Below are 110,458 nucleotides of genomic sequence, written 5' to 3'. Positions count from 1 at the left end.
CAAGCTGTCAAAAGTTTCAAAAGACGGTACGCACTTCAGGGCTAATGTAGAAACTTGATTTTTTGTCAATATGTTTGATTGATGTACTACTTCAATGAGTCTTCTCTACTGATCGCTATGAGGAAGCAACAAAGAAACCAATGTGAATATGGATTTTTCTATTTGTTGAGGGCCAGAGGAGAAACACTTCTACTTTGTAATATAATCATATCAAAGAAGGTTTTATAAAGATTTAGCCTTTTACCATCTGATAATCATCTCACTAAGATATCCAAGTGATACCTTGAGCTCAATTTTAATGATTTTAGTGGAATATATATTTTTGTATTCTGTAGGGGGTTACCACTATTGTAACAATCAGATGTCATCTGTATATGAATATAATTAATATCTAGAAAAGAATCAGAGAACCTTTCCAATAAAGGGAAAAAAATCCTGAGAAATAAGATTTATAAACCAATTGATTCGAATTCAATGTCTCAGGAAAATGTTATTTTGATTTCCACTTTTATCAGCCACCTGAAATTTCCTACATGTTTGATGAGACATTTTGTTGTTGTAATAATGACTTTTAGAGACAGGTCTCACTCTGTCACCCAGGCTGGAGTGCAATGGCACGATCATGGCTCACTGTACCCTCAAACTCTTGGCCTCAAGTGATCCTCCCTCCTCAGCCTCCCAAATCTCTGGGATTATGGGCGTGAGCCACCAGGCTGGCTGCCTTGTGTTTTTTGAAGGGCCAGATTAATCTTTAATTACTATAACCAGGAGCATTCTTATTGTTTTCAGGAATACAGTCAGCCCTCCATATCCATGGGTTCCCCATCCATGGATTCAACCAACCATGGGTCAAAAATATTAGGAGAAAAAAACTTGCAAAACGTTCCACAAAGCCCAGTGCAGTGGCTCATGCCTGTAATCCAAGCACTTTGGGAAGCCAAGGTGGGTGGATCGCCTGAGCTCAGAAGTTCGAGGCCAGCCTGGGCAACATGGTGAAACCTTGTTTCTGAAAATTAGCCGGACATAGTGGTGTGCACCTGTAGTCCCAGCTACTTAAGAGGCTGAGGTGGGAAGGTTGCTTGAGCCCAGGAGGTTGTTGAGGCTGCAGTGACCCATGACTGAGCCACTGCAGTAGAGAGCGAGTCTGTCTCAAAAAAAAAAAAAAAAAAAAAATCCATAAAAAGAAAACTTGAATTTGTGGGGCACCACATACTACATTGAATCCACATAAATGAAGTGATGTGTAGGCATAATACTAGGTATTATAAACAACCTAAAGATAATTTAAAGTATAGGAGAGGATTGCGTAGGTTAGATGCAAATACTGTGTCATTTCATGTAGGGGATTTGAGCATTCCCAGATTTTCTTATCCACAGGGGTCCTGGAATGAATCCCCCATGGATACCAAGAAACAACTGTACTTATCTGAATGTATTACTTGGTTTTAATTTATCAAATCAGTTCTTTAGGATATATATGTACGTGCACATGTTTTTCATACTTTTTTAAGAAAGACATAATTTTCCCCCAAATCTACAGAAGGAATAGTGTTATAGCCCTTTTCATTCCAGAAATAAAACAACTGTATTCTATTCATCTGATTTATTGGCTTCTGGAATTCAAAGACATACTAAATATCCAAAAATGCAGCTGGGTACAAATGAACCAAAGTTCTGACTGCAGTTATAACATTTCACTCAGACATTGAACTCTAAATAACTACATTATATATTTTATTTCCAATCAGTTTTCCTATTATTGTACAGGTTTTCTTATGCAAAAATTGTGTGGAAGAGGCACTGGCTGTGCTGGGGACACACATTTAGAACATATATGAAAATGACAATTCTCACAGTCACCATGTAGATAGAGAACAGATTTTGAGGAAAAGGATCAGAGATAGGGAGACCCTCAATGACAACCTCTACAGAGAATCTGTAGTCTCCTTTTCTTTCATCCTGATTTTTTACAGCAAGTTGCAGTTTACTCTTTCTTTGTATGCATGATGCCTCAAATGAATTGGAAAATAGGCAGAGAAGGATATAAGTAATAAAAACAAAATAACAAAATCTGTGTTGATAATACTTTATGTTACCAAACCCAAAGATTAGGAATGCTGAACAAATCAATCATTCAGTTCTGCTACATATGTTATAGGCTTTCAGATTTGGATGTGTAATGATTACCTCCATTTTCTTCAATGAAGCCCAGGTAATCACCATGCTAACAGATTGATTAATTCATTCATTTATTCAACAAGATTACACTGAGATCTTATTACATGCGAGAAACTATGCCAGTATTTGAAAAATGCATTTATTTTATTTTTAAATACGTTATACATTCAAATGATTAACATAGATGCAAAAATCCTCAATAAAATACTAGCAAACCAAAGCAACAGCACACTAAAAGGATCATATGCCATAGTCAAGTAGATTTGTTCCTGCTGTGCAAGGATGGTTCAATATACACAAATCTATCAATGTGACACAATACATTAACAGAATGAAGGATAAAAACCATATATGATCATCTCAACAGATGCAGAAAAAACATTTGACAAAACTGAACATCCTTTTATAACAAAAATTCTCACCAATTAGCTATAGCAAAAACATACCTTAACACAATAAAGGCCATGTATGACAAGCCTACAGCTAACATCATATAAAAATGTGAAAAGTTGAAAGTTTTTCCTCTAAGATTACAAACAAGACAAGAATGCCCATTCTCACCACTTCTATTCAACATAGTGTTGCAAATTCTAGCCAAAGAAGTTAGGCAAGAAAAATAAATAAAAAGCATCTAAACCAGAAAGAAAAATGTGAAATTGCTCCTGTTTGCAGATGGTATGATCTTACATATAGAAAATCCTAAAGACTTCATTAAACAAATGACAGGGCTAATAAATTCAGTAAATTGTAAGATACAAAATCAGCATACAAAAATCAGTTATGTTTTTCTACACTAACAGTGAATGATCTGAAAAAGAAATTGAGAAAACGATCCCTTTTACAATAGCATAAAAATAAAATACTTAGGAATCAATTTAACCAAGGAGGTGAAAGATCTATACAATAAAAACTCTAAAACACTTATGCAAGAAATTGAAGAAGACACAAAGAAATAGAAAGATATCCTGTGTTCATCTATTGGAAGAGTTAACATTATTAAAACGTCCATACTGCCCAATGTGATCTCTAGATTCAGTGCAATCTCTACTAAAATTCCAGTAGCATTTTTCACAGAAATAGAAAAAAAAAAACACACACAACAGTCCTAAAATTTATATGAAACCGCAAAAGACCCCAAATAGAGAAAACCATCTTGCATAAGAAGAACAAAGCTGAAGACATCTTTCAAACTATATTGCAAAGCTATAGTAATCAAAGCAGTATGGTACTGGCATAAAAACAAACACATAGACCAGTGGAACAGAATAGACAGCCAAGAAATAAACCCATACATATTTGGTCAACTAATTTTCAACAAAGGTGACAAGAATACACAATGGGAAAAAATAGATTCTTCAATAAATGGTTCTGTAAACTGGATATCCACATGCAGAAAGAAAGAAAGAAAAGAAAGAAAGAAAAACAAACAAATAAATAAGTAACTTGAACTCCTCTCTTACAGCATACACAAAAATCAATTTAAAAGGGAGTAATGACTGAAACCTAAGACCTGAAACTATAAAACTCCTAGAAAAAAGCATAAAGGAAAAGCTTTACAACACTGATCTTGGCAATAGTTTTTCAGACTTGATACCAAAAGGAAAGGCAACAAAAACAGAAATAAGCAATGTACAGTAATAAAACTAAATGTACCTAACATACAGTATCAAACTAAAAAATTTTTGCATAATAAAGAAAACAACCAACAAAATTAAAAGGCAACTTATGAAATGGTAGCAAATATTTGTAAACTACATATCCAATATGTAAGGAACTCATAAAACTCAATAGCAAAAAAAAAAAAAAAAAAAAAACCCTAAATAACCCAATTTAAAAAACTGGCAAAGGGCCTGAATAGACACTTTCCTTAAGAAGACATACAATGTCCAACAACTATTTGAAAAGATGCTCAACCTCACTAATCATCAGAAAAATGAAAATTAAACTGAGATATCCCCTCACACTGACCTATCACCTCACACTTGTTAGGATGATTTTTACCAAAATGTCAAAAGATAACAAGTGTTGGCAAGGATGTGGAGAAAAGGGAACCCATAGACTTTTTTTGTGAGAATGTAAATTGGTACAGTTGTTATGGAAAACAGTATAGAAGTTTCTCAAAAAAATTAAAATAGAACCACCATGTGATCCAGAAATCTCACTTCTGGGTATGTATCTAAAGAAATTGAAATCAGTGTGTCAAAGAGATATCTGCACTCCCATGTTCATTGTAGCATTATTCACAACAGCCAAGATGTGGAAACAACCTAAGTGTCTGTCAACAGATGAATGGCTAAAGAAAATGTGGTATACATATATAACGGAATATTATCAAGCCTTAAAAACTAAGTAAATCTTGCCTTTTTCAACAACATAGATTAAACTTGGAGACATTATGCTAAGTAACAGAAACCAAACACAGAAAGACAAAACTGCGAGATCTAATTTATATGTGGAATTTAAAGAAAAGTGGAACTCGCAGAACAGAGAATAGAATGGTTGTTACCAGAGGCTGTGGAGAAGGGGACAAAAGAAGATATTGGGGGTACAAACCTTCAGCCATAAGGTAAGTAAGTACTGGAGACCCAATGTACAGTATGATGGTATATTAGTCCATTCTCACACTGCTACAAGAAACCACATGAGACTGGGTAATTTATGAAGAAAAGAGGTTTAACTGATTCACAGTTCCACAGGCTGTACAGGAAGCATGGCTGGGGGAGACCTCAGGAAACTTACAATCATGGCAGAAGGTGAAGGGGAAGCACACATATCTTCACCTGGTGGAGCAGAAGAGAGAGGGCGAAGGGGAAGGTGCCATACACTTTTAAACAACCGGATGTCCTGAGAACTGTATCATGAGACAGCATTAAGGGGCTGGTCTAAACCATCAGAAACCACCCCCATGATCCAATCACCTCCCACCAGGCTCCACCTCCAACACTGAGGACTACAGTTCAACATGAGATTTGTGTGGGGACACAGAGCCAAACCGTATCAGATAGCTATAGTTAATAATAATGTACAATTTAAAGTTGCTAAAAGAGTAGATCTCAAGTATTGTCATGAAAAAAAGGTAATCATGTGAGGTGATTGATATGTTAATTAGTTTTATTGTGGTAATCATTTTGCTATGTATACATATATCAAAATATCATATTGTATATTTAAGATATATCCAATTTTTATTTGTCAATCATATCTCAATAAAGCTGGGGAAAAACTCCAAATGATTTTAAATCAAAATAGTCCTAAAAGGTATACACTGTAAAGTTTTATTCCTACAGAGGTTCCCATCTGCTTCTCCCTGTCACATATCCTATAGGCGGAGTGATCATACATTGTGGTTCCCCAAGAACATTTCCAGTTTATGCCTTTTTTCTTGGTTTAATTATTGATAGTGCCCCTATTTACTCTCAAAAGTTTAAATAATAAACATGAGAGGAAAAAAAATCAACGAACTTGAAAACAAAAGCAATAGAAAAAAATTAGTGAAACCAAAAGCAGATTCTTCTAAAAAGTCAACAGAATTGATAAACTTCTAGCCAGACTGACCATGAAAAAAAGGAAGAAGACAAAATTACCAATATTGGAAATAAAAGAGGAGCTATCATGACAGACCCCCACAGAAATTAAAATGATAAAAGGAACACAGGAGGTCCTCAAAGTATGTCATTTCATTCAACTTTGATGAGATTAACAAAAAATTGATTAATGACACACGGTCTGTGTGGAGTTTGCACGTTCTCCCCATGTCTGTGGGTTTTCTCTGGTTACTGCAGTTTCCTCCCAAATCCCAAAGATGGGTATGTGAGGTAAACTGCTGTGCTAAATGGTCCCCATGTAACTGATTACGTGTGTGTGTGTGTCTCTGTGTGTGTGTGTGTGTGTGTGTGTGTGTCCTGAGATAGGATGGCATCTTGCCTAGGGCTGGTTCCTGCCCTGTGTCCTGAGCTGCAGGGATAGACTCTGGCAACCCACACCCTGAACTGGGATAACTAGGTAAATAATTATCTTACTTGTTTTTATTAATTTTTTTTTTTTTTGAGACGGCATCGCTATCGTCCAGGCTGGAGTGCAGTGGCTCAATCTCGGCTCACTGCAACCTCTGCCTAACAGGTTCAAGCGATTCTCATGCTTCAGCCTCCCCAGTCGCTGGGACTTCAGGCACGTGCCACCATGCCTGCCATTTTTGTATTTTCAGTAAAGACGGGGTTTCACCTTGTTGGCCAGGCTGGTCTTGGACTCCTGACCTCAGGTGATCCGCCCACCTCGACCTCCCAAAGTGCTGGGATTACAGACGTGAGCCACCACATCTGGCCTACTAATATTTCTTAAATGTATGTGTAGCTCTCATTTATTTCAATATTTAATACTAGAAGTGTTCTGGTCTTTATTTAGAAATTTGGTGATGTTTTTGTGACCAGAAGTATGTCATAGGCACCTCTCATTTATATCAATTAGCCTATAATAAAAGTGATCTCCCAACCCAAATGTCCATCAGTGACAGCCTGGATTAAGAAAATGTGGCACATATACACCATGGAATACTAGGTAGCCATAAAAAAGGATGAGTTCATGTCCTTTGTAGGGACATGGATGAAGTTGGAAGCCATCTTTCTCAGCAAACTATTGCAAGGACAAAAAACCAAACACTGCATATTCTCCCTCATAGGTGGGAATTGAACAGTGAGAACACTTGGACACAGGAAGGGGAACATCACACACCAGGGCCTGTCATGGGGTGAGGGGACGGGGGAGGGATAGCATTAGGAGATATACCTAATGTAAAAGACTAGTTAATGGGTGCAGCACACCAACATGGCACATGAATACATATGTAACAAACCTGCACGTTGTGCACATGTACCTTAGAACTTAAAGTATAATTTAAAAATAAAATAAAATAAGTAAAAGTGGTTTCCTTAAACTTTCAATTAAAGTTGCCGTTTCCAAGAACTTATTGAGGACATTAAGTAAGAATTTACTGTCCTGAAAACAACTCTATGCCCATAATCCAACAACTTAGATAAAACAGACCAATTCTTAAAATACACAAGCTACCTAAACTCGCTCAAAAAACAAAAACAGACAAAACCATATAGTTCTACAACTATTAAAGAAATTGAATTTGTAGTTATAAACTTTTCAATAAAGAAAACACCCTGCCCGTATTTTTTTCTGCAATATTCTAGAAAACATTTAAGGCAGAAACAATAACAATTCTATACAACCTTTTTCTGAATTTATAAGAGAAGGAAACACTTCCCCATACAGCTTATGGAGCTAGCATTACCCTAATAACAAAACCCAATAACAACAGTATAAAAGAAAAATAAAGACCAGGCCAGGTGCGGTGACTCACGCCTATAATCCCAGCACTTTGGGAGGCTGAGGCGGGCAGATCACTTGAGGTCCAGAGTTTGAGACAAGCCTGGCCAAGAAGGTGAAACCCTTTCTCTTCTAAAACTACAAAAATTAGCTGGGTGTGGTAGTGCATGCTTGTAGTCCAAGCTACTTGGGAGGATGAGGCCCAAGAATTGCTTGAGCCTAGGAGGTAGAGGTTGTAGTGAGCTGAGATCATACCACTGCACACCAGCCTGGGTGACAGAGTGAGACTGTTTCCAAAAAAAAAAAAAAAAAAAAGAAAAATACCAATATTGCCCACAAACATAGACACAAAAATACTCAACATATTATTAGTAAATTGGGTCTAGAAATATATAAAAAGGGAAAATACAGAATGATTAAGTGGGATTTATCCAAAGAATACAAGATTGTTTCAATTTGGGAAAAGTCAACCAATATAATTTACCAGATTACCAAACTAAAGAAAAAAAGCATGATTATCTAAATGGCATTTGACAAATTCAAATTTCTTTCCAACAAAAACTCTCAGCAGACTAGAAATGAAAGGAAATTGCCTGGATATGATTAAGGACAACTATAAAAACCTGTGACTGCCGGGCGCGGTGGCTCAAGCCTGTAATCCCAGCACTTTGGGAGGCCGAGACGGGCGGATCACGAGGTCAGGAGATCGAGACCACCCTGGCTAACACGGTGAAACCCCGTCTCTATTAAGAAATACAAAAAACTAGCCGGGCGAGGTGGCGGGCGCCTGTAATCCCAGCTACTCGGGAGGCTGAGGCCGGAGAATGGCGTAAACCTGGGAGGCGGAGCTTGCAGTGAGCTGAGATCGGGCCACTGCACTCCAGCCTGGGTGATAGAGCCAGACTCCGTCTCAAAAAAAAAAAAAAAAAAAAAACCTGTGACTAACATCATACTTGATGGGAACAAGATAAGGACATCCTTCTTTCACCACTGCTATTCAATATCATAGTAAAAGTTTTAGCCAGTGCAACGAGGCAAGAAAAAGTCACTCCAATCAAAAGGGGAAAGAAAAAACTCTATTTGCAGGTGACAGAATTATTTATGTAAAAAAATCCCAAATAACATATAAAAAAATCTCTAAAGCTAGTCCTAAAACTAGTAAGGGAGTTTAGCAAGGTCATAGGATAAGAGATCAAAATACAAAAGTCAATTATATTTCTATATACTAGCAACAAACAATGGATTTGAAATTTTTAAAAAACTATTAACAAAAGGTAGAAAACTTAAATACAAATCTAACAAAATATATAGTATCTATATGTTGAAAACTGTAAGACACGAATTAAAGAAATCAAAGAAGACCTTAGACATGTGGAGAGATATGTTATCTTGGTTTGGATGAAAAATTATATGGTCACACTATCTACACGGGTAATAAAAGATACTTTTATTGATTTGTGTATATTCCCAGTGCTTATTTATGCAAATATAAAATTCTTATCCCCCCTGGTGTTACACAGTACCTCACTTGTTCAACTTAAAATATGTCCTATAGAATTTTCCATAAGTATATAGGAATTTTCCTCATAAAAATTTTTTATCATGAAAACAATTTTAGACATACAGAAAATTTATAAGAATAGCATAGCAAATACTCACATACCACCACCTGGATTTCGTTATTTTCTCTGATAAACGTGGTATTTGATTGTGTGAAGTTAATTCATACATTTCTCATTGCATAGTTAGATGCTGTAAATTCTGTCTTACCCCACTGCTGTCAGATGGGGTGGAGAATGGTAGGGGATGGAGTCTAACCAAAATGCATAGACTTTGAAGCAAGACACAGCCAACTCCAAACACCCATTCTGTCACTTATTGGCTGTATGGCCTTTAGGCAAGTTGCTTAACTTTCCCCCGTGTCAGTTACTTCATCAGTAAAATGAGAATATAACTACTACACCAAAGGTTACAGTCAGAATCAAGTGTGGTGATATGATAAAGTACCAAAGAGTACTTTAATCTTAGGAAATGTAAAATAAAGCTGCAGCATCATCATCATAGCCTTGACCTTATTCATAAGTTTGGTTAACGGAACAAGGTGAAAATCTACCTGACTATAAAATTTAGTTGGTGGAGCTAAGTGACAGAGACCTTATAAGAAACACTGTTACTCCAAAACAGCATGGTACTGGTACCAAAACAGAGATATAGACCAATGGAACAGAACAGAGTCCTCAGAAATAATACCACACATCTACAGCCATTTGATCTTTGACAAACCTGAGAGAAACAAGAAATGGGGAAAGGACTCCCTATTTAATAAATGGTGCTGGGAAAATTGGCTAGCCATAAGTAGAAAGCTGAAACTGGATCCTTTCCTTACTCCTTATACGAAAATTAATTCAAGATGGATTAGAGACTTAAATGTTAGACCTAAAACCATAAAAGCCCTAGAAGAAAAACATAGGTAGTACCATTCAGGACATAGGCATGGGCAAAGACTTCATGTCTAAAACACCAAAAGCAACGGCAGCAAAAGCCAAAATTGACAAATGGGATCTCATTAAACTAAAGAGCTTCTGCACAGCAAAAGAAACTACCATCAGAGTGAACAGGCAACCTACAGAATGGGAGAAAATTTTTGCAATCTACTCATCTGACAAAGGGCTAATATCCAGAACCTACAAAGAACTCAAACACATTTACAAGAAAAAAACAAACAACCCCATCAAAAAGTGGGCAAAGGATATGAACAGACATTTCTCAAAAGAAGACATTCATACAGCCAACAGACACATGAAAAAATGCTCATCATCACTGGCCATCAGAGAAATGCAAATCAAAACCACAATGAGATACCATCTCACACCAGTTAGAATGGCCATCATTAAAAAGTCAGGAAACAACAGGTGCTGGAGAGGATGTGGAGAAATAGGAACACTTTTACACTGTTGGTGGGATTGTAAACTGGTTCAACCATTATGGCGATTCCTCAAGGATCTGGAACTAGATGTACCATATGACCCAGCCATCCCATTACTGGGTATATACCCAAAGGATTCTAAATTATGCTGCTATAAAGACACATGCACACGTATGTTTATTGCAGCACTATTCACAATAGCAAAGACTTGGAATCAACCCAAATGTCCATCAGTGACAGATTGGATTAAGAAAATGTGGCACATATACACCATGGAATACTATGCAGCCATAAAAAAGGATGAGTTCGTGTCCTTTGTAGGGACTTGGATGCAGCTGGAATCCATCATTCTTAGCAAACTATCACAAGAACAGAAAACCAAACACCGCATGTTCTCACTCATAGGTGGGAACTGAGCAATGAGATCACTCGGACTCAGGAAGCGGAACATCACACACCGGGGCCTATCATGGGGAGGGGGCAGGGGGGAGGGATTGCATTGGGAGTTATACCTGATGTAAATGACGAGTTGATGGGTGCAGCACAGCAACATGGCACAAGTATACATATGTAACAAACCTGCACGTTATGCACATGTACCCTACAACTTAAAGTATAATAATAATAAATTAATTAAAAAAAAAAAAAAAAAAAAAAAAAGAAAAGCATGAATCAGAGAAGGCCAAAAAAAAAAAAAAAAAAAAAAAAAGAAACACTGTTACCCTTGGCCAATTCAATTAACAGAATTATCTTCTCAGCCTTGGGCTGATTCACCAGTTCAATAAAAAGTCAAAGACTCTTTCAATCCTAATCTCTATACCCAGAGCCAGTACTTTACCAAAATATCTGAATTGCCCACACAAGGCAAGGAACCAGTTAGTGAATTTGCCATTCTTATTTCTTTATTGTACCAACAAGATATGAAAACTTTGGGTGTTTTGTTTGCATTTATTTGTCCACGGAATACATTTCCAACTCCAAGGTGAAGCAGTTGCAGGTAACTTTACTGCCATTCGTGTAACTCCAATGTCAAATCATCAGCAGCATATATTCTATTTGGAGGCCTTTTCCTGGCTTACAAGCAGAGAGTGAAACACAGCCTCTATTAGTAGAGCCGTTCAAAATGTATTCATTCACTCACCTAACAAAAACTTTCCAAACCCCTAATGTGTGCCGGGCATTGTACTTGGTGTTGAAAATAAACAAAAATTCCTGTCCTTAAGTAGCTTACAGCTCATATAAGGGGAAATAAGATACATTGACAATTATGAAGTGCTTTGGGAGAGAATAGAATGGCTTCACAGAAGAGGCTGTTTCTGTTGAGCTAGTGAGACTGACAAGAGGAAGGCCATTCCCAGCAGAGTGAGCATAACCTGCAAGCACAAAGACATTCTATGCTAGCAGGCTTGAATTCAGAGTTCCACTGGGGCACTAGGTGCAGAGGAGCCTGGAGGGTTCAGCTGAAGCTATTACCAGTTTGATCTTCATCCTGCTCAACGGAAAACTTTTAATTCAATGGGGGAACCATTAAATGCTTTTAAGCAAAGGCCTGAGATAATGAGATTTACTTTTGTAAAAGATCTGGTAGCCATATGAAAGATACTTTGGAAGGAGTAATAGGAAAACCAGTTAGGAGGCTATTGTAGTGAAAGAGAATGTGGTCCTCACAAAATATCTAGGATTTCCATGAATGAAATGATCTGCTTTGATAAATGGGGTAATGTCTGAGAACTATTTATCAACTGAAAATCAAGAGGGAAATCAGCAAGAAAATCGGTATGTTCAGCACTATTTCAATCAAAATCCTAGCAGAATTTTTGTAGGTATCAACAAGTTGATTCAAAACATTTGGGAGAAAGGTAAAGGAACTAGAAAGTTAAAGGAACAGCCAAAACAAATTTGAAAAAGGACAAAGTTGGAAGACTATACTCCCTGGCTTCAAGTTTATTGAAGACTTCGGGTCCTTTTCTCTAACTTTGTAATTGCTTAAGTTCTTATACAGTTTGCCACATGGTGAATAGGGGAAAACAAATGAAAAACACGAATTTAATCAGTTTGGTTCCCTGACTGCTTCTTAATATGCAGATTTGAGGAGAAGGTGAAAACTCTCATTACACAGAAACACGTGGGTACACTTATCACCCAATTCTTAATTCCACTGATAAACCAGAGGTCATTGTAAGATAAAACATACATAATAAAAATAATTGGCTCTTTGCACTGACGCTTTAAAAACACATTTTCATTTCCTATTAAAAGCTTTATTTGGTCCCTTTCCCTGAAATGTATGCAGTGCTCATTTCTCCTTCACCGGATCGGCTCAAAGCTTGATGAATATGGCTGTGGTTTGATGGGCAGTCTCTCCATCTCACGTTGAGGCTTGGCTATGAAAAGAATTAGAATAGCAAGATCAAGTGTCAGGCTAAGTAAATGAGGTCTCATGTCGGATCTGATTGCTTATATGAGAGGGCTGAAGTGATTCTTGGCCGCACTCTCAGGGAGAAGAGAGAAATGCATTTTAATTGCCCTGGCACGGATAACAGGTGTTCTTCCAGCTACCAAAACGCAAAGCTGCGTTGTCTTTGCACTATAGAAGTCTTTCCCTTAAGTGAGAATACATATTCTTAAAGCAAAACAACTCAGAAACGCTGGCGTGGTGATGCACACCTGTAATCCCAGGACTTTGGGAGGCCGAGGTGGGCGGATGGCTTGAGCCCAGGAGTTCCAGACCAGCCTGAGCAATATGGTGATAACCCCGCCTCCACGAAAAAATACAAAAATTAGCCAGACGTGGTGGCGCGTGCCTGTGGGCCCAGCTATGGGGGAGGCTGAGATTAGAGGATCGCTTGAGCTCGTGAGGTCGAGGCTGCAGTGAGCAGAAATCGCACCACTGTAATCCACCCTGGGCCACAGAGGAAGACCCTATCTCAAAAAAGCAAACCACCAAAAAAACCAGGGACAGTTCAATGCTCTTTTTCGTTTCATAGCTACTTAACACTCAAATTTACAAATACCTATTAACTTGTCGACAGGGCAAGAAATAATTCATGCTGAAGAGACGAAAGACCAGACAGCACATTTCTGTGTTTTACTCTCCATGCGGCCATCATGGGCGAGGACGAAGAGGGACATGATTTTTCCTTTAACAAGAAGAATGCTTAAGCTCTGAATTTTTAACTAATTTTTATGCTCGTTACTCTGCTGTAGGGTATGTATTTACCAAGATTAGCAGAACATCGTGAGTTCACCAGGCAGAGACAAGTCACTGTGAAGTAGATAGCACAGGACCTCCCGGAGGGCAGCGGCCAGAAACTACATATCCCGGCGTGCCCCGCTCGAGAGCACAATGGAGCCTGTCGTCATTCGGTTCACGACGCTACGCATTCCCTGAGCGCCGCCGGATGCGGGCCTGGGTCCCGCCCAGGGCGGAGGGCCCTCCTGGGCCGGCAAAACTACAGTTCCCGACATGCCCTGCCACGGGTGCGCCTGCGTACCGGAGCTACTGCGCCGGGGAGCGGGTTGGTTTAAAACGCGGTGTTAGTTTCAAGGAAACCCGCCAGCCTGTAGCAGTACGGAGCCTCAGGCGGACAGATGGACTGTAGGGTGAGGCTGCCGGGCCCTGGGCGGGTGAGCTGTGGTCGGAGGCTCGTTGGGGAGAGGCGTCGGCTCAGATAAGGACAGTCACCACTCCCTGGCGCCCTCTCCCTGTCCTAACGGAGTCCAGTCTCACTCCCTGGACCTCAGGGCCCTGATTTAAGGCGCTTCGGCGTTGGCTGCTGATGAAAGCCATTTAGGAGTGAAGTTTGCATTGGCCTGGCTCCAGCTGAGGTATGGGAGATAGTCGCCGAAGCCTCCAGATAAGCCCAATACCACCTTTATTTATGTGTTAAGTTGGAGGTTGATAGGTTCCTGGGAAGGCTATTTCGGCGTTAATGTTTGATTTTTACCCCCAGTTAATCCTGCCTGGCTTGCTTACCAGAATATAGGTGTCAGGAATTTGCACTTGTTCTTTACGGCTTCTGCAGTACCTGGCGCTTTTGCTAGAACGGAATAGACATTCGTTAAGTTCCTGTCGAAGTAGTCTCCTGTTTATTTACCACCCATAATTTCCCAGGCACTGTACTGGGCTCTAAAGATAGAAAAGTGTCTATTTTGACCCCACTTTAGGGAAGTTCTATTAGTCTGCCCTAAATGCCCGCACACACGTGCTTCTAATTTGTTAATCTTGACGTGCTCAGGACTAGGTCCTTTAATCCTTTCTGTTCTCTGTTACCCCGCCTTATGGTTTTCTTGAGCTCTTCAGAAACTAATCTCCAGTCCACACCTCATCCCCAAACTTTAGATCCACAAATTCAATAATGTATCTTTCATGTTTTAAATTTGACATTTTAAAAACTACTATCTTTTCCACAAAACGGATTCTTCCTTAATAAGTTTCCGTAGTCTCAGTGATAGCACCATCCAGGCCAAAAACCTTGGAGTAATCTTGGCTTTTTCCTTTCCCTCATATCTCATATCTAATGCATCAGCAAAAGCTGTCTTTCAAGTATATCTAGCTACCAACCTCTCTTACAGTAAGAATACCACTGCTGTCACCTTGGTTCTGACCAGCAGCATCTCTACTTCTGCTCTTGTTCTTCCACCATTTCGAGTGGGAGGGAGTCAAAGTGATCCCGTTAAAAGGAAAATTAGATAGCATTCCTCAGCTATAGACCCCCAGTGGCTCTGAGAATCACTGACAGCAAAAGCCAGACTTTTACATTGGCCTTCAAGGCCCTGTGTATTCTGATTTATTTATTTATTTTTTCTTTGAGACAGTCTCGCTCAGTCGCCCAGGCTGGAGTGCAGTGGCGCGATCTCAGCTCGCTGCAAGCTCCCCCTCCTGGGTTCACGCCATTCTTCTGCTTCAGCCTCCTGAGTAGCTGGGAGTAGCTACAGGCGCATGCCATCACGCCTGGCTTTTTTTTTTTTTTTTTTTTTTTTTTGTATTTTTAGTAGAGACAAGGTTTCACCGTGTTAGCCAGGATGGTCTCCATCTCTTGACCTCGTGATCCGCCCGCCTCGGCCTCCCAAAGTGCTCAGATTACAGGCGTGAGCCACCGCTCCCGGCCGTATTCTGGTTTTATTATTACCATCTCAATTCATCTGTCAATGTTCTCTGTGTTACTCCTTCCTCTCCAGCCAAACCCACGTCATTATTGTGTGTGAACTCATCAGACTTTCTAACTTCAGGCCTTTGCACTTGCTGTTTCCGTCTTCTGGGCCTTTCTGCCCTCTGATATCTATATAGCAGGTCTTTGCTCAAATGTTATGAGGCTTTCTTTGACCACACTGCTTAAAATGAAAACCTGCCCTGCAGCCTCCATCCCACGTTCTTTCCTATTTCATTTTCCTCCTTTGCACTTATCACCAATAAACAGACTGTGTATTTTACTTACTGTCTGTCTTCTTCACTGGAATATAAGCTCCGCGAAGGCAGGGAGTTTTGTCGGGACTGCTCTACCCCGCCCACGCCCCGCGCCATTGCCTATGACAGTGTCTAGCTCTTGGTAAATGTTCAGGAAATGTTTGTTAGATGTGAGTGAATGAAGATAGTGTTACCATATTATTTTCCAGTGGTTGTGATAAACAACATTGACTCCCTGGACTGTTATTTTGGAACCAATGGCATATACTTGTATATGCTTTTGCCAGTGTGCACCTATTGCCAGGTGTAGGAATGAAGCCTGTGTCCACAGAAGCAAGTGTTCTCTTTTCAAAGTCATCTGGCTTTTACTAGTATATTACTTGTGACATGGGTCTTTTTCTTGCCGTGCTTTCCATAAGGTTACCTGCCTAGAAGCTCTTTGGAAATTTTCTCCCTAAACATTAAGACAGCATTCTATTAGTTTGATAATGATATATGCATAGAAATTAGTTATGAATGAACTTTTTTAAAATTAAAAGTTTATATCTCAGTATTTTTATTGCTGTTACTATCAAGCATTAGGACTTAGGTTCAAGGCAGCAATCAATATTTGCTCCTTTTCAAACACAACAAAGCACAGATATGTTAAAGCCGTTTTCTCTTTACTAGAATGTCAGCCAGTAGAGGTAGATTCTTTTCATGTAAGACTGTTCTTCTTAGACTATGAGCCATAGAACTATGACTTATGAGGATCTGCCAAGTGGCCAATGGAGAGTGTGTGTGTATTTATGTGTGTATGGGTGTGGGTGGCATTTCTGCTATCCCTGCTTTGGGCCTACCAGATAGGGAGGACAAACAAGGGTATGAGCAACTGCAGTGAAAATGAGAATCTTTCTCTAACTTTAAGCCCCAACGTGGTAGATTAATTTACTGGATTGAAAGTTCTTATCTCATACTTTAACAGCCTCCCAGATACTTGGGGACTCTGCCTGGTGGCTTTAAGACTGTCTTCTTGCTACTCAGCCATCACTGCCCCCTCCCTTGCTTCCAAGGACTCTCCTGACCTTGGCATTGTTTGGTTTTTTGTTTTCCCTTGGTGGGAAGTGGAGGTGGTGGTTGGGAGGGAAGGTTTTCAGCTAACCCTGAGACTTGTTTTTATTTTTATTTTTTTAGAGACAGAGTCTTGCTTTGTCACCCAGGCTGGGGTGCAGTGGCACAATCATAGCTCACTGCAGCCTCTACCTCCTGGGCTCAAGTGATCCTTGTGCCTCAGCCTCCCGAGTAGCTAGGGCTACAGGCACAGGCCACCATGCCCAGCTCATTTTTAAACATTTTTGGTAGAGAATAGGGTCTTGCCATGTGGGCCAGGCTGGTCTGGAACTCCCGGCCTCAAGTGATCCTCCCACATAGGCCTTTCAAAAATGCTGGGACTACAGGCATGAGCCACTGTGCCTGGCCATGAGATCTGTTTTTAGTAAATCCCCAAAGGCTAGATTGGCTTAATTTTTGCATCAGCAACTTTGATGACCTGAACAGGATTCTCAGCGATTGACTAAGAGGATATTTTAAGGACAACACCATGTGTTTCACTCAAAAGCTTTGTCCCCTGCCTACCATCAATCAGTGTCCCAGTCACTTCAATCTCCCCCTTCTTAGGGTGAATTTTCTATAAACTTCCTGCCCTTCAGAGACTGGGGCAAGTTGGTTCCTCCTTTTTGAAAGTATATTTTCTCTATGGAAGCCTGAGAAGCTTCAGTGTAGAGCAGGGTCGGGTGGCACTGGGTATGGATGCAAACCAAATTCCTACCACGACACGTTGGACCTTTTTTTAAAAACAAATGAAGCAACTTAAATGATTTGCCATTTTTTCATGGCTGAATGTACACATGTCCTGGAGAGTGAATGTAAGCATTTAATACAGATCATAGGTTCCTTAGGGAAATATCAACAAAACTAGACATTTGAACAATTACATGAAAAAATTTTAGTTGGGAATCTGCATCCTATTCAAACTGTGTGGGGGAGCTTCTCCATTTCCTATATATTTTTTTCCAAAGATAGACTTTTGCAATATGCATGTTAGTATTATGTGCTTGGCTTTTGATATAAATGAACATAGACAAGACTCTATATATGTTTTTTTTTTTTTTTTTTTTTTTTGAGACTGAGTCTCGCTCTGTCGCCCAAGCTGGAGTGCAGTGGCGCAATCCTAGCTCACTGCAAGCTCCGCCTCCTGGGTTCATGCCATTCTCCTGCCCCAGCCTCCCGAGTAGCTGGGAATACAGGCGCCCGCCACCGCGCTCGGCTCATTTTTTGTATTTTTAGTAGAGACGGGGTTTCACCGTGGTCTCGATCTCCTGACCTTGTGATCCGCCCGCCTCGGCCTCCCAAAGTGCTGGGATTACAGGCGTGAGCCATCGCACCCGGCCAAGACTATATTATAACCGGCTACCTGGGCCTAATAAATTGCCACAGAAATCGTTCTCCCTCCCCCGCTCTGGCACTGCTTGTCATTTTTACTTCTTTGTTCTACTTGTTTTTCCACCAGCTAATGCCTGGGCCTACCGTATGTAGAAGAAAGTGACTAAAACAAAAAAACAAAAGTTTTAAATCTCACATTAGCAGAGTTTGAAGATTACTGGTTTTGCCCAAATGTCATGTTAGTCTGAGGTGCTCTGTCTTTTCCTTGTGTTTATCAGACCCTGGTGATCCTTGGCTCTTTGTTTGTATTTGAGAGTGAGGTGCTGCATGCCTGACTGATAGAACGCTCTGGGAATTGTAAGGGGGTAGGAAAAGACAGGTGCCATCTTTTCTCTCCTTTTTATTTAGAAAAACAAAAGTCTGCCTAGGAGCCCTTTTGCAAACTTCTGCCCAAAGTCTCTTTGGCCAGAATATTCACATGAGTGTGCCCGCTGAGGCGAGGCTGGGGTCATGAGCTTTTCTGCTTCTTTTGGAGAGAGGACAAAGGAGCTGTGTCTGCACACACCCCATTAGCCAACCTTTCCCTACTTTTTCTCCCCACCTTTGGCCTGATTTATCTCTAGGTCAGTAGCTGGACAGCAGGTGACAGAAAATAGAATGGAGGTGTTTCTCCATTGTTACCCCTCAATTTTTTCCCCATCCAGTGTTGTTGGTGGCTCCCCCAATTCCAGCCCTGGTTTATGGCAGCTGATCCAGCCCTATGGGCTTACTCAGAGGCTCTTCCTTTTCCTACTTGAGGAATACTATACTGGCTCATGTGGTAACATTACCAGGAGTCTCCACATCTGTTTTTTTTTTTTTTTTTCCCAGAAATGTAGATGAACCCTACTTTGAATCTTTGTATGTCCAGAGACTGCATCAATATCTGCATGTCTTTGTCTTTCCTTCAGGAATGAACTGAAAAAAAAGAAAGAAAGTTAATAGAAGGGAGCTTCTTTCACCCCATGTCGTTAAGCTGACTTAACAGCAGATCTAAAGAATGCAAAAAGCTTGTGTCAAAAAATGCATTGTTTCACAGTAGGGCATGAAAGAAAAATTCTGGTCAGAAACACCATAATAAGAGTAAAAAGAAAAACAGGCTGGGTGTGATGGCTCATGCCTGTAATGCCACCACTTTGGGAGACTGAGGCTGGCGGATCACTTGAGGTCAGGAGTTTGAGACCAGCATGGCCAACATGGTGAAGCCCCGTCTCTACTAAAAATACAAAAAAAAAAAAAAAAAAAAAAAAATTAGCTGGGCCTGGTGGCACACACCTGTAATCTCAGCTACCCGGGAGGCTGAGGTGGGAGGATTGCTTGAACTCAGGAGGTGGAGGTTGCAGTGAGCCGAGATTGCTCCATTTCAGTCCAGCTTAGGTGACAGAGCAAGACTCCGCCTCAAAAAAGAAAAAAATAGAAAGGCCATTTTCTGGGACCTGTGGGAAGAGATAGAAAGTGAATTGGAGAGCTATTTCAGGATGAAGAAACATCCTCAGCAGGTATAGCAAGCTCAGCCCCACCATGATTCTTGCTCCCACCAGTCCTCCCGCTTCATGAGTTCTTGCCGTGGGTCCTGGGACCACCTTCAGCAACTTGAACATGAGGTGGACCCCCCTTTCACTTCCAGGAAGGTGAGGGTCAGGGAGATACCTGATTATGTAGGAAGTGGTAACAAGGTATATTCCTGATATTCCAAGTTGGACCCTTGTGAACACATTCCCATACGAACACAATCACTAGAAATGGCTGAGGTTTACAACATGATTAGTAGAGAAATGTCTGTACAGGATGGAGTGTCAGGAAAATGTTTTTAAAGTTTTCATCAATTACTTTGTCATTGAACACGATTCATTTACACGTTGGGACCACATATAAGCTAATTCTGCTTCTGTCACTAATGTCTTGAAAGAGTATTCTCACTATTATTTTCATTGGGTTTTGGGGGAGGAGCCTGTGGAAATTTGATGTCAATAGCTGTAGAAAGGTCTTTGCTTTTGCTTGAAGTTAAGGTTGCATGTTATTTTTTAAAATGTTGCTTCAATGTAGGATACATAGTTGGTAAATCATTTATTTTATGACAACTGTACAGAGGTCCAAGTATAGAATGTTTTTCAAGAAGGTTGAATGGTAATAATGTTACGATGAAAATGGCTAATAATAAAAGCCATTCCCTCAGCAAGTCATAGGTCCTCGTGTGTGACCAATAGTGGCAAATAGAATAGACTAAATTATGATGAAATAAACTACTCAACAATCTTAATGGCTTGCAACAACATAGGTTTATTGTATGTCATGACATCCACACTGTATATCATGAATGGGTTGTGGGTCTGTTTGATGTCATCGTCACCTTGGGACCCTAGTGCATGGAGAAAGTCCTGCCTGGGATGTTGCTCATCTCATGGGGGAGGGAAAAGAGAGAGATGGTGAAGAACAAGCTGGCTCATAACTTCCACCTACATTTAATTGACCAAAGCAGAACACATGACCATTCCTGAGTTCAACAGGACAGTGATGCCTAATCCTGGCACAGGAATGGCAGTGACTATTTTTGATCAATAATAGGACCTACCACGCTAAGATTGTGACTGTATTCTTAGGTACATATGGAAACTACAGTGTCCAGACCGGTCCTTTCTCCAACCCACATCAACGCTACAGCTTCTGAAACATTCACAGTACTTCAGCAAAGGATGCGAATAGTTGAGGAACAGACCAGTTCACTGAGGGATGACCTAATAATGTTGGATTTTGGTGAAAAAAGGTAACAAAAATGAACTAGATCTCCGTAGGTTGAAGAATTTTGCTTCACTGCTTATTAAGTCACAGTAGTTTGGCAGATGAGATGGATATTTGCAAAGGAACTGGGAAATAATTTTCATTTGAGCATTACTTAGAAAATATTTACAAAATGAAGAGTTGTCATTCTGTGGTAGAGCTAGAGCTATTATCACTTCTTTCCTAAACAGATACTTAAAATGTGTTAATTAGGTATACAAACTTTGGTATTCTGTTTGCTTGATTAAAAACAAATGTAAGTTTTCATGTAATAAAAAAAGATTGGTTCTTATTTTAAAATAGAGACATATTAAGGTTAAAAGCTAGAATGTTGCTTCATGCCATTAATTTGGTCATTTTCTTCTCCCATATTTATTGTAAATTAAAAGAGGTTTTTGAAGTCTTTAAAAATTTTATAATTTAGAATGAGATACTCAAAAAAAATTGTTTTTTCCCCTAGTGCCTCTAAAGAAGTAATTAAAAGTTGGATTATCAATGACCTGCAGAATCTGTGGGCTTAAGCAGCCAATTTAGAATTTACTGGTGTGATTTTTTTTTAATTACATATATATTTCCTGAGTGTGTCTCATGAAAGGTATCAAATTAGTATAGTGGGTATTGCACCCATGGAATAAATAACCCTTTATTCACAATGTAGTTGGTATAGCACCCATGGAATAAGTAACCCTTTAGCAGTTAAAGATTAAATTTGGTTCAAATGTTGAGTATGTTGGTAACACAATAGGAATATTTATTATGAATTTAAAAATGTTCTAAAAACATGAATATATTGCCTCCATGCAGACTTTAATAATTAGTTCACTATAATAGAATTAACATTTAACATTTTTATGCATATAAAATATACATATATACATACATATTTTATATGCATGTATTATGTATGTAATTATCACACCTTAAATATTTAACATATTTTTATTTATTTATTTATTTTTTATTATACTTTAAGTTCTAGGGTACATGTGCACAACATGCAGGTTACATATGTATACATGTGCCATGTTAGTGTGCTGCACCCATTAACTTGTCATTTACATTAAGTATATCTCCTAATGCCATCCGTCCCCCCTCCCCCTCCCCACAATAGGCCCTGGTGTGTGATGTTCTCCTTCCTGTGTCCAAGTGATCTCATTGTTCAATTCCCACCCATGAGTGAGAACATGTGGTGTTTGGTTTTCTGTTCTTGTGATAGTTGGCTGAGAATGATGGTTTCCAGCTGCATCCATGTCCCTACAAAGGACACGAACTCATCCTTTTTTATGGCTGCATAGTATTCCATGGTGTATCTGTGCCACATTTTCTTAATCCAATCTGTCACTGATGGACATTTGGGTTGATTCCAAGTCTTTGCTATTGTGAATAGTGCCACAATAAACACATGCGTGCATGTGTCTTTATAGCAGCATGACTTATAATCCTTTGGGTATATACCCAGTAATGGGATGAGTGGGTCAAATGGTATTTCTAGTTCTAGATCCTTGAGGAATTGCCACACTGTTTTCCACAATGGTTGAACTAGTTTGCAGTACCACCAACAGCGTAACAGTGTTCCTGTATCTCCACATCCTCTCCAGCACCTATTGTTTCCTGACTTTTTAATCATCACCATTCTAACTGGTGTGAGATGGTATCTCATTGTGGTTTTGATTTTCGTTTCTCTGATGGCGAGTGGTGATGAGCATTTTTTCATGAGTCTGTTGGCTGTATAGATGTCTTCTTTTGAGAAGTGTCTGTTCATATCCTTTCCCACTTTTTGATGGGGTTGTTTTTTTTCTTGTAAATTTGTTTGAGATCTTTGTAGGTTCTGGATATTAGCCCTTTGTCAGATAAGTAGATTTTAAAAATTTTCTCCCATTCTGTAGGTTGCCTGTTCACTCTGATGGTAGTTTCTTTTGCTGTGCAGAAGCTCTTTAGTTTAATTAGATCGCATTTGTCAATTTTGGCTTTTGTTGCCATTGCTTTTGGTGTTTTAGACATGAAGTCCTTGCCCATGCCTATGTCCTGAATGGTATTACCTAGTTTGTCTTCTAGGGTTCTTATGGTTTTAGGTCTAACATTTAAGTCTCTAATCCATCTTGAATTAATTTTCGTATAAGGAGTAAGGAAAGGATCTAGTTTCAGCTTTCTACTTATGGCTAGCTAATTTTCCCAGCACCATTTATTAAATAGGGAGTCCTTTCCCCATTTCTTGTTTTTGTCAGGTTTGTCAAAGATCAGATGGCTGTAGATGTGTGGTATTATTTCTGAGGGCTCTGTTCTGTTCCATTGGTCTATATCTCTGTTTTGGTACCAGTACCATGCTGTTTTGGTTACTGTAGCCTTGTAGTATAGTTTGAAGTCAGGTAGCGTGATGCCTCCAGCTTTGCTCCTTTGGCTTAGGATTGTCTTGGCAATGCGGGGTCTTTTTTGGTTCCATATGAAGTTTAAAGCAGTTTTTTCCAATTCCGTGAAGAAAGTCATTGGTAGCTTAATGGGGATGGCATTGAATCTATAAATTACCTTGGGCAGTATGGCTATTTTCATGATATTGATTCTTCCTATCCATGAGCATGGTATGTTCTTCCATTTGTTTGTGTCCTCTTTTATTTCACTGAACAGTGGTTTGTAGTTCTCCTTGAAGAGGTTCTTCACATCCCTTGTAAGTTTGATTCCTAGGTATTTTATTCTCTTTGAAGCTATTGTGAATGGGAGTTCATTAATGATTTGGCTCTCTGTCAGTTATTGGTGTATAAGAATGCTTGTGATTTTTGCACATTGATTTTGTATCCTGAGTCTTTGCTGAAGTTGCTTATCAGCTTAAGGAGATTTTGGGCTGAGACGATGGTGTTTTCTAAATATACAGTCATGTCATCTGCAAACAGGGACAATTTGACATACTTAATTATGTACCTAATTATCACACCTTAAATATTTAACATGTTTTATGTATCACTTGTTTCTACATAACAAGAAAAGGTTTATGAAAAATCCATATTAAAATAAACAACAATCAAAAAGTCAGTGGTCCTCATTTATCCCACATTGGTCTCATCTTTACCTAATAACAAGAAATATATTTAAAATTGGAATGGTTAATAAATGCTTGTTAACTAAAGAGTCTATTCTTTTTTCTTTTTTTATAGTTTATTTTTAATTGACAATTGTATATATTTATGGGGTAAAATGTAATGCTATGATGCATGCATACATTGTAGAATTATTGAATCAGGCTAATTAACATATCCATAGCCTCACATACTTATTTCCTTGTGGCAAAAGGATTTAAAATTACTCTTTTAAGAATTTTGAAATATGCAATACATTATTATTAATTATAGTCAATGTACTTTGCAGTGGATCGCTAGAACTTATACCTCCTCTTAAACTGGAGCTTTGTACTCTGATGAACAATCTCTTCTTTCCCTGTCTACCTCCTCACCTTTACCCAGCCTTTGTTAACTACTGTTCTACATTCTACTTCTGTGAGTTTGATTTTTTAAGATTTACATATAAGTCAAATCATGCATATTTGTTTTTCCATGCCTGGCTTATTTCCCTGTTGATGGGCATTTAGGTTGTTTCTATATCTTGGCTATTGTGAATAGTGCTACAGTGAACACAGGAGTGCATATATCCCTTTAACATACCGATTTCAATTCCTTAGGTTGTGTATCCAGAAGTGGGATTGCTGGATCCTATGACAGTTCTGCTTTTAGTGTTTTGGGGACGCTCCATACTGTTCTCCAAAATGGCTATACTAATTTACATTCCCATCAACTGTGTACAGGGGATTCCCTTTTCTCAGTACCCTTGCTAACTTGTTAGCTTTCATCTTTTTTATAATAGCCATTCTAACAGGTGTGAGGTTTTCTCATCGTGGTTTTAATTTGTATTTCCCTGATGATTTGTGATGTTGAGTATTTTTTTTAATGTATCTGTTGGCCATTTGTATGTCTTCATTTGAGGAATGTCTATTCTGGTTTTTTGCCCATGTTTCAAAAATAAGGTTGTTTTCTTATTATTGAGTAGTTTGAGTTTCTTGTATATTTTGAATATTAGTCTTTTATCAGATGTATGATTTGCAAATATCTTCTCCCAATCTGTGAGCTGTCTCTTCATTCTGTTGATTGTTTCCATTGCTGTGCAGAAGCCTTTTAGTTTGATGCATTCCTGTTTGTCTATTTTTGCTTTTGTTGCCTGTGCTTTGGGAGTCACATCCAAGAAATCATTGCTGAGACCAATGTCAAAGAGGTTTTCCCTTATGTTTTCTTCTAGTAGTTTTAGTTTCAGGTCTTATGTTTTACATTTGTCTTTAATCCATTCTAAGTTGATTCTAGTATATGGGGTGAAATAAGGGCCCAATTTCATTCTTCTATATATGGATAGCCAGTTTTCCTAGTACTTGATTGAAGAGACTGTCTTCAGTCATTGTGTATTCTTGGCACCTTTGTTGAAAATCAATTGACCATAAATGCATAGGTTTATTTCTGGGCTGCCTATCATATTTTGTTGAGATATGTGTTATGTAGAAATGTTTAGATATACAAATACTTACCATTGTTTTACATTTGCCTACAGTATTCGGTACAGTAACATGCTATACCGGTTTATAGCCCAGGAGATATAGCCTAGGTATGGAGTGGGCTATAGCATCTATGTTTGTGTAAATATACTCTATGATGTTTGTACAATGACAAAATCACCTAACAACACATATCTCAGAATGTATCATTGTCATTACATAACTCATTACTGTATTTGTGTCATACTCAATTTCTTTCATCAGCCTTTTAGAGTTTTCATTGTACAGATCTTTCACCTCCTTGGTTAAACTTATTCCTCAGTATTTTTTTTTTTTTGATGCTCTTATAAATGGGATTATTTTCTTAATTTCTTTTTCAGATAGTTCATTGTTAGTGGATAGAAATGCTACCGACTTTTTGTATGTTGATTTTGTATCCTGCAACTTTACTGAATTCATTTATTGTAATTGTTTTTTGGTAGTGTCTTTAGGGTTTTCTGTACATAAGATTTTGTATGTCTTCAACAAAAAGAAACAATTTCACTTCTTCCTTTCCTGTTTGGATTTCTTTTATTTCTTTTTCTTTTCTAATTGCTTTGGCTAGGACTTAAAACAGTGCATTGAATGGAAGTGGTAAGAATGGTCATCCTTATCTCAGTCCTGATCAGAAGCTTTCAACTTCTCACCATTGAGCATGATGTTAGCTGTAGGCTTATCATATATGGCCTTTATTATGTTGAGGTACATTTGATGTTGAGAGTTTTTATTATGAAACTATTGAATTTTGTTAAATGCTTTCTCTGCATCTATTGAGATGATTATATAGTTTTTATCCTTCATTCTATTAATACAGTAGATCACATTTATTGATTTGCACATGTTGAACTGTTGTTGCATCTCAGGGATGAATCTCACTTCATCGTGGTGAATGATCCTTTTACTGTACTGTGGAATATGGTTTGGTAGTGGTTTTTTTTGTTTGTTTTTGTTTTGTTTGTTTTTGAGACTGAGCCTTGCTGTGTCCCCCAGGTTGGAGTGCAGTGGTGCAGTCTTGGCTCACTGCAACCTCTGCCTCCCAGGTTCAAGCAATTCTCCTGCCTCAGCCTCCTGAGGATTTGGGATTACAGGCATGTGCCACCACGCCTGGCTAATTTTTGTATTTTCAACAAATACGGGGTTTCCCCATGTTGGTTAGGCTTGTCTCAAACTCCTGGTCTCGTGATCTGCCCACCTCGGCCTTCCACAGTGCTGGGATTACAGGCGTGAACCACCGTACCAGCCACTGATGTTTTTATTGATAATTTTTGCGTCTGTGTTCAGGAATATTTACCTGTAATTTTCTTTTCTTTTAGTGTCTTTGTCTGCCTTTAATTTCAGGGTAATGCCGACCTTGGAAAATGAATTTGATGTATTCCGTCCTCTTCAGTTTTTTGACAGCTTGAAAAGAAATGGTATTCTGCATTAAATGTTTGGTAGAAATTCGCAGTAATGCCATCTGGTACTGGGTTTTTATTTGATAGGAGGAAACTTTTTATTACTGATTCAGTCTTCGTACTCTTTATTGGCCTGTTCAGATTTTCAGTTTCTTCATTATTCAGTCTTGGTAGGTTACATGTTTCTAGGAATTTATCCATTTCTTCTAGATTATCCAATGTGTTCTCATTTTGCTGTGTGGTTATTCTGAGGATTGCAAAAAAACACAATAGGCTATTTTAAAGTGATAACAATTTAATTTTTACTGCATGCCCGAACTCCACACTTTCACTCTCCCTGCTCCCACTATTTATGTTCTTAATGTCACAAATTACATGTGTTTATAATGCGTATCTCTTAGCAAATTATTGTAGCTATAGTTGTTTTTATTAGTTTTGTCTTTTAACCTGTATACTAGAGATATAATTGATCAATAACCTGCTATTACAGCATTAGAGTGATTCGAATTTGACAGTGCTTTTACTAGTGGTTTTTATGCTTTGTTCTTCCTTCAGCTTGAAGAACTTTCTTTAGCTTTTCTTGTAAGGTAGTGGCAATAAACTCCTTCACCTTTTGTTTGTCTGAGAAAGTCTTTATTGCTCCTTTGTTTTTGAAAGATAGCATTGCTGAGTATAGTATCCTTGGCTGACAGTTTTATTTTTCTTTCGGGATTTTGACTATATATTCCACTTTCTTCTTGCCTACTAGGTTTCTGTTGAAAACTTCATTGATAGTCTAATATGGGTTCTCTTGTATATAACAAGCTACTTTTCCCTTGATGCTTTTAAAAATCTTTGTCTTTAACTTTTGACAATTTGATGATAATGTGTCTGCATTGGTCCATTCTGCATTGCTATAAAGGAATACTTGAGACTGGGTAATTTATAAAGAAAAGAGATATATTTGGTTCATAGTTCTGCAGGCTGTAAAAACATGGTGCCAGCAACTACTCAACTTCTGTTGAGGCCTCAGGAAGCTTACAATCATGGTGGAAGGCAAAGGCGGAGTAGGTGAGTCACATGGTGAGAGAGGGAGGGAGAGAGAGGAGGAGGTGCCAGGCCCCTTTAAACAACCAGTGTGAACTAACAGAGTGAGAAGTCACTCATTACCATGGGAAGGGCACCAAGCCATTCATGAGGGATCTGCCCCCATGACCTAACAGCTCCCACCAGGCCCTACCTCCAACAATGGAGATCACATTTCAACATGAGATTTGGAGGGAACAGACATCCAAACTATGTCATTCCACCCTTGGCCCCCAAATCTCATGTTCTTCTCATACTGCAAAATATAATCATCCCTTCTCGATAGTACCCTAAAGGCTTAACTTATTCCAGCATTAATTCAAAAGTCCCAAATCTAAATTCTAAAGTCTATTCTGAGACTCAAGGCAAGTTCTTTCCACCTATGAACCTGTAAGACAAAATGAAAGTTATTTACTTCCAAGATATAATGTGGTACAAACATGGGGTAAACATTCCCATTCCGAAAGGAAGAAATTGGCTAAAAGAAAGCAGCAGTGGGTCCCACAGTTTAAAGCTCAAAAACAATCTTTGACTGTGTCCCATATCCTGGGCACACTGGTATGCCAGATGGGCTAGCAAAGCCTTGAGCAGCTCTGCCCCTCTGGCTTTGCAGGTTGCAGCCCCCGTGGCTGCTCTCAAGGGTTGGAGTTGAGTGCCTATGGCTTTTACAGGCTCAGGGTGAAAGCTGCCAGTGGCTCTGCCCTTCTAGGGTCTGGAGGGTGGGTTCATTCCCACAGCTCCCCTGAGCAGTGCCCTCAGGTGGGCCATTTGTGGGGACTCCAGTCCCATATTTCCCTTCAGTGCTGCCCTAATAGAAGCCTGTTGTAGGAGCAGAGCCTTTGCAGAGAGCTTCTGCATGGGCCCCCACACTTTCTCATACATCCTCTGAAATCCAGTGGGAAGTTGCCAGACCTCCTTCATTCTTGCATTCCGCATGCCTGCAAGCTTAGCACCACATGGAAACTACAAAGGCTTATGGCCTATATCCTCTGAAGCAGTGGCCTGAGCTATATTTGGGGCCCTTTGAGCCTTGGTGAGAGCTGGAACAGCCAGGATGTGGGGAGCACTCCTGAGGTGGTACAGGGCAGTGACACCCAGTCCCCAAAACCATTCTTTCATCCTAGGCCTCTGGGCCTGTGATGAGAGGGGCTGCTTCAAAGATTTCTGAAATGCCTTCAGAGCCTTTTTCCCATTGTGTTGGCTATTAGCATCTGGCTTCCTTTTAGTCATGCTAATCTCTCTAGCAAATGGTTGCTCCACAGGCCACTTGAATTCCTTTCCTGAAAATGTTCTTTTGTTCTCCACCACATGGCTAGGCTGTAAATTTTCCAAATTTTTATATTGTGCTTCAATTTTCAATATAAGTTTCAACCTTAAGTCATTTCTTTGCTCCTATATCTAATTGTAGACTGTTAAAAGCAGCCACGTCACTTCTGGAGTGTTTTACTGCTTACAAATTTCTTCTGCTTGATACCCTAGGACATCACTCTTTTTTTTTTTTTTTTTTTTTTTTTTGAGACGGAGTCTCACTCTGTCGCCCAGGCTAGAGTGCAGTGGCCGGATCTCGGCTCACTGCAAGCTCCGCCTCCTGGGTTCACACCATTCTCCTGCCTCAGCCTCCTGAGTAGCTGGGACTACAGGCGCCCGCCACCTCGCCCGGCTAGTTTTTTGTATTTTTTAGTAGAGATGGGGTTTCACCGTGTTAGCCAGGATGGTCTCGATCTCCTGACCTCGTGATCCACCCATCTCGGCCTCCCAAAGTGCTGGGATTACAGGCTTGAGCCACCACGCCCGGCCTGACATCACTCAGATCCCTAAGGGCATGGACACATTGACACATTGCAGCCAAGTTCTTTGCTAGGGTGTCACATGGGTCACCTTTACTCTATTTTCCAATAACTTCCTCATTTTCATCTGAGACCTCATCAGCCTGTCCTCTGTCTATATTTCTTTCATCTGAGACCTCAGCAGCGTGTCCTCTATCTATATTTCTGTTGGCATTTTCATCACAACTACTTAAGTCTCTGAGAAGTTCTGTTTCCCTCGTTTTCCTGTTTTCTTCTGAGCCCTCCAAACTCTTCCAATCTCTGCCCATTACCCAGTTCCAAAGCTGCTTTTACATTTTCAAGTACCTTTATAGCAATGCCTCACTATTTGTTTCCAACTTTCTGTGTTAATCTATTTTGTGTTTCTTATAAAGGAATACTTAAGGCTAGGTAATTTATAAAGAAAAGACATATATTTGGCTTATAGTTCTGCAGGCTAAAAAGCATGGCACCAGCATCTGTTTACCTTCTGATGAGGGCCTCAGGAAGCTTACAATCATGGTGGAAGGCCAAGGGGGAGCAGGCGAGTCACATGGTGAGAGAGGAAGTGAGAGAAAGAGGATGAGATGCCAGGCTCCTTTAGATAGCCAGCTCTTCTGTGAACAAAAAGTGAGAACTCACTGCCAAGCCATTCATGAGTGAGCTGCCCCATGACCCAGATAGCTCCCACTAGGCCCTACCTCCAGCAATGGGGATCACATTTCAACATGAGATTCGGAGGGAACAAACATCCAAACTATATGAGTGTCTAAGAATGGGACTGCGGAACTCTGAATTTATCTTATTTGTTGTCCTTTGGGTTTCTTGGATCTGGATTTTATGGCCTTCCCCAGGCTCGGTAAGTTTTTTGTTATTATTTCTTCGAATATGTTTTCTATTCCTTTCACTTTTCCTTCTGCAATTTTGATAATGGGCATATTGTTCTGTTGATGGTATCTCATAAATTCCATAAGCTATCTTCACTCCTTTTCATTTTTTTTTCTTTCTGCTCCTCACGTTGGATGATTATCAGTGACCTGTCATCAGATTTACTTATTCACTTCCACTTGATATAGTCTGCCATTGAACCCCTCTATTGAATTTTTTCAGTTCTCTTACTGTAGTCTTCAGCTATATGATTTGTTGGGTAATTTTTTATACTTTCTTACTGTCTTTTGTTGAAATTCTGTTTGTTCTTGCATTATTCTCCTGACCTTGGCGAGCATCTTTATGACCATTATTTTGAATTGCCTCTTGGAAAAACCACATATCTCCATTTCAGTAGGATTGGTTTCTGGAGATTTGTCTTATTCTTTTATTTGGAACATACTTTCCTATTTCTTCATTTTTTTAAAAGCTTTCTGTGTTGGTTTCTGTACATTGAGTTAGACAGTAACCTCTCCCAGTCTTGTCAAACTGGCCCTCATGTAGGAGATCTTACCAATTTGTACAGCCAGAAATTATAATGTGTCTCTCAAATCTCTGTGTTTGTACAACCTGATTTTTCTGTTTTTGGTGGCCCCAGAAGATTAAGATGTGCCGAGTCTTGTTAGTACCATGAGAGCAGTAAGACAGAAGCCACGGTCTCTAGATGCAGCTGAAAATGTTAGAGTATTAGATGCATGTTCCAGTTCCTTCTATCCTCAGGGTGAAGCTGAGAGCAGGTATTTATCCCTTACTGCACTAAAGCAGGCATTATCTATCTGCACTAAGGCAGGCATTTCTCTCTCTCTACTCTAAGCCAGGGAGAAGCTCTGTGGCAAATACCTATACTACTGTCATTCAGACTACATCCTCTGAGGGTATGGGCACTGGGAGTGGGCCCGTTGTATGTCTACCTTTTTGTTTTCTGCGGTCTAGAGAGACTTGGAAATACACAGCCAAATCAGCTTCCAGAGCTGGGTGGCTAAGGAGGTAGTCCTTGTATGAGAGCTGTAGAAGTTATGTCACTTGATGAGTGGACAAACTACTTTTAGGAAGCCTCTATAGACTTGGAGTTATTGCTAGGGCAAGCTAGGGGAGAAGTCTTGGCAAGTACCAAGCTCTCATTTAGGCTGCCAGAGGTGTATTGTTTGCCTGCCCCGTTAATTCCCTGATGCAAGTTAGTTAGAAGCCAGACCATCAAGTATTCACTGGGAGAATGTACAGAGAAATCCTTTTTAGTGAAAAACAGAACTGTGTGTTTCAGCACTTTCTCCGCACTGCTTCCAAGAGGTGTAGTCCCTGGAACTGCTTGCACTCCTGTTTAAAACCACCTCTTAGTTTTGTGATTTGGGAAGATTCTCATATGAGACTCTTGTATTCCTAATCCTTTCTGTCCCTAGAGCTACAAGGTTTAAAATGCAGTCCCTCAAGTAGAAGCTATAAAAGTTGGGGCGCTTGATGCATGGAAAAAGTTTTTCCAGGAGGAACTGGTAGACTGTAGTTATTGACTGAGTGAGCCAGGGGAATAGGCTTGGGGGCTGCCAAACTCCTGTTTAGGCTGCCACAGGTTATGTTTGTCAGCCCAGTTAATTCCCTGATGCAGGCTTGTGTGAAACTCAACTGGTAACAGCAGCAGTTGACAGAGTACATTGGCAAACTCCTTCCAGGCAGAAACTGGGAGCTTTGAGTTTCAGGCCCTTCTCTATCCTGATCCTGGGGGATGAAGCCTCTGTAAGTGCCTACACACCCATGTATAATCACCTCTTTGTTCTGTGGTCTAGGGAGACTCGGGTACACCTAACCGCTTCTGCTCTTAGAGGCAGGTGAATTAAGAGCCATACTGTGGGGAATCTTAGAGTTAGGGTGCTAAATATGAGGTCCAAACCCTTCTCTCCTCAGGGAGAGAATACGTGTTGGGATACCTTCTTAATTGGATGGCACAGTGCCTGGGGTGAGGTTTGGACCTGAGTCTGCCTCAGCTTTTCCTACCTAGTCAATGTGGATATTTTCTCAGTTACCAGATACAGAAGAGTCTCTCAACTTGTTTCTGACTTTCCCTCAGAGGGAATTGATCTGTGTCAATTAATCAATTCTCGGAGGGAATTGATTAGCATGTCCCTACGTGGAGGGAGAGTCAGAAGCCCACCCTGTTGGTGGGCTCCAATTATTATTCTTATTGGAAATGTTACATTGACTCAGTTTTGGGCATTACTGTAGTAGAAATTGCATTGCATAATATTGTTATTTTGGGATCTTTGTCTCAGAGGCTATTTGGAGGCTCCAAACTGTTTAGAAGACCTGGACAGCCAGAAAGTCATTAGTCCTATCCAAAATGAAGCAATTTGTGCAGGAAAAACAGATATTTTATGGAAGAACTGTGAGTTTCTGGTAAATCGAATGTGTCGTCTTGAAAGCCTCATTCAGTCCTTGAAGATGAACATCTTCCGGCTGCAAACTGAAAAGGATTTGAATCCTCAGAAAACAGGTATAGAGATAAGAATCATCAGAAATGTCCTGTGTAGGTGCTTGATTTTCTTTACTGACCTTCTTTCTGCTGCTTGATGCCCCTCTTGTGCTCTCTGGTAGCTTTTCTGAAAGATCGACTGAATACAGTACAGGAAGAGCATTCTAAGGACCTGAAGCTGTTGCATCTTGAAGTGATGAATTTGCGCCAGCAACTGAGAGCTGTAAAAGAGGAAGAAGACAAGGCACAAGATGAGGTGCAAAGGTTGACTGCCACCCTGGAGATTGCCTCGCAAACAAAGGTTTGAGTCTAAGAGTTCTGAAGTGTAAACACACTGTTAGGTGTTAGCTGGAGGAGGCAACAGACCTATGACACTGACTTTTAAAAATAGGTGATGTCGATATGAGGATTCTTGGCATTTGACATTTGGCATGTTGATTTGAGGATTCTTGGCCTATTAGATTTGCACTGTACAACCCTTACCCCATACAAGTGATTGTGTGGGTCCAGAGGTATGAGATGGAGCCTGTGCTCTTCAGGAACTCATATGCTAGTTGGGAGAACACGCCACAGCATGAAAAATTAAAAAAGGAAAAAATAAGTATAGAAAGTGTTACAGAACAGTATAGTATAGGACAAAAAGTGAATATTGCCGAGTAAGGGCTTTGTGTTCAGACATGTTTGAGAGGGTGAGGATGCCCTATCTGGAATAGATTAGGCAGGCTTCAGGGAAGGGATAGGACCTTTAGAAGCAAAGTATAGGGGTGAGGACATTTCAAGGAGCACACGCAGAGGCAGCAAAGAATAAGGACTACTTGGAAAAGAAACTAACAGTGTTGTTCTCCCTTCATGGGCTAGGCAATGTAATAGATGTTCAATGTGTTATTTTGTTTAATCTTTGCAAAATCTTGGGTGAATAGGATATTATTGTCCCCATTTTTTAGCAATGATAGTACTGGGTCCCTGGGCTAAGTCACTTGTCCAAGATCACACATGCCTGTTGTCTTCTTGTTACCCAGGTTTGAAACTGGGTCTTTCTACTGGGTACAGCTAGGAGAAATCTATAAACTAGCCTTACAAGAGTGAGGATTTGTTTGTGGGAAATAAGTTGGATATTAGCTAGCAATGACATTATAGAGCATCTGAAAATCAGGAATAATTAGTAGTTGGGATTGATCCTATGGGGAGTGATTAAGATTTTTGATATGGAAGTGACATAATGAAAACAGGAAAACAAATTTAACAATATATAGGGAGAGAAATTGGAGGCAGGGAAACCAATTAGGAATCCATAGCATTATTTGAGGCGTGAGCCAAATTAGGTCTGATCTAGGGTTGTGGCATTTTGAAAGGAAAGAGAAATGTTCTGTAAAAAAAAAAAAGATATGCTAGAATATGGTGCTGGGAAGGACTGAAGGCAGTAAAGAAGGCAAAGATGGTTCTGAGGTTTTACATCTGAGATTGTGGTGCCATTTATCTTAATAAAAAAGAATAAGTAGGGAAAGCTGTGTTTTTCATCCTCCGCTTGTAAGCACGAATAATATTTGAAGCTGGAAAAAACAGAATTCTTTAAAAAATTAAGAATATATCCTGTAAGTAAAATGTCTGTCAATTACCAGATTGACCTCTAATTATTGAATTTTATATAGGAGGTGGGTGCAATTAATCACTGTTTATGATATAAAAGAGGAAATTATAGAAATCATGTATCAAAGTAATAAAATAGCTTTCCTGTTAAATAACTCATGGTAATAATACTTCAGACTTATAACAAAGAGTTATTTTAACCATATTAAAAATAGCATTTATAGGTTGCCAGAAAAAAACCTGATTTGATCTGATATACCGATAGACAATTTCTTCCTGTCATTTCAGATTATTTAGAATCTTTTCTCCTTCTACTTTTAGAAGAATGCAGCCATTGTTGAAGAGGAACTGAAGACCACAAAACGTAAAATGAACCTTAAAATTCAAGAGGTAAGACAAAAAGATGGAGGGTGGAGGAGGTGTTGGAATTGCAGAGGGGAAATCAAGACAGCAGAAAGAGAGAATGAAAAGAAACCTTTGAAGAAGAAAATATGTGACTATGTAGTAGGAAGACTTTAAAAATATGCCACATTGAATTCAAGTGAAAGTGCCTGCCCTTACATGACATTAAGACTTCCTTTTACCTCAATACTGGCATGAAACTAGAAATAAAAAATAAATGCTTTGTGAGCCAGGAAGGAATAGTTACCACTTGTGGCTGCCCATATACTATAGTTAAGTGGACACTTTCATGCAAAGGCCTTTTAAAGTTGTATTTAAAATAAAAAACTATTAATAAGTCTGTTCATCTAATTTTACCTTAAACTTTCATTTCAGCTTGTTTTTAGTAGATAGCAGATTGAGAAATATGAAGTAGGTGGCTGCTAAAAGCTGTTGGACTAAAAATTTGCAGCTGAAAACAGTGGAAGAATCAGTAGAATTACTAACTCAATATACTCTGGCAGTGGCCTGAAACCTCAATATTCCCTGACATAATAGTATTAATAATTGATGTTCAAATCAAATGGGTCAAATTATATTTAAAAGATTCTGTTAATACAAAATAGAGAAGTAGACATACTTTTTAGGAAAATTCTTATGCAAAACTATTTTTAAGGTTATAAATTTTAGTGCTTAGGTGGTAAGCATAGGTATTTGGAAAATTGTATTATATTAAGTACTTTATTTGCCAGTAATTACTGATAAAAGCTTGATTGTTCATAGTTAGAATGTATTAAGTTTATTTTTAAGGTATTTTAATAGACCATTTTTAGGGCAGTTTTAGGTTCACAGAAAAATTATGCAGAAAACACAGAGTCCTGTATACCCCTCTCTACACTACCGCAGTTTCACTATTATTAACATCTTGATTTAGTATGGTACTTTTGTAACATTTGATGAGCCAATATTGAGCCATCATTTAGTGAAATATGTTAAGATTCACTATTCATCATGTTGTAAAGTTGTATGGGTTTGACAAATGCATAACACCATATATTTATCATTACAGGATCACACAGAATAGTTGCACTGCCCTAAAAATGTCCTGTGCTTCACCTACCCCTCCCTCCTCATGTCTTCTCCTGAGCCCCTGACAACCACTGATCTTTTTATTGTCTCTCTAGTTCTGTTATTGTTGGAATCATACAGTATGTATGTAGTCTTTTTGTACTGGCTTCTTTTATAACATATGGGCTTAAAGTTCCTTCATGTTTTTTCATGATTCAGTAACTCATTTCTTTATATAGCTGAACAATATTCTGTTGTATGTACCGTAATTTGTTTATCCATTCACCTATTGAAGGACATATTGGTTGCTTCCAGTTTTTGGCAATTATGAATAAAGCTGCTATAAACATTGTGTGCAGGTTCTTACATAGACATAAGTTTCCCACTCATTTGGGCAAATATAATACCTAGGAATGCAATTGCTGGATCATCTGGTAAGCCTACGTTTAGCTTTGTATGAAGCTGTTAACCTATCTTACAAAATGACTGTATTGTTTGCTTGCCCATCAGCAAGGAATAAGGGTTATGGTTGCTGCACATCCTCACCAGAATTTGGTCTTGTCAGTGTTTTGAATTTTTGCCATTCCAGTGGGCGTGTAGTGGTATCTTGTTTTGATTTTCAATCCCTAATGATGTAATGACATTGAGAATCATCTCATGTGTTTATTTGCCATCTGTATATCTCCTTTGGTGAGTTATCTGTTAGACTCCTACCCCATTTTGTAACTGGGTTATTTCTTATTGTTGTGTTTTAAGAGTTCTTTGTATATTTTGTATACCAGTCCTTTATCAAAGTTGTGTTATGCAGTTATTTCCCCCTACTCTGTAGCTTATCTTTTTATGCTCTTAGCTGTCTTTCACAGAGCAGGAACTTTTAATTTTAACGAAGTCCAGTATATCAATTTTTTTCTTTCATGGATCGTAATTTTAGAATTGTATCTAAAAAGTCTACAAACCCAAGTTGCTAAGATTTTCTCTTGTGTCATCTTCTAAGAGATTTTATAGGTTTTCATTTTACATTTAGGTCTTTGATCTATTTTGAGCTAATTTTTATGAAAGGTATGAGATCTGTATCTAGATGAATTTCTTCTTGGCATGTGGATGTCCAGTGTTTCCAGCACCATTTGTTGAAAAGACAGTCCTTTCTCCTTTGGATTGCCATTTAACATTATTTTTTACTGGGAAAATCTTATTCTTAATTTTTGATTCTATGGTAAAGTCTTGAATTTTGATTAAGCTCTGTCAAAGACTTGCAAAAGTGCTATAATAGTCAAACATGGGCATTCTGAGGGTATGTGAAAAAGAAAGGGTGTGTTAGTTTGCTGGGCTGCCATAACAGAGTCCTAAAGACTTGGTGGTATAAACAGAAATTTATTTGTTGAAGTTCTGGAGGCTTGAAGTCCAAGATCGAGTTGTTAGTAGATTTGGTTTCTCCTGGCCTTTCTCCTTGGCTTGCAGGTGTCCGCCTTCTAACTGGGTCCTCACGTGCTTTTCTATTTGTGTGTAGCCATCCCTGGTGTCTCTGTGTGCCCAAATCTCTTCTAATCAGGATATAGTCAGATTGCATTAGGGTACACACCAATGGCTTCATTTTAATTTAATCACCTGTTGAAAGGCCCTGTCTCCAAAGAGAGTCTCATTGTGAGGCAGCAGATGTTCGACTTCAACATAGGAATTTTGGAGGACACAATTCAGCCTATGACAGAGGGTTATATACAGATAGAAGTGTGGTATTTATCTTCCTAAGACATATGAAATATATATAAAATAGATACAAAATCTGGATGTTATAAACATTAAATGGATTAACTGATTGCCCTTAATAGTACTTCAGAAACAAATACTTCATTAGTAAAGGATTCTCTTTGTAATGTGCTTTTGTACGGCACATTATAGGTATATCATGTATAGAAGAGGAAAATATCTCTTTTTAAAAGTGACCATTCTTTAAAAAGTGGCTAGCTGAATGCTTTCAAGCCTGCATGATAGGGGTCATTAAAACAGAATTTAAAAGAGTGAAGTATTTAATTCTGAATGAACTAGAGGTTGAATCACATTTGACAGTGATGCAACTAAAATTTAAACAAGATGATTTCCTGGGTGAGTATTTTGAAACTTTCAAGGAATAAATTATATCTTGAACAAATTGTAGTACATAATTTGATACAAGTTTAGAAAAGTATATTAAGCTACTATATTTGAGAAAGTAATTATAATCTGATACTAAAATCTGAAAAAATATAACCACAAATAAAATGGCTCATTCTTACATAAGATTGTAATATTTAACTTATCATTGGATAAGTAAGCAATTTCTAAGCTTAAAAAGAACGAAATTATAAAAAGGTCAATAGATTTGACCACATAAGAATGCTTCTACATATAAAAAGCAAAACTAATAAAGCAGTAGTTCCTAACCTTTTTGGCGCTAGGGACCAGTTTCTTGGAAGACAGTTTTTCCATGGGGTTGGGGGAGTTGAGGGGAATGGTTTTGGGATGAAACCGTTCCACCTCAAATCATCAGGCATTAGTTAGATTCTCATAAGAAGCACGCAACCTAGATCCCTTGCATGCCCTGTTCACAATAAGGTTCACGGTCCTATGAGAATCTGATGCTGCTGCTGATCTGACTGGAGGTGGAGCCCAGGCAGTAGGGCTGGTTCACCCACTGCCCACCTCCTGCTGTGTGGCCTGGTTCCTAACAAGCCATGGAGCAGTACCAGTCTGTGTCCCTGGGGGTTGGGGACCCTTATAATAAGGTATTATAACACAAATAGGCAACGTGTTAATAGTTTTCCCTTTTAAAGAGTTTAACAGCCTGGGCAACATGGCAAAACCCCATTTCTACAAATAAAAAAAAAAAACAGCACGATGGTATACACCTGTGGTCCTAGATACTTAAGAGGCTGAGATGGGAGGATCACTTGAGCCTGGGAGGTCGAGGCTGCAGTGATCATGCCACTGCAGCCTGGGCCACAGAGTGAGATCCATCTCCAAAACCCACCGCCCCAAAACTTAAAACTGCCAGGCACAGTGACTCATACCTGTAAGCTCAGCACTTTAGGAGACTGAGGCAGGAGGATTGCTTGAGCCCAGGAGTGAGACCAGCCTTGGTAACAAAGTGAGACCCTGGCTCAACAACAAATTTTTTGAATTAGCTGGGCATGGTGGCACACTCCTTTAGTACCAGGTATTCAGGAGGCTGAGGTGGGAGGTTCACTTGAGCCTGGGGAGGTCAAGACTGCAGTGAGCCATGGTTGCACCATTGCACTCATCCTGGCTGACACAGTGAGACCCAATCTCAAAAACAAAAACATTGTCTTAAAATTGTCTTAAAATGCCCAAAAAACAATGGACAAAGGATAAGTATGACAGTTTATTACATAAATATATAAAGAGCTGATAACTATATTAGAAGATATTTAATCTCACAATAACCAAAGAAATCCAAAATTATTAAGATGTTAGTTTTCATTTATTAGATCAGAAGAGATTTAAGAAAATTTTAATACATATACTATTGATAAGGTAATAATTGGAAAATTATGAAGGTAATAATTGGAAAAAATGATTCTTATAGGAATTTATCCTTAGGAAATAATCAGAAATGTAAGGAAAGACCTGCTCACAAGTATGTTCAGGAGAGCAGCATTTGCAATAGTGAAAAATTGGAAAAAGCTACATGTCAAATATCAAGGGTATGATTAAAAACATTATAGAGCATTTCCAAAATGAGCAATCTTGTAACAGTTTTATCCCAAGACATTTTTTACCTTTTAACTTTTAAAAAACATTTTAAAAATTATAAAATATATTCTCCATAGAGAAAAAAATGTGTACAATTTAGAAAACAGGTATAGTGTACTCTTAATGTCATCTACACTGGAGTTTTAAAATAGAATTTCTTTCAGTTTCACATCACTTCTTAAAAGGAATAGCATTCTCTGCAATTCCCATTTCAATTGGAAAGGATCTCTTTCCCTAATAATAAAAGAGACTCTTAACCTTCTTTATGTTTTATGTGATTCTTTTTATAGTCATTTGTTGACAAAAATAAGGTCAGTGTGCCTCCAAAATAGGGAAGAAAAAAAAAAGTGTGTTTTTCTACTCTCACATACCTCACAGCAGAACACTTCTGACACCCGACGACACACCAAGAAATTCTGTTCTTCAGTGGACACCAGTTGAGTGTCCTGTAATTCAATTCAGTCCTTACATTATCTACCTGAAGACAGGTGAGGACTCAGTCTCACAAGATTGCCCCCCACTTTAGACGCCAGTTGCAAGCCCCAAGTTGTCCTTCTGACTGACTTGCAAAAAATCGGTGTTCCCATGATGCCCCTCCACAAGTTTAAATAATTTGCTAGAACAGCTCAGAGAATTCAAACACTTCACTTACATTTGCCCATTTGTTATAGAGGACATTACAAAGGATACAGCTGAGCAGCCAGATGGAAGAGATGCATAGGGCAAGGCATGTGGGAAGGGGCACAGGCCCTTTCTGGGGCTCACCACCTTCCAGGCACCTCCATGTGTTTAGCTGTCCAGAAGCACTCTGAACCCAGTTCTTTTGAATTTTTATGGACGCCTCATTACATAGGCATGATTGATTAAATCACTGGCCATTGATGATCAACTTACCTTCCAGCCCTTCTCTCCTCATTAGAGTTGAGAGGAGGGGCTAGAAGTCCCAGTCCTTTAATCATGCTTTGATCTTTCTGGGGACCAGCCCCCATCCACAGCTACCTATCTTCCCCCATCCCCAGCCAGTCAGTCATTAGCACACAAAAGACACTCTTCTGAGGTGATTCCAAGTTTTTTATGAGCTATGTGCCAGGAACCAGGGTCAGAGATGAAATAATATATTTCTTATTATATCACAATATCACAGTACCCAAATTCTTGGAGTGTCGGTTTGGTCTGCTACCTAATGGTTACTTCATTATTTGTTTAGACCTCTAAATTCCAAAATTGAATGAAAACAGTTTTCAGAGTGATGTTTATAATACTGCAAGATAAAAAATATATAGATAAATCAAAATACAGGAAAATAAGAGTTGAAAAATAAAGTCAGAAAATATAGGAATACAAAAAATACACAGTAAGGTAAGATACTAGTGTTTTTCAAACTTTTTGACAATCCATTGTTGAACATGTATTTTACACTGCAACACACATACATATACACAAACATTTCACAAAGCAGCACTTACTCTTACTACTTGCTATGCACTCTCATATTTTCTTTCTACTCTTATTTTTTCCTTTTTCTGAGTGCTGCTTTCAATTTACTAATGGATTTTGACCTCCATTTTAGAAAACAGACCTAAATTATAGGAGGATGAGTGCAATACGTTTGATCTACATTCCTTAGGAGGTAATCCTAGGCCTTCTAGGGAGAAACAAAAGCATGTTTCTGAGTAGTCATAAATGAATTAAGACTGGGGGTGAGATGGCATGTCTGATAAACTTCTCAGGTAACTTTGATCTTTGTTAAACTAGTATGATGTTCAGTTGGTCTTGCCTAACTGTAATGTTGCTTTGTAGCTAAGGAGACAACTGGCTCAGGAGAAGTACCTTAGGGAATCTTTAGAGAAGTCAGCATCAGCCATGCTCCTCAAAATACAAGAAATGGGATCAGCAGTGGAGGTAGAACGAAAACAGGTAGAAAGATTTCTTCTTATGTATGTTTGGGAAGTGAAACCAAACAAAAACTGATATTTTACCTATACACTTAAAATTTTACTAATTTCCTCTAGATTTGTTAAAATATTTACTTTTTGTTAGCAATATGTTAACAATCTTACTACAGTTTTTTTTTTTTTTTTTAAGTTAGTGCAAACTAAGAAAGACCCTATATATCACTATTCAACACTCTTAATTTATGAATCAGAGAGCTAAGGACCAGAGAGGTTAATTTACCTCAGGCTTTATAGAGGTGAACTCTTAGCTCCTAAGAGAAAGATAAAATATTTTTCCATTATACCATACAATCTCTGTTATAGACATTGATTTTGGAAGGCGTTGCCCTGGTCTCATGCTGTATATGTCTGCCATGGATCGAAAATAAAGACTAATGCGATCTAACACTGGAAGCAAAGAATATCAATAAGTAAAACAATTTGGACTGTATTTACACTGCTGTTTTCAATTATCATTATTTTAACATATTTTGGCCTTCATATTTATTTGAAGTACCTACAAATAATTTAGAATACTTTAACTGAGTCAATTCATATTTTCATTTTTAATATAATTGGATGACATAATCTTTATTATTTTAACGAATGGAAATAGTTTCCATTCATAACTGAATTATAACAAGGATTCTACTTTAGGAATTTGCAAATGATCCTTTGTTGCCATAACTTGCAATGCCAGTATGGTAGCCATTAGCCACATATGGCTATTTAAATTAGTTAAATAAAAGATTTATTTCTTCACACACTAGCCACATTCAGGTGCTCCGTAGCCACTTGTGGCTAGTGGATTGTTGCACTGGAAAGTGCACAGAAGGTTTTATTGGATGGCACTGCTCCAAGACCACATTCTGTTGAGATTTTAACTGTAACATAGACTAACTTCTCGTTGCTTCTCAGTGACATTAAGATTGGAATGTTGCCTTATACATGTGCTATAAGGCAGCTTATTAGAAATCTTTATCTTATAGAAAAGGAGTTTTTCTTATACAATTTCAGGTGCACATTTTGCAGCAAAACTGCATTGCTCTACATGATTCTATACAGAGCACTCAAGAACTACTGGCCCAGGAACAACAAAAAAAAGAAGAGTTGGAGACTGCTACTTCACAGCTCAAATGTGATCTAAGTATGAAAATAGATGCCAGAAATCACCCTCTTGTTAGTTTTTTGAGATTTCATGGAAAAACTCTTAAGATCCCAAATTCTTAAAGTGGCCCATGTTATTGATATTTCCCACAGTGCTGTATGTAAAACACTGCGGATTTCCCTTCTACCTGTAGTACTGAGACAGAGAAGGAATGTTGTTAATAGTATATTTGACCCTCTTAATTGTAAACGATTCCTTATTTTTTTCCAGCTTGTTTGTGGACCTGGAAATATTTGGTTTCTAGACATCTGGCTTGAATATTGGGCAAAAAAGTAAAACAATAGATTGAATATTGGATAATAAAATGTTAATAAGGAATTAAGGCCCTGAATCCTTGATAACTTATGGATTCTGTCAGTTCATCATGTCAGATTCTCCATTCTTCATGTTATCAATCTATTTTGATTAACTTATATTTGTAGAGATGGATAGTTGTAAGGTACCTTAAAGAGAGCTTAGGTTAATCTCTTTTTATAGATGAGTCCTCAAAGATGACAGAGCTGGGAAATGAAAGAGCCTAGACTTGATCCCAAGGTGTTTGGTCATGTTTCTTCTAACCCATCAGCCTTTTATCATACTACTGTTGCTAGTACTTCATTATAAAGCAGTTTCCAGATAGTCTCAATGACAAAGGTCATGGAGTTATAAGGGCAGTGCTTCATGTGATTAATACATCATGGTTTACACCGAACTTTCACATAAATTATTTCATTCAATACTCAAATTTATCCTTCCAGACTTATAAAAGGAAAAAATGGCAAAGTAAGACCTAGAACTGGATCTTCTAACTCCAAGCTAGTGTACTCTCCAGTTCACCTTCTGTGCTCTGTGGCTGTAATGGGGGCAGAGAATACCAAAAAGGAAATGGAAATTATAAAACTTATAGAGCAAGAGTAATCTATTCAATGTTTTGACTTACTGCTTTTAGCAGAAAATATTCCCTTTTCTTATAGTAGTGAATTACTGTGTGAAGTTCTCACCGACAATGCCCCTGGATAATTTTCTGTCTTCCTGTAATTGTGTGCCTACAAAAATATATGTACGTTTTATGGTGCTGCCACATTATCTCATTTGAGTACTGCAACAACCTGTCAGAAAGATAAGAAAATACTCACATTCTATAGAAGATATAAAAGGGGCTGGACGTGGTGGCTCACGCCTGTAATCCCAGCACTTGGGGAGGCCAAGGCAGGTGGATCATGAGGTCAGGAGATTGAGAGCATCCTGGCTAACACGGTGAAACCCCATCTCTACCAAAAATACAAAAAAATAGCTAAGTGTGGTGGCACACGCCCATGGTCCCAGCTATTCAGGAGGCTGCCAGCTACTCGGGAGGCCAAGGTTGCAGTGAGCCGAGATCGTGCCATTGCACTCCAGCCTGGGCGACAGAGCAAGACTCCATTTAAAAAACAAAAAAAAAAAGAAAGAAAATATAAAAGGATCCACACTGACCATACCCAAAGACCCACAGCAAGTAGAATTAGAATAGCTGGGCCTAAAACAGGTATCTATTAGTTGGCCCTCTGAATTTTTATGTTACTTTCTTGTTGGATTAATGCTTTATTTTTGAATTTTATAAAGAATTTGTGCAACACCATTAAAAAACCAAGATTAAAACAACAATAATTCAAAGTGACATGAGGAAAAGGAAGCCCGTCTGAATGCCAACTAGGTGCATAATACTGAATTATAGACTTGACATATATGCAGTTTTATTACTTTAAGGTACAAGTAGTTATTCAAGCTACATTAATAAAAGGAATGCCTTTAAATATTTGCTTCAATGAATTTAAACATGTAATTAAGTTTATTAACAATAAGCATATTATATACAGATTTATAGTACTTACGATGAATAAATTGTTCTTCAAAGTAAGATAAACACTCCCCTTTCATTCTTACTTTGATTAGTAGAATTTTCCCAAGGTCATATAGTTCGTCTTTTTTCTCCTTCATGTATTTTAAATTAGAGTTTATTCTGTTGAATTGTGGATTCATATGTTCAAAAAGTATAGTTTTTCTAAGGTATATCCTACATAAAATATCAGTTTTCATATGTTTTATAATTTCTGGCTTTAGAATATTTAAGTGAAACAAGACTGATAGATCGCTATGAATTTTTCTGTGAAGGCAAAACATTACTCTCAGATAAGTTTACACTTTTTGGCTACTAGTATATGATGCCAAACTGTTCCACAATTTTTGGTCTTTGGTTTTCTTTTCATTTGTGCATGCTCTGAGTGGTTTCAGATCTTTTTTTCCATACAAAATCATCCTCCTGAATACCAGTATCTTACTGACAACTAAATATCTACATTTGGATGCCTTGCAGATATGTCAAAACACATAGAAAACTTAAGTGTTTCACTCATTCTGTCCCCAAAACCTGCTCCGTGGTCTGTATTCCCTATTTAGCTGAAGAGTCCACTGTTCATCCTGCTGCCCAAGATGTTCTCCTTGTCTCATCTGTTGATTTTACCCCACTAGTAAGCCACCAAGTCCAAAAGTGCTCTCTGTTTACTGTTTCACACATCTGTTTTTCCTCTGTGTCTCTGTTGTCATGATCAGTGAGAGTCAGTCCTCATTATCATTACTTTATTGAATTGTCATTTACTCATGTGTCAGTTACTTTAACAGCTACTAAATTCATCTCCTTGCCTTTATTGTACCTTTGTTAGAGTGATCTCTCTAACAGAATCTTTTGATCATGCCCCTCCTCAGCTTAAAATCCTTCAGATACCTCATTTACCATTGCAAATGACTGTGGACTAGTTTCTTGATAATTCCATAACAGTTTCTAGTCTATAAAAATATGATAGAAATAGTTGGGTTCTCCTTACCTCTACAAAAAATAGACATAAAATATTTAAAGCTTCTCACTATGTGATTTCAATGTAACAAGTTACTATTATCATAGTTGTGTGTAATTTTTGTTTTTAGCTTCTAGAGATGACCTCATTTCCAAGTTGGTTGAAGAAAATAAGGTGAGTTGTGAAGTTGTGGAGTACAGAGGTGGTCTTTCCTCTCTTCGCTAAGTCCTGTTTCTTCTTCCATGTTGGCTTACAGTGCTTCTTATTCTCATAAAAGTTTTATTAAAAAAAAAAGTTTCATGTCAATGAGTAGTATATTTAGGATAATAGTGTTAGGAACTAAGAAATCATTTCATGAAGGTTATTAGAGTTTGAAAAATGTCAGTTGGCAAAAATAATAAGACTTATTTGTGCTTTTTGCCTATTGCAAACTAATTGTTTAAAATAAACTTAATGTAAGAAATATAACTACTTTTTGATGTTGGTGGTTGCACAACAGTGTGGATGTATTTAATGACACTATACACTTAACAGTGGTTCAAAGGATAAATTTTGTCTAATGTATATTTTGCCATAATTTTTAAAATTAAAAACATAATGACTTTATATCTTACTACATTTCTAAGTCTCTTGATGTGTCGATTCTATTTCTTTTGGATGCTGTCTCATCCTGTGTTATATGATGTTTATTTTTCTTGAGATGCTTCTCCTGGGAAAATAGAAGGGTGGTTCTTCCTCTATAGGAAGAAGATTTATATTTTGTCTTTCCCCATTCTACTAAGTATGTTTTAGGGAAAGTCCCACCTACAATGCACGTCTGTTATCACTTCTCTCATCTCAAAGAAAACTAGCTTTTTTTTTTTTTTTTCTATAACCACAGAACAAAGGTGTTTTCTTCTGCTCCACCCTCGGGTCCTCATTTTTGAAAATATGTTCACTTATAACTTTAAAAGATCCTTGAATGTCTTCCTTTGAAGTCATAAGATCTTACTGCTAATAGGAAAAAATGTGTATGTATAATAATATAACAAATATTTAATCTTAGGGAGCAGAACTTTGATGTAAAGATACTAGGTATATTTAGGTTATGGTTTTAGGCAAATTCTTTCTAACTGGAATCTCAATATAAGAATAGATTTAATAAACAGTTTTAAAAAAATAGGCTTTATTTTTAAGAGCAGCTTTAAGTTCACAACAAAATTGAACAGAAGGTAAAGAGATTTCCCCATATACTCTGTACCCCTGTTCATGCATAGGATTCCTCATTAGCCATTTGATGGATATCCATTTAAAAAATTGATGTACCATTTTACATCCCCCACCAGAGTGGTACATTATTACAGTTGATGAACCTATATTGACACATTGTCACCCAGAGTCCATAGTTTACATTAGGGTTCACTCTTGGTGTTGTGCATTCTATGGATTTAAACAAATGTATAATGACATATATCTACCATTATAGTAGATATATTATATTATAGTATCATACAGAGTAGTTTCATTGCTCTAAAAATCTTCTGTGCTTTGCTTATTCATCCCTCCCTCCCCTTCTAATCCCTGGCAACCATTGGTCTTTTTACCGTCTCCATAGATTTGCCTTTTCCAGAATATCATATAGTTGGAATCACACCATCTATAGCCTTTCAGACTGGTTTCTTTCACTTAGTAGTAAGTATTTATGTTTCCTCCATGTCTTTTCATGGCTTGATAGCACATTTTTCTTTTTTTTTTTTTTGAGACGGAGTCTCACTCACCCGAGCTGGAGTGCATTGGCATTATCAGATCACTGCAACCTCTGCCTCCTGGGTTCAAGTGATTCTCCTGTCTCAGCCTCCCGAGTAGTTGGGATTACAAGCGCCCTCTACCACGCCTGGCTAATTTTTGTATTTTTTAGTAGAGATAGGGTTTCATCATGTTAGCCAGCTGGTCTCAAACTCCTGACCTCAGGTGATCTGCCTGCCTCAGCATCCCAAAGTGCTGGGATTACAGGGATGAGCCATTGTGCCTGGCTAAAAGCTCATTTATTTTTAGTGCTGAATAATATTCCTTTGTCTGGATATACCACAAGTAATCCATTGACTTACTCATGGACATCTTGATTGCTCCAAGCTTTGGCAATTATGATTAAAGCTGCTATAAGTATCTGTGTGCAGGTTTTTGTGTGGGCATAGGTATTCAGCTCCAAATGGATAAATCTCAAGGAGCATGATTACTGGATCATATGGTAAGAATATATGTAGTTTTGTAAGAAATCACCAAACTGTCTTTCAAAGTGGTTGTACCATTTTACATTCCCACCAGCAATGAATGAGGGTCCCTGTTGCTCCACATCCTTGACAACAGTTGGTGTTGTCAGTGTTCTAGATTTTGGCCATTGTATTAGGTGTGTAGTGGTATCTCATTATTGTTTTAAATAAACAGTTTTGATAAATAGTTCTGAAATAAAGAGAAGTTTAGGAGTTGAAGATACCAAGATTTTTATACATTTTTTATAAGACATTTATAAAGTTCCAGTGTATGTCATTGGAACTTGAACTGGTACTGGCTGAAATACAAAACAGTTATTTTTATAGGGGTGCACACAATATCTCTTATATGTGAAAAAGAGAGTAATTTTTTTCTTATAGAACCTGCAGATATCTTTCAACAAGGAGCACGAAGAAAATGCATATTTGAGGTCCAAAATAACATCTCTTCATGAAGCATCAGAAAAAGCACAAGTAAATGCACATGATTTTGCTAATTTTTAGATGTTATTTAATTTTGTTCAGTTAACCAAGAAACAAAATTAGTCTTGATTATATAAATTCATACCATCTCCATCGCTCAACTTTTCATTTCCATAAGATTTATTTCATCTTTGAAACATTATCAAATTAAATACATTTCTCATTTCACTCTCCAAATTCCTATGATATATAAGTATACAAGATGTACCACTAAAATTATATACTAGTTTACACTTTGCCTTTGCTTGCTTGCTAATTTGATCATTAAATATATGTATTTCCCCCTCCAAAGTGAACTTCTGAATAGTTCCATGGCAAGGGCTATGTCTTATGCTTTCTTTGTATCTTCTATAGTGAATAATTATACAGTAGGAACCTAACAAATGCTTGCTGGATTTTGAAGTTAGAGGTAATCATTTTTGGGATAGTGATTCCCAAATGTATGTGATGTTTTATATATATGTGCATCTGCAACAAGAAGAGTCACCAGATATGCAGGCAAATTGGAGTTACTTACCACAGAGCCTAAAGAATTGTTTATCGTTTAAAATACCTTTTCTCTTGGTACAATTTGATTGTCTCAATATTAGGATCATAGTGTTGCTGGGCTCTCTGTATAATAAAAATAATAAAATACAAAGTGACTGTGTTTTTAATATAATAACATCAACTACTATTACTCTTCATATACTAATAGTAGTTAACATTTTTACTGAGCCCATTCCACATTCCAGGCACAATTCCAGGCACCTTATATTAGTAACAAATAGTAATCCTCACAATAGCCCTATGAAATGAAAACTATTATTCACATTTTAAAGATAAGGAAGCTGATGTACAGAGAAGTTCAGGAACATAGATAATAGGTGGCAGAGTTGGAATTTGAATTCAGGTAACCTGGCTCCAAAGAAAATTAGCTATTTTTTTTCAAAGAGCAAGGGTTCTCTGTTTCATCCCCAGGTATTCCTTGATGAATAGTTTGTACATCTGCATCTGGTGTGACTTTGTGCCTCTGAATGTGTTTCTAACTACTGTACTGTCCATACCACTTGTGATGTTTGTCAGATAATCTTTTATTTATCTTTTACTCCATTTTATTTCTTGTGTTTTTTTCCTAGTGCTCCTTCAAAGTTGCTTGTTCTTGAAGAACTTGTTTAAAACATAAGATTTTTGCCAAATCTACCTTGCAAAAAGAACTGATATTTGATATAAATGTTTTTCTCAATAATACAAATTTCAAATTATGAAAAGAGAATTATTAACTACCTGCATATGTGATAGATCTGTGTAGCTCAAAAGATTTTTGTTTTATTTTGAAACATTAATCTCATGATGGTAAAATCATCTATATTTTGCTTTTATGAATATTGTCAGCTAATGGCAAAGGAGCTTAGGTATGTTGTGTTACTAGCTAAATAATTCTGAATGCTCATGGATTTCTATAATATTGGCTAGGTACTGACATTGTAAATTCCATTTTGCAGATGTCTTGCTCTAATGAACCAGTGTTCAAAATTGTGAAGAGTAGATCAGTAAAATGCCATATGCTTCAGTTGCTCTATCAAATCAACAAATCTCTTAATTTAGAATTATTTAGGGTATAGACTTTTAATATTTGAAAGTATTTTTTAAACTAATGACATGTGAATTGAGGATAGGTTAAATAGATTAGGTTCACATATACAGTGAGATACTATGTAATCATTAAAAATAATGCTTAAGTAAAAATAATTCTTTATTGGAGAGACCAATGACTTGCTGTGTGTGTTTTCTTAGGTTTTGAATGACCAATTGACTAAAAAGTGTTCAGAGCTGAGCTGCATGCTTCAGACTGTTACTATGGAAAAAGCCAGAATCATTGCTGACCATCAGGCCATTCTGCAGGTATTCATTTAACGCTAGTGAATGTGTTAAATTTAATAGAGTTCACCAGGTGGCAGAAAGCCAGCCTGGTTGATAGATCAGGAAATGTTTATGGGCAACTGGAGAAATAAAATATTTTAACAATAAATTTAAAAAATCAACTGAATTATCTTATTTCTATTAGTGCTTTTCAATTTTCATCAGAGGGGTGATTTGACCTTACATTCAGGGCTTTTCATGATTTCTAATCAAATATCATCGCTTGAGGAAAAATAATTATTTGTCCCATTATTTATAGAATCATGGAGAACACGTATAACTAACCCTAAAGTACTTAACCTTTTCCTCAAACACCTTACGGTTTCTCATTTTGCTTATGCCATTTTCTCTGCTGAGAATGCTTTTTACTTCATCTTCAATATTTGAAATTCTCTTTATTATTTGAGTCACTTTCTTCAGGGAGCTTGATCATCCCAATAATAAGGGATAAGTTTTCCCTTTCAACTTCTATTCCTGGAAAATTAACAGACTACCATAGAAATAGATCACTTTCTCTTTTTGTAAGCATACTTACTATATATACTAAGCATTGTGCTAAGGATTTTACACATATTACCTCCTTTAATTGTAGCAGCCATTATGTAAAAGGGTATTTATTATCCTTATTTTACAGATAAGAAAATGAGGGTTAGAGAAGTTCACTTGCCCAAATTCACCTAACTAGCAAGAAGTAGAGTTGCCTTTTAACCTCAGGTGACTCCAGAGTCAATGTATGTAATCATTATGTTATGCTGCATCCGCATTCTGCATTCTCTAGTAGTAATTTATGTGCTCGTTCATTTCCTGGATTACACTGTGAGCTCCCTAGAGGCAAGAACATTGCCTTATATATCTTTATTTCTCATAGTGCTAAGCCTGCTTTGCATGTAACATATACTCAATAAATATTTAGTTTTTAACTCTGTGCAAGTATAATGCTATATCTAGATAGGATTATAGTGGTGAACAAGACAAAATTCCTACTTTCATGGACTTACAATTCTGTGGACTGAATATATAATGAAATACTTATTACAAATATTTCAAAATTTTGGAATATAACACAATTGGGATCCCATTTTACCAGTGTGAAGACTTGCTTTGCAATCAAATGTTAAAATAGAAGTCTTTTAAAAAGAATTTTTAAAACTAATTATTAATATGTACTGTATTTGCAAAAACTTTATGGATTATGTGTAGGGGTATATGGTACATAAAAATGTCATGTTTTGATAATCCCAAAATGGTGAGCCAAAGAAAATAAATTATGTAAAACAGTTATAGTGCTTCTGCTGTAACATTATCTGAGTGCAATTTAAGATGGTCTCCAAAGAATTCACAGCAAACTGTTAAACATGCTAATCCTTAGAATGTGGGATTATTTGGAGGGAAAGTGCAGATAGAGAGGAAGGGACCTTTTCATTTTATATACATTTATGTTGTTTTACTTTTAAAAATGAAACACCATATTGAAATTTTAAAATACCAAAAATACTCGTATATAATTTTCTATCTTTAAAAATATGTTGGTATTAGGAGTTGTATAATTTTTCAGCAGGCTGGGTAAATAATGCATCTTGACTACTGGCTAGTAGAGCTATAAAATGGTAGAACGGTAGTCAACTCAGAGGAGGACAAAGAGAAACTGGGCGTTAAAATAAATTATTTTAAAAAGAGGTTTTATTTATGTAAATATAACTTGTTTTTTTAAGTTAGTTCAGTGTTTTTGATCAGTTACTCCAAATGACACCCTATCAAAAGACTTTCTGGAGTTTCAACTTCTACTATTGCTCTTAACACTCAGGTAGAGCAGAAAATGATGACGCAGACATTTCAAGAACAAAACTTATTGCTGGATGCAGCCCATGCCAGTATCACAAATGAACTACAGACTGTTCAGAATGAGAAAACCCAACTCCAAGCACATCTGTAAGTAAATTATGGGCAACTTCTTATACATCTTTTGTTCTTCCATTTGTGTTTCTTATCATGTGTCTGTCTGTCTCAGTCTTATCTTCAGTGAAAACATTTGATTGTGCATTTTTTGGACCGGCCACAGAGATAAAATAAAGACTCTGCCCTTAAGAAACTAGTTTTGTTGGAACATTTTAGTAACTACTCTCAGTCAGGAAATATGTTCTGTAAGAACATGTAATTGCTCTTTCTGTTAAATTAGAACTCTCATTTAGCTTTCATATGTTCTTGTTCTCTTCCTGCAGGGATCATTTAATCCTTGAGCATAACCAGTGTATCCAGAAAGCACAGGATGCTGAAAAGAGAACAGCTGTGCAAAAAGAGCTGCTAGAATCAACTATTGCAAGATTGCGAGGTGAATTGGAAGCGTCAGTGCAAGAGAAGAAATCTCTGCTAGAGGAGAAAGAAAGATTTCAGAGGGAGGTAGGTAGAACCAAATTTACATTATCTTCTCGTGGTGTGATGATGTTTTAAAATTGTATTCTAAATGCAAAAGACAAGAAAAGAAATAAAACCCAGATGCAGTTTGTCTGAGTTGCCCAATGAAGAATCTTTAGGTGGCTAACCTATGCCTTTTAGCCTGTGAAGTAGTCTGTGCCAAATAGAACAGTATATTCTTATCCAGCATTAGTGAATGTTAATTAGTAACTCACACATCCTCATGTTAGTTAAGGAGTCAGATTTTAAAAATTGATTTCCCCTGAAGGAGTGGGACAGTGAAGGTTAAAGGGGAACAGCCCTGTCTCCCTACTTAGGAAGGAACCAGCAGAGTCTGACATGCAGACGTGTCTTTCTAATTTCAGGGCTATTTGTGAAGTCTGCTCTGCCTCAGAGACTCCCTGATTGGCCCCTTTTCTGAGAGGATGTGCTATCTCTGCAGTGTAGGTATTAATTGACATGCAGGATATGTCTGCTATAGTGGAGCCTGTCAGCTACTATAAAATTGACCTATTTCTTTTTTTCCCATCCCCCTTGGGCAGGTTAATAAAACAGAAAAAGAAATAGCACAAGAAAGATGCAATTTGGAAAAGGAATTAGCTAAAAACAAGGTATTCTACATTTTACTTATTGATATTTCACTATATTTCCTTCTATATTGCTGCCTACTGTATCAGCTTATCTTAATGAGGAGATGGGTGATGAATACCAAGCTGCGGGGGAAAGGAAAGCTATGAAGCTGGATGCCACTCAGAGCACACCAGTCACTGCAGCAGACGGTTGTCTCTGGGGAACATTTTCTTGTTGAGCATCTGATGTTTGCCAGTGAGTCATCACTGCCTCTGGCCCTAGTGTTAACTGAGGATTCTAGCCAAGAAGTCACCTGAGAGTTAGCTAATGGGCCTGTGAGAGGCAAAGAGATGATTGCTGACTAGGCTGTTTTTAAATAAAAAACTAAAGGCTGGGTGAGGTGGCTCATGCCTGTAATCCCAGCTCTTTGGGAGGCCAATGCGGGCGGATCATTTGAGGTCAGGAGTTCAAGACCAGCTTGACCTACATAGTGAAACCCCATCTCTACTAAAATACAAAAATTAGCCAGGCATGTTGGTGGGTGCCTGTAATCCCAGCTACTCGGGAGGCTGAAGCAGGAGAATCTCCTGAACCCAGGATGCAGAGGTTGCAGTGAGCCGAGATCGTGCCACTGCACTCCATCCTGGGCGACAGAGCAAGACTCCCTCTCAAAAAAAAAAAAAAAAAGCAAAAACTAACTCAGGCTGCCTGAGTACCTATCAGCACCTGCCACTTTATCTTTGAGGTACCATTTTCTGTTCTAAAATAGAATGTTCAGAGAAACAAATGAAATCCTTATTAAACAAGAACCAATCTTTAAAACATTGCTGTTTGTGTTTCAAATTTTGAAGAGAGTAAAGATTATGTATCACTGTCATCTAGAGAATATATCTGGAGCAGCAAGGAGTATTAGCTTACTTAGGCAAGAAATCCAGCAATAGGTATTGGGTATAGTCATCAAGCCTTGACTGTTTCTTTGCTTCTGGTTTGCCCAAGTAGCATTTGTATTACTATATATACATGTAAACTTTTAATTTAAGGATTGGAGAGAGGAGAAATGCTAGAGTTTGAGCCTGAACTCAAACGCAGTTACCACCAAGCTAGCAGGTGCCTTCTCTGGTTCTAGTGATATGAAAATAGTCCACCCTAAGAATCCTCAAATGAGGCTGACTTCCTGTGGCAAGGACTTTGGTGGTATCAATTTAGCCTCACCCATGCTTTCTAAAATTGGGAAAATTGGTGACTACCATTAAATTCATTAATGCTTTTTGCTTAAAAATATTAGTGAATGAGGGCGGGCATGATGGTTCACACCTGTAATCCCAGCACTTTGGGAGGCCGAGGAGGGCAGATCACTTGAGGCCAGGAGTTTGAGACCAGCCTGGCCAACAAGGCAAAACCCTGTCTCTACTAAAAATACAAAAAAATTAACTAGGCACGGTGGCACACACCTGTAATCCCAGCTACTCGGGTGACTGAGGCATGAGAATTGCTTGAACGTTGTAGGTGGAGGTTGCAGTGAGCCAAGATTGCACCACGCACTTCAGCCTGGGTGACAGAGTAAGACTCTGTCTCATAAAAAAGTTAGTGAATGTTACATGGCCAAGGCAAATGCTGTGAATATGTTTGGGATAGAAACATAGCATTATTATTTTGCTTGTCTGATTTCATTCGTCTTAATGTAGCTAAGTATAAGTTCACAGTGCTGAAAGATACTTGCTCATTAGAGACATTCTGTGAAGCCAAATGATAATGCTTATAGAGAATCTCATTTTGTGGTATAAACTGATTTTTAAAATATGTGTTCTTTTAACGCTATGCTTTTTTTTAAAAAGTCAGGTTTATTATAATTTACATACAGTGAAATTCACCCTTTTTTAGTGTATAGTTCTATGAATTTTGACACATACAATCTTGTAACCACCACCACAATCAAAATATAGAACATTTTTGTCACCCTAAGAAAGTTCCCTTGTGCCCTTTTGTAATCAATGCCTTCTTCCACCTCCTTCCCCTGGCAACCATAGATCTGTTTTTTTGTCCCTATAGTTATAAATTATCCAGAGTGTCATATAAATGGAATCATATAGTATATAGCATTTTAAATTTAATTTCTTTCATTTAGCATAAGGCATTTGAGATTCATCCATGTTGTGTGTCAGTAACCTGTGCTCCATTGCCTGGATGTATCACTTTCTTTATCCATTCACCAACTGAAGGACATTTGGGTTGTTTCCAGATTTTTGGCAATTAATAAAGCCTCTATAAATATTCACATATGCAGATATATATTTCTGTTGAGTAAATTTCAAGAGTTGGATTTCTGGTTCCTATGATAAATATATGCTTAACATAATAACAAATTGCTCAACTGTTTTTCAAACAATCTGTACCATCTTACATTTCCATCAGTAATTCATGAGTTCCAGTTTCTCTACATTCTCACCAGTGCTTGGTTTGGTTTTTTAGTTTTATCTATTAAAATTTGTGTGTATCAGCGGATCACTGTGCTTGTAATTTGCATTTCTCCAATGACTAATAATATTGAGCTGCTTTTCATGCGCTTATTTGCCATTACAAATTGACATATCTCATCAAATCTTTTAACCATTTTAAATTCAGCTTTTTTTCTTGAGTTTTCAGAGGTTTTAAAACATATTCTTAAATCTTAAAAATATTTTTACTGTTTGTATATATACAAGTCTTTTGCCAGATATGTGTTTTACAAATATCTTCTTCCATTTCATGATTTTTCTTTTCATTTTCTTTCAAAGAGCAGAAGTTTTAAATTTTAATGAAGTCTAATCAATTTTAAAAATTTTGTGGATCATACTTTTTGAATTTTTGCCTAACCTAGGATCACCACAATTTTCTTTTTTGTTGTCCTCTAGAAGTCTCATAGTTTTAGGTTTTATACTAAGTCTATGATCCAAGTGAATTTTTATGTATCATGCAAGATATTGTTCAGGATTCATTTCACTTTTTTTTTTTCAGGGTCTCACTCTGTTGCCCAGGCTGGAGAGCGGTGACACAATCACAGCTCACTGCAGCCTGACCTCCCCAGGCTCAGGTGATCCTCCCGCCCACCTCAGCCTCCCGAGTAGCTGGGACTACAGACGCATGCCACCACACCCAGCTAATTTTTTTTATTTTTTGCAGAGATGGAGTTATGTTATGTTGCCTGGCTGGTCTTGAACTTCTGGGCTCAAGCAATCTGCCCAGATATCTCAACCTCCCAAAGTGCTGGGATTACAGATGTGAGCCACTATGCCCAGCCTGGTACCTTTTTTAAATTGCTCCATTGATGGGCTTTTGGGTTGTTTCAACTTTTTGGGTATTAATGATTCTGTGAGCATTTGTATACAATTTTTGTGTGTAAACATATGTTTTCAGTTGTCCTAGGTATAACCTAGGAGTGGAACTACTGGGTCATGTGATTACTCCATGTTTATCATTTTGAGAAACTGCCAAACTCTTTTTCAAAGTGGCTACACCGTTTTACAATCCCACCAGCAATGTTTGAGAGTTCCAGTGTCTCCACATCCTTACTAACACTTGTTATTGTTCACATTTTTAAAATACCCATCCTAGTGGGTGTGAAATATTTCACTGTGGTTTTTAAATTGAGGTGAAATTCACATAATGTAAAATTAACCATTTTAAAGTGAATAATTCAGTGGTATTCAGTACATTTGCAGTGTGGTGCCACCACTGCCTCTGTCTAGAGTCAAAATATTTTCATCACCCCAAAAGGAAACCCTGTACTAGTTAAGCAGTCACTCCCCATTCCCTCCTTCTCCCAGCCCCTGACAACCACTAGTCAGCATTCTGTCTCTATGGATTTACCTATGCTGGGTATTTTATGTAAATATAATCATACAATATGTGATCTTTTGTGTGTGGCTTCTTTTACCTAGCCTGATGCTTTTGGGGTTCTTCAACATTGTAGTATGAATCAGTACTTCATTTTATGGATGAGTAATGGTGATTGTATGTATGTATGTGCATGCACACACACACACACACACCCCAAATTTGTTTGTCTGTTCATCTGTTAAAGAACATTTGCACTGCTTTTACCTTTGGCTATTGTGACCAGTGCTGCTATGAACCTGTATATACATATATTTCAGTACCTTTTTTCAATTCTTTATGATATATGTATCTAACAGTGGGATTTCTGGATCACATGGTAATTTTATATTTAACTCTCTGAGGAATCACCAGTTTTCCACAGCACTAAACCATTTTACATTCTCACCAGTGATGTACAAAAATTCCAGTTTCTCACATCCTCACAAACACCTATTTTGTGTTTTATTATAGCCACCCTAATGGGTGTGAAGTGGTACCTCACTGTGGTTTTGATTTGCATTTCCATAATAACTAATGATGTTAAGCATCTTCTTGTGTGCTTACTCGTCATTTTATATCTTCTTTGGAGAAATGTCCATTCAGATCCTTTGCCTATTTTAAAAAGGGATTATCTTTTAATTATCAACTTGTACGAGTTCTTTACATATTCTAGATACTACACCCTTATCAGATATGTGATTTGCAGGTATTTTCTCCCATTCTGTGGGTTGTATTTTTATATTGGTAATGTCCTTTGATGCATAAAAGTTTTAAAAAATTTTAAGTTTGGTTTATCTGTATTTCCTTGGATTGTTTGTGTTTGGGTATTATATTTGAGAAACTCTTGCCTAACTGAAGGTCATACAAATTTATCCCTATTTTATATTATAAAATTTTTTATAGTTTTATGTATTAATTTAGGTCTTTGATCCACTTTGAGTTAATTTTATATGTGCTATGAGGTAAGGGTTTGACTTCATTATTTTGGCTATAGATATGCAATTGTCCCAGCACTCTTCTTTGAAAAGATCATTCATTCTTTCTATTGAAAAGTTTTCACTCCCCTGTCAAAAATCAGTTAATCATAGATATGTAGGTTTATTTCTAGACTCTTAATTCTCTTGCATTGATCGATACGTCTATCATTATGCCAATGCCACACAGTCTTGATTACTATTGTTTTGTAGGAAGTTTTGACGTCTAAATGTGAATCTTCCAACTTTGTTGCTGTTGTTGTTGTTTTAAAGATTGTTTTAGCCATTCTGGGTCATTGCATTTCTGTATGAATTTTAGAACCAGACTCTCCATTTCTGTAAAAAAGAACAGCTGGAATTTTGGTAAGGTTTATATTGAATCTGTAGATCAATTTGAAGAGTATTACAATCTCAATAATACAATTTGTTGTGTATTTTCTGTATAAAGTATGTCCTCACTTAATGTCATCAGTAGGTTCTTAGGTTTCAACTTCAAGTGAAAGATATACAGCAGGTCCTTGAATAACATCATTTCATTCAATGTTGTGTTATGATGTTGATAAGAAAAAACATTGATTTTGTTATACATTATCATTTCACTTAAAGTTGCAGTCTCCAAGAACCTATCAATGACAGTGAGGACTACTGTATAAGATAGTGTCATCTCTATAACTGTCTCTACAAACTATATCTCTATAAATTATCTCTATTTGTAATAGAGATAGTTATTTTTTGTAGAGGCGGAGTTTTGTTATGTTGCCTGGCTGGTCTCGAACTCCTGGGCTCTCTATTTGCTATGTCTATTTGTAATAGAAATAGTCTCACTTCTTCCTTTCCAATTTGGCTGCCTTTTATTTCGTTTTCATATATAACTGCCTGATAGAATCTCCAGTGCAATATTGAATAGAATTGGTGAGAGCAGATATCTCTGTCTTGTTTCTGATCTTAGGGGAAAAGCTTTTAGTTTGTCACCATTAAGTATGATGTCAACTGTGGGGGATTTTCAATGCTCTTCATCAGGATTAGAAAATTCCCTTATATTCCCAGTTTGTTGGGAATTTTTGTCATGAAAATATGTTGAATTTTGTCAAATGCTTTTGCTATGTCTATTGAGATGATCTTGTGGGTTTTGTTCTTTGTTCTGTTACTATGGTGTATTACAGTGGTTGACTTCAAATGCAAAACTAAGCTTGCATTCCTTGGATAAATTTTACTTGGTCATGCTGTCCTTTTTATATGTTGTTGCATTAGGCTTGCTAGTATTTTTGTTAAGATTTTTGCATCTGTATTCATAAGGGGTACTGTTCTGTAGTTTTATTTTCTTGTAATGTTTTTGGTTTTGGTATCAAGATACTGTTGATCTCTTAAAATGATTTGGTAAGTATTCCCTCCATTTCTATTGTTGGGAAGAGTTTGTGAGGGATTGGGGTTAATTATTCTTTAAATATTTTGTAGCATTTACCAGTGATGCCATCTGGTTCTGGGCTTTCTTGTATGTAAAAGGTTTTGTTTCTTTGTTTGGTTTATTCTTTTTATTCTATAGGTCTATGCAGATTTTCTACCTTTATTTGAGTCAGTTTCAGTAGTTTGGTTCTTTCTAGGAATTTATCCATTTCATCTAGGCTATCTAATTTGTTAGCATACAGTTTTCAGAGTAGCCCCTTGTCTTTCTTTCTGTAAGGTCAGTAGCAGAGTCCTCTCTTTGATTCCTAATTTTAATAATTTGTGTCACCTGTATTTTGTTCTTGTTTAGTCCAGCTAAAGGTTTGTCAATTTTGTTGATCTTTCTAGAGAACCAACTTGTGGAAGTTTTTAGAGATTTTTCTCTATTATTTTTCTCTATCTTATTTTTGCGTTAATCCTTACTGTTATCTTTAGATTTGCTTTGGGTTTAATTTGATTTTCTTTGTCTAGTTTCTGAAGATAAGCTTAGGTTATTGATTTGAGAAATATTTCATTGTTAAAATGTAAGTGCCTGTAGGAGTCACTCTGAACCTATTCTCGTTCAGGGGAGTGCCCCTAAAAAAATAAAAAATAAGTGCCTGCAGCTACAAATTTCCCTCTCTGCACTGCTTTAGCTGCATATGAGATGTTTTGTTATTTTGTGTTTTCATTTTTGTTTATCTCAAACTGCTATTTAATTTCCCTTGAGATTTTTGACCCATTGGTTGTTTAGAAGTGACATGTTTAGTTTATTCACATATGTGAATTCCCGAAATATTCTTTTATTGATGTCTAATTTTATTCCATTGTGGTTGGAAAACATACTTTGCATGGTATCAATCCTTTCAGATTTATTGAGAGTTGTTTTATGGTGTAACAGGGATATACCCTGAAGAATGTTCCATGTGCACTTGAGAAAAATGTGTATTTTGCTGTTATTGGGAGGATTGTTCTATAGATGTCTGTTAGGTTACTTGGTTTATAGTGTTGTTCATGTCTTCTCTTTCCTCCTTAATCTGTCTAGTTGTTCTGTTGATTAATGAAAATGGGATATTGAAGTCTCCAACTATTACTGTTAAATTATTTGTTCCTTCAATACTGTCATTTTTTGCTTCATATATTTGTGGCCTCTGTTAGGTGCATATATATTTATAAATGATACATCTTCTTGACAGGTAAACACTTTTTCAATGTCCTTTATCTCACCAGTTTTTTCTTAATGTCTATTTTGTTTAATATTAGGACAGTCATTTAACTCTTTTTAGATTACTGTTTAATTTATATGGTATATGTTTTCCACGCTTTTGTTTTCAACCCCATTTGTAACTTTGGATCTAAAGTGTATATTTTATAAAGAGCATATAGTTGGTTTTTTAAAAACTCATTTTGCCTATCCATATAAATGGAGTGGTTTGATCTATTTATATTTAATATAATTACTGTTAAGGTAGGATTTATATCTGCCATTTTGCATTTTTTGTTTTTTGCTTTTTGCTCCTCTATTTCTCAATTAGTACCATCTTTTATGTTAAATATATATTTCTAGTTCACCATTTTAACTCCCTTATCATTTCTTTTATTCTATATTTTAGTTTATAGGTAACAGAAAGAATTACAAACAAAAATATATAGTACCTTTTATATATACCTATGTTGCTACCTTTACTGTTACCTTTTATTTCTTATATGGATTCCAGATATTGTCTACTACCCTTTTATTTTAGCCTAAAAAACTTCCTTTAGTATTTCTTACAGCATATGCTTTCTAGCTTCACAATCCAAACCCCACCAAAAATGGGGACCTGGAGAAATTACTCTACATTTTAGGTGAAGTCTGAAGAACCACATTCTCAAGAGTGTATCTAAACCAGAAGAAAAACTCTTCTATGAATTATTTCAATTTTTATTTATCTGGGAATATCTTAATTTCTTTGCTGTTTTTGACAGATAGATTTGCTGAATTTAGAATTCATGGTTGAGTGTTTTTCTTTCAGCGTTTTGAGTATGTCATCCCGTTGCCTTCTGGCCTCAACTTTCTGATGAGAAATCAGCTGTTAATCTTGTTGAGATTATCTTGTACATCAGGAGCCACTCCTCTCTTGGTACTTTCAAGATTTTGTGTCTTGCTTTCGACAGTTTACTTGTGTATGTTTTGGGGCATGTCTTTTACACTCATTCCCACAGTTGGCAACTCTCCTTTAGCTTTCATTTCTGATCACCAAACTGCTGCTGGAATGCTCACACCTGTTACACTGCAAATTCAAAACCTAGGGAAGACTTCTGGGAATTTACTTTATGTCGGCCTTGGGCTGCCTGGTACATAGCTGCACCCGCAACTGGGCAAGTTCAACAACACAGGAGCCTTTCCACAGACCATGATTATTGTAGCTTTATAATAAATCGTGAAATTAGGTAGAGTCCTCCAACAGTGTTGTTTTCCAAAAGTGTTTTAGCTATTTTAGTTTGTTTGCTTTTTCATGTGTTATAGAATGACCTTAATGATTTCTACAAAAATGTTCTCTGGGGATTTCAACTGAAATTAGAGTTAACATCTCAGCAATATTGAATCTTCTAGTACAGTTAGGTTGTCACTTAATGATGGAGATACATTCTCAGAAATGCATCTCTGGGCAGTTTTGTTGTTGTGCAATAGAGAGTACTTACACAAACCTCGATGGTATTGCCTACTGCACACCTAGGGTTTTTCTTTAATTTTTAAGTTCAGTGTACATGTGCAGGTTTGTTATATAGGTAAATGTGTGTTATGGGGGTTTGTTGTGCAGATTATTTCATCACGCAGGTATTATTATTTTTCCTGATCCTCTCCTTCCACCCACCCTCCACCCTCTGACACACTCCAGTGTGTGGTGTTCTCCTCTGTGTGTCCATATATTCTCATCATTTAGCTTCCACTTATAAGAGAACACGCAACATTTGGTTTTCTGTTCCAGTGTTAATTTGCTAAGGATAATGGCCTCCAGCTCTATCCATGATCACGAGGACATAATCTCATTCTTTTTTGTGGCTGCATAGTATTCCATGGTGTATATGTACCACATTTGCTTTGTCTGGTCTATCATTGATGAGCATTTAGGTTGATTCACTATTGTGAATAGTGCTGCAGTGAACATACACATGTGCATGTATCTTTATAATAGAATGATTTATATTCCTTTGGGTATATACCCAGTAACAGGATTGCTGGGTCAAATGGTATTTCTGTCTTTAGGACTTTGAGGAATTGCCACACTGTTTTCCACAATGGTTGAACTAATTTACACTCACACCAACAGTGTGCAAGTGTTCCTTTTTCTCCACAATGTCACCAGCATCTGTTATTTTTTGATTTTTTGACTTCTTAATCATTCAGACTGGTGTGAGATGGTATCTCATTGTGGTTTTGATTTACATTTCTCTAATGTTCAGTGATGTTGAACTTTCTTCATATGATTGTTGGCCACATTTATGTCTTCTTTTAAGAAGTGTCTGTTTATGCCTTTTGCCCACTGTTTAATGAGGTTGTTTGTCTTTTTCTTGTAAATTTAAGTTCCTTATAGATGCTGGATATTAGACTTTTGTCAGATGAATAGTCTTCCATTCTGTAGACTGTTTACTCTGTTGATAGTTTCTTTTGCTATGCAGAAGCTCTTTGGTTTACTTAGATCCCATTTGTCAATTTTTGCTTTTGTTGCGTTGCTTTTGACGTCTTTGTCATGAAATCTTTGCTCGTGCTTTGTTCTGAATAGTATTACCTCAGTTGTCTTCCAGGGTTTTTATAGTTTTGGGTTTTATATTTAAGTCATCAATCTATTTTCAGTTAATTTTTGTATATGGTGTAGGGAAGGGGTCCAGTTTCCATCTTCTGCATATAGCTAGCCAGTTATCCCAGTCCCATTTATTGAACAGGGAATCCTTTCTCCATTGCTTGTTTTTGTCAGGTTTGTCAAAGGTCAGATAGCTGAAGGTGTGTGGTCTTATTTCTGGGTTCTCTATTCTGTTCCATTGTTCTGTGTCTGTTCTTGTACCAATACCATGCTGTTTTGGTTACTGTAGCCCTGTAGTATAATTTGAAGTTGAGTAGCATGGTACCTCCAGCTTTGTTCTTTTTGCTTAGGATTTTCTTAGCTATTCAGGCTCTTTTTTGGTTCCATATAAATTTTAAAGTAGTTTTTTCTGGTTCTGTGAAGAATGTCAATGGTAGTTTAATGGGAATAGCATTGAATCTGTAAATTGCTTTGGGCAGTATGGCCATGATTCTTCCTATCCATGAGCATGGAATGGTTTTCCATTTGTTAGTGTCATCTCTCATTTCTTTGAGCAGTGTTTTGTAGTTCTTCTTGTAGAGACCTTTCACCTACCTAGTTAGCTGTATTCCTAGGTATTTTATTCTTTTTGTGGCAACTGTGAATGGGAGTTTATTCATGATTTGGCTCTCAGCTTTACTGTTGTTGGTGTATAGGAATGCTAATGATTTTTGCACATTGATTTTGTATCCTGAGAGTGCTGAAGTTGCTTATCAGCTTAAGAAGCTTTGGGGCTGAGGCGGTAGGGTTTTTGAGATATGGGATCATGTCATCTGCAAACAGGGATAGTTTGACTTCCTCTTTTTCTTTTTGAATGCCCTTTATTTCTTTCTGTTTCCTGATTGCCTTGGCTAGAACTTCCAAGTTCTGTGTTGAATAGGAGTGGTGAGAGAGGGCATGCTTGTCTTGTGCCGGTTTTCAAGGGGAATGGTTCCACTTTTTGCCAATTCAATATGATGTTGGCAGTGGGTTTGTCATAGATGGCTCTTATTATTTTGTGGTATGTTCCTTCAGTACCTAGTTTATTGAGAGTTTTTAACATGAAAGGATGTTGAATTTTATCGAAGGCCTTTTCTGCATCTATTGAGATTATCATGTGGTTTTTCTCTTTAGTTCTGTTTATGTGATGAATCACATTTATTGAATTGCATATGTTGAACTAACCTTGCATCCCAGGGATGTAGCCTACTTGATCATGGCAGATAAGCTTTTTGATATGCTGCTGGATTCAGTTTGCCAGTATTTCATTGAGGATTTTTGCATCAATGTTCATCGAGGATATTGGCCTGAAGTTTTCTTTTTTTGTTGTATCTCTGCCAGGTTTTGGTATCAGGATGCTGCTGGCCTCATAGAATAAGTTAGAGAGTAGTCCCTCCTTTTCAGTTTTTTCGGAATCGTTTCAGTAGAAATGATACCAACTCTTCTTTGTACCTGTGATAGAATTCAGCTGTGAATCTGTCTGATCCTGGGCTTTTTTTGGTTGGTAGGCTATTTATTACTGCCTCAATTTCTGAACTCGTTATTAGTCTGTTGAGGGATTCAATGTATTCTTCCTGGTTAAGTCTTGGGAGGGTGTATATATCTAGAAATTTATCTTTTTCCTCTGTATTTTCTAGTTTATGTACATAGAGGTATTTTTAAGATTCTCTGATGGTTGTCTGTATTTCTGTGGGGTCAGTGGTAATATCTCCCTTATCATTTCTGATTGTGTTTATTTGAAACTTCTCTCTTATTAGTCTAGCTAGAAGTCTGTCTATTTTATTTTCTTGAAAAAACAGCTCCTGGGCTGGGCACAGTGGCTCATGCCTGTAATCCCAGCACTTTGGGAGGCCAAGGCGGGCGAATCATGAGGTCAGGAGTTCGAGACCAGCCTGGCCAATATGGTGAAACCTTGTCTCTACTAAAAATATAAAAATTAGCCAGGCGTGGTGGCACAGGCCTGTCATCCCAGCTACTTGGGAGGCTGAGGCAGAAGAATCACTTGGATCTGGGAGGCGGAGGTTGCCGTGAGCTGAGATCGTGCCACTGCACTCCAGCCTGGGCGACAGAGCAAGATTCCATCTCAAAAACAAAACAAAACAAAACAAAAACAGCTCCTGGATTTGTTGATCTCTTGAATGGTTTTTGTGTCTCTTTGTCCTTCAGTTCACCTCTGATTTTGATTATTTCTTGTCTTCTGCCAGCTTTGAGATTTGTTTGCTCTTTGTTCTCTAGTTCCTTTAGTTGTGAAGTTAGGTTGTTAACTTGAGATCTAATTTTTTGATGTGGGCATTTAGTGCTATACATTTTCCTCTTCACAGTGCCTTAGCTGTGTCCCAGAGATTCAGGTATGTTATCTCTTTTTTCTCATTAGTTTCAAATAACTTACTGAATTTTGCCTTAATTTCATTATTTACCTGGGAGTCATTCAGGAGCAGGTTGTTCAATTACCATGTAGTTGTGTGGTTTTGAATGAATTTCTTAGTCTTGAATTCTAATTTGATTGTGTTGTGGTCTGAGAAACTGTTATAATTTCAGTTCTTTTACATTTGCTGAGGAGTGTTTTGCTTCCAATTACATGATCAATTTTAGAGTAAGTGCCATGTGGCAATGAGAAGAATGTATGTTTGTTGTTTTGGGGTGGGGAGATCTGTAAATATCTGTCAGTTCCATTTGATCTAGTGCTCAGTTCAGATCCTGAATATCTTTGTTAATTTTGTGTCCCTATGACCTAATATTGTTAGTGCAATGCTAAATCTCCCACTATTGTTGTATGGGAGTCTAAGTCTCTTTGAAGGTCTTTAAGAACTTGCTTTGTGAATCTGGGTGCTCCTGTGTTGGGTGCATATATATTTAAGATAGTTCTTCTTGTTGAACTCTCCACCATTATGTAATGCCCTTTTTTGTCTTTTTTTTTTTTGTCTTTATTGGTTTAAAGTCTATTTTTTCAGAAACTAGGATTGCAACCCCTGCTTTTTTCTGTTTTCCATTTGCTTGGTAGATTTTCCTCCATCCCTTTATTTTGAGCCTGTGATATGCCTAGGTTATATGGTGTAGCTTGTTGCTCCAACCATTGTTGTATATGTGGTCCATCGTTGATTGAAACATTGTTATGGAACACATATCGGTACATGAACATTATATATCTCTCTGTTTTATTTTGGTTTTTTATTTCTCTCAGTATTTTGTAATTTTCAGCACATCATATCTTAGACATATTTTGCTAGATTTGCACTTAAAGAATTTCACAGCGTTAGTACTGTTTTAAATGGCATTTTAATGAAATGTGAATTTCCAATTGTGCGTTGTTAATATGTAGAAATACGATAGATTTGCCATTATATCCTTCAGCCTTGACACACTCACTTATTGTAACATCTTGCCTTACTGCACCAGCTATGGCCTCCTGAATGATGTGGAATAGAAGTGGTGAAAGTGGATAACTTTGCCTTTTCCCAGTTTTAGGGGGAAAGTTTTTCACTATTAATATTGATATTAGCTGTAGGATTCTTATAGAAACTTTTTAAAATCAACTAGAGGTTTCCTTTCATTTCTAGTTTGCTGAGTTTTTATAATGAACTGATGTTGAATTTTATGAAATTCTTTTACTGCATTAAGATGGGTATGTGGGTTTTCTTCTATAGTCTATTGAAATGGCATATTATACTGATCGATTTTGAATGTTCAACAAGCTTTGCATTACCGAGATAAGCTTCACTTAGTCCTAATTTGTTATCTTTTTATATGTTGCTGGGTTCATTTTGCTAATATTTTGTGGAAGTTTTTTTTTTTTTTTTCTTTGAGACGAAGTTTCACTCTTGTTACCCAGGCTGGAGTGCAATGGTGTGATCTCGGCTCACTGCAACCTCTGCCTCCCGAGTTCAAGTGATTCTCCTGCCTCAGCCTCCCAAGTAGCTGGGATTACAGGCATGTGCCACCACGCCCGGCTAATTTTGTATTTTTAGTAGCGATGAGGTTTCTCCATGTTGGTCAGGCTGGTCTTGAACTCTCAACCTCAGGTGATCCGCCCACTTCGGCCTCCCAAAGTGCTGGGATTACAGGCATGAGCCACTGCTCCTGGCTGGAAGATTTTTGCATCTATATTCATAAACTTGAATTGACTTTAAGTAAATACCAGAAGGACTTTAACTTAGAGTAAAGGGGAACTATATAATTTACAATAACCCTTTTGCTGAGGGCAACTAGAAAAACTCAAAAAATGGACGAGCGAGAAAAAGGGTTCTTTTTAAAAAAATTATTAGACCCACAAACCACACAAAGAAAAGGGTTCTTAAAAACATCATAGAGTGGCTGGACGCTGTGGCTCACATCTGTAATTCCAGCACTTTGTGGGGCTGAGGTGGGCGCATCACAAGGTCAGGAGTTCGAGACCAGCCTGACCAACATGACGAAATCCCATTTTGACTAAAAATACAAAAATTTTCCAGGCATGGTTGTGCGTGCCTGTAATCCTAGCGACTCAGGATGTGTCCGGAATTGGTGGGTTCTTGGTCTCGCTAACTTCAAGAATGAAGCCATAGACCCTCGCAGTGTTACGGTTTTTAAAGACGGTATGTCCGGAGTTTGTTCCTTCAGATATTCAGATGTGTCCTGAGTTTCTTCCTTCTGGTAGGTTCATGGTCTCGCTGGCTTCAGGAGTGAAGCTGCAGACTTTCACAGTGTTACAGCTCTTAAAGGCGGCACGTCTGGAGTTGTTCGTTCCTCCTGGTGGGTTCATGGTCTCACTGGCTTCAGGAGTGAAACTGCAGACTTTCGCAGTGAGCGTTACAGCTCATAAAGGCAGTGCAGACCCAAAGAGTGAGCAGCAGCAAGATTTATTGCCAACAGTGAAACAACAAAGCTTCCACACCATGGAAAGGGACTCAAGTGGGTTGCCACTGCTGCCTTGGGCAGCCTGCTTTTATTCCCTTATCTGACCCCACCCACATCCTGCTGATTGGCCCATTTTACGGAGAGCTGATTGGCCCATTTTACAGAGAGCTGATTGGTCCATTTTGACAGGGTGCTGATTGGTGTGTTTACAAACCTTGAGCTAGACACAGAGTGCTGATTGGTGCATTTGCAATCCTTTAGCTGAACACAAAAGTTCTCCAAGTCCCCTCTAGATTAGCTAAACACAGAGTGCTGATGCGTGCATTTACAAACCTTTAGCTAGACAAAGAGTGCTGATTGGTGCATTTACAATCCTTTAGCTAGACACAAAAGTTCTCCAAGTCCACACTAGATTAGCTGGACACAGAGCACTGATTGGTGTGTTTACAAACCTTGAGCTAGACACAGAGTACTGATTGCTGCATTTACAATCCTTGAGCTGGGCACAAAGTGCTGATTGGTGCATTTACAATCCTCCAGCTAGATATAAAAGTTCTCCAAGTCCCCACCAGATTAGCTAGATACAGAGTGCTGATTGGTGCATATACAATCCTCCAGCTAGACATAAAAGTTCTCCAAGTACCCACCCAACTCAGGAGCCCAGCTGGCTTTGCCTAGTGGTTCCTGCGCCAGGGCCGTGGGCAGAGCTGCCCACCAGTCCCGTGCCGCGTGCCTGCACCCCTCCACCCTTGGGTGGTCGATGGGACTGGGTGCTGCAGAGCAGGGAGCATTGGGGAGGCTGGGGCCGAGCAGGGGTTGGGGCTTGGGCATGGGTATGGCGGGCCGTAGGTCCCGAGTCCTGCCCCATGGGGAGGCAGCAGCTGAGACCCAGCAAGAATTCCAGTGTGGCACAGGGGGGCCAGCAGTGCTGGGGGACCTGGCGCACCCCCTCGCAGCTGCTGACTGGGGTGCTAAGCCCCTCACTGCCCAGGGCTGGCAGCGCCAGCTGGCTGCTCCAAGTGTGGGTCCTGCTGAGCCCCCGCCCACCTGGAACTCACACTGGCCCGCAAGGGCCATGGGCAGCCCCAGTTCCTGCCCACGCCACTCCTTCCACACCTCCCCACAAGCAGACTCTGCCTCGCAAGCCCAGAGAGGGGCTCCCACAGTGCAGCCGCAGGCTGAAGGGCTCCTCAAGTGGGGCCAGAGTGGATGCTGAGGCTGAGGAGGCGCCCGAGAGCAAGTGAGGGCTGCTAGCATGTTGTCACTTCTCAAGGAGGCTGAGGCAGGAGAATCACTTGAACCCGAGAGGCAGAGGTTGCAGTGAGCTGAGATCACAACACTGCACTCCAGCCTGGGTGACAGAGCAAGACTCCATATAAAAAAAAAATTTAAAAACCATAGAGCTATCAGATTGGTCATATCTCCACATTTAGAGGCAAGGAAACATATGGAAGATATTGTCCATTTTACAATTATAATTGTCATTTTAAAAATAAGATAATACTTTTTGGATCTGGCATAAATAGTTTTTTACTTTTGTTTCTTTAAAGGTAGACATAAATACATTAACTCATAACCTGCAGACTCTTGAAGAAGAGAATAAGCACCTGGCAGATCAAATGGCTTCCCTAGAACTTCAGCAAGTCACTTCTGATTACCATGGGGTGGGTATAAAAAGGTCAGTCTAAATAGCAATTAATGACTAATGAGTTCAGAAATAACAACAACCAGAGGTCAGGAGATGGATTTTCTTTGTGTTTTCATAATTATTATAAATCTTGAATAATTCAGAATAAATAAAGCAGAGATTCTTACAGTATTCAAACAATAGCGAATTTGAGAAACCAAGAGTTTAAGGGATTTGTTAAACATTTGCCTTCACAAACAATCTGTGTTACTGAAAAGTACAAATATATCTAATGTTTTAAAATAGTTCCTCTTCCATAAATTATGAGGAAGAAACTTGTATTTTTTTTCTCATCAGTTTCCTCCATTAGGCAATCAGTAATAAGTCTGATTTCTGAAGGCTGTTTGACAAGATCAGTGCATTACAAATAAATAGTACAGTTCTTAAAACATCTTCTCCAGGCTGGGCATGGTGGCTCACATCTGTAATCCCAGCACTTTGGGAGGCCAAGGCAGGCGGATCACGAGGAAAGGAGATCGAGACCATCCTGGCTAAGCTAACACAGTGAAACCCTGTCTCTACTAAAAGTACAAAAAATTAGCCGGGCGTGGTGGCGGGCGCCTGTAGTCCCAGCTACTTGGGAGGCAGAGCTTGCAGTGAGCCAAGATCACACCACTGCACTCCAGCCTGGGTGACAGAGCGAGACTGCGTCTCAAAAAAAAAAAAAATCGGCCGGGCACGGCCGATTTTTACTGGCTCAAGCCTGTAATCCTTGCACTTTGGGAGGCCGAGACGGGCGGATCACGAGGTCAGGAGATCGAGACCATCCTGGCTAACCCGGTGAAACCCCGTCTCTACTAAAAAATACAAAAAACTAGCCGGGCGAGGTGGCGGGCGCCTGTAGTCCCAGCTACTCGGGAGGCTGAGGCAGGAGAATGGCGTAAACTCGGGAGGCGGAGCTTTCAGTGAGCTGAGATCCGGCCACTGCACTCCAGCCTGGGCGACAGAGCGGGACTCCGTCAAAAAAAAAAAAAAAAAAATCTTCTCCAAGTAAAGGGGATTTAAAAATATGGTCATTCCATTAAGTAGCTAATAATTTTCCTGTGTGCTTTCAAATACATGAAAAAGTATTACTTACTGCTTTTAAGCATGCAAATAATCTTTGAGAATTCCTGGAAGACCTCATTGTGAGTCTGTTTTAATCTGAGCTAAAGTCTTTCAAACTGTTATAAGCTGCTCATTACTTCAACTATGAAAAATTATACAGACTAAGTCTAAATCTTCTTATATGGTCATGGTTTTCAAGCCAGATTTCCTGCTTTTCAGTTTTGGCTGTGACCTCGGGTATGATCCTTAACCTCACTGAGCCTCAGTTTCTTAATCTATCAAAATGAGGATAATAATGCTATAACTGTGTGGATGTTTGAGGTTAAGTAAATTAATACAGAACATGTGGCAGATAGCTAACATTTATTGAATTCTTAGTATCTGAACTGTCTCAGAGAAAAAAAAAATTACATATAAGTGCCTATTGGAATGACAAGATCCGTTAGCTGTAATCCCTGATACTATTTCAGACCAACCCCCTCTCTCCACAGAATTAAAGATTCAGCCATGTCCATTGCTGGTTGGCAAGACTCAGCTGGGTTCCTTTGGAAGACCACATTCTCAATCTGACTGATTCTTTCCTGAATCCATTGCCAGTGAGCAGGCCTAGCCTTACCCTATTAATGACTTTGACAGATCTTGCCAGTGATTTGGTCAGTGTTGATTTTTGCCTGTCTACCACGTCTTGATTACAGCTTCCCAGTGATGACTCATAGATAACGCAGTTCTAGCTTGCAGTTCTGTCTCCACCCAGAAGTGTCTCTGACCATGCCTGCCTGGAAATGCTTCAGTTGGCTATATGAGTTTGAGGAATGAGCTAGGGATTTCAGGATTTGTTTTTGAATCTTAGCAGTATCATTAAATCTATTGTCATTCAATACTGGCAGTGTATTTTTGTTCTTTGAGAGTTAAAACTTGAAATTCTTTATAAAAGGTGCCTTCTGGTCTAACCCCTCATTGATTTTTGGAGATACACATAAGACTGTGTGTTGTGTGTATAACATCACAAACTTGAATTCAGATAGATATGGTTTCAACCTCCATTTACTGTGTGACCTGGGCAGGTTCTTAACCTCTCATGGCTTGCAATGCCAAGAGGATCTTTCCTAGTGTAGGTATCCCACAGTACACTCTGAACACACATATCAGAATAATTACTACATTGATTAGAAATTGACCTGTTTATGCATCTGCCCTCATTCTCTTCTAATGGAAGAACAGTATTCATCTTTATATTCTCTTGCCTATCATAATGCCTAATACATAATAGGTGCTTTAAAAACATTGATTGACTGGAATACAAAGAAGGTCATGTCTGTTTTGCCAGGCAGTAAGGATTAATGTCATATTGCAATAATAAATATTATTCTGTCTGCTTTTTCTTTCATATTTCGTAATTTCAGGGTTTTTTTTTTTTTTTTTTTTTTTTTTTTGCCATTTTAGCTTGTAGTGATAGTGCAATTTAATTCCATTACCACTGGCAGTCACGCAGGGACCCACAGTAAGAAAAGATCCAAATGTAGGAAGGTTACTATGCCTGAGTTCAGTTTGAATGATTTTCCTCCCCACTTCTCTTTTGGGGTTTAAACATATATTTTAAAATTGTAGCACCAGACAGAAACATAATTACCTATACAACTGGGACTTTAAAGACTTGAAATTAGAAAATGAACTAAAATGTATTATTTCTTAAAACCAGGATGACATTGTCAGTGTACACTCATGCAGATGTCAAAGTTGGTTTGATTTTCTGGGGCTCATGTCATACTGTTGTTAAATATTTTGAATAAAAAATCCAAAATAATCAAAAACTTTAAAAAATGCTTACAATCTGCTTATAAAATAGCTTTACCAAGATGCCAGTATCCTACTGGTTTTGTGTATTCTTCTAACAGCTTCTGCTAACTTGTACAGCTCACGTGGATTTAAAAATGATTTTAGAAATAATTTGGTGGCTTACTGTTGATCTTTGGCAACCTATCTTTCATATCTTAAGATAATTCTTCCTATTTTTACTTTCTGCCTTTCCAAAGAGTGCTATCTTTGTGTTTCTGAGTTAGAACTGATATTCTAATGCTTGATATTTTTCTCTGTATGATGTTTCTCAAATGATTCCCCAGTTTCTGTTTTGCTCTATATACTAATCATGTTTATAGTATATTACCAAGAGTATTTAAGCAAAAGTTAATTTCAGTTCAGTCTTCTATAACTCAGAACCTGAGATATTCACTTATTTAAGTGTTTTCTAATTTCCGGTCTCCTGTACAGGTACAGGGTCTATTTAATCTGTAAACAGTAATTTAAGTAACTGCCTTAACATCCACTTTCCCTTAGCAACTTGGAACAATTTTTCTGTGTGTGTCATAATATTTAAATAAGTGAACCTTTGTCAAATATTACCACATTTTGATTTTGCTCAATTTTCATTTAGTACATTAGCACTCTCTTTGGTGGCATAATGGGAAAATTATTATTTTAAAAGTATATTTAAAAGATTAATGGAAGTTCTTCATGCCTTTGCCTGAAAGAGGGAATTGTATTGATGGGGAAAAAGCACCATTATTTTTTAAATTTCTGGTCACCTTTTATAGAAGACCCAGATAATTTAAGTTATTCTTTAAAAAAAAAAAAAAACCTTTCTCCATTTCAAGAAGACAGTTATGTTTGAGTGTTCAGTATTTGTTAGAGCTAGCATATTTTAGGTTAACTCTAGTTCTTGTTTTTTTATGTGTTCTTACCTATGCTTTACAGCACACTGAGACATCTTAATTTGTAGAAGTTTGAATCGAATTTTAAATAATTAAGCTTTTATTGTTATTGTAGCTTTGCTTTTGTGGTATTATTGATCATCCTTACAGTTTATTTGCTGCTGAAAACTTGGTCTACATAATCCTAAATTGTAATGTTACATTCATGGAATGATTTTGCATCATAGTTCCCAAAATAGATAATATTTTGGCAAAGAGGACTGTGTTTTCCACAGATAGAAAATTAATTGATGATGAGCTGATTTTGTGATAATATATTTATGGTCACCAGTTTCCTGTTTATTGATAGCAGTCTACATTTTCCTCAGGTTATTTTGAAACCAATACTCTACTGGTCTAAATGCTTTTTAAAACATATTTTCCTTTGCCTTACTGGGAGCAACACAGTAATTTTTAAAACTTTTAAAAACTGAATTATGAATATGTATAATAATGTATGAAATAAATATTCTGACAGGACAAATACTTGGTCTAATAGTTAATAATCCACCAAAGCCTAATATTGGGTATAAGTTTTTATGTTAAAGGTGTATGATTTTAGGGTAGATGGTATACAAGGGCTAATTCTTTATGGCTTTTCCATTGATTTTTATCAAGTGTTGAATGTCAAAAATGAAAATTCTTCTAGCCAAGGCAACTACTAAGGAGAAAACAATGCTCCAGACTACTATAACTTTTTTTTTTTTTTTTTTTTTTAAAGGAGATGGGGGTCTTGCTGTGTCTTCCAGGCTGGAGTGCAATAGCACCATCATGGCTCACTGTAGCCTCCACCAGCTGGGTTCAAGCAATTCTCCCTCCTCAAACTCTCAAGTAACTAGGACTAAAGGCATGCACCACTGTGCCCAGCTAATTTTTTAATGTTTTGTAGAGACAGGGTTCTACTATGTTGACCAGACTGGTCTTGAATTCCTGGCCTCAAGTGATGCTCCCACCTCAGCCACCTAAAGTGCTGGGATTACAGGTGTGAGCCACTGTGCCCAGCTTAGTGTGCCTTCTCATAGAAAATATTTTGAACAGAGGAAAATATGAGTTACAGATTATAGTAATCTAGTTTGGAATGTGTTTTTGCTTTTATTTAGAAGCATGTGTGGTAGGTTCACACACTTAAAGGATATTACAAAGTGGTGACTAAAGAATAGCTGTAATCATGTTGGAGGTAGTGAGGAATATCTCTTATGTAAATTAATACATGGGTTTTATCTTTATCAGCTTACCTAAAATTGAACATAAAACAAAGGTCTAAAATTCTTTGTCTTAAAATGCCTAAAAGGCACTCTGTTATTCACAGAATAAGCAAATATAAACCAGAAATAGTGAATGATGTCAATATAAGATACTTACCAACATTAATAAGACTTTGAACTTAAGATTTACTGCAAATGATCCATAGTGCAGCTAGTTAGCTTATGAGTGATTAAGAGTTTGTGTCTTCAGTCACATTTGCTTTGTGTGCATTATCTCCACATTTGGTTTATGAAGGTGATTTTGACATATGGCAATATTTCCTGTTATTAAGATATAGCACTGGTATTGATTGTGAAGAGTGAAAATTCCCATGTTCAATCACTTAATGGTGCCCCTTATATAAAGAAAGTACCAATATGGCCCCAAATTTAAATTTTGTACTTATTTTTTCTGATATAGTCTGAGAACAACAGGATATGAAAAAATAACTGTCATTAATAAAGGCTGTCTGAATAATGAAAATATGTAATTTCGTGAAATATGGAACCTTTGATAATGTTTGCCCCAGATAATACTGTGTTGAGTATTTGATCAAACAATGAGTTTGAGTCTCCAGTAAACATTTATTTTGTTTCTGAGATTTTTCTAAACTGCTTTTTACCATAGTAAGTGAGGTGCCTTCTGCTGTCAGTGGTCCTGGTCACTTGCAGCTGCTGTTTCTGTAAAGAACTGTGTAATGCTCCACAGACTACCTGCAGTCACTGATACAACCACACCACATCCGTGTTGGGTCACAACTACAAAGGAGTAACTGACATAACAAAAAAAGAGTTAATATACAAAACCAACCAACTCTGGTACTCTTAAGGCTTCATGCTTTTATTAGCAGTCTTCTGTACATGTTGCATATTAGCCCTGTGATCAACTATGTAGGGAAAGACTAAAAGCAGCAGTAGCAAATAGATAGGAATCTTGATCTTATGATGATAGAAATGGTAAGGATGTAAATACGTGTTTAAAAATGAAAATGGTTATTCTTTTCTATGCCTAGAGATTCTGATGTCTGTGTTTGCCTTATCAGCTTGCCCAACAGAAGGTGGAAAAAATCTTGGGAAAAATTACTGAAAGTAAAAATAAACTGGCCTATGAAAAGGGAAAACTCCAGGTATGAGATTTATTTTCTGATTTTTCTTGTCTGAATTTTAAAAATACCAATTATCAAATTAAATATTGCTAGATTTTGAGAATACCTAACTCTGTCATTTACTAAGTCTGTAGTCTCTGGACATCCCTAAGTTTGTGGCCTCATCGATAGCCAGGTGACTTCTATTTACATTCCGTAGTTGCTGAAACCTAAAATTGTGAAGCCAAAACCCGTTCTGTGACTACTTGAAGCTTTATTGTAATCATTTTATGTGTGGTCATTCCCTGAGAATGTAGAAAGCCTATACCTCTTTTTGCTGAATTTTTAAAACACATTTCTAAAAAGAAAAAAACCTGGAAACAGACTCAGAGGCAATTGAGTGAATGTGATGATACTGTTCTTTTGCTGCCTGTGGGTTTTGTCCCTATGGTACCCCAGAGCAGGAAGCCTGAAACTGATATAGGTAAGCTTTGACTTAAACTAACTCCAGTGGAAACATTGAAATCCAAATCAGTGGTGCTAAATCTTAGCTATACATTAGAATCACTGGGCAGTTTTTAAAATTCCTCATGCTGGGAAGTGTATAATATCTGCCACTTACTTTGAAATGCAGCATAGAAAAAATAGGTTGATGGATGGAGAGAGGAGATGATAAATGGATAGATATGTGATAAGCAAATAAAAGAATATTAATGGTAGAATTTGGATGGGATGGTTGGTGTATGCATGTTCACAGTAAAATTCTTTCCATTTTTCTATACGTTTAAAACATTTTATAAAATGTTGAGGGAGGCTGTGCATGGTGGTTCATGCCTGTTTCCAACACTTTGGGAGGCTGAGGCAGGAGAATGGCTCGAGGCCAGGAGTTTGAGACCAGCCTGGGCAATATAGCAAGACCCTATCTCTACAAAAAAATAAATAAAAATTAGGAAAGCATGATGGCAAGTGCCTGTAATCCCAGCTACTTGGGAGGCTCGGGTGGAAGCCCCAAGTGGGAGGATCACTTGAGCCCAGGATTTGGAGGCTATGGTGAGTTATGATCATGCCGTTGCACTCCTGCCTAGGTAATAAAGTGAGACCCTGTCTCTAGAAAAAAAGTAGGGGGGAAATTCCCATGACTAGAATTGCACCCCAGAGCAATTAAATCAAAATCTCAGTGGATAGTTCCTCGACTAAAGTGCTGTGTGTGTGTGTGTGTGTGTGTGTGTGTGTGTGTGTTTGTGTGATGAGGTCTCGCTCTGTGATCCAGGCTGGAGCGCAATGGTGCAATATCTGGGCTTGCTGCAGCCTCTGCCTTCTGGGCTCGAATGTTCCTCCTACCTCAGTCACCGAAGGAGCTGGGATTCAGGTGTGCAGCACCATACCCAGCTAAGTTTTTTCGTATTTTTGGTTTGTCCATGGAGATAGGGTTTCTCCATGTAGCCTAGGCTGGTCTCGAACTCCAGAGCTCAAGCAATCTGCCTGCTTTGGCCACCAAAAGTGGTGTGATTACAAGTGACTTCAGTACTTTTTAAAGCTCCTCAGATGATTCCAATGTTGCAACCATAGTTGAGGCCCGCTGGACTAAATAGTATGAAGTGAAGCCCAGTTAGGCTTGGCAACTGTCTTAGTCTGTTTTCTGTTGCTATAACAGAATATCTGAGATTGGGTAATTTGTAAATTAAAGAAGTTTATTTGGCTCATGATTCTGGAGGCTGGGAAGTCCAGGATCATACAGCCTATCTGTGAACACCTCATGCTGCCTCATGTCATGGCAGAAAGCAGACAGGAGAGTGGGTGTTTGCAAAGAGACCAAACACAAGAGGCAGCCTCACTTTATAACAACCCAAGAGCAAGAACTTACTCACCCCTGTGAAACTGCATTAACCCTTCATGAGAGCAGATCCCTCATTACCCAAATACCTCTTAGAGATCCCACTACCTCTCAACATTTAATTATATCAGCAGTTAAATTGCAGCATGAGTTTTGGCAGGGTCAAACCACATCCAGATCATAGCAGCAACTATGGAGCTTATTTGATAAGTAATCTCACTAGAGGTTTGCCAAACACATCAGTATTAACCTCATCCTCATCTACTCAAAGGGCTTACCATAGGGTTAGCAGACAGGATGGGGCCCAGAAATAGCAGGCCAAAAGGTAGTTGATAAGCCATGCTTGTGGAACAATATATTACTAGAACAATAAAAAGAACTGCAATAAAAAGAATTTCTAGAACACCTATTAATATTAATATTTTCCAGAGGTCGCGATGCATTTAAATATTATCTACATTTGTGTGACTGTGGAAAGGTCTTACTTTTCTTGAGTTTCATCTTAATCATCTATAAAATGAGGAGGATAAGTACACCTCTCTTATCTACTTCTCATTGGGAAAAATAGACTCCATTACAGGCAGGGTGTATACATCTTTACAGGCATAAAATAACTTTCCCCTTTGTGAAATGAATGATCTCATTAGAGGCTATGACCCATGACTTTAACCTTCTTTTAGCTTTTCCAAGAAAAATGAAATACATTATTAAATATATAAGACAAATCCCAGGCCCTCATGACAGACTTAAAGCCAAATTTTGACTGGGAATGAAATATATTTTATAATTTATGAATGGGTCTAATATTATCTGTCTGACCTTTTAAACCTCAACCATGCAATTTTAGAAATTATCCAGATTCTGTGTAATCATAAGGGAAATAACGTGCCTTTTGGTGTTCATATTCCTATAATAAGAGTTTAAGATTTTTGATAGTCTTTGAAGAAACACTTTTTGAACTATTGTGAACTATTGATTCATTGGTATTTTTATGTCAGGTCTTGGACTGCTGCATTCCAAAAGCACTGACTTCATCAGCTCTAGGGAAAGTGCTCTTGGAGCACATAACTCTTACAAGACAATTTAAAGGAAGAGCTGTATACTAAACTTAGTCAAAACAGTAGTCTTCTGTGTGTTCTCGCTCAACTGGATTAGAATGGATTGAAAATATACATAGGAATTGTGTTTGGTAAAAGATTACATTTTCAGAATCAGCTTGTTAATGAATGATATAAATACTGGCTTTTGTGTGTTAATTTAGACTGTATTGGAAACTGCTGCCTCATGTTCAAACATGGTTTGAACTTCCTTTTCAGTGCTGTACGGTATTCTATTATGTAAATATGCCACAATGTATTTATTCTTCTGTTGATGGATAATCAGCTAGTTTCTAATTGCTTGCAAACAGTAACAATGATGATATGATGAATTTTTGTACCAGTCTCCTTATATACAGAAGATTCTCTCAGCTAAATATAATTCTTAGGAGTAGAATTCCCGGGTTTTAGGATGTGCATATCCTGAATTTTACTAGATTTTGTCATATTTCCCCTTACTAAAAGTAGTTAGGCCAGTTTTAAAAATCAGTATTTTTTTTATTATACTTGAAGTTCTAGGGTACATGTGCACAACCTGCAGGTTTGTAACATAGGTATACATGTGCCATGTTGGTTTGCTGCACCCATTAACTCGTCATTTACATTAGGTATTTCTCCTAATTCCATCCCTCCCCCTGCACCCCACCCCACGACAGGCCCCGGGGTGCCATGTTCCCTGCCCTGTGTCCAAGTGTTCACATTGTTCAGTTCCCACCTATGAGTGAGAACATGGGGTGTTTGGTTTTCTGTCCTTGCGATAGTTTGCTCAGAATGATGGTTTCCAGTTGCATCCATGTCCCTGCAAAGGACATGAACTCATCATTTTTTATGGCTGCATAGTATTCCATGGCATATATCTGCCACATTTTCTTAATCCAGTCCATCATCTATGAACATTTGGGTTGGCTCCAAGTCTTTGCTATTGTAAATAGTGCTGCAATAAACATACGTGTGCATGTGTCTTTATAGTAGCATAATTTATAATCTTTTGGGTATATACCCAGTAATGGGATGGCTGGGGCAAATGATATTTTTAGTTCTAGATCCTTGAGGAATCACCACATTGTCTTCCACAATGGTTGAACTAGTTTACACTTCCACCAACAGTGTAAAAGCATTTCTGTTCCTCCACATCCTCTCCAGCATCTGCTGTTTCCTGACTTTTTAATGATGGTTATTTTAACTGGTGTGAGATGGTATGTCATTGTGGTTTTGATTTGCATTTCTCTGATCAGTGATGATGAACATTTTTTCATGTGTCTGTTGGCTGCATAAATGTCTTATTTTGAGAAGTGTCTGTTCATATCCTTTCCCACTTTTTTTTTTTGAGACGGAGTCTCCTTCTGTCACCCAGGCTGGAGTGCAGTGGCCAGATCTCAGCTCACTGCAAGCTCTGCCTCCCGGGTTTATGCCATTCTCCTGCCTCAGCCTCCCGAGTAGCTGGGACTACAGGCGCCCACCACCTCGCCCAGCTAGTTTTTTGCATTTTTTAGTAGAGACGGGGTTTCGCCGGGTTAGCCAGGATGGTCTTGATCTCCTGACCTCGTGATGCGCCCGTCTCAGCCCTCCAAAGTGCTGGGATTACAGGCTTGAGCCACCGCGCCTGGCCCCTTTCCCACTTTTTGATGGGGTTTTTTTTTCTTGTAAATTTGTTGAAGTTCTTTGTAGATTCTGGATATTAGCCCTTTGTCAGATGGGTAGATTACAAAAATTTTCTCCCATTCTGTAGGTTGCTTGTTCACTCTGATAGTTTCTTTTGCTGTGCAGAAGCTCTTTAGTTTAATTAGATCCCATTTGTCAATTTTGGCTTTTGTTGCCATTGCTTTTGGTGTTTTAGTCATGAAGTCCTTGCCCATGCCTGTGTCCTGAATGGTATTGCCTAGGTTTTCTTTAAGGGTTTTTATGGTTTTAGGTCTAACATTTAAGTCTTTAATCCATCTTGAATTAATTTTTATATAAGGTGTAAGGAAGTTTCCGCTTTCTACGTATGGCTAGTCAGTTTTCCCAGCACCATTTATTAAATAGGGAATTCTTTCCGTGTTTCTTGTTTTTGTCAGGTTTGTCAAAGATCAGATGGTTGTAAATGTGTGTTGTCATTTCTGAGGGCTCTGTTCTGTTTCATTGGTCTATATCTCTGTTTTGGTACCAGTACCATGCTGTTTTGGTTACTGTAGCCTTGTAGTATAGTTTGAAGTCAGGTAGCATGATGCCTCCAGCTTTGTTCTTTTGGCTTAGGATTTTGCAATGTGGGCTCCTTTTTGGTTTCATATGAACTTTAAAGTAGTTTTTTCCAATTCCGTGAAGAAAGTCATTGGTAGCTTGATGGGGATGGCACTGAATCTATGAATTACCTTGGGCAGTATGGCCATATGGCAGTATGGAAGAACAAATGTTCTTCCACTTGTTTGTGTCCTCTTTTATTGCATTGAGCAGTGGTTTGCAGTTCTCCTTGAAGAGGTCCTTCACATCCCTTGTAAGTTGGATTCCTAGGTATTTTATTCTCTTTGTAGCAGTTGTGAATGGGAGTTCACTCATGATTTGGCTGTTTGTCTGTTATTGGTGTATAGGAATGCTTGTGATTTTTGCACTTTGATTTTGTATCCTGAGACTTTACTGAAGTTGCTTATCAGCTTAAGGAGATTTTGGGCTGACACAATGGGGTTTTCTAAATATACAGTCATGTCATCTGCAAACAGGGACAATTTGACCTCCTCTTTTCCTAATTGAATAGCCTTTATTTCTTTCTTTTGCCTGATTGCCCTGGCTAGAACTTATAGTTGAATACAGTTGAACTTACTATGTTGAATAGGAGTGGTGCGAGAGGGTGTCCCTGTCTTGTGCCAATTTCAAAGGGAATGCTTCCAGTTTTTGCCCATTCAGCATGATATTGGCTGTGGGTTTTTCATAAATAGCTCTTATTATTTTGAGATAACATTCCATCAGTACCTAGCTTATTGAGAGTTTTTTAGCATGAAGGGTTGTTGAATTTTGATGAGAGCCTTGTCTGCATCTATTGAGATAATCATGTGATTTGTTGGTTCTGTTTATGTGATGGATTAAGTTTATTGATTTGTGTATGTTGAACCAGCCTTGCATCCCAGGGATGAAGCCAACTTGATTGTGGTGGATAAGCTTTTTGATGTGCTGCTGGATTCAGTTTGCCAGTATTTTATTGGCAAAATACTGGATTCCTTCTTTTTCTGTATTTTGGATTAGATTCAGAAGGAATGGTACCAGCTCGTCTTTGTTTGCCAGTATTTTATTGAGGATTTTCACATCAATGTTCATCAGGGATATTGGTCTAAAATTCTCTTTTTTTATTGTGTCTCTGACAGGCTTTGGTATCAGGATGATGCTGGCCGTATAAAATGAGTTAGGTCGGATTCCCTCTTTTTCTGTTGATTGCGATAGTTTCAGAAGGCATGGTATGAGCTCCTCTTTGTACCTCTGGTAGAATTCGGCTGTGAATCCGTCTGGTCCGGACTTTTTCTGGTTGGGAAGCTATTAATTATTGTCTCAATTTCAGAGCCTGTTATTGGTCTATTCGGATATTCAACTTCTTCCTGGTTTAGTCTTGGGAGAGTGTTTGTGTCCACGAATTTATCCATTTCTTCTAGATTTTCTGGTTTATTTGTGTAGAGGTGTTTATAGTATTCTCTGATGGTAGTTTGTATTTCTGTGGGATTGGTGGTGATATCCCCTTTATCATTTTTTTATTGTGTCTATTTGATTCTTCTCTTTTCTTCTTTATTAGTCTTGCTAGTGGTCTATCAATTTTGTTGATCTTTTCAAAAAACCAGCTCCTGGATTCATTGATTTTTTTGAAGGGTTTTTTGTGTCTCTGTCTCCTTCAGTTCTGCTCTAATCTTAGTTAGATTTTGAATTTGTTTGCTCTTGCTTCTCTAGTTCTTTTAATTGTGATGTTAGGATGTTGATTTTAGATCTTTCCTGCTTTCTCTTGTGGGCATTTAGTGCTATAAATTTCCCTCTACACACTGTTTTAAATGTGTCCCAGAGATTCTGGTATGTTGTGTCTTTGTTCTCATTTGTTTCTCAGAAACAAAGAGCATCTTTATTTCTGCCTTAATTTTGTTATGTACCCAGTAGTCATTCAGGAGCAGCAGGTTGTTCAGTTTCCATGTAATTGTGTGGTTTTGAGTGCGTTTCTTAATGCTAAGTGCTAATTTGATTATACTGTCGTCAGAGAGACAGTTTGTTGTGATTTCTGTTCTTTTACATTTGCTGAGGAGTGCTTTACTTCCAACTATGTGGTCAGTTTTGGAATAAGTGTGATGTGGTGCTGAGAAGAATGTATATTCTGTTGATTTGGCGTGGAGAGTTCTGTAGATGCCTATTAAGTCTGCGTGGTGCAAAGCTGAGTTCAAGTCCTGGATATCCTGGTTAACCTTCTGTCTCACTGATCTGTTGAATATCAACAGTAGGGGGTTAAAGTCTCCCACTATTATTGAGTGGGAGTCTAAGTCTCTTTATAGGTCTCTAAGAACTTGCTTTATGAATCTGGGTGCTTCTGTATTGGGTGCATATATATTTAGGACAGTTAGCTCTTCTTGTTGAATTGATCCCTTTACCATTATGTAATGGCCTTCTTTGTCTCTTTTGATCTTTGTTGGTTTAAAATTTGTTTTATCAGAGACTAGGATTGCAACCCCCGCTTTTTCTTATTTTCCATTTGCTTGGTAGATCTTCCTCCATCCCTTTATTTTGAGTCTGTGTGTGTCTCTGAACGTGAGGTGGGTCTCCTGAATACAACACACTGATGGGTCTTGACTCTTTATCCGATTTGCCAGTCTGTGTCTTTTAATTGGGGCATTTAGCCCATTTACATTTAAGGTTAATGTTGTTATGTGTGAATTTGATCCTGTCATTATGATGTTAGCTGGTTATTTTGCCCATTAGTTGATGCAGTTTCTTCATAGCATTGATGAACAATTTGGCATGTTTTTGGCTTTACAATTTGGCATGTTTTTCCAGTGGCTGGTACTGGTTGTTCCTTTCCATGTTTAGTGCTTCCTTCAGGAGCTCTTGTAGGGCAGGCCTGGTGGTGACAAAATCTCTCAGCATTTGCTTGTCTGTAAAGGATTTTATTTCTCCTTCGCTTACGAAGCTTAGTTTGGCTGGATATGAAATTCTGGACTGAAAATTCTTTTCTTTAAGAATGTTGAGTATTGGCCTCCACTCTCTTCTGGCTTGTAGTTTCTCCAAGAGATCTGCTGTTAGTCTGATGGGCTTTCCTTTGTGGGTAACCCGAACTTTCTCTCTGACTGCCCTTAACATTTTTTCCTTCATTTCAACCTTGGTGAATCTGACAATTATGCGTCTTGGGGTTGCTCTTCTCGAGGAGTATCTTTGTGGTGGTCTCTGTATATCCTGAATTTGAATGTTGGCCTGCCTTGCTAGGTTGGGGAAGTTCACTTGGATAATATCCTGAAGAGTGTTTTCCATCTTGGTTCCATTCTCCCTGTCACTTTCAGGTACACCAATCAAACATAGATTTGGTCTTTTACGTAGTCCCATATTTCTTGGAGGCTTTGTTCATTTCTTTTTACTCTTTTTTCTCTAAACTTCTCTTCTCACTTTATTTCACTAATTTTTCTTCAATCACTGATACCCTTTCTTCCACTTGATGGAATCGGCTACTGAAGCTTGTGCCTGTGTCACATAGTTCTCATGTCATGGTTTTCAGCTCCATCAGGTCATTTGGTCTTCTCTACACTTTTTTCTAGTTAGCCATTTGTCTAATTTTTTTTCAAGGTTTTTAGCTTCTTTGCGATGGGTTCGAGCATCCTCCTTTAGCTCAGAGAAGTTTGCTATTACCGACCTTCTGAAGCCTACTTCTGTCAGGTCGTCAAAGTCATTCTCTGTTCAGGTTTATTCCATTGCTGGCGAGGAGCTGTGATCCTTTGGAGTAGAAGAGGCACTCTGGTTTTTAGAATTTTCAGCTTTTCTGCTCTGGTTTCTTCCCATCTTTGTGGTTTTATCTACCTTTGGTCTTTGATGTTGATGACCTACAGATGGAGTTTTCGTGTGGATGCCTTTTTGTTGATGTTGATTCTATTCCTTTCTGTTTGTTAGTTTTCCTTCTAACAGTCAGTTCCCTCAGCTGCAGGTCTGTTGGAGTTTGTTGGAGGTCCACTGCAGACCCTGTTTGCCTGGGTATCACCAGCGGAGGCTGCAGAACAGAAAATATTGCTGCCTGATCCTTCCTCTGGAAGTTTCATCTCAGAGGGACACCCGCCTGTATGAGGTGTCAGTTAGTTGCTACTGGGAGGTGTCTCCCAGTTAGACCACATGGGGGTCAGGGACCCACTTGAGGAGGCAGTCTGTCCATTCTCCGAGCTCAAACACCATGGATGGAGAACCATTGCTGTCTTCAGAGCTGTCAGACAGGGACGTTCAAGTCTACAGAAGTTTCTGCTGCCTTTTGTTCAGCTATGCCCTGCCCGCAGAGGTGCAGTCTACAGAGGCAGCAGATCTTGCTGAGCTGTGGTGGGTTCCACCCAGTTTGAGCTTCCCCGACTGCTTTGTTTACCTACTCAAGCCTCAGCAATGGCGGACGCCCCTCCTGCTGCCAGTCTGCTGCCTCACAGATCGTTCTCAGAGTTCCGCACTAGTAGTGAGCAAGGCTCTGTGGGCGTGGGACCCGCCGAGCCAGGTGCAGGACATAATCTCCTGGTGTGCCATTGCTAAGACTGTTGGAAAAGCGCAGAATTTGGGCAGGAGTGTCCCGTTTTTCCAGGTACTGTCTGTCAAGGCTTCCCTTGGATAGAAAAGGGAAATCTCCCCGACCCCTTGTGCTTCCCAGGTGAGGCGATGCCCTGCCCTGCTTCAGCTCACCCTCCATGGGCTGCACCCACTGTCCAACCAGTGCCAGTGAGATGAACCAGGTATCTCAATGGGAAATGCAGAAATCACCTGTCTTCTGTGTCGGGCACGCTGGGAGCTCCAGCCTGGAGCTGTTCCTATTCGACCCTCTTGCAACAGAATAGCCTAAAATCAGTATATTTAAGATGGCATGCTAAATAGGTGCATTGGAGTTACATATGTTAACATGGATGAATCTCATAAAACAATACTATATACTGTTTAGGGATACATATAAATTTATTTTTTAAAGAATAGGAATGATAACATTCAGCAAAATAGTTAACCGTAGGATAGAAGGAGATTTGGTTGGGATAGGCTACACAGAAGCTTTCAATTTTAATGGTAATATTTTTTTTAAGTTCAGTGGTGGATAGATGGGATGATGGCATATATGTCTGAATGATTTCCAGCACTTTTTAAACTGTTTTTAAACATTTGTCAGTTTGAGTTCTTTGGCTTCACTCTAATTTACCATTGGCCCCACCACTTAACCAGGGATTTCAACATTGTGTTAGCTGCCTGGCTCCTATAAGCAACTGCATTTGTGACCTTAATTTAGAAGTTAGGTGAGTGCTTGGTTTACTTTGTTTTTTTACAGTTAATTTATTGTTGAACTATAGCATATATACTGAAAAGTACACAGGGCACAGCCTGATGAATTTTTTATAAAATAAATATAGCAATGTGATCAGCACTCAGATCAAGAAACAGAACATCCCCAACACCCAGTACCCTCTTCCAGTAACTGTCACCCACAAGGCCAATTAACCATCCTGATTTCTAACACCCCATTCAAATTTTAACAGTTGCTGAAAATGTCCAGTAGCTACAGTGAAATAGATGTTTGCACTCTACAGATAGGAAACAAGATATTGAGAGATGGAACAGTTGATTTAAATAAAATTTTGGATGAAAATTTTCCTTATTTAGGGGTAGGTTCAGTAACGTTAATTGTTGTGTGTGAAGCGTTCGGGAATAAGAGGAAGCAAATGTGGAAAAATGCATAATTTGGAGATTTATGAGTATATATTAAATGATTTTGTCCTCAAAAATGGTAATTTTCTTTAAAGAGAGACTTGTGAGTATTGTCTTAGTGAATTAGTTTTAAGATATAATTCAACATGTAAGAATTCCATCAACTTTTGTCATTTTGTGTCAGTGAAACACAAGACTGTATGCCTGTTCACTCCCCCTCCATTCTTCTGGTCTGATATGTCTGCTTCTTGTATATTGACAGTTCTAATTATACACATTCAGAAGGGTTTTGAATGCCAGGTACCACAATTCAAATATATTAGTCACAAATTTTTGAATTATATTAGCCACAAAATTCATGAGTCATGTCCATTTGGAGGCCGATAAGCACTAGAAACCAAATGAGTTATCTCAGCACATTTAAATGGCTACAGAGTCTACATTATTTTTTGCATGATTAAACTTGGGATTGCTTTTTGCAAGTTTTAAGGATTCTCTGGAATTTTTTTTTTTTTTACAACTTGACCTTTTTTCCCCCTTCTGGAATATATAAATATGTGTAAATATATATGTTTAAATGTCTTTTTTTTTTCATTTTTTTCTTATTTTTGTTTTTCCTCTAGATAAAAGTTAAACAGCTAGAAGAACAAGTACAGTCTTTTACTGACACCAGCTTACAGAATGATCATCTACGCAAGATGAATAAGTCTCTACAGACTAAATATGCTCAGGTGTGATTAATATCTACAAAAGCGGATTGCTGCTATATTTCATTTTTAAGAAATTGTTTGATGTCTTTTTCCCCACTTTACCATAGAATCCCAGAAAGATAAATATCCTGTCACTTGACTCAATTTAACAAACTTTTTTTCAAGCACCTAGTACATACAAGGTTCTGGTAAGCCTCAGAAATTGTAAAGATACCTGAAGCAGGATTGAGACATTCAACTTGCTTATTATAGTTAGGAAATGTACTCCATAAACTTTATTACGAATAGAAAGTTATACTTTTCAGAAGAATAGATTGTATTACTGAACATTCATAGGGAGCATGATTATGAGTAGAAGCAGTGAGAAATGCTTTCATAAAGGCAGTGCTTTTTGAACTTGAGCCTTACAAATTTTGGCAGTTGTGAGGAACAAGTATCCTTGTTTTTTTTTTGAATTAAAGGCAAACTCAGAACTCAGTGCCAAGAGGGTACACCTGCAACAAGCAGATGCTCATCTGAGAGAGGTATTGGTAATGAAAGTGCTTACTTGTCAGCATGGTGGCTCTTGAGGCTAAAAGCCTTTCATAGGTCACACAATATTTTAACAAATGAATAGAAAAAGTTAAGCAAGATAACAAAAACATTTAGTGAAGAACATACCTCAGGAAGGTGTTACCAGAAGAAAGTGACTCATTTCAATTATTTACAAATTTAGCATGCATATCATTAGGTTATTTTTTAAATTGTTAACTCTTAATAAAAGCATATTAACTTCTGTGTCTATGATATTTGTGTATCTATACTCCTGGTAACCAAGGAACTAAAATATGTTTTCAAATGGAATACTCATAGGGTTCTAACCACTTGACTCTGCTGATGAGTGATGAGGTCACAGAGTTGTTAAAGGGCCTCATTAGATGCGCTCTCTAACAGGGGCTCACTGACAGGGAAGTTGGCGTAAGGTCTGTTTCTTTGCTGGGTCATATTTTACAGTGTGATCTTTTCACTCTGAAAGCGGAGAAACACATTTTCAAATATATTTTCCATTACGGCTCCTTCTAGAACACTGTGTTGTTTCTCCTAGTAAAGTGGCTATTCCTTGAAAAATAACTATAGGTTTAGCTGATTTTATTGTTTTTATTAATAATTGATGATGCCTTTAAGAAAAAGAAAATCTCCAGAGAGGCCTGCATCTTCAAAATCCCCTGAAATCTCTAGGTCCCATGTAAACAGTATAAAGGAGAGAACGTCATCAGTTGGGTTGCCTAGTGTTATTCCAAACTCTACACGCCGTGTGAGCTTTGCACCTAACCTGCCTTCTGTGAAAACATCTCAGGATATTGGAGACTCTAGGATCTCTCTAAAGACTCTTTTGAATGCTATTAAAACCATGGAGGGAAGACTGGAAGGCAAAATAGAGATTCTTGCCTCAAGACCTTTAGTAAATGATGAATCACCAAATTTTCTTAAACGGGACTCGGTAAGTGAAGACCACAAATTAAATCTTCAGGAAATTTTAAATGTATACAAGAATGAAGTATTAATCCAGAAAGATAATGCTTGAAGATATGAGTAACTAGGAAATAAGGTTCTTCACAAACAGAAAAAAGACTAATATAGATTGAAACCATTATCCTAGCCATCACATAATTAGTTTTAGACATAGAAAATTTGACATAACAGTAACTACTGAGTTTTTTATATAATTTTGATTTTTTTTAAAAAGTCAAAATTTCTACCTAATCTTAACATTTGAGCTAAAATGCTTGGATAAAGCCTCATTTTCAAATAGAAATAAATTAATTCAAGAAACCCCAAGAAATTTCACATTGGAAAATATTTTCTTGAGAAAACTTATTAGAGCATTCTTCTTTATCTGATATTAGAAATAGAAAATACTGTAGCTTATCTTCTAGAGTGGGCCACTATTACCGGAAGGAGGGCTGTGAGTGTGAGTTGTCCAGGTCCTTGGCGTTTTGAACAAAGAATTGAACAAAACGCACAAAGTGACGAAGGAAGCAGTGAAAGCAGGGATTAAAGCGATGAAAACTCCATAGGGTGTGGAGTTTTCTGGGTTTCAAGTTTACAAAGTTTTCTGGGTTTTAAGTACGCCTTTTGAGGTCCCTATGGATTTGGCCTGTGGCTAATTAAAGGCTGAGGTGAATTGACGCCCTATGCTGATGAAGGGATGGCCCATGCTCGGCCTGTGGCCAATCCAAAGCACTCTCCCTTTCCATCTGAGACATGGTGGAAGCGGGAGGAGTGTAGGGAGAGTAGTAACCTTTGATCCTTTGCTACTTGCTGGGGAGATGGAGTTTTTCCTTTTGGTGTAGCTTTTGGAAGTTGGTGTTAATTGGATTTAGGTTCCCTGTCCCCAGACCCAGGTGTTTTCTTTTGATCCAGCTTTGGGAAGTCAGCAAAAATTGGCCTCACTTTCGCTGTCCCCAGACCTTGGTGTTTTTCCTTGATTCAGCTTTAGGAAATCAGCATGAATTGGCTTTAAGTTCCCTGCCTCCAAACCCTATTCTCCTGCCTCACTACTATTTAGATGTCCTCTGTAAACATCTAGTGGCACTTTTGCATTTGAATGTGTGTGTATATACATACTGATAAATATACACTTTAAAAACTGGTAGAATTTTAAAAATGATATTCTTGTATACTTTTCTAGAACAAAATTCAGTAGATTATCAGGACCTATAAGTTGCCATCCTTTGCACTTTTCTGGGATCCTTTTCTGTAGAAAAAGTTAAGTATTTTAAATGTTACAGGTTCAAGTTTAAGGATGTTTTATGATGTTGAGGTAGATGTGGGGAAAAGATATCCTCCTTTGTTATTATTGGGATTATGAAACAGTACAACTTCCTATGGAGGGCAATTTAGCAATATTTATCACAACTTTGACCCCACAGTTGTCCTTCTAGGACTTTTTCCTACCAATATACTGGCTTGTACACATGACATAAATACAAGGTCACTTACTGAAGTATTGTTGGCCAATAGCAACAGAGGAAGCAACCAAAATCTCATCAATAAGAGACTGGCTAAATAATAGTTCGTATCCATAGTTTTGCAATACTGCTTCAAGATATATACATATATAAAATTAGGTTTAAACAATAAAAGTTCAGAAGAGTATATGTAGTATTTTACTATTTGGATGTAAAAGAGGTGGGGAGATAAAGAATATATACATATGCGTTCACTTGTATAAGCATAGACTGTCTAAAATGACCCATAATAAAATGGCAACATTATTTTTGAGGAAGGAAACTGGGTGGCTGGGATGTTTTTCACTTAATCTTTTCGTACTTTAAAAATAATGTGGATGTACTACCTATCCAAAATAGTTTTATGAATGTTTTCTTTTCAACAAAACTGAAAGCAGAGAAAAGATAGTCTTTTCAACAAATGGTGCTGAGATAATTGGATATCTATATGCAAAAACAAAATATCTTTGTTCCATACCTCACAAAATATATAAAAATTAAAATGGATCATAGATCTAAATGTAAACCCTGAAACTGTAAAACTTTTAGAAGAAAACGTAGGAAGAAATCTTTGTGATCTTGGATTACACAAAGATTTCTTAGATTTGATATCAAAACCATGATCCATAAAGGGACAAAAGCGATAAATTGGAGTTTATCAAAATTGACAACTTATACTCTTCAGAAACATGAAGGTAATGAGGAGACAAGCTACAGACTGGGAAGAATTATTTGCAAATCACATATCTGATTAAGGCCTTGTTTCCAGAAGGTATTAAAAATAATTTTTAAAATTTAAATACTAAGAAGAAAACCTAAGAAAAAGAATAGGCAAAAATTTGAACAGATAATTTCTTCAGCAAAGTTATGTGGCTGGTAAGCGCTTGAAAAGAGGTTAAGCATCAGTCATTAGGGAAATGCAAATATAATCACAGTGAGACACTACCACACATCTATTATTAGTACAGCCACTTTAGAAAATAGTTTGGGAATTTCTTTAAAAGTGAAACATACTACCACCATGTGACCCAGTCAGTGCACTACTAAGTATTCATCAAAGACAAATGAAAGTATGTCTCCACAGAGACTTGTACATAGGTGTTCACAACAGCTGTATTTGTAATAACTTAAAACCGGAACCAACTTAAGTGTCCACCAGGTGAATGGATAACTAAATTGTGATGCCCCTACAATAGAATACTAAGCAACAGAAAGAACTGTTGATACATGCAGCAGATTGAATGACTCTCAAAATAATTACACTGAGTTAAGTTATTCCAAAAAGAGTGCATACAATACAATTCCATATAAAATTCTAGAAAATACAAACTAATCTATTGTGACAGAAAACAGATCAGTGGTTACCTGTGAGAATCAGTAGGAGTGTGGGAATAGAGAGAGACAGAAGCGGGGAGATTACAAAGGAGCATAAGGAAACTTTTGGAGATGATGGAAATGTTTATATCTTAATTGTTTCAAAGTCTTATGCATGTGTCAAAACTTATCAAAATGCACACTTTAAGTATATGTAGCTTATTGTATGTCAATTATACCTCAGAAAAGGTGTTAAAAAAGAAAAATCATGTATTACCTATTCAAAAATGTATTAAATGTTTAAAGTAACTTTTTTTTTTTTTTTTTTGAGATAGAGAGTCTCGCTCTTTTGCCAGGCTGGAGTACAGTGGTGTGATCTCAGCTCGGCTCACTGCAACCTCTGCCTCCTGGGTTCAAGCAATTCTCGTGCCTCAGCCTTCCAAGTGACTGGGATTACAGGCTCCCGCCACCATGCCTGGCTAATTTATTTTTTATTTTTATTTATTTTTATTTATTTATTTACTTGTATTTTTAGTAGAGACAGGGTTTCACCACGTTGGCCAGGATGGTCTCCATCTCCTGACCTCATGATCCGCCCACCTCGGCCTCCCAAAGTGCTGGGATTATAGGCGTGAGTCACCATGCCTAGCCTAAAGTAACATTCTTGAAAGGATAGAACTGTAGAAATAGAGAACAAATTACTGTACATCAGTGTAGTGTGGGAAAGAAAAGAAAACAAATTAGTGGTTGCCAGAGTACAGGATGAGTTTTTGGAGTTTTTGGAGGGAAGCGCGAATACAGAGATAGCACAAGGGAATTCTTCTTCTCTGGTAATGGAACAGTTCTGTGTCTTGACTGTGGGGGTGGCAGTCATGTGAATATGTAAACAGGATCAAATTGCATGAAACTCTGCATACACATGCACATGCATACACACATAGATGAATGAAGGCTGAAAAAATGGCAAAAATGGAAAAATAAGTAATCTAGTTAGTCAAGTTAACAATAGTGTATGCATGTCAATTTCCTGGTTTTGATGTTGAACTACAGCAATATGAGAAGTCAGCAAAAGAAGCAGGATGAAGAGGCCGGGTTTGGTGGCTTACGCCTGTAATCCCAGCACTTTGGGAGGCTGAGGCAGGCAGATCACATGAGGTTAGGAGTTCGAGACCAGCCTGACAAACATGGTGAAACCCCTTCTCTACTAAAACTACAAAAATTAGCTTGGCGTGATGTTGCACACCTGTAATCCCAGCTACTTGGGAGGCTGAGGCAGGAGAATCGCTTGATCCCGGGAGGCGGAGGTTGCAGTGAGCCCAGATTATGCCATTGCACTCCAGCCTGGGTGACAGAGCAAAACTCAGTCTCAAAAAAAAAAAAGGATGAAGTATACGTTGGACTCTGCACTGTTTTTGCAACACCCTGTGAGCCTAAAATTATCAAATAAAAAGTTTAAAAAGAGTAATATTTAAAATAGTATGATTATCTGAACTGATGGTGTGGCACTACCAAAACTGTTTCAAGGAGGTTCTAATACTGTACTACTTCTAATTAGGATTCATTCTGCTGTAACACTCTTTTCTTGACCATATTTAGTACTTATACATCTTTGCTTTTATAATGTTTGTACATTTATATTTTCAAAAGGAAGCTAGTCTCATAATAATTTCTTTCCCACTTTACATCTCAGCTTCATAGTCTTATTCTCCCTATTCTTGTGTTTTCATGGAGATTAATATATTAGGTTTGTCTATGTTTATTCACGCAGATATTTTTATTGTAGTTTCCTTTAAAGAAATAAGCAGCTAATAAAGATGGGTTTTATTTATAGTAGTGAATAAATATATTTAAACATTTAAAATTTTGTTTCTAAATTTCTATGTCTTACTCCAGTCACTGATTTGTAATGTTATTTATTGTTTCTTTTTTCCTACTTAGGTGAAATCTATTCTTGAAAGAAGTAAAGAGGAGCTGTCCCGAACAGTGAAGTGTCGTAATGCGGCCCTGAAAGAGAGTCAGAAGTTGAAAGAAGACCTCGAGGCCGTGGAGGACAGGGAAAACAAGAAGGCAAGGAATCAGTCCCTTCTGACCGTCTGTCACTGAGAAGAAGCACTTACGAAATCTTTCATGAGCCATATGTTTTGCTTTCTTGCTTCCATTAGTAAGAAAAAGGATTGATCAGGGGAAGATTTCTTTTTTTAGAGAAAAGATAATTTTAGAATAGTTTAAATTTTTTCCCTTAAAAATACATTATATATATATAAAACTTCCAATTTTTTTTTAACTTTGTCTTAAATACTCAAAGAGAAAGTTCTAATTTTTTCTATTGAAACACATCTGATCTTGGTAATAATAACCTTTATAGTTATGTTTTATTAATGTGAGATAAGATTTCTGTGATGCTTTCTCCTTAACAGTGTGTGTGTGCTTAGTGGGAATAGAGGTCACATCCCAAACTCCTCTTTGTCAGCAAGTGCTAGGTTTTGTCTCTCTGAGGAGGGCTGTGAGTTACCTCATTCTTCAGCAGCTTCCGCTTTTTCTTACAGTCTTTTTTTCTCAGATAATTCTAATGCATTTCAGATGTATTATTCTCACCTGACCCCATCAGAAGTCAGCTGAGAGGCCAGCCTGGCACCACCTCTGTGCTGGTTAATGTGTATGCTGTAAAATGACCATAGTTGGGAAGCTGCAGAGTTCACCATAGGATCTGGGGGTCAGCTTTTCTTTTTCTTAACAACAACTTAAGAAACCACCTAAAAATAAAATATACTTTAATTATTCCCCCTAGCATCCTACTGTGTCTGCTTGTCTGCTTTCCATACTCTTTCCTGGGAGTAATGAGATCCACAAGCAGAAGAGTAACCAGAAAGGATCAAATGTCTTTGTGTTGTTTCATTTTCTGTTAGGTGGGAAACTTTCAGCGACAACTGGCAGAAGCTAAAGAAGACAACTGCAAAGTCACAATCATGTTGGAGAATGTGTTGGCTTCTCACAGTAAAATGCAAGGTGCTCTGGAGAAAGTACAAATAGAGCTTGGGCGGAGGGATTCAGAGATTGCAGGCCTCAAGAAAGAAAGGTACCTGTGTTTTTTTCCTGTCATTGGTATTGCTGCATTGTACTAAGGAGCAGTGTCAAGTCAATAAATGAAGTCACTTTACGTAGCTTCCTTTACAAAAAAAAAAAAATTGTAAAATGATACGTTTAAAGAATTACTAAGTTAGAGAAAATTTAGAATTAGAAATAAATATTATTTCCAAAAATTCAAAATGCCCCTATTGTGTAGTGATGTGAAGGAATTTCTAGACTATATATCCTAGAAATTCATTAGCTATACTGTTTTACCCTTGCTTTTTGCACCATGTAAACCTAATTCTGTTCTTGCTTCTACAGAATAGTAATTGTCAAGATAATGGAAACTAAGTACATACTTTAGTTTGAATTAATTATCCATTTATTACTATCCTGTTTCAAGATTAATAATTATTGTAGGTAAATCATCCTGAGAACCACTTCTTGCCATGTTTTATAAGTAAATTCCTTCATAGAATGTTTCAAAAATTAAATAAAATTTCCTTTTATTAATAAAAATTTATTCCTCAGAATAAACGGTCTGAGTTTAATAGGGCATATTGCCTCTATGTTATGAGAGAACAAGTGAGTTTTCTTTTTTCTTTTTTTACATTACATGCTGTTTATCTTTTAAAAGTTGCCTTTGCATTTTTAAAAAGTCAAGGGAATGGTATTAAAAATACTATTCACAATAACTTTATAAGTGGCTATTATATGTAGATGCAAAAATCTCAACAGCAAGCCAATCTTTGTAAAGGCAATATATTTTTTACTAGTGACATTTCCTAGTGATATATACGTATGATGCTATTTGAGCTTCTTAGAAGAAAAGTGTTCTGTAACTCCCAAATGATATCATTCCTAGATGATTCTTTTCTGTAGTCACTCTTTTTGTGCTTTTTATTTTTAGGGATCTCAATCAACAGAGGGTGCAGAAGCTAGAAGCTGAAGTGGACCAGTGGCAGGCCAGGATGCTTGTCATGGAGGACCAGCACAACAGTGAGGTTGGGGCCAGGCTTTAAAAAATGATAACATTGATATGTTTAGTTTTACTGAGATATTACTGTTTTGGGGAAAATGAAGTGAAACAATCAGGTAAATGTTTTTTTCAATCAAGTCTGAGTTTTGCACAGTGACATATCTACAAATGGGGAATTGACCTGTCTTACAATGAGTCACTTATTGGCAAACCAGTACCACAATAATGACTAATCTCTTTGTCTTATATGGTCTACATTTTTATTCATTTATTAATGCACAAAAAATTTCAGAAGTTAATGGGCTTAGAAAATATAGTCTGTCAGAAACAGCTTGAGTGATCCCACTATTAATAAGGAGTCACCTACACACACATGTGCTCACAGGTATATGTACATACATGCATACGTATCTATACGCACATATGTAAAATACACATGGATAGTTCATAAATAAGGGTTTTTTTTCCTGTAAGAATCTATAAGGAACGGTGGACAGGTTTTTTCTTCAAGGGAGTGAGACCAGAAGGTCATAGGACCAGGAAGGGGAATTTAGTTTAAAATTTAAAAAATTAGGATAAATTAAGCTGGGTCTGTTTTCCAAAGCTCTCTGGTGACCAGTGGAGCATGCCCTTCCCATTGCCTTCTAAGTGTTTCCCGAGCAGTGTCTCTAATAAGTTCTCATTCATATATGTATATACATATATATATATATATATTCCAGGCACCTGGAATCTTTGCTTCTGGTTCCAACTAATTATTGTTTCGGTGGCACTTGATGATAGAACGTGAGGAGTGTTTACGCAGTGTTATGGACTTCTTGCATCTATCTGTTACAGTGGAATTGAAAACATGCTTCTCTCTTTCAGATTGAATCTCTACAAAAAGCTCTAGATGTAGCTAGAGAAGACAACAGGAAACTTGCTGTGAGTCTGGAACAAGCTCTCCAGACAAATAATCATCTGCAAACAAAGCTAGATCACATTCAAGAGCAACTGGAAAGCAAAGAACTTGAGCGACAGAATTTGGAAACCTTCAAGTAAGAGCAGTGTAGTCACAGTAAAATTAGGGAAGCACCTCTGGAGGAGTTAAGTCACATTCACATAAATGGCTCATTCACATAAATCAGTTAAACTCTTTTCTCGTACTTTGCCCTAGTACTTCCAGCAGAGCCATGTTAAGAACCAGGCATAGCTGAGCACCAGCAGATAATAGCTGGCTAGAGCATGATCATTTGACTCTCCTTCTCAGCTCTTCCTTCATCCACTATCTAGCTGCTGCTTTACTCAAAGGTTAAATGAAAACTTAAAGAATATTGATTAGAAGGGACATTTGCATGTTTCTATGAAGGCTTTCCTATTAACAGCTTATATGTCCTTTAAAGACATGATTTAGACAAGAAAAAACATCAGCCTGGGTGGAATGACTCCATCTAAACAGATGTTAAGCCATTAAATGTTTTCAGTTTTGACCCGAGATTACTTAGATCAGACCTATCCAGTTCAGGTCAAATGACTAAAGTTTTGCCTTAAATTATACCTAGGTAAATATTTAGATATTAATAGCATCCCATGAAAATTTATACTTAAAGGAAATGCAGTGTGCACGTAGATCTTTATTCCTTTATAAATATTTATTTATTTATTTATTTATTTGAGACTGAGTCTTGCCCTGTTGCCCAGGCTGGAGTTCAGTGGTGTGATCATGGCTCACTGCAGCCTCTACTTCCTGGGCTCATGCAGTTCTCCTACCTGAGCCTCCTGAGTAGCTGGAACTACAGGCATGTATCACCATACCTGGCTAATTTTTTTTTTTTTTTTTTTTTTTAAGAGATAGGGTTTCTCCATGTTGCCCAGGGTGGTCTCAAACTCCTGGGCTCAAACAGTTCACCTGCCTCAACCTCCCAAAGTGCTGGAATTACAGGCATGAGCCACTGTTCTCAGCCTAGATACTTGTTCTTTTCAATTAGTGAGCATGTTGATACAGGAAAGAGGTATAAGCTACAGCAGAGATGGTATTTTCCAGATACATGATCTCTGCAAATTTTACATTCAGCTGAAATGTTACTGCCTTAAGACCGTTCCATATTGTGTTTATGTAGTTGTTGGCAGCAGCATTTAAAACTCTCCAATGTCAGTTTAGGTAATTATGATTTAGACGGCTAGTAATTGTTTCAAAGCCTGAAAATTATTTAGTGACTATAAAATGTAGTCCCTGCCACTACTGCTTCAAACAAACAAACAAAACCAAAGGAGAAAAAAATATGGTTAGGTCATTTACAGGAAAAGTATGAGGTGAGAGTTAGAGGGCTCCTTGCAGCATTTGCTTCAGGATTTACCTTTATGCCACTGCTTATGATAATAGTTTGTATTTTCATCAAAGATGAATCATGCTTCTTTACTTGAGATCTTTGAACCTCCTGAAATCATATGCAGAACTGTATTTATCAGTGCACAGGGTTAGGAAGACAGAGCAGGTTTTGGAGAACTTGTTGGGTTTTAGGTACAGTTATTTAATTTAGACTTAGAACTGTAGGCTTAGTTCTAAGAAGAGGCTACTATTTGGAATTCATCTCCATAAAGATAAAAGCTAAACGCCAGATGCGGTGGCTCACACCTGTAATCCCAGTATTTTGGGAGGCAGAGGTGGGTGGATCACAAGGTCAGGAGATCGAGACCATCCTGGCCAACATGGTGAAATACCCTCTCTACTAAAAATACAAACCTGGGTGTGGTGGTGGGCGCCTGTAGTCCCAGCTACTTGGGAGGCTAAGGCAGGAGAATCGCTTGAACCTGGGAGGCAGAGGTTGCAGTGAGCCGAGATCATGCCACTGCACTCCAGCCTGGGTGACAGAGCGAGACTCCATCTCAAAAACATAAAAAGATAAACGCTAAAGCTTTGGCGTGGGTTAGACTGCCATGGGAAAAGTATATAGAGAGAACCAAGGTCAGAACTTGGAGATGTGCTGCATTTCAGGTAGAAGGCAAACAGGGGCCACAGAAGGATCCAGAGAAGGAGCATTTAGTGGAGGTAAGGAAAGAATCAGTAGAATGTAGTATCACCAAAGTCAAACACAAGTGAGTCAGATGCTGCACAGTCAAAGAGACCAGAGAGGAAGCCACTGGGTTTTGCAACAGGTATCTACCAATCATCCTCCAGATGGCCAGTTTCTGTAGATACAGAAGATCACAAGGAGTAAGTGATTGATGAGGAAAGGCAGGCAAGGAGGACAATGGTGAAGATAAAGAACGTCAGATAGCAGCTCAAGAGTATAACATGAAGAAAAGTCATTCTGTTGCTGTCCTGTTTTTGGAATGGGAGGAACTGGACCATGATTAAAGATGATGGGAAAGAACTCGATTGAACTGGAGAAAGAGGGAGTCGAAGCGGAAGAGTTATCTTTAAAGATGAGTTTGGGGCCGGGCGCGGTGGCTCAAGCCTGTAATCCCAGCACTTTGGGAGGCCGAGATGGGCGGATCACGAGGTCAGGAGATCGAGACCATCCTGGCTAACACGGTGAAACCCCGTCTGTACTAAAAAATACAAAAAAAAAATTAGCCGGGCGAGGTGGCGGGCGCCTGTAGTCTCAGCTACTCGCGAGGCTGAGGCAGGAGAATGGCGTGAACCCGGGAGGCGGAGCTTGCAGTGAGCTGAGATCCGGCCACTGCACTCCAGCCTGGGCGACAGAGCGAAACTCCGTCTCAAAAAAAAAAATAAATAAATAAAGATGAGTTTGGATATTTCTTCCTTTGGGACTAGAGGGAAGCAGAAGCTGGGTGAGTCTTCAGAAGACTGTTGAGGAGGCTGATTGGTAGATGGTCTGCGATTTTCCTTAGGAAAAAAAGAGCAAGATGAATACATTCTAGAGATCTGCTGTATAACATAGGGCTATAATGAACAATATATTGTATGCTTAAAATTTGTGAAGAGGGTAGACCTCATATTAAATGTTCTTACCACAGTAAAAAGAAGAAGAAAGTAAGAGTTGAAGTTGAAGTGCTATGTGGGGGCTCAGGGCAGAGGTAGAGACTTGAGAGAAATTTTAAAATTTAAAGTTAATAAAAAATTTAATTAAAACTAAAATTTAGAATTTGAATTTTTAGAGCTAGATGATGACAATAGTTAACATCTGTTACATGCTCATGATATGTTGGGTAATATGCTAAGGACTTCACATGCATTATTTCCTTTAGTACAAACTATTACCCTATGATGGTGGTTACTGTTATTATTCCCATTTTGAAGATAAGGAAACAAGCAGGGGAAGGTGGTGTACCATACTCAAGGTCAGACATCATCTTACTAGAGCTAGGATTAGGATCCAGGCAGCAGCAGGCTGACTCCAAAACTTATAGTCTTAATCATTTCGATATAAGCACAATAAATTTAAAGGCAATTTAGAAAGTTATAAGAAAATCAAAATACAGCACTGTAAAAATGATGGTTTTGTTCCCTTTCTATATCTCCATGAATTTTTTGCTCATTTTTCAGATTGAGGTGGGTATGGGGAGGAGTGTGGGAATGTAAGAAATAACCACAATTATATCCAGTAACTTCAGGATCTCCATCCCTTTATGCTGTGCCTTGAGGACAGGTGTCAGCAAATTTTTAGATGTGATGACCAAAGTGTATTGATACATTCCTGCCTGGGGTACTGGAGGGACAGTTGAAGTTACCACCTGCAAGTCTCATGTAGAGACCAAGTCACTGAATGCTGCTAAGTGGAGAAACTGAATCCATTAGTAGATGTGCTTTTAGAGACACATGGAGAACATGGATGTATTATACAAATAAGAGCAAGAGATAGTCAGGAGGAGAGAGGGGGGAAATGAAGATGATTTCATGGCAGGGCAGGCTCCTATCCTTTGAGAAAGAACCAATAACTCGAGTAATCATATAGTAAGTCATTATCAGCTGGATCAGAGAATGTTAAAGCTGGAAGAAGCCTAGTAATTGCTTAAATCCATTTGGTCCTTTTTGGAGTCACTTATCCTTTTAAAAATCAGAAGCTATGGACTCAACTACAATCCCTCACACACACACACGTTTTGCATATTATTTCCGGGAATTCCAGCATCCTCAGAAGATTAATCATGGGTCTTGACCAAGGAGTTCAAGTTAGGAATGCTGATCTAATTTAAGGCTCTCAGTTTAAAGATAAGGAAACAATATTATTACAAGTTAAAACTTGAGTAGTAAATAGCTGCTAGCAAAAAGACATCATCTTACTAGAGCTGAGATTACAATCCAGACAGTAGCAGGCTGACTCCAAAACCCATAGTCTTAATCCCTTTGCTAAAATAATGGTTTTGTTTGAAAAGACAAAGGCAAGAGAAAAGACAAAAGCAAATATCTCTTAAAGTATTTCTGCTTCCTCCAATATTTTTCTTTGATGTGAGTTTTTTACTCATTTGGTTGGTAAAATGAGTTAATTGTTTCTCAGCCTCCTAAATAGCTGGGATTACAGGCACCCGCCACCATGCCCAGCTAATTTTTGTATTTTTAGTAGAGGTGGAGTTTCACCATGTTGGCCAGGCTGGTCTCAAACTTCTGACCTCAGGTGATCCACCTGCCTCATCCTCCCAAAGTGCTGGGATTACAGGCATGAGCCGCCTTGCCTGGCCTGTTTGATGATTTTTACGTAGAATTAATGTTTTTTCATGCTACAGGTAAGTTCACTTCTTTTTTCTTCTGTTAATGAGCTCCAAATTAGGTTCACCAGGCTACTGATAGGCTGCTTGTTTATAAATCACATACCTTTTGGAGAGTTGCACACTCCCCTCCAAAACTTTCTTACCTCCTAAAATGATTTCTAAAGGTGACTTATCACCTCTCTTCTTCAAAACAGAGACCAGATGACTGAAGAGTCCAAAGTGGAAGCAGAATTGCATGCTGAACGCATAGAAGCCCTAAGAAAGCAGTTTCAAACTGAGAGAGAAACTGCAAAGAAAGTGGCACAACGGGAAGTGGCTGAGGTATAGAGTCATGAGGAAAGTTTCTCTCTTTGTGAATGCCTCTTAGGAGGAAAAGCAGCTCTGGGATTTCAGAGAATGGCTGCAGTTGGCCTCTGACTCCTCTCGTCCCCCTTTGATCAGCAGGCCAGATGTAATTAAGACCGCTCTGTAAAGCAGCACACAAGAAAAAAGTTTCTGACAGAATTCTCTGCCCAGCAAAGGTGTGCCTTGGTGGGAGATTTTCCATCAGAGAGTGATAAGCGAGAGGGATAGAGGAATAAGGAGACTGCCATGTGACAGACAGAAGAGAAATCATCTGTCTTCTCAGTTCACTTAACTGGCATCTATTCTGCATCTACCATGTCCTGAGAGACACGGAGAAAACAGTAGAAGATATGGTCCTGCCCTAGGGTGTGCCAAATGACCCTTGTTTGGGATCTCCAGTCCGGACATGAGACAAATAGGGAAAACATCAGAGAACTTTCTTGGGTAGCAGAGGCTGTGTACAACTTTGAAGGAATTCGAAGTAAGAGAAAGTTTATTGGCCGGGCGCGGTGGCTCACGCCTGTAATCCCAGCACTTTGGGAGGCCGAGGCGGGCGGATCACAAGGTCAGGAGATCGAGACCACGGTGAAACCCCGTCTCTACTAAAAATACAAAAAATTAGCCGGGCGCGGTGGCGGGCGCCTGTAGTCCCAGCTACTCAGGAGGCTGAGGCAGGAGAATGGCATAAACCCAGGAGGCGGAGCTTGCAGTGAGCCGAGATCGCGCCACTGCACTCCAGCCTGGGTGACAGAGCGAGACTCCGTCTCAAAAAAAAAAAAAAAAAAGAGAAAGTTTATTTTCTCTTTTTTTGGTTGATAGAAGAAGGGAAGCTTAATGAGAGTACAGGATTGAGACTAGCAGAGATGGCAGGACTGGACACCTTACAAAACTGGCCAAGCTTACTTACAAAAATGAACAGGACATGCAAGCAGATGAAAAGTAGCCTCTGTTGATTAGAGCAGAGACTTTGGGAAATGTTAGAGAAAGAGTGTTAGCTTAAATGGGACCACCTGATGGATGGCCTTAGTTATAGAAATGTTGGATGTGAACTCAGGTAGAAATGGAGCACTATGGGTTTCTGAGCAGGGGGTGGTATGATAGAAGCATAAGTTTAGGAAGGTTAATGTAACAACAGAGGACAGTAGAGGATAATGAAGAGAAACTGGAGGCATGGAGACTCAAGAAAACTATAACTGTTAATTTGAGTATTAGATGATTAGGGCCAAGCAAAGTAGTTCAGTTGAAAATAGAAAACAATTAAGTCAGAAAGCCCATTTTAATAGAAAAATCATCAAACAGGCCGGGCAAGGCGGCTCATGCCTGTAATCCCAGCACTTTGGGAGGCTGAGGCAGGTAGATCACCTGAGGTCAGAAGTTTGAGACCAGCCTGGCTAACATGGTGAAACTCCATCTCTACTAAAAATACAAAAATTAGCTGGGCATGGTGGCAGGTGCCTGTAATCCCAGCTATTCAGGAAGCTGAGGCACAAAAATCGCTTGAACCTGGGAGGTGGAGGTTACAGTGAGCCTAGATGGCGCCACTGCACTCCAGCCTGGGTGACAGATGGAGACTCTGTCTCCAAAAAAAAAAAAAAAGAAAAGAAATTATCAAACAGACATTAAATGTTGTATCCTGGAGAAGGAGGGATTAAAATAATTGCTTGGTTGGCATGGCTGGTCTGTGTTTCACCAAATTTGTTACATTTAGTAGTTGCAATTGACAGATGATTCACAAAATCAAACTCAAATAATGGTATATAAAACAATTTTGTGAATTGCAAAGCACTATATAAATACAAATGTTATAAAAAGCAAATTCTTTTTATAGAAGAATTAGGGAACATAAAGGTGTGCTAAATGTAGAAATGTACCTTTAGTCAGAGATCATTGTTAAGAATACTTACAGCCGGGTTCAGTGGCTCACGCCTGTAATCCCAGCACTTTGGGAGGCCGAGGTGGGGGGATCACGAGGTCAGGAGATTGAGACCATCCTGGCTAACACAGTGAAACCCCGTCTCTACTAAAAATACAAAAAAATTAGCTGGGCGTGGTGGCGGGCGCCTGTAGTCCCAGCTACTGGGGAGGCTGAGGCGGGAGAATGGCGTGAACCTGGGAGGCGGAGCTTGCAGTGAGCTGATAATTGTGCCACTGCACTCCAGCCTGGACTACAGAGCGCAACTCCGTCTCAAAAAAAAAAAAAATACTTACAAAATGAAATCCTTTGAAGAAGGATCAGTGACAGTGAGGGAGTGACAGCAGTGAGGAGTTGGCAGCAGCACTGGGCTCACAGAGCACTGCCTGAGTCCCAGCTCTGCCTCTTATTAGCTACGTGTTAATTTACTGTGTAAGTAAGTGATTTAATTTCTGAGTTTCAGTTTCCTCAGTCATAAAATGGAAACTACCACAACTATTTTTCAAGTTTATCTTGAGAATTAAATTGGAAAGCATTTTTAAAGTAATTATCACAGTACCTGAACATAATAATCACTACAAAGTAAATGATAGTTGTTAGTGCTTATCCAGTTTTAGAAAGGCTGTGACTGAGGTAACTGAAATATCTAACAGGAAGTTAGTTGGGCAGTAATAAAAGACTGTAGTGTAAAGTTAGGATCTAAAAGAAGGAACTAGTATAGAAAGAAAAGGTACAGATATCCTTGACTTTACTCTTTGCTGTGTTAAATGCTGGCAGACAGAGAGAGTACCACCTTCCTGTCTTCTCCCTTCTCAACTGCCTCCTCTTCCTAAAGTTTTTGAGTGGCAGTGGTTTAAGGGCATATTAGAAGGACGGGAACTCTATAAAATTATTTAAGTAACTACTATGCAGTTTTTTTCACGAGATAAGTTTATTAAAATCCTTGAGAACAAAAAGCAAAATTATAAAAATATATGCCATGACAGTCAATAACTTGACAGATATTTATATAAACTGCCATATAATTCATTTTTTTTTTTTTTTTTTTGAGACGGAGTCTCGCTGTGTCTCCCAGGCTGGAGTGCAGTGGCGTGCTCTCGGCTCACTGCAAGCTCCGCCTCCCAGGTTCACGCCATTCTCCCGCCTCAGCCTCCCAAGTAGCTGAGACTACAGGCGCCCGCCACCACGCCCAGCTAGTTTTTTGTATTTTTAGTAGAGACGGGGTTTCACCATGTTAGCCAGGATAGTCTCGATCTCCTGACCTCGTGATCCACCCGCCTCGGCCTCCCAAAGTGCTGGGATTACAGGCTTGAGCCACCGCGCCCGGCCAATTCATTTTCATTTCTTCAGAAATGAGGTTGCAAGTGACAGAGAAGAGCTTATAGCATGATAATCATAGAGTAATTATTGTGTGTGCCAAACTCTACTTCTTTCTCTATATGATCTTAATTTAATTTGTTATTTGTATTCTATGAAGTAGGCTATACACACACTGTTCAGATGATGAACCTGAGGCTTAAGGTAGTTAATTGCCCCAGATCACTCAACCAGTAAGTGCTGAAGGTGATATTTGGACAGAGGTCTGACTCCAAAGCCATGCTCTTAAAATGCAAATGATGAATATACATTTACATTCTTTATTCCAAGAAAGAGTTTGTTCTTCAGTGATAAAAATTATGAAAACCACTTGGTCTGTTGCTCCATAAATCTGCTTAATCAGACATTATTATTGCCTCACTAACTCTCCTTTTTAAAAGAAAATCCAAAGATAACAAAATATAAGGACAAAACTACATAAGCTTCTCTTGATGGAAAGTAAAAATGTTTCAATTTTTTCCCTTGTGTTTTAAGCTGAAGAAAGCCCTTGATGAAGCTAACTTCAGATCAGTGGAAGTGTCCCGGACCAACCGAGAGCTGCGACAGAAACTTGCAGAGCTAGAAAAAATACTAGAAAGTAACAAGGAGAAAATAAAGAATCAAAAGACCCAAATTAAGCTCCACTTGTCAGCTAAGGCGAATAATGCTCAGAATATAGAAAGGATGAAGGTTGTATGAGAAACCTCTTCTCACTTCCTGGATACCCTGTGAGGATGTAGGCAGTCAGTGGTGTCTGGGGAAGACAGGTTTTAGAACCCTACCAGCCCCACGTATTCTCTGGGAATTATAGCCAGTTGCCTTTGGGGAGACTTTTTCAGTGGAGACGCTGCTGTGTAAATGTTTGATTTCTCCTTTGCTGCCAGTGTCACATTCTGGTTCCCCATCTGTCCCTTCCGTGTTGATTGTACTGGACTTTGCTCTTTCGGGATCAGTGGGCCAGATGGGAAAGAAAGCTCAGCAGGAACTGGTAACTTTGGGTCTCATATTGGAATCTTTCTGTCATCTTATAGGCAAAAAGAGCAAGCCACTGATTTTTTCCACTGATCATCTTTTTATGTTATTTTCCATTTACTTTTAGCAAATAGAAAAAGAATTGAAGCAAATGGAGCTAATTAAGGATCAATATCAGAAAAAAAACTATGAACAGGTAGATAGATGATTTCCATACACTCTGTGTTTACCTTTCATGCCAAATCTCAAACTTGGAGGGGGTTCACCAAATGTCTCCGTCTTTGTATCCTTCCAGTCTTTGAGTATCCAGAGATTTGTGTGTGAAATGACTAACCTGCAGAAAGAGATGCAGATGTTGGCCAAGAGCCAATATGATGCCTCAGTGCGGAATAAACAGCAAGAGCTGTGCCTAGAAGCAGAGCGGAAAATAAGGCAGGAGCTAGAGAATCGGTGCCAGGTAAAAGGTTTCCTAAGATTCATCTTAAAGATCGTCAGCAAATGACATGTGCCAAGCCCAGCAGTATTGCACCTAGACTTTCTAGAGTCTACAGAAGACAACACATATTTACAAATTGTTTATCTTAGCTAAGTCCTTAGAATAATAGTATCTAGGAAGAAGACTGTAGTTTGAATACGGCAAATGTTCTCCGTTTTCAGTTTAATAAAAGTAACGTCAAATTTTGAAGAATATCTAGGGCTTAGATATGCAAAGTATCAGTTACTAAGTAAGACTTCTGAACTGAATTCCATAGCCTTTCAGGAACTTTATACACCTCATTTCTTCTCCTAGCACAGATACACCTGTTGCTGTTACAGGACTCTTAGGTATTCCTAAATGAATAAAAAGCATAACGTCATATCACTGAAAAGGGACTTCAAGAGATCACTGAGCTCTTGTCTTTCAATAGGGTTTGTCATGAGAAGTATCTCTCCAGTTCTGAAAAGAGATATTAATCACTTTCCTCAACAGAATCCATAAATAAAAAATCAAAATGTGTAATAATATCCACATATGTAGATATGGAGACTATAGGTTAAACTGAAAATAACAGTTTTTATCTCATATGTCGGTAGCACCTGAAGTTAGAAGGCACTCCATCCTATTTTCATATTTGGTTGCCCATTTATTATAACAGTGAAGCATTTGATTCCTTATGGTATGTTGGAAGTTTATAAAAATCTCTGTATCACATTTTCAGGAATTGGAAGAAACTATCAGACACCTGAAGAAATGTAAAGAGGCAACAGAGAATAAGCTGAAAGAAGCCAGTGTGGAATCAGAACAGGTGAGCCAGACCCATGGACGTAAACACTTAGACGTTTCCTTCAACACAACAACCCTGAAGCAACCCAAGTCAATGTGAAATCCTTCATTAACAGAGTTGTCAGGAATGCAACAGGGAAAAACCAGTAACTTCCCAAGTGTAGTCTCTATTGTAAAGAAGTGATTTTTAGATTAAGAGTCTGTGTCCTGATGATAGATGAGAGATAACGCGATGCTAAAATATTAAACCTGAAGTCCAAATCTCCCTACTAAATATGAGGAAAAACCAGCATATGTGTGGATTTTAGTGCATTATTATTTGACATGACCCTACTGAAAGTGGATGCTCTTTGTTCAATCAATCAATAACTAAAAAAGTAAAGTAGACCCCATTTAACTAATTTGTGAATTTGCCTTTTCTATTCTAAACTTAAATTAGCCTTTTGGGGGGTATTTCAAATCATACTTTTTTTTCTTTCTTTGAAACAGGATCTCACTCTGTCACCAGACTGGAGTATATGGCATAAGCTTGGCTCACTGCAACCTCCACCTCCTAGGCTCAAATGATCCTCCCACTTGAGCCTCCCAAGTAGCCAAGTAGCTGGGCATGGTGGTGTACCATGCACAGCTAATTTTTGGTGGAGATGAGGTTCCACTATGTTGCCAGGCTGGTCTTGAACTCCTGCACTCAGGTGATCCACCAGCCTTGGCCTCCCAAAGTGCTGTGATTCCAGATGTGAACCACTACACCTGGCCCATGAACTACTACATTCTTAAGAGTTCATATATTTTTTCATTTTCAAAGCCATCTTGTACCTTCATTCTTAATTTTCTCTTGGGTCCTCTCTTGCATTACTTCACATCCAGGAAACATTAACAAATGCATGGAAAGCAGCAAGTCTGCATGCATTGTTTAACCCCTCACTCAGAAATTACTCTCATATATAGGTTGTTAAGTATATTGTGCAAATAGGTTGCAAAGAACATGCAGTCAGAATTTGGGTCTTTTAATTTCTAAGTAAAAAATCTCTGCAACTAATACACAAAAAACTTGTAACTCTTTCTTTGTGTCTTTTAATGGTGATATTTATATGTTCAGATAACAGCTAACCTGGAAGAAGCCCATCGCTGGTTTAAACACAGGTTTGATGGTCTACAACTTGAGCTGACAAAAAACCGGTTGCAGAGGCCTTCTGGGGAAGACAGGTGGCAGGAAAAGGTAAGATTAAGACATGGATGTCTTAAGCAATTTTCTACTTGTTGCTTCTCAGATTTCTAATTACTAAAGTTCTCTCATCATCTTGATACTGTCTCTGTTAATCTTTAGTTTCTTTACACTAATGCTAGCAAACCAGTTAATTTCTTTTTCTTACAAACTTCCACCTGTCACAAACTTTTTAGATTAGAATCACCTGTCTTCATGAATACATGACATGTGTAGAGGCAAAACAGGCGCAGATTGCTGCAGTTAGCTTTGAACAGTCAGTGTTAGGTGTGTTTTCTTTCCAACAGGACCAAGATGTAAAACATGATGTCATGTCCAACCAATCTGTTCTGCATCGGTGGGAGAAAAAACAGAATCTTAGGCCTATGCCCAAGAAGTATCATTCTGAGGTACAGAGGAAGTGATGTCCTTGACGAGGGAGCTTCTTTATGTGTAGCTACACTCCATGATTCCACGAGCCCAGCAGCCAGGGCTGGCCTGTTTCTAGAGTCATAAGAACATGAAGTCTTTGATGTGGGCTGAAGATTTTGGACCTGAGTTTATCATTTTATGAACTATTATATCAGTACAAAGCTACCCCGTTGTTTTGTCCCTTTTTGCATTTTCCACCCAATAAATTTATGTTAATTTGTTTTATGATAGGAGATGGTGTTCCATGATTCTTGTCTGTTTTTCTAATAAGTATAAGAAAAAGCTTTTAGCAAGGTTCTAAATGATATTGCTACTAAACGATATGATATTTGCTTCAATGAAACGTCCTCCTCTAACATGCAGTAGATAATCCCTGAAAATAGAATTGTGTGAAAAATGGTAAAGACTCCTCTACTGTCTTGCAGACTGACACACTTCTGTGTTGGGTAATTACCAGCATAGCTTTTAAATGACTAATATCTCTATTCTCAAATAAGGCATTTCAGATATTATATTTATAGCTTCCTTGGTCATTAAAAAAGTTACAGAATGCAGCAGTCTGTTCTTCTCAGGGAGACTATGCCTGACCAACATAGCTCTTCCTTACTATAGTTAAGGAATAAGCTCATCTTCATCTTTTTATTTCAGATGTTGAGTGGTGGATTAGGTAATCCAGATTTAACATATGTAAATGGATGGCATAATACCTGACTTAATTAATACTCAAGTAATCATAGCTGCTGCTGACATTATCAGGACCTAAATCAAGTAAGCAATCATGAAATTGTAAATAATATCAAATATAAGACTGTCAAAGGTTGATGAGCCTACTACTCAATATCTGATAGAAAAAAACAAAGCTACATTTATCACTTACTATATAGTAAGGGATAATTGTTGTTCAGGCATAGTCTTCCTTGAGCAGAGCAGACTGTTAATCTCATGTAGGTTCTTTGGGAATATGGAATTCATATTGACATCTGTAGAAGTGTAGTTACTGAAGTGAGACTATTGTTTATTGATTCACATTCAGAAGCATGTTAATTGGAGTGGGTCCATTTCTGTTTGTTTGACTTAAGGAATAAAGGACTCTTGCTGGTTTTCAGGCTTGTAAAAGCATGTACAAAAAGGCAAGTTGGCCAGGTCCAGTGGCTCATGCCTGTA

At 38.1% G+C, this 110,458-nt stretch overlaps 1 protein-coding gene, 1 long non-coding RNA gene and 1 other non-coding gene across 7 annotated transcripts; 1 reads left to right on the top strand and 2 right to left on the bottom strand.

The window, feature by feature from the left end:
* Window positions 1-12,687: 12,687 nt before the first annotated feature.
* LOC126933176 (uncharacterized) lies at window positions 12,688-13,756 on the bottom strand. The gene is made up of 3 exons (XR_007718440.1): window positions 13,656-13,756; window positions 13,450-13,575; window positions 12,688-12,819 (listed from the first exon to the last, which is right to left on the bottom strand). It is a non-coding gene; the product is annotated as an uncharacterized LOC126933176 (long non-coding RNA).
* A 102-nt stretch (window positions 13,757-13,858) lies between these two features.
* On the top strand, window positions 13,859-109,524 carry CCDC150 (coiled-coil domain containing 150). Of its 5 annotated transcripts, none has more exons than XM_050752807.1 (27): window positions 13,859-14,038; window positions 20,903-21,066; window positions 33,097-33,317; window positions 33,419-33,597; window positions 35,205-35,273; window positions 41,880-41,996; window positions 43,031-43,160; window positions 46,122-46,165; window positions 48,622-48,714; window positions 50,500-50,607; window positions 52,430-52,554; window positions 52,845-53,022; window positions 53,580-53,648; window positions 70,045-70,158; window positions 76,263-76,346; window positions 87,719-87,826; window positions 94,048-94,176; window positions 95,016-95,185; window positions 96,089-96,182; window positions 97,025-97,194; window positions 102,004-102,130; window positions 105,918-106,112; window positions 106,522-106,590; window positions 106,690-106,851; window positions 107,594-107,680; window positions 108,758-108,877; window positions 109,171-109,524. In XM_050752807.1, exons 1-27 carry the CDS (start codon window positions 14,027-14,029, stop codon window positions 109,285-109,287), a joined length of 3,255 nt encoding a protein of 1,084 aa, XP_050608764.1. In that variant the 5' UTR covers window positions 13,859-14,026; the 3' UTR covers window positions 109,288-109,524. The 5 variants fall into 5 exon arrangements, with proteins under 5 accessions (XP_050608764.1, XP_050608767.1, XP_050608766.1 ...); XM_050752809.1 differs by lacking the exon at window positions 13,859-14,038 and adding an exon at window positions 14,101-14,263; XM_050752810.1 differs by lacking the exon at window positions 70,045-70,158.
* Window positions 62,074-62,256, bottom strand: LOC126933277 (small Cajal body-specific RNA 16). The gene has a single exon (XR_007718516.1). It is a non-coding gene; the product is annotated as a small Cajal body-specific RNA 16 (non-coding RNA).
* Window positions 109,525-110,458: the final 934 nt, after the last annotated feature.

The sequence above is a fragment of the Macaca thibetana genome, chromosome 12, assembly GCF_024542745.1.
Source record: "Macaca thibetana thibetana isolate TM-01 chromosome 12, ASM2454274v1, whole genome shotgun sequence".
Lineage (NCBI taxonomy): Eukaryota > Metazoa > Chordata > Mammalia > Primates > Cercopithecidae > Macaca > Macaca thibetana.
Note: the sequence above shows the minus strand (reverse complement) of the source record. Positions and strands in the feature narration are given on the sequence as shown.

What these genes read in the sequence shown, in the direction of transcription:
- CCDC150 (XM_050752807.1), top strand. An exon ending in AGATTGCCTCGCAAACAAAG is followed by an intron (nt 33,598 to 35,204) that starts GTTTGAGTCTAA and finishes TTCTACTTTTAG; the next exon opens with AAGAATGCAGCCATTGTTGA. An exon ending in AGTTGGTTGAAGAAAATAAG is followed by an intron (nt 46,166 to 48,621) that starts GTGAGTTGTGAA and finishes TTTTTCTTATAG; the next exon opens with AACCTGCAGATATCTTTCAA.